Genomic DNA, 110,365 nt, shown 5'->3' with positions numbered 1-110,365 from the left:
GGAACAAGAAGGGACATCTAAAGAGTCGGGAGTGACATGGGGGGTCGTCCTTTTGAGGGTGAGCATTTTTCACCCCCTGTGTAGGGATAGATAGAGTAATTGAAGTAGGGCCTTGTAGGCAAAAAAAAACAGCACGTGGATCCCCTCCCATACCTACCTATATCCTAATCAAGGGTCAATTACCTCTGATAATACTCCTTTGGTATGGTTCAGCAATTTTGAGGTTGCACTATTGTGTGTTGTGTGTGTGCGATTGTTTGTTTATTGTCCTTAATGGGCTATTATTTTAATTTGATATTAAAAGTTAAGTATTAATTAAGGTTACCCCTTGTCCTTCCTTTCTGCCATAAAAAAACATTCCCCCATTTTGCCTTGGTAGCAAGGGTCTAAAAGCATGGTTTTCCAGTAATCATCAGACTTCTTGATGTCAACAATATGCCTGTCACTACGTAAGCAATCCAGCATACAAGTGGCCATTTAGGCTCCACCCCCCACTGAGATGATTGGGTGTCTTGGCTGGTGCCATCCTCATCATCGTCCTCTTGCTCCTCCACCTCCTACTCCTCTTGCCTCTTGCAGTGGCAGCTCCTCATTCTCATCTTCCTGATCCTCATCTTCATCATCCTCCTGCTCCCCAACAGCTATAGGGCTGACAGCAAGATGCTCTTCTTCCTCCGTGTTTCCCTGCTGCATGAGCGTCAGCGTTTGTTCTAACATAAATATGAAAGAAATTATGTTGTTCATGGCTCATTTGTCCCTGCTGACAAACTTTGTGACCTCTTCGAAGGGCTTCAGCATCCAACAGGTGTCTCGGATGAGCTGCCACTGCCTGACCTTGAAGCAACACATGCTCCCTGCTGCTGAGGCTGTCTGTGTATGACAAAATCGTTCACGGCTTTCCACTGCTCGCACAGACACTCGAGCATGTACAATGTGGAATTCTAGCGAACTGGCATGTCGCAGATTAAGCGGTGTAACGGTAGGCAGTTTTTTTCGCTGCAGGTCCAGGAGAGTGTTCCTTGCCATGTAAGAGTGGCTGAAGTGCTTGGACAGTCTATTGGACTTAGCCAGCACCTTGGGCAAGCCAGTGTACTTATTTAGAAAGCGCTGCACCAATAGGTGGATAATGAGTGCCATGCAGGGAGCAAGTGTTATTTCGCCTAGGTTCAGGACAGCCACGATGTGCGCCCATTGTTGCTTACTACCCAGTTGGAGTTGGCGGGGTGACAGCCAGCAGGAGGTTTTCGGCTTGATGGAAATGCTTGACCTGACGCATGTGATGTCCAATTACTGTTGGGGACTGGAATGTGTCCATGGAGGAGGAGGTTGATAAGTGCTTGGTGTGGGAGCCAGGCCAAAACAATCGTGGGGGGGGAAGGGAATCAAAACAACCCAGCCTCGTTGCTGGGGGCTGCCTTGTTGCAGCCAGAAAAAGCATTGACCCAGTGGGCCGTGATAGACATGTACTGACCCTGCCCATAAGATCTGCTCCAGGTTTCGACCTTGGCATGAACCTTGTCGCACAGCGAGATTTGAAGAGAGTGGCACACGTTGTCCGTCACGTGAGAGTACAAGGCAGGGATGGCTTTTTAGGAAACATTATGCCAGCTAGGAATCTTCCAGAGAGGCTGAATGCACGCCATTAGCTCCCTAAAGGCAGCAGACTCCACTAAATGGTACAGCAGCAACTGCTCTGCCAGCAACTTGGCTAGGTAGGCACATAGAATTTTTTCCTGGCCATGAATTCTGAGGGGCAGAAGCGAAAGGGATGATGACAATGTGAAAGAAACTGTACTGCTTGGGGATGCAGCCTGGCTGCCGCAAGCTGGACCAGGAGAGGGAGGGAAATCCTGCCGTGGTAGCTGGCTGCTACCACTGTTTGCCCAACGGATGGCATGATGCCACTTCATGTGGCATAATAGAGCTGTGGTGCCTACGTTTGCCTTGCTCTTGCACAGCTTGCACAAGGCAATGCTTTTGTCTTCCATCAGCGTGGAGAAAAACTGCCAGATGGGAGATACTCATGCAGGGGTAAAGGCAGCCAAGCTGGACTTAGCTCTGGCACGTTTTAGGGCTAACCCAGTCACCAGATCCTGAAGCAGATGTGGCCCTGGCTGTTCTTTGGGAAGTACGTGGCCTCTGCTCTTTATTGCTGCCACCATCACCCTTCTCCTCTGATGTTGCTTCCTCCACAGCACCCTGTATAGCTCCCAGGTCCTGTCCAGCACACAATCGCCCTCCACCACTTCCTTTCAGGATCATGTGAGAACCCTTCTTCCTCTAGTTCTTTTTTCCTGCCAACATGTGCACTAAAATGGTGCTAAGAGCCATTTTAGTGAATTTGTCTGAAACTGCCAACTGCCATCTGAAAATTAGCTACGTTCGGACCTAACTCGGTTTGGTCCAATCTGCTTCACTCATCCTTACCTACAGGCTAATGGGATTGTCTCAGAGTCTGTACTGCAACTCACCAAATTCACTCTAACCGACAACTACACTGCTCAAAAAAATAAAGGGAACACAAAAATAACACATCCTAGATCTGAATTAATTAAATATTCTTCTGAAATACTTAGTTCTTTACATAGTTGAATGTGCTCACAACAAAATCACACAAAAATAAAAAAATGGAAATCAAATTTTTCAACCCATGGAGGTCTGGATTTGGAGTCACACTCAAAATTAAAGTGGAAAAACACACTACAGGCTGATCCAACTTTGATGTAATGTCCTTAAAACAAGTCAAAATGAGGCTCAGTAGTGTGTGTGGCCTCCACGTGCCTGTATGACCTCCCTACAACGCCTGTGCATGCTCCTGATGAGGTGGCGGACGGTCTCCTGAGGGATCTCCTCCCAGACCTGGACTAAAGCATCTGCCAACTCCTGGACAGTCTGTGGTGCAACTTGACGTTGGTGGATAGAGCGAGACATGATGTCCCAGATGTGCTCAATTGGATTCAGGTCTGGGGAACGGGCGGGCCAGTCCATAGCATCAATGCCTTCGTCTTGCAGGAACTGCTGACACACTCCAGCCACATGAGGTCTAGCATTGTCTTGCATTAGGAGGAACCCAGGGCCAACCGCACCAGCATATGGTCTCACAAGGGGTCTGAGGATCTCATCTCGGTACCTAATGGCAGTCAGGCTACCTCTGGCAAGCACATGGAGGGCTGTGCGGCCCACCAAAGAAATGCAACCCCACACTATTACTGACCCAATGCCAAACCGGTCATGCTGGAGGATGTTGCAGGCAGCAGAACGTTCTCCACGGCGTCTCAAGACTCTGTCACGTCTGTCACATGTGCTCAGTGTGAACCTGCTTTCATCTGTGAAGAGCACAGGGCGCCAGTGGCGAATTTGCCAATCTTGGTGTTCTCTGGCAAATGCCAAACGTCCTGCACGGTGTTGGGCTGTAAGCACAACCCCCACCTGTGGGCGTCGGGCCCTCATATCACCCTCATGGAGTCTGTTTCTGACCGTTTGAGCAGACACATGCACATTTGTGGCTTGCTGGAGGTCATTTTGCAGGGCTCTGGCAGTGCTTCTCCTGTTCCTCCTTGCACAAAGGCGGAGGGTAGCGGTCCTGCTGCTGGGTTGTTGCCCTCCTACGGCCTCCTCCACGTCTCCTGATGTACTGGCCTGTCTCCTGGTAGCGCCTCCATGCTCCATGACAGATACAGCAAACCTTCTTGCCACAGCTCGCATTGATGTTCCATCCTGGATAAGCTGCACTACCTGAGCCACTTGTGTCTCCGTCTCATGCTACCACTAGAGTGAAAGCACCGCCAGCATTCAAAAGTGACCAAAACATCAGCCAGGAAGCATAGGAACTGAGAAGTGGTCTGTGGTTACCAAATGCAGAACCACTCCTTTATTGGGGGTGTCTTGCTAATTGCCTATAATTTCCACCTGTTGTCTATCCCATTTGCACAACAGCATGTGAAATTGATTGTCACTCAGTGTTGCTTCCTAAGTGGACAGTTTGATTTCACAGAAGTGTGATTGACTTGGAGTTACATTGTGTTGTTTAAGTGTTCCCTTTATTTTTTTGAGCAGTGTATTTCACTTTCGGCAAGGAGATATATTTACAATGCACTGGAATCACCATGGGCAGCAAAATAGCACCGCAATATGCAAATCTTTTCATGGCAAAACTGGCTCATAAAACCATTGTCCTACTTTTGTTTCATTGATGACATCTTAATAATCTGGACTGACATGAACTGATAATATTTCATGAACGATTCAATACATTTTTTGCTGCCTTGGGTTTGACATACAATGAATGTGATCAAAGGGCAGTGTCGCAAGTTAATCTCCTCGCTCCATCAGGGTATTTCCCCTCTTGAATATTTTTCAGAATTTAGAGGGTGGTCCATTATGTCTCTTGGACCCGGGATATGCTGGCTATTTTCTGAAAAGCTGGGATTCAACATGTCTACTCAGGGCCATAGAAACTATTGGAGAAGCATTATGCTACTGTTGAGATGCTGATGAACTGCATGGATATTGCCCTAAGCGTTCCAAGCTGGAGAAGCTACAATGCCTACGTGGTTTCTGGGAAGACATATCTGCTGCTATCTGAATTTGCTATCAATAATTACCATAATGTATCTCTCTATACTTAGCTTTTTTCTGTAATTATGGGTTTCATCCTTATTTTGGGTCATTTACTGCTTCCGTTTCCAAAACCTGGGGGTGTAGATCAATTCAAATAAACTGATGGAGGACCAGTATCCCTGACGAAGGAGACTGAGTTCTCTGAAACGCATTCGGGAACACTTCGGGAAGCCTGTTCTGACTTCTAAGGGTACTTTCACACTAGCGTTAGATCCGGAAATCCGTGTGCAAACGGATACCATTTGTTTCCGGATCTGGATGCGGATCTGTGACAAATGCATTGAAATACCGGATCCGTCTCTCCGGTGTCATCTGGAAAAATGGATCCGGTATTTATTTTTTTCAAATGTTTAAAGGTCTGCGCAGACCGCAAAACCGAATACAGTTTTCCGGAACACTTGGTACCGTATCCGGCATTAATACATTTCAATAAGGCAAGTGTTCTGGAATTTTGGCCGGAGAAAATACAGCAGCACTGAACTGAAGACATCCTGATGCATACTGAACGGATTGCTTTCCATTCAGAATGCATTGGGATAAAACTGATGCGTTTTTTTTCCTGTATTGAGCCCCTGGAACAGAACTCAATACCGGAAAACTTTAACGCTAGTGTGAAAGTACCCTAAGACATGAGCAATCGCCGCCAGCCGGGCGTCGCCACGTGCAGAAGCCAAAGACGCAAGCAAGCAGGATTAAGCATCGGAGCTCATTGACAGGTCTAAACTACAGGATCGCTACAAATATAAATACAAACAAGGCAAGTGACTAAATTGTATGTATCGAAATAAGGCACAGAAGTTTCTTTGTGGGAGTCATTTCTATTTATATTGCAGTTGGCGCAATAGTTATCGGTGGGTTTGGAATATTAATATTGAAACTAGCATCCAACTGATATCAACACCAATACCCCACAAGAAGTGATAGGTGCCTACTAGTAAGCATAAGTTGATTGCTATTTATTGTTGTATGACCCTGAATACAGTTTATAAGATCTTAAGCTGAATCTCTGTGGGAATGGAGTTCATGAGGAGACATGAAGTACAGAGAGGACGGACAGGACAGACTGTAGTAATGTGGGACTGTAGTAATTGAGACTGCATGGAAAGTGCTGCTGCTCATTATTCACATCCCCATCTCTGTACTTCATGTCTCCTCATGAACTCCTACAGAGATTCAGCTGAATATTTTATTGAACTGTATTCAGGATCATAATCTCTGACAAGCAGAGCAGAGAGGGGGATGAGGCAGCTCTTTAGCTCAGTATTCTGAAGTAACTTGTCCTGCTGTGTGATTAGGACAGGTATAGTGTGTACTAATAGGACGGTGGCCATTTTATTTCAACTGATGACTGCTTCCCAGACAAAATGAGCAATTATAACTAATTAAATTTATTGGGGATTATATTTATAATACAGTATTATTTAAGTATTTTCAGTCATTTTATTTTCTTAATTCCCAGAGAACCTCTTTAAAATAGTATTAATCACTTCAATTAATCAATGGTTATGTGTCATTGAGGTTCCTACAGTAAATATAACTGTTTATCTTGTATCCCTTTAGAGCATAAATGTGTTTTGTGAGGTTTATGCTGCTGCAGATAGATTTGTCAGCATAGTACGATAAGTAGGTTGTAGTTGTCCCTGACCATAGGATTTACAATTATTCAAATATCCCTTTGATCTAAGGTCAAGAACTGTAATCTTGGACTTAGGCTACGATCACACTAGCGGCCGCCTTCTCCGGCATGCCGCAGTTTTATTCCCGCCGCCTCTCTGCATGTTTGTTGTGCTGCCTCTGGAACAGCCTGCCGGAGAAGGCTGCCGCTAGTGTGAAAGTAGCCTTTTAGGATCAACGCTGTCATTGAATACTAGAAGCTTCATGGGATCATGGTATATCCCATCCAGAAAATGAAACGGTGATGTAAACTCCCCTGACTTGTATTTTTCCTTCCCATGTGGCTAACCTTACATTTATCAGTGGTAAACCTGATTTGTCACTTTTGTGTCCAAGCCTTCAATCTATACAGATCTGTAGCAGAATACTGTCCTTTTTTGTGTTAATTACTTTACACAGTTTAGTAGCAAACATTTTTCTTTTTGTGCAATCCCTCTACAAGATCATTAATAAATGTATTGAAGAGAATAGGGTCCAATACTGACCCCTTCATTTTCTTCAGTGAATGCAGTGGAAAAAAATATTTAATACCATTTTTAATCATCACTCTCTTCTTCTGCTCCCTCGTCACTCTTTGATGGGTAAAAACTATTTCTTTTTACCATTTATATACTTTTCAAGGTTAATTTTAATCTCTTTGGCAATGGGCCTCACTGTCTCCAGCTTGACTGCCTTTATCTATCTTTTACATATTCTATTTTTCTTTATAATATAGGCTTAGTGCTTCTTTGCTCTCTTCCTGTTTTAGGAATTTTTAATGCTTTATTTTTGTCATTTCTTGCCCACTTTACATTTCTATTTATCCATATTGGGTTTTTTTTCTTGCTCCTGACCCTTCCAGGTATGTACCTCTCACAATGAATGTTTAGTATGCTTTTAAGATAGCCCATTTTGTGGTTGTATTCTTTATTTTTGAGGACATTGTCACAGTTAGGGTCCATTCACACGTCCGCAATTCTGTTCCGCAATTGCGAACAAGAATAGGCATTTTCTATTAAGTGCCGGCGATGTGCGGTCCGCAAAATGCGGAACGCACATTGCCGGTGTCCGTGTTTTGCGGATCCGTGGATCCACAAAACACTTACGGACGTGTGAATGGACCCTTAGTGAGACTAATAGACTCTAAGCTAGTCAAATGTTGCTTTTCAGAAGTTTAGCACTTTTGTGCCTCCCTGAAAAATCACTCTTTTGAATATCTATATATCTATCTTTGAATATATGTATATATCAGGCGGCACTACATACTGTAGTTTGTTAAATGTGTTTTCAGATTTACTATTTGAATTTCCATTTTTGGCTTTTATATAGTGGCTGCAATAATTAATAAACTAGTCCTGTAATTAAGAAATATGTAATTTTTAATTCCGAGATTGATATTAACATTCTGCACCAGAAGAACAGAGTATATCTCCTTGAGATAATGATGCAGAGAGAGAGAGAGAGGGAATGAGAGTCGAATTATCTGCCTAAGTGGATAAAGAGTTTACAGAGGTGTTGAGTCAGGGATATTAGTTTCTCACCTGTCATTTAGCTATCTCATTTAATAGGACATTCTTACATTATATCACATAGGATCTGGATTACTATTTTACGTCTGAGGTGATTTTCACTGCACATTGACTGCTTTTTTCTACTTTTATTTTTTTATATTTTTTTTTAACCTTTTAGGCTATGAGCTGTTTGGTCTAATATTTCCTCATGCACAGTTTCATAGACAAGCAATACCCAATTGAAGACCTTAGTCTATAATTCTACCTCGATCAAAGGGATTTTGCTAAGCCTGGAAGTACTGAATGCAGTGGGAAGATCTTCCTTTCAGTCAAGATTTGCTTTGTGTAGCTACCAAGTGGTTCATGTTTGATTAAGGAGACTAAACAATCAAAGATGGATTTTGGGGCACTGGAAACAGTGGTAGCCAATTCTGCATATATTACTGCACGTGGTAGCTTTGATGGGGGCTTCAATCCTCAAATTACTCGGAATAAGAAGTTTCGTTCCAAGTTAAAGCTGCCTCCCCTCGCAGAGTGTGAACATCTGAAGAATCAGATTGATATAGAATTTGAAAATATTTGTCAAAAGCAGCCCATTGGAAAGAAGTTGTTCCAGGAGTTTTTGGGAACAATCGATCAGTTTGTTCCTGCACTGAATATCTGGATTGATATTGAGGATTATGATACAGCGGAGGATGATGATCGTTTGCAGAAAGCCAAGTGCATCGTTAACAAATATCTGGACAGCCATTCTAAGCATTTTTGTCACTATTTAGATGACAAGGCTATTGCCCAAGTGGTGGAGGAATCCAACAAAGTTCCTGATGGGCTCTTTAAACCACTGCTTCAGTCTACTGCCGATTATTTAAAGGAAAATGCATTTCAACAATACAAGGAAAGCAAATACTTTTCAAGATTTCTGCAATGGAAATGGCTAGAATCTCAGCCTGTTGGAGAGGACTGGTTTATGGACTTCAGAATTCTTGGGAAAGGTGGATTTGGGGAAGTGTCTGCTTCCCAAATGAGGGCGACTGGTAAAATGTATGCTTGTAAGAAGCTCAACAAGAAACGCTTGAAGAAGAGAAAGGGATTTGAAGTAAGCATTTGATTCCCCTTAACTAGGCAATATGATCCAATTGATGCTTTTGAAAATTTACCAGATACGAAGACGTGTGTTTGGGAATGCTATGATTAGCCAAAGATCACATGACCAGATTACTTGACAGGATTAGATGTTTGAAGGTCATGGTTAATCATATTTAGCATAATGTTTTTGTGCTTCTTTATACAGAAATGCAGTTAACAAAAAATATACATTGCTCTTGATTGAATTAATTTCATTTGTACGATTGATCAGTGATGGCAACATAACATATATTTACCAATATGAGTAATAGCAATAGTATTAGTTTGGGAATTCCAGTATGCAGTGTAGACTAAATGTCTAGCATTTAGCTTTTTTTTTGCATTTTGATGCTCCTGAATTTGCGATATGCTGGATAAATGTGACTGAACAAGCACCCTGTTTTCCAGTATAAATAGCTGGAATTCTGATGTATAGAGAATGCTTGGCCATGTCCCCTTTTTACAATTGTTAGAGTTGTCAACATTTGTGGTAATATTTTCGGATATCTTTACTCCATTTAACACAGCCCTAAATTTATTTTAAGATAAAAGAGTTTTCTTTATTTGACTATGAAAATTGTAGATTCACACTGAAGGCATCAAAACTATGAATTAACACATGTGGAATTATATACATAACAAACAAGTGTGAAACAACTGAAAATATGTCATATTCTAGGTTCTTCAAAGTAGCCACCTTTTGCTTTGATTACTGCTTTGCACGCTCTTGGCATTCACTTGATGAGCTTCAAGAGGTAATCCCCTGAAATTATTTTCACTTCACAGGTGTGCCCTGATAGGTTTAATAAGTGGGATTTATTGCCTTATAAATGGGGTTGGGACCATCAGTGGCGTTGAGGAGAAGTCAGGTGGATACAGCTGATAGTCCTACTGAAAAGACTGTTAGAATTTGTATTATGGCAAGAAAAAAGCAGCTAAGTAAAGAAAAACGAGTGGCCATCATTACTTTAAGAAATGAAGGTCAGTCAGTCAGCCGAAAAATTGGGAAAACTTTGAAAGTAAGGGCTATTTGACCATGAAGGAGAGTGATGGGGTGCTGCACCAGATGACCTGGCCTCCACAGTCACCGGACCTGAACCCAATCGAGATGGTTTGGGGTGAGCTGGACCGCAGAGTGAAGGCAAAAGGGCCAACAAGTGCTAAGCATCTCTGGGAACTCCTTCAAGACTGTTGGAAGACCATTTCAGGGGACTACCTCTTGAAGCTCATCAGAAGAGAATGCCAAGAGTGTGCAAAGCAGTAATCAAAGCAAAAGGTGGCTACTTTGAAGAACCTAGAATATGACGTATTTTCAGTTGTTTCACACTTGTTTGTTATGTATATAATTCCACATGTGTTAATTCATAGTTTTGATGCCTTCATAGTCATGAAAATAAAGAAAACTCGTTAAATGAGAAGGTGTGTCCAAACTTTTGGTCTGTACTGTATATATATATATATATATATATATATTTAATAACATTTTATTTGGTTTGTGAATCAATGTCATTTACACAAAGCAAGATCAGCCGCCTTTCTAGCAAGTGGGTGACAGTAGGTACTCTCTTTTTTATGTTGTATACACTACAGGACATAGATCTATTAATAAAATTTAAAGGAGTTATATGGGAATTTGATATTGATTCTGGCATCCCAGCCGAGAACAAGGAAGCTTAAGATACTGCTCTGATGTGCTCTGCGATCTCTTAACATTTTACGAAGCACAGCGACATACATTGCATAGCGGATGTGCTTGGTATTGCAGCTCAGCCTCACTAAGCTATGCTTGGGCCACATGACCAATGTACGGTGGCCTAGGAAAAGCTTGGTAAATTGTGAAGAGATTCAGGGCTCTAGTGAGTGCAGTGGCCTCTTCGACCAGTTGATCAGTGGGAACGCCAGGAGGGGGACTCCTGCTGATCTAATATTAATGATCTATCCTGAGGATGGGCCATCAACATCAAATTCCTGGCTGACCACTTTAAGCTATACAAACAATTCATTGAAGTTTTATTAATGGACCTATAAATATGTTAATATATGTGTTTTGGTCTATAAGAATAGGAATATAAAACATTGGAACGCATGATGTACATTATATATGTGTAAAGTGTTTTTATAGTTAAAAAATAAGAATGTGGCATGGAAACATTTTCTAGCACAAAGCATCATTTTCCACATTTCATGTTTTGTGAATTTTGTGAAGCAAAACTTGGGGACTTTCCTGTTAAGGACAGATATTATTCAAGACACATTGTGTTAATGCAGTAATTATATGGAATGCGATATTTCATGCTAAAGCGCTGGAAGTAAAGTAGCTGAGGCCACGGTTTTGCAAGAGAACAGCACATGTTATATCAACACATTTTACAAAGGCTCAAAAAGTTGAACATCATTTATTATCAGGAGTTTTAAATGTTTCTTTTTTAGGCCCTATTCACATATACTGTATCAACTTTGTCTGGTCAGTTATTTTAGGCCAGGGACCGGATACAACTGATAACACAATGCACAGATCCAGCCTTTATCTACTGATAGCGCTGGACAGGAAAATGCTGTGTTTGGCGCTATTTGACATCCGGCATTACAACTGATGTATGTGCACAGTCCCATAGGAAACTCTAAGATCCGTTCTGGCTCAGTTCCTCTCCAGCAAGTTCTGCTTCTTGTCGAGGGGAACTGAGCCAGATTATTGGACATATGTGAAGGGGGCCTTATTGGTACTTTTCCAAAGTGCAAATACAAACATATCAAATTAGTACAAAAGATTAATATTTATTTTATTTTATTGTATTCTTTAATATTTCAGACAATTTAACATTGGTTGGTCCAGTTTTTGACCCTGAAATATTTGACAGTAATTGAGACTTCCTCCAATTAGCATCATGTATAACATCTCCAGATGTGTGATAAAACAACATCGTTTAGAAAGAACTATTCTTTGAATTCATGTACACTTTTATCTGTAGCTATTATAGGGTTGACCGGTGATTCGGGTGCAAACAAACTGTAGTTTCTTCATGCTTACTAAACCAAGCTGACCATACAAAAGTGGCTGAACGCAGGATAAACTGGCTATCGAATGTGTATGAGGGCAGCCTAAGTTGATTATCCCCTTCTCCCCATTCAGAACACGTGGACACTCAGCCAAGCTGAGTCTGTGTGTTTATGGGGGATCGGAAGGGATAGTTGTTGGCTTATTCAGTCTATGGCTAGCCTGAGGCTGGGTTTACATCATGTTTTTCCCATCCTTTTAACATATACAAAAAACGTTTACGTTAATGGATGCCTGAGACTGATGCTATACAGTGGCATTCGTTCACCATAGAGTTTCATTGTAAAAAGTAGGGTGAACCCACCCTAGCTGACCAACTGGCGTATAATAATTCAACACAATCACACTTTATTTAAATTGTTACTTTTCTGCATTTTCTACTGTTGAATCTAAATAATGAGATGTAAGCTTTTGTGTCAGCCAAGATGAGCGAACTCCAACCTGTGACTCTCCAGCTGTTACAAAACTACAGTTCCTCTTATGTCCTCACATCCTGCTTGCTGAAAGTTGTAGTTTTGCAAAAGCTACAGGGCCTCAGGTTGGAAACCACTCGCTTGATTGATAGGTCAGGAAAATCGGAGCAGTGATTATGACTTTTAAGTCATCTAAGCAAGGCCTTTTTGTTTTCCATGAGGAATAGTTAGTTAATGCTCATTAGTAGAATTTCATTTGATGAATTGAGAATGAATGAATGATTTTAATAATTTTTACAGTTTTTAACATAGACTAGGTTATATGGCCCAAGTGAGACTAAGGTAGTTACATTTTTGCTGATTATATTAAATAGCGATTTGACAGTTGCCCTTATCTGATCTTCATTTTTGGACTCCTAAATACTTCATCTTAGTAGTAGTAGTATGCACCTTAAAGGGATATTCCAGAATTGTGTTATTGATGGCATATCCTCAGGGTAGGCTATCAATATCTGATTGGTGGGAGTCCAACTCCCTAAACCTCTGCCAATTAGCTATTTCAGTGTAGCTCTGGCACTGGACATCAGTGCCGGTACTAAACAGCTCTGTCCATTGTGTAGAGCTGGTTACTGCAGAGCCGCTTCCATTGAAGTAGGTTGTGAGCTGTGCTGCAGATATTGATGCAGAGGAGATATTGATGGCCTTTCCTGAGGATATTATTAGCTTATGCTCATAATTGAAAGTGCCCTCTGAGAGCCCATTCAAAACTCCTCTCAAGGTATTCTAGTGGCACCTCGCATAGTGGTGACTATCAACATATTAATTAGTGATCTGGAGTTTATTCCAGCAGTACTATGAATGTACTGCACTTAAAGGGAACCTGTCATCAACTTTATGCTGCCCATACTATTGGCAGAATAAAGTGGAGACAGGTGAGTTGATTTCAGGGGTCTGTCATTTATAAGTTAAAAGTAAGTGGTTGCCGAGAACCAACATCACAATCATTGCAGAATGGGTCTGGAAAAGAGTCACGGCCACCTGAGGAGAGTCATGGTTATTCATGATCTCCTGCTGTCCCTGCCCACCTGCTGATGACTGACAGTCTTCTATGTAGTTTTCTCCCTTTATCTCTAGGAGAGAACTGCCAATCATCAGCAGGTGGGCGAGGAGACTATGAATAACCATGACTCTTCTCAGGTAGATTTGACTCATTACAAGGCCTGTGCTGGAATGATTATGATGCCAGTTCTCGGTAACCACTTACTTTTAGCTCTTGAGTGACACACCTCTGAAATCAGCATTTTTGTCACTAATTTATGCTGCTCTCAGTGAGGTCAGCATAAAGTTGATGACAGGTTCCCTTTAAAGCCATTAAACATTTCTTCAATATACTTTAATTATCAAAACAGGATGTAACTCCTGTAAATCTCACATTTATACCCCCAAATTGGATGCTACGGCCACCGCTATAACGTTAGGAGCGGTGTCCGTGCAAGCACTTCTTATTTATTCTCTGGCTGCAGAGGTGGCCGGGTTTCACAGGAGTGAGCGTGCACAAACACTCACGCATGTGCATTCACTCCTGGCCCCGGCCACCTTGCTGGGATCATTATCACAGTTACAGGGCATGTTCTACAGCCCTGTAACTGTGATATATAAAGATACAGACACGATCAGTGGGGGAGGGGGCAGCACAAAATAATGAGATGAATAATGGAGGAGGATGGCAGAGAATTATACAGACACGATACCACTCAATAGTGTCCATAAATTCAATAATATATATCACACCAAAAAACTTCAAGTATATGCTGTTATTTGGGAAAGAGGGGGTATTATCTTCTAGCGCTCTATCCCAGTTTGGGAAACTGAATGTCACTGAAAATGTTGTATTCACTGGGAGCGCAATATGTTCATAAAGTGTCCACAGGAATCCTGATAATGTGAAAAGTCTCTTATAGCATATCCTTTTAAGGTCGATATGAGCTTTGAATCAAAGAAAACTTTAAATCGATATTTGGCTTACCGTCTAGCGTCTGCTGTCTCCCTATTGCTTCAATGGAGCTTTAAATATTTGCCGGCTTATTCAGTCGCTCCATACAGCAAGCTGGTTTAAATTTCGCGGGAGTTCCAAAGATCGCGGGAGTTGCCACTCTGTTCCGCAATTTCCTTTGGTGCAGCTTTTGACGATAAGAATAGTTAATCCTTTACTGTAGAAATTTTCTTCTGTATGGCCATACAGTATTATCGGAGGCTTTTCAATGCAGGTACATCACTTGTTTCACCATACGCGTTACGGGTAGATTCACGCTCCCTTCCTCAGTGGTCCCTTCCTCAGGGAGAGTGAATCTACCCGTAACGCGTATGGTGAAACAAGTGATGTACCTGCATTGAAAAGCCTCCGATAATACTGTATGGCCATACAGAAGAAAATTTCTACAGTAAAGGAATAACTATTCTTATCGTCGAAAGCTGCACCGAAGGAAATTGCAGAACAGAGTGGCAACTCCCGCGATCTTTGGAACTCTCGCAAAATTTAAACCAGCTTGCTGTATGGAGCGACTGAATAAGCCGGCAAATATTTAAAGCTCCATTGAAGCAATAGGGAGACAACAGATGCTAGACGGTAAGCCAAATATCGATTTAAAGTTTTCTTCGATTCAAAGTTCATATCGACCTTAAAAGGATATGCTATAAGAGACTTTTCACATTATCAGGATTCCTGTGGACACTTTATGAACATATTGAGCTCCCAGTGAATACACCTACAACATTTTCAGTGACATTCAGTTTCCCAAATTGGAATAGAGTGCTTGAAGATAATACCCCCTCTTCCCAAATAACAGCATATACTTGAAGTTTTTTGGTGTGATATATATTATTGAATTTATCGAAACTATTGAGTGGTATCGAATATTCTATCGAATATTTCAACATAGAATTTTCTACCATTCAATTTATCGAATATTTCTATCGAATATATTTTTATTGAATATAGTATCGATCATATCTACCACAATATATGTGATTGTAATGTTGTATATTATTGCTACATTGTTCTTATAAATTTTATTACTTGTATTTTATGGGGATTTAATAAATATTTTCTGCACATGTCAATTTGGTTGCCAAGTGCTCGCTCATTTTCCTATTACTACATTTGCCTTTTAAGAGAGGGTGGGGTGATTCCCTCTATATGAGCTTGCAGCACCATACCTTAACTACTTGCTAGTGAGCCACCACAACCTACCACTATTAATTATACAGACACGATCAGTGGGGGGGGGGGGGGGCAGAGCATCATAATTACATGAATACTGGAGGAGGGGGCCAATACATCTGAGAAGATATGACATACATAAAACCACATTGCAGGGAGGCAGTGACAGGGAAAATAGTTTACAGTCATTACTGGGCAGAGTAAATTGTGCGTTGATGACGGGAGGGGGAACCTTTACACAGCACACAGAACAGATGGTGACAAGCAAGTTACCATTGCATGTGACGATCTGCTCTGCTCTCCGCACAGACAAGGGGCGGGGTTTCTTCCTTCCTGCTTCCTGCCAGGCTTGCCTTGCTTTGTATCTCAGAGTTCAGCTCCGCCCCCAGCTAGCAGGGAAGAGAGGCCCTGAGAGCAGCGAGGCAGCCAGTAACTAGGGAGATGAGATAACCCCTTTAACGATGCTTGTGGGAGGTAGTAGACTCCCTTTAATTATTTCAAGTTCCATTTACCATGAGTGACATTGTTATAATTAGAATAATTAATACAAATATTAAACACCCTCAAATTATTATTTGCCTGAAGTTGCTTAAAGTTATTCCATTTTATCATCAGGCCTTGCACATCTGTCTATTATATTACAGGTAGAGATGGCGAAGTTTTGATTCAGCAACTTAGCCGAAGTTAGCCAAGAAGTATGATTTTGTCCAAATTCAATTGTCACGAATCACTATAAATCAGGTATACCCAGGCCACTCTGCCTTAGGGTACGGCCACATGGAGCGGCTGTGCTGCAGGCGGGTTGCTGCCATGCTGCAGTGAAGAACTGCATGGCCAATTAGCCTGCAGCTGCCTTTCATGTAATAATAAAGACGGCACTGTATAGTCCCTCCTCATTGTTAATGGCTGCGTGGAACCTTTGAACAGGACTGTTGCTGGTATGGCTGCTATGGGGATTGGCTTGTTAGGTTTGGGGGACAATATGCTGGCATACCCACTTCTCCAATCCCAGTGGTCTCCGGCCCTTGAGGTGGGTGCCCTTCTTCTGCCACCTGCCTTTCTTCCTTTTCAACATCATCTAATAATGAGAATATGTCATCAGGAACATCCAGCTCCTCCTCTTTCTGCATCCTGCTGACTATTCTAGGACATGGAGACTTTGAAGGATGATTTGGAAGAAGTAAAGCCAGCAAAAGAGGAGGATGGTCATCATTAAGACCCTGCCCCCATAAGGGGTGCAGACTGGATGGTATTGGTTGGCAGGCAGGCACCGGAATAATTGAGGCTTCCATCTTATTAGTATTGAATTACAGTTATGGCTGATACAGGAATAAGTAAATGTAGGAATAAATAAATAAATCTGACATATAATAAGTCTTCCTGCTCTCTCCCTGCACTGTCTCCAGTATTCTTCTATTAATTGTTTTCAGCAACACTGTCCCTAGTGGGATGAGGGTTTTATAGGGCTGTGACATCCAGTGGCGTAGCTAGAAATTACTGGGCTCCACAGCAAATTTTTGAATGGGGCCCCCCTCCCCCAGTAATTTTTTCGCAACCCCTTCTTTTAGTCCTCCTCCTCCTGGATGGGCCCCTTCTGGGTCAGGGCCCCAAAGCAGCCACTTCCACTGCTTCACCTATAGCTATGCCCCTTGTGACATCACAGGGGCTGGATATCTGCGGATTGGCTGTCTGCATGGCTTTATGGGTAATCTTGTTTTCCTGGGCTCTATACTTTTACTTTGTAACATGTGCAGCAGTCATTTTAGGAAAAACTGATTCGTTACCACGAAGAGCAAGGAAATTAGTCTTTGTTGCGAATCACAGTTTTCCTAAACTTTGGACTGAATTCCACTTTGAATTCTTCGCTTTGCTCAACGCTAATTACAGGATAAGATTTCTGAAGTGTAAAATCAGGTAATGTAGCATAATACTACTGTCAATGTCTGCTTATTATTAATAACTGACATTTTCTGAAAACAATTTTTAGAAATGTTTTCACACGTTATATTGTAGGTTACACAATGTTGCTTTCATAAGCCTTTGTTAAAGTGAGCACACTGAGCATTCAGTTTGCAAAGGCAGATACTAAACTACATATTACAGATGCTAAGCAGAATAAAATATGCATCTTTTGGAGTAAATCTTTTTTTTAAATGACTACTTCTTAAGGGCCCTTTACATGGGCCGACAATTGAACAGATCATCGCTAACCATTTACGATAATTTGTGAGCATGAAAACAGCTCCCTTAATATCCCATATACATGTAAGCACAATGTACGAATATTTTTTGTATAGCTGTGTTGCTTTTTCTATGTTACTTCTTCATCCTGTTTTTAGATCTGGCAAATGCTCGCACTGCTCAGACATGCAAATGATTAAATGACACCAGTCTAATCCTAAAACCACAACTGAATGTACTGTACCAGCAAATGTAAAGTCCCTGCCAACATCATCTGACCTACTTAAAATATTAGTGATTCCAGAGCAACATAGGTCACACTGATGGATACTGCCCAATTTTGTTGCTTGACCATTTTTTACACATGTGCAAATTACATAAAATGCATTTGAATATGGTTTTAGTATCTTTATCTAGAGATGAGCGAATTTCTTGAAATTTGTTATGGGTCCAGTTCTAAAAAAAAATAATAATAATCTGTCAAAAAATTTGATTCAGGTCTAAACATATTCTACCCAAAGCCATTCTTCTATGACTTTTTCTCTTGTCTTTCTCTCTTTTTTATTTATATTTTTTAAATACAGTACAGACCAAAAGTTTGGACACACCTTCTCATTCAAAGAGTTTTCTTTATTTTCATGACTATGAAAATTGTAGATTCACACTGAAGGCATCAAAACTATGAATTAACACATGTGGAGTTATATACATAACAAACAAGTGTGAAACAACTGAAAATATGTCATATTCTAGGTTCTTCAAAGTAGCCACCTTTTGCTTTGATTACTGCTTTGCACACTCTTGGCATTCTCTTGATGAGCTTCAAGAGGTAGTCCCCTGAAATGGTTTTCACTTCACAGGTGTGCCCTGTCAGGTTTAATAAGTGGGATTTCTTGCCTTATAAATGGGGTTGGGACCATCAGTTGCGTTGAGGAGAAGTCAGGTGGATACACAGCTGATAGTCCTACTGAATAGACTGTTAGAATTTGTATTATGGCAAGAAAAAAGCAGCAAAGAAAGTAAAGAAAAACGAGTGGCCATCATTACTTTAAGAAATGAAGGTCAGTCAGTCAGCCGAAAAATTGGGAAAACTTTGAAAGTAAGGGCTATTTGACCATGAAGGAGAGTGATGGGGTGCTGCGCCAGATGACCTGGCCTCCACAGTCACCGGACCTGAACCCAATCGAGATGGTTTGGGGTGAGCTGGACCGCAGAGTGAAGGCAAAAGGGCCAACAAGTGCTAAGCATCTCTGGGAACTCCTTCAAGACTGTTGGAAGACCATTTCAGGGGACTACCTCTTGAAGCTCATCAAGAGAATGCCAAGAGTGTGCAAAGCAGTAATCAAAGCAAAATATGACATATTTTCAGTTGTTTCACACTTGTTTGTTATGTATATAATTCCACATGTGTTAATTCATAGTTTTGATGCCTTCATAGTCATGAAAATAAAGAAAACTCTTTGAATGAGAAGGTGTGTCCAAACTTTTGGTCTGTACTGTATATTTCTCTCTTTTTCTTTCCCCTTTAAAGCTCTTTAATGCAAATTCAGTAATAGTAAATAATGCCAGACTGACACTGACATATATAGCTATGGATAAATGTATGGTTGATGATGTTACAACAACCTGTTTAAAAACACACAACACGGTTGAATTAGTGCTTTTTTAAAATAATTTTTTTTTCCCAAAAATGTGGCTTATTGTTTTTATGTTTACTTCACTTTATTATTTTCCAAAATATCAATCTCGTATAATGAGCATATGAGCAAACAGCAAAAAGATCCAAATATCAGTAAAGGATCACGCAGGATCCACATTTTCAGTGACAATCAATGTATACAAATGAGAAAAGTGAATAGACAGCACTAGAAAAGTGTAGAGAATATTCTCAAACAAGCGACATTGTACATATTATACATCAATTTAGAATTGTAGTACCCCACCCCAAAGGACGCTAAAGAGTCAACAGAAGTCATCTCACCTATAACATTTATGAAAAATAAACCGAACCGTTAGGGCCCAGAAAAAGAGAGCAAAAAAAGACCCTTAAATAGGAAGTAATCTATATATGATATATAGGTTAGGAAAAGGTAATTGTAAGAGAGAGGAATATAGAAACGTGCTGCAAAACTATTATTCCCTGAGTTCCTCTGTATTATTGAGTTCTCCCAGTAGCCTTGAAAACTCAGAAGAGTGGACAAAATCCACCAAAGTATTCCACCTACTATAGAATAGACTCTCCATACCCTGCGAAAGTGCTGTAAGTTCTTCCATTCTTAACAAATGCCTGAGTTTGGACGCCCATGCACAGAGAGAGGGAGCATCCACCTTTTTCCACTGACGTGGAATAACCATACGTGCTGCCACTAGAAAGAACCGCAACAGATTTTTCTTTAGACTAGCTATCGAGCCTGGGATAAGCGATAGAAGGGCAATCTTAGGAGAGTTGGGTCCCAATTTTTTTTTATTATTGGACATCCCCACCATATGTGCAACATCGAACCCACCTCCGAATTACATCTCCAGCACAGGTTAGAGACATTCGGGAACATCTTGTTTAGAGTCGAGGGGCAATAATACCATCTGGCTAGGATCTTAAAGTTCTTCTCCTTCGCGTGAGCAGCTATAGACAATCCATGAGAGAGTGCACACACCTTAAGAACATCCTCCGATGAAAAGGACAACTGTAGATCAGACTCCCATTTTTTAAAGAACGGAGCTAAATCAGGACTACTACAGTCCATTAGAAGCCCATAGAACTGTGTAATGAGCTTGTAATGAACATTAGGGATGAGCTTGAGGTGCCATATTCGATTTCGCGATATTTTGCGAATATTCGTTAGAATATTCGTATTAGATTCGCCGAAATCGAATATTCGTAAGTTTGCCAATATAATGTGAATAATATGCGATTTATTATTCGCGAATTTGCGAATTTCTAAATGTCTTTAGTGTTCTGTGTTCACTGTTCAATTTATACAATAAAGGTTTCGAATATTCTCTATATTGCAATATAAAATCAGACTAATATTATAAAACACAATGTTATTGAAATATAGCCTAGCCAATATTAGTAAAAATTAAATTAAAGATTTAGAAAATACTAAAGCACTATATCCGATGTGTTTTTTTAATGACTCGAAATTTTTCGAAAATAGTGCTATATACGAAAATCAAGAATATAGCACTATATTCGAAAAATACGGCATTCCGTATTTTTCGAATATAGTGCTATATTCTTGATTTTCGTATATAGCACTATTTTCGAAAAATTTCAAGTCATTTCATCAGTCAAGTATTACTATGCTTATTGCTAATGCTTAAAGCTTGTGTGCGGATCGCATGTTGTAAAGACGTTTTTTTTTTTCGCAAAGGCTAGGTTATGTTCCATGACAAGCAACCGTGCCGAGAATTCACTTGACATGTAAAAAGCGTTCAGTTACTCATATAATTTTGACTCTTTCTTATATTGTATGCGAAAATTCGCTACCATTAAATTCCATTAAATTCGTAAAAAAATTCTGTTCGTGTAATGGTTAGCTGGCTCATCCAAACTACTGTTAGCTGCTTTTGCTTACAGCTTGTGTGCGATTTATAATATGTGAGTTGTTCTAAATGCATTGGGCCTAATAAATTATATTTCTATTATTTTATTAGCTTAAAAGGAAACGAAATTTCGTTTTAACGAATATAGAGGCAAATATTCTTATTCTTCGCGAATTCTCGAAGTTGCGATATTCGCGATAAAAATTCGCAATTTGAATATTCGCGCTTAACACTAATGAACATCAGGCTTCACATAAATGTTATCAAAAGCTGTCAGATCAGGACATGACCTTCGGTCGAATAAGCTGTGTATTAAAGATCTTATCTGAACATATGTAAGCCACATGGAGCCATTTCGTCTATCCTCAGGTACAAGGGAGTCATCATTTTGTAGGTGTTTTTGTGCCATAGCGTCCCAGACCCTAGGACATTGGGATTTGTGCCCTTAAGATTAAGTGCCCTTTCCCTATAAGAAAATTAGGGTTGCTCATGATTGGGGTCATAGGACCTTTTTTGTGCGAAATCTGAAATTTCGAGGTCCAATAATCCCAACAGGCCAAGGCGTGTCTCACCAGAAAAGGCCAACCCTCCTGGGCTGGGCGGTTGGAAACCCATGGTGCCACCGATGGCTTATTGTTTTTAAACACATGATGGTATTGGGAAAACAACTGAAACTTGTTACTAAATAAGCAGGCCAAACATTATTCCTTAACTCTTTCAGGACCAAGCCATTTTTCACCTTTCACCCCAGGCCATTTTTAGCAAATCTGACACTTTATCACTTTATGTGGTACTAACTTTAAAAAGCTTTTACTTATCCAGGCCATTCTGAGACTGTTTTCTCATCACATCTTTTACTTCATGACAGTGGTAAAATTGAGTAAAAAAAACAAACAAATTTACCAAAATTTTTAAATACATTTGCAAATTTCAATTTCTCTACTTTTATAATAGATAGTAATAACTCCAAAAATAGTTACTACATTACATTCCCCATATGTCTACTTCATGTTTGGATAATTTTGTGAATGCCATTTTATTTTTTGGGCACGTTAGAAGGCTTAGAAGTTTAGAAGCAAAACTTTTTAAGGACCAGTTCAGGTCTGAAGTCACTTTGTGAGGCTTACATAATAGAAACCACCCAAAAATGACACCATTTTCAAAACTACACCCCTCAAGGTATTCAAAGCTGATTTTACTAACTTTGTTAACCCTTTAGGTGTTCCACAAGAATTAATGGAAAATGAAGATGAAATTTCTGAATTTCACTTTTTTGGCAGATTTTCTATTTTAATAATTTTTTTCCACTAAGGCTACTTTCACACTAGCGTTCAGAGAGGTTCCGTCTGGTGTCTGCACAGACGGATACGCTCCTATAATGCAGACGTTTGGATCCGTTCAGAACGGATCCGTCTGCATTATAGTTTAGAAAAAATTCTAAGTGTGAAAGTTGTTCAGACTTACAATGTAAGTCAATGGGGACGGATCCGTTTAAAGTTGACACAATATGGCTCAATTTTCAAACGGATCCGTCCCCCATTGACTTTCAATGTAAAGTCTGGACGGATCCGTTTGAAAATTGAGCCATATTGTGTCAACTTCAAACGGATCCGTCCCCATTGACTTACATTGTAAGTCTGGACGGATCCGTTTGCCTCCGCACGGCCAGGCAGACACCCGAACGCTGCAAGCAGCGTTCGGGTGTCCGCCTGCTGAGAGGAGGCTGAACGCTGCCAGACTGATGCATTCTGAGCGGATCCGCATCCGCTTGTGAGAGCCTTCAAACGGAGCTCACAAGCGGAGCCCTGAACGCTAGTGTGAAAGTAGCCTAACAAAGCAAGGGTTAACAGCCAAACAAAACTCAATATTTATTGCCCTGATTCTGTAGTTTACAGAAACACCCCATATGTAGTCGTAAACTTCTGTACAGGCACACGTCAGGGCACAGAAGGAAAGGAACGCCATATGGTTTTTGGAAGGCAGATTTCACTGGGATAATTTTAAGTTGCCATGTCACATTTGAAGACTCCCTGATGCACCCCTAGAGTAGAAACTCCAACAAAAAAATTACCCCATTTTGGAAACTACGGGATAAGGTGGCAGTTTTGTTAGTACTATTTCAGGGTACTTATGATTTTTGGTTAGGCAAGATAACAAAAAATAGCTGTTTTGGCACCGTTTTTTTTTTTTGTTATTTACAATGTTCATATGACAGGTTAGATCATGTGGAATTTTTATAGTGCAGGTTGTTACGGACGAGACAATACCGAATATGACTACCGTATTTTCTGGCGTATGAGGCGACTGGGCATATAAGACGACCCCCAACTTTTCCAGTTAAAATATAGGGTTTGGGCTATACTCGCAGTATAAGACTACCCCTCTTCCAACGCACACCGAATAAAAACAGCGCCCTCTATTGGTTGTTGTGACATTGTGAAAACTCAGATCCGATGGTATATTCTAACCCGAGGCGTCCCCATCACCATCTGAGTTTTCACAATCTTAAAACAGCGAACAGTCTTGTCATAAGACTATGCAACCAGGGGGCGTGGCTAGGCAGCCATTCGTGATGGCCGCATGAACGCATAGCTTCGGCACAATCTGACTTCAAGTAAGCCAGTTCTCCTCTCCCAATCCATAAAACCCCTGCCAATTGTGCCCGGCTCCCTTAGTAAACATAACTATGAAGCCACGGGGAAGAAGACCCAAGCAAAGCAGGGCAGGTTAGACTCTTACTTTGATAATGGCGTGGATGCACCTCCGCCTGCCTCATCCGCCCGAGACCCATCCTCACCGCTCACTGTAGCAGCCCCAGTACCCTCCAGGGCAGCATGAAGACCACACAAGAGCAAACCACCCGTGCCACTCACCCGCTTGCCCAGCTCATGCTTCAGGAGGTTCAGTCAGAGCAGGGACATGTGGAAGCGCAGAATGGAGAATTCGCTGTTTCCCACAATCAGCGAATAGTGTTGTCCTAATCTCCAGTCCGGAAGTAAGTACTGTAAGTTTCAGCACACCGTATACCGGCTTATAAGACGACACCCAGCGTATAAGACGACCCCCGACTTTTGAGAAGATTTTCATCTGTTAAAAAGTCGTCTTGTACGCCCTAAAATACGGTACTTTTTTGGGTTGTTTGTTTTAGTTTTACATAATAAAGCATTTTTGAAAAAAAATCTTTTTTTGTGTCTCCATATTCTGAAAGCCATATTTTATTTTTATTTTTATTTTTTGGGTCACTGTCTTATGTAGGGGCTCATTTTTTTTGGTATGAGATGACTGTTTGATTGGTACTATTTTAGGGTGGGTATCACTTTTCTATCACTTGCTATTACACTTTTTGTGATGCAGGGTGACAAAAAAATGGCTTTTTTTACACTTTTTTTTTTTTTTACGGTGTTTACCTGAGGGGTTAGGTCATCTGATATTTTTATAGACCAGGTCATTACAGATGTGGTGATACCTAATATGTCTACTTTTTTTTACTTATGTAAGTTTTACACAATGATATCATTTTAGAAAAATCATGTTTTAGTGTCTCCATAGTCTGAGAGCCATAGTTTTTTCAGTTTTTGGGAGATTGTCTTAGGTAGGGTATCATTTTTGCGGGATGAGATGACGGTTTGATTGGCACTATTTTGGGGTGCATATGACTTTTTGATCACTTGCTATTACACTTTTTGTGATGTAAGGTGTCAAAAATGGCTTTTTTTGACACCGTTTTTATTTTTTTACGTTGTTTACCCGAGGGGTTAGGTCATGTGGTATTTTTATAGAGCAGGTTGTTACAAATGCGGCGATACCTAATATGTCTACTTTTTTACATTTAACACAATAAAAGCATTTTTGAAACAAAAAAAATAATCATGTTTTAGTGTATCCATAGTCTGAAAGCCATAGTTAATTTTTATGTTTTGGGGCTCAATTTTTGCGGGATGAGGTGACAGTTAGATTGGTACTATTTTGGGGGACATATGCCTTTTTGATCGCTTGATGTTGCACTTTTAGTGATGTAAGGTGACAAAAAAAAAATTTTTTGCACATTTTTTTTGTGTCTAACCTGAGGGGTTAGGTCATGTGATATTTTTATAGAGCCGGTTGATACGGACGCGGCGATACCTAATATGTCTTCTTTTCCTTTTTCCCTATTCTTTACATTTTTTTAACTTTTTTTTCTTGAAATGGACGCTTTTTTTTTTTTACTTGAAACTTTAAACATGGTTATAATGGAAAATAACGGAATCCATAAGATGGGAATTAAAACGGAAACCTTTAGAGGCATTCCGTTGTGACCCGTCATAATAGAAGTATATGAGCAAACATAACGGATCCATCTGGTTTCCATTATGCTGGATGGAAAGCAGAGTTCTGTCGACATGTACTTCTATTATGACGGATCAAAACGGAATGCCTCTAAAGATTTCCGTTTTGATTTCCGTCTTATGGATTCCGTTATTTTTCGTTATAACCACGTTATAACGGAAAGCCATGACGGAATACATAACGGTGATGTGAACAAGCCCTAACCGGTTTGGAACAGAGCTAACACTAAGGCCATTATTCTAGCTCTCCCTTGGTACTCACCCTTTAAACCCTGAACAGGAATCTGGCTTTCATTGTTGGGAAGCATCTTCCACTACCTCCAGGCAGGTTCGGAATGGCCCACAGAGGTACAGGTGAATCCCCCGGTGGGCCCCTGAGGAAGGTGGGCCCCTAGTCTCCCACGCCCTGCACAAGTGGCACATAACAAAGTAGACTTACTGCACTACATACATACAGTCAGTCCATAAATATTGGGACATCGACACAATTGTAAAATTTTTGGCTCTATACACCACCACAATGGATTTGAAATGAAACGAACAAGATGTTCTTTAACTGCAGACTGTCAGCTTTAATTTGAGGGTATTTACATCCAAATCAGGTGAACGGTGTAAGAATTAAAACAGTTTGCATATGTGCCTCCCACTTGTTAAGGAACCAAAAGTAATGGGACAATTGGTTTCTCAGCTGTTCCATGGCCAGGTGTGTGTTATTCCCTCATTATCCCAATTACAATGAGCAGATAAAAGGTCCAGAGTTCATTTTAAGTGTGCTATTTGCATTTGGAATCTGTTGCTATCAACTCTCAAGATGAGATCCAAAGAGCTGTCACTATCAGTGAAGCAAGTCATCATTAGGCTGAAAAAACAAAACAAACCCATCAGAGAGATAGCAAAAACATTAGGCGTGGCCAAAACAACTGTTTGGAACATTCTTAAAAAGATGGAACGCACCGGTGAGCTCAGCAACACCAAAAGACCCGGAAGACCACAGAAAACAATTGTGGTGGATGACCGAAGAATTCTTTCCCTGGTAAAGAAACCACTCTTTACAACAGTTGGCCAGATCAAGAACACTCTCCAGAAGGTAGGTGTATGTGTGTCAAAGTCAACAATCAAGAGAAGACTTCACCAGAGTGAATACAGAGGGTTCACCACAAGATGAAAACCATTGGTGAGCCTCAAAAACAGGAAGGCCAGATTAGAGTTTGCCAAATGACATAAAAAAGCCTTCACAGTTCTGGAACAACATCCTATAGACAGATGAGACCACGATCAACTTGTACTAGAGTGATGGGAAGAGAAGAGTATGGAGAAGGAAAGGAACTGCTCATGATCCTAAGCATACCACCTCATCAGTGAAGCATGGTGGTGGTAGTGTCATGGCGTGGGCATGTATAGCTGCCAATGGAACTGGTTCTCTTGTATCTATTGATGATGTGACTGCTGACAAAAGCAGCAGGATGAATTCTGAAGTGTTTCAGGCAATATTATCTGCTCATATTCAGCCAAATGCTTCAGAACTCATTGGACAGCGCTTCACAGTGCAGATGGACAATGACCCAAAGCAGACTGCAAAAGCAACCAAAGAGTTTTTTAAGGGAAAGAAGTGGAATGTTATGCAATGGCCAAGTCAATCACCTGACCTGAATCCAATTGAGCATGCATTTCACTTGCTGAAGACAAAACTGAAGGGAAAATGCCCCAAGAGCAAGCAGGAACTGAAGACAGTAGCAGTAGAGGCCTGACAGAGCATCACCAGGGATGAAACCCAGCATCTGGTGATGTCTATGCGTTCCAGACTTTAGGCTGTAATTGATTGCAAAGGATTTGCAACCAAGTATTAAAAAGTGAAAGTTTGATTTATGATTATTATTCTGTCCCATTACTTTTGGTTCCTCAACAAATGGGAGGCACATATGCAAACTGTTGCAAGTCCTACACCGTTCACCTGATTTGGATGTAAATACCCTCAAATTAAAGCTGACAGTCTGCAGTTAAAGCACATTTTGTTTGTTTTATTTCAAATCCATTGGGGTGGTGTATAGAGCAAGAAATGTTAGAATTGCGTAGATGTCCCAATACTTATGGACCTGACTGTATATTCAATGTACAGCACCTCAACCAGCCTATGTTCATATATAAAAAAAAAAAAACTTGATAATTAAAGAAACTCCCCAGTTTATTATTATAGACACGATCAGAGATGAGATCAGTGGCGTTCCTAGGGTGTGTGGCACCCGGTGCGGGTCCTTTCTCTGGCACTCCCTCACAGTAGTTATGCCCTCTCTGTGCCCCTTTCAAAGTTGTAATGCCCTCTTTGTGCCCCCTTCACATTAATAATCCCCATTGTGCCCCTTCACAGTAATAATCCGCATTGTGCCCCCTTCACAGTAATAATCCCCATTGTGTTCCCTTCATAGTAATAATCCCCATTGTGTCCCCATCATAGTAATAATCCCCATTATGCCCCCTTTTTAGTAATAGTGCTAGTAATGCCCTCTGTGCCCCCTCCATAGTAGAAATCACCATTGTGCCCCTTTCACAGTAATAATGCCCACTGTGCCCCTTCACAGTAATAATGCCCTCCGTGTCCCTTCACAGTAATAATGCCCACTTTGCCCCCTTAACGGTAATAATGCCCTCTGTGCCCCCTTCATTGTAGTAATGCCCTCTGGCTCTGTGCCCCCTCCATAGTAAAATGCCCATTGTGCCCCCTTCACATTAGTAATGCCCTCTGTGCCACTTCCATAGTAGTAATTCTCTCTGTGCCCCATCCATAGTAATAAAGTCCTCTATGCCCCCTCCATGGTAATAAAGTCCCCTGTGCCCCCTCCATAGTAATAAAGCAATCTGTATAAAAAAAACACAACAACAACACAGTTACTACTCACCTTGTCCCGCTCCTGAAGCTCACATACCTCTCTTCCCTGCAGGCACAGATCGCTCTGCAGCACTGTGTGGCCGGAGCTTATGCAGATTTCCGGGCTGCAGGCTCCACCCACACAGGCCGGCAGTGCCTTTCGTGCCTGCAGGCTGAACGGTGGAGCGGGGAGAAGTCTTCCTGCTTCACCATTCTGTGCGCCCCTGGCCTTACGGAGGGGAGGAGCGCCGGGAGCTGAGCAGTGAGTAACAGGACCGCAGCTCCCAGCACTCCAGCAATGAGCGCTTCCATCTGTATTGATGGAAGCGCTCATTGCTTTTGAGAGCTGGCACCCGGGGCGGACCGCCCTCCACCCCCACCCGCCACTGGCTGAGATGACTTCTAGGTATAGAGGAAAGCTGCCAGTGTCTTCTTTTCCCCAGTATCTACCTTCTCAAAGTCGCTGCAGGTACCCCCATATTCAGTCATCTGGTAGCATCTTGCTGCTGTGTGAGCAGGTAATATTTGATTTTATCTGTACGGTGGGCCCCCAAAATAAATTTTACTGGTTGGCCCTCAAGATGCCAGGTTAGCTGGCGAAACCTGTCGGGGGCAGTGTTTAAATCATTTTTAGACAACGTGTGCACTGGTTATCAGACATATACTAACAAGGAAGTTTCACAATTAGCGCAGGGACAGAGCAAGAGGGTGTTAGTAGCAAGTTACTGAAACAGCTCGTCATATCCCTGCAGTTGCTACATTACACTGTGAGAGTAAGGCCTCACGCACACGGCCATTGTTTTAGTCCGCTTCCGAGCCGCAGTTTTGGCAGCTCGGATGTGGACCCATTCACTTCAATGGGGACGCAAAAGATGCGGACAGCACCCCGTGTGCTGTCCGCATCCGTTGCTCCGTTCCGTGGCCCCGCAAAAAAAATATAGCATGTCCTATTCTTGTCCGCTCTTTGCGGACAAGAATAGGCAGTTATATTAAAGGCTGTCCGTGCCGTTACGCAAATTGCGGAACGTGCACGGACGCCATCCGTGTTTTGCGGATCCGCGATTTGCGGACCGCAAATCACACTACGGTCGTGTGCATGTAGCCTAACAGTGTTATAGGGATACTGAATCAAAGAAACCAAGTAACACAGCTGACAATTTGAAATATTTTTTAAGTCGGTAGATGTGTAAGTTCTAATAAAAGTTATGTTTTAGTGGATAGTTAAAAGCACATGGAATAAAAAGGCTTTATTGGTCTCACTGACCATTTGTAAATAATAAAGGCACCCCAGTCCAACACTGCCTCCAGGGATAGTCCTGGTGTGGTTGGCAGCTCATCTACTGGGGTCAGGTACTCTGGTGCTTAGGATATGTAAAATGCACCAAAACCACATGAAAACTGCAGGAATAGTCTGTACAGTCACTAAGACTTAAATGCAGGTTTCAAGACCCAGACAGCACACTTGTAGCTTAGCTGGTCGGAGACATAGGGTAAACTGGTAGGCAGAGTGGTAGTGAAGACACAGACAAGGCAGACAGGCTAGATACTTAGTAGGAATAGCTTGGAAGCCCAACAGGAGAGAGTGCCTTAAATACCCAGAGATCCCTTTTATTGGCTGGGTAAGGATTTGGAAGGACGCGTACTGGCCCTTACGAGGCCATTGATGAGTGCGCACAGGCCCTAAGGGTGCAGAGGCTGGAGTACTAGGCAGAAATGACAGTAGGCCACTGGTAATTCTTTCAGGTTTTGAGATACAGGTAGAGGCTGAACATGCTGAACAGGAGTTAGGCATTTGGAGTGACTTGGCTGATCCCTAACAAAGAAGTTGTCCAAAACTCCAATCCAGAATAGGATTCTGCTTATGGAGCCATTGCTGTCCCAAGAGTAGAGAGATCTCTGAGTGGGACACACCCCCTTGCAGATCCAAGGACATGGTGACTTGGACAGAGCTCCTCCAACATCGAACATCACCACCAAAGGTCACGCCAAACTTTTAACTGGAGTCCAATAATGGTCCACCATAGCCTGATGCAGAAAACTATCTGCGGAATCTGAATCAAGGAACAATGAGACAATGAACCAAGTACCACCACAGGATAATGTCCCTGGGAAAAACTATTGTGGAGAGGACATATGTGCACCCAGGGACATCTGTCACACCAACCCTAGGTTCTAGAGACTCTTGGCTTTTTGAGGAGGTCAACTCGGACAGCTAAAATTTTTAGAGCACCCAGGGAGGTTGGGATGTCACGACCTGCCAGCTCATCTTTAATTTATCCAGAGAGCCAGTTCTAAAAGACAGAACCCAAAACCTTATTATTCCAACCCAGCTCTGAGACCAGTGTTTGGAACTGGACTGCATATTTGCCAACTGGAAGTGAGCCTTGGCATTGCCGTAAAAATGAAGAGGCGACAGAGAAGGCACACCTAAGTTCCTCAACAATTATATCAAATTAGTCCAAAAAAGGTTTACCCCTCATACAGGGTTTGTCCATGCCAGGGCCTCTCCAGCTACATGAGAAATAATAAAGACCACTTTGGCTCATTCAGAAATTGGTACTGCAATAACTCAAAATTAGGGGTGCACTGACTTATGAAACTGCAGCAATATTTTCAGTCACCATCAAAACGTGGGGTCAGAGACAGCATGGGACTGTTTCCACTAGAAGAGACAACTTGTAGACGGCTATGGCCGACGTTAGGAAATCCAGATGGTCAGATCCTTTTTGAAGATAGTTACATACTTACATAGTTAATACTGTTGAAAAAAGACACAAGTCCATCAAGTTCAACCAAGGGATGGGTTGGGGCGTGAATTTTAGAAAAGGGGATTGAGACTCAGAATCACATTTTCATAAGGATTAATGTTATATAATTATACTAAATCATATAAGCATTTTTAAAACTGTCCACTGCTACTGCTATGACCACATGTTGTGGTAGACTATACCCTTATCAGCTTAGTTGCTCTCCTTTGTACTTTTTACAGCTCCAGGAAGTCCATTATACAGACTGGTGCCTAGATCTGAACTGCATGTGCAGATGAGGCCGGAGCAAAGCTTTGTAAAGTGGTAGTATTACATCCCTGTCATGTGAGTCCATGCCTCTTTCAATACAAAGACAATATCCTGCTAGCCTCATCCTGCTGATTGAAATTGCGTGCTGTTATTTAGTCTATGATCTACAAGTACACCCAAATCCTTCTCCAAAAAAGGAATCTCCCAGAACGTATGATGCACATAGATTATTACTGTCCAGATGCATAACTTTACATTTATCCACATTGCATCTAAGGCTAGTTTCACACTAGCGGCAGGGGACTCCAGCATGCTGTTCCGGCGGGTGAACAGCCTGTCGGATCCGTCCTGCCGCTAGTTTACGTGTGCCCCCGGACTGCCGCTCTGTCCCTATTGACTACAATGAGGGTGGGGGCAGAGTTCTGGCGGCAGCACAGCAGCGCACAGCGAGAGGCAGCTGGACTAAAAGTACTGCATGCAGTACTTTTAGTCCTGCTGCCTCTTGCCGTGCGCTGCCGTGCCGCCGACGGAACTCCGCCCCTGCCCCCATTATAGTCAATAGGGACAGAGCGGCAGTCCGAGGGCACATGTGAACTACAGTAGTGGCAGGACGGATCCGACAGGCTATTCAACTGCCGAAACAGCCTGCTGGAGTCCCCTGCCGCTAATGTGAAAGCTTAGTGCCATCTGCAAAAAATATAAACAGTGCTATTAATCCAACTCTCTATATTATAAAAAAAAAATTAAATTTATAGGGGACTCAGCACTGAACCTTGGGGTATATCACTTATAACGGGACCATTCAGAATAGGAATCATTAACCAAAAATTCAGCCAGTTTTCAATCTTACAAACTTTCTAAGCCTATAGATCTTATTTTACCTATTAAACTTCTTTGAGGAACAGTATCAAATGCCTTTTCAAAATCCAAGAACACTACATTCATAGCCACCGTTTTTTGCGCTCTTTGGCAACAGCCGTTCATTCTGTATTTGTATCTTTTTTTAAAGATTTTATTATTAAAGGGGTTGGACATTTATCATGTAGCTACCGTAAAGTTAATACAAGACACTTACTAATGTATTGTGATTGTCCATATTGCCTCCTTTGCTGTCTGGATTATTTTTTCCATCGCATTATACCTGGCTCGTTTCTAGGGGTACAACCACCCTGCAATCCAGCAATGGTGGATGCACTTGCACACTATAGGAAAAGGCGCTGGTCTCTCTGGTGGTCGGGACTTTGGGAGTGTACTGTACATAGGCCAGTGCTTTTTCGTACAGTGTGCAAGCACAATTTAGATGTGATGACGTTACCTTCCTCATTGAATACCCTCTCTGAGATGACACTAGAGGCTGTACAAGACAGTACAGTCGTGGCCAAAAGTTTTGAGAATGACACAAATATTAGTTTTCACAAAGTTTGCTGCTAAACTGCTTTTAGATCTTTGTTTCAGTTGTTTCTGTGATGTAGTGAAATATAATTACACGCACTTCATACATTCCAAAGGCTCTTATCGACAATTACATGACATTTATGCAAAGAGTCAGTATTTGCAGTGTTGGCCCTTCTTTTTCAGAACCTCTGCAATTCGACTGGGCATGCTCTCAATCAACTTCTGGGCCAATTCCTGACTGATAGCAACCCATTCTTTCATAATCACTTCTTGGAGTTTGTCAGAATTAGTGGGTTTTTGTTTGTCCACCCGCCTCTTGAGGATTGACCACAAGTTCTCAATGGGATTAAGATCTGGGGACTTTCCAGGCCATGGACCCAAAATGTCAACGTTTTGGTCCCCGAGCCACTTAGTTATCACTTTTGCCTTATGGCACGGTGCTCCATCGTGCTGGAAAATGCATTGTTCTTCACCAAACTGTTGTTGGATTGTTGGAAGAAGTTGCTGTTGGAGGGTGTTTTGGTACCATTCTTTATTCATGGCTGTGTTTTTGGGCAAAATTGTGAGTGAGCCCACTCCCTTGGATGAGAAGCAACCCCACACATTAATGGTCTCAGGATGCTTTACTGTTGGCATGACACAGGACTGATGGTAGCGCTCATCTTTTCTTCTCCGGACAAGCCTTTTTCCAGATGCCCCAAACAATCGGAAAGAGGCTTCATCAAAGAATATGACTTTGCCCCAGTCCTCAGCAGTCCATTCACCATACTTTCTGCAGAAGATAAATCTGTCCCTGATGTTTTTTTTGGAGAGAAGTGGTTTCTTTGCTGCCCTTCTTGACACCAGGCCAAAAGTCTTCCAAAAGTCTTCGCCTCACTGTGCGTGCAGATGCGCTCACACCTGCCTGCTGCCATTCCTGAGCAAGCTCTGCACTGGTGGCACCCCGATCCCGCAGCTGAATCCTCTTTAGGAGACTATCCTGGCGCTTGCTGGACTTTCTTGGACGCCCTGAAGCCTTCTCAACAAGAATTGAACCTCTTTCCTTGAAGTTCTTGATGATCCTATAAATTGTTGATTGAGGTGCAATCTTAGTAGCCACAATATCCTTGCCTGTGAAGCCATTTGTATGCAACACAATGATGGCTGCACGCGTTTCTTTGCAGGTCACCATGGTTAACAATGGAAGAACAATGATTTCAAGCATCACCCTCCTTTTAACATGTCAAGTCTGCCATTTTAACCCAATCAGCCTGACATAATGATCTCCAGCCTTGTGCTCGTCAACATTCTCACCTGAGTTAACAAGACGATTACTGAAATGATCTCAGCAGGTCCTTTAATGACAGCAATGAAATGCAGTGGAAAGTTTTTTTTGGGATTAAGTTAATTTTCATGGCAAAGAAGGACTATGCAATTCATCTGATCACTCTTCATAACATTCTGGAGTATATGCAAATTGCTATTATAAAAACTTAAGCAGCAACTTTTCCAATTTCCAATATTTATGTAATTCTCAAAACTTTTAGCCACGACTGTAGAGCTGGTCAAAGATGGCGGGGATGGAGGGGACAGAGAGGCAACTATTGGGGGGGACAAGGGGGCGGACAGTTAGGCCCTATGCCGTCAGGGCCCCAACAGACAGCACACTACAAAAATCCCCCCCCCCTACCATTAGCCACCACTGTGTCTTTGCCTGCCTCAACCTCCACTTTATCTTCCTCTTTTTTAGCCAAAGGCCCGGTCTCCTACCAGTTAAGGGATCGCAGCAGGAACAACTGACAGACCAATTGCAGGTAATCAACCTTTCAGACTACAACCTGACGGTAGCGGAGATGAGCCTTCTACAGAGGGGACTGTCCTTTGTCCCCACGACAAAATATGACACCTTTACGTGGGTCAAGGATCTCAATCTATTCGGGATAAAGTTAAAATGGCATAAATTTTTTAGAAATAACAATAAAAAAACGTGCCTGGATCTGGGAATCAACCCAGAGGATTACCCTGATTTGCAAAATCTTATTGAACTATGGGAAGAGGGTACAAGAACACCAGGAAAAGGCCCATTCATGGAATTACGCCCCCTGAGTACCAAACTGCCACCACCGGTCAATACTGAACACATTGATATCTTTTTACGTTTGGTAATTTCAGACATAGAACAGTTACAAACAAATGAATTTCATCATTCGAATCTGTCTGCATCTGAGTTCCAAGCCCTAAGAAATTTAGAGAAGAATAAAAATCAAATTATTAAACAATCTGACAAGGGTGGCAATTTGGTACTCCTGGATCACCCCAAGTATCAACAAATGTGTTTGACATTATTAAATGATAAAAACAGCTATAAAAAAAATCCCCTCAGATCCCACTGATATTTTCCTTGCAGACCTGACCAAAATTTTAGTTCAGGGCTTACAACAGGGAATCATCAATAAAACTGAATTTGAGTACTTACTTCCAAAAGCCCCTCAAACTGCAACCTTTTATTGCCTACCCAAGATACATAAAGGGGTACATCCCCTTAGGGGTCGTCCAATCGTATCCGGTATTGATTCCCTGACACACCATAGTGGAATCTATCTTGACAAGGTACTTCGAGACTTTGTCTGGACATTACTATCTTTTACTAGGGATACGATGGACTTCCTTCAAAAAATAGAAACCTTAACTATTAACCCCAACAGTGTCTTGGCTAGCATTGACGTAGAATCGCTCTATAGGTCTATTCCGCATGATCAAGGAATTGGAGCTACTACTTATTTTTTAAATACCAGAGGGACTCCGTTTTTCCAACATAACGAATTCATCTTATGTCTGCTGGAATATACTTTAACCCATAACTTTTTCCTATTTAATGGCTCTTTCTACCACCAGCTCAGGGGGACGGCGATGGGGAATTCATGTGCCCCTACTTACGCTAACCTCCTCCTGGGCTGGTGGGAGGATAAATACGTCTTCCCAGATCAGCACCAATGGTGGAATGACAACATTGCCTTTTGGACTCGTTATTTTGATGACGTTTTTATGATCTGGGAGGGCAGTATACCTGCTTTTCATAAGTTCATTAATATCTTAAATCAAAATGATATTGGTCTGAGCTTCACCTTTGAAACTCAGACTGAACAAACTATGTTCCTCGATGTGGTTGTGAGAAAAACCGAGGGGACCCTCAGCACGTCGGTACATCGAATACCGACAGCTACTAACAGCATCCTTCACTGGGATAGTCACCATCCTACTGCTGTGAAGAGGTAACTTGGGGACAGTATCTACGGGTTCGCAGGAACTGCTCCTCGGGAGGTAATTTCTACTCTGAATCCAAAAAATAAAAAAACAGATTGACACAGAGAGGCTATCCACTGAGTCTCCTAAGGGAGTCCTTTCAATTTGCAGAGTCTAGGAAAAGGGAGGACCCTCTGAGGCCAAAGCCCAGGGACAAGTCAGACGAGGGTCTGATATGTCTGATTTCCACCTTTGACTCTGGTAACAAGGAGGTGGTATCCATTTTGAGAACATACTGGCCAATACTCACGATGGACCCGGATCTAGTACAGGTGATTAAGGAATATCCCCAAGTTACCTAACGGAAAGGCAGGAGCTTACGGGATCGACTAGTTTATAGTCACTATGAGGGTCCTAAAAGAGAGGGTACTTGGCTAGACCGTAAGCCCCTGGGCGTCTTTAAATGCGGATCTTGTAAAGCCTGTCATTTTATCAACACCTCAAAGACAGTAATTTGTTCTGTCACACAACGTCCCTTCGCTATTCGGGACTTTGCGAACTGTAAAACGAAAGGCGTTGTATACATCTGCCAATGTACATGTCCTATGGACTATATAGGCAAAACTAAAAAAAGAATTTCGAAGAAGGAACTGCGAGCACATTAATGACATTTAAAAATTAAAAGACACGCCTGTAGCTCATCATTTTAATAACTATCATATGGGTGATGTAGGCTCTGCTCGTTTCTCTGTTCTTGAGGTGGTCCCCCTTTCTGAAAGGAGAGGTGATTGGGACAAGAAGATCCTCAAAAAAGAAACAGCATGGATCTATCGATTTCAGTCCCAGTCCCCCCTTGGGCTTAATGAAAGAATAAACTTCACATGTTTTATCTGAATCTCCTGTTCCATTAATATATATTTTTCCTCAGTAATAATTTTAAAAACTTTGTATGTGGCCCTTTAACTGGCCCCATTGATGCGAGAAGCATCCTATAATTGGTGAACGAATATCAGTTCACCATATCGTTCCTAATTTGGTGTCCTCCCCCTTCCCATATTGTTACTAGGGAGATGACCCAAGTGATTGTTATCCTTTCCTTTGTATACCTATGACTACTATGGGAGACATTTGTTTGCGACGGTCCCATCACTTTTCTGGCCTTTTTGTGGGTGCCATTTTTTTTCATAAAAAACATTGAGTCTATTGGCAATTTCTATCTGATCAATAGTCCCATGTTTAACCGATTATTAATTTTTAGTTACACTATCTCCGGCACTCCTATAGACTATTTGCGTCCCAGGATGCGTTCCATTACAAATCCGGAGGTGACGTATAAGAACTTCCGGTTTCGGCATTGAACCATATGCGGTTCATGATGCGTGTCACGTCACCGGAAGTGACGTAGATAGGAAGGTATGCGCTTCAGTGTGCGGTCCGGACACTGGAAGTAAGCCTCCGGCGTCCGGATGTCAGCCCTGGGGAAGCGCACGGACTTGAATAAATGGAGCTACAACGGCCAGACACACCATGGCTCAAGCATTTTGGTTTGTGTGGGGACTTCATCACTTGTCCACATGTTTGGATGTACCTTGTTATGATATAAATAGATACTTTCTCTGAAGGACATGGGCTCTATACTGATTGTTTGCATACATTCCCTTTAGGTATCTTTAGCGGGACAGCCTATTCCTGGTGGTCCACAAAACCTTTTTTGCATCCTGCTTGGAGCTAAGTATCACACTTAGTATCATAATTGGTTTATCTATTTCTGTATTGAGATCACCCCCTGATGAGCCTAGAAAGTTCTAGGTGAAACGCGTCTGGTTTTTGTTTCTCTTTTTAGAGCGTTGCAGTGGCATCCATTTACTGGGATAACCATTGACACTCTGTATGTAATTATCTTTCCCTTGTTAGGGTCTATTAGGGACCGGATAGTACTAGGTTCGGGGACAGGGAACCTCCACCATCAGGGGGTCGCCCTGGGCTAAGCAGTCTGCAGGGCAACTAGGGTAAGTTTGGTCTGCCCTGCCCCCTTGATAAGACCTTGGTCTCTCCCTCTGAACCTGTTTTTCTATCCTGTCACTACGAATGTCTTCATAGGGGTTACGACTCCCCTGTAAAGAAATGAAAGTATTTGCAGTGCACAATTTAATGGTATATACACTGCTCAAAAAAATAAAGGGAACACAAAAATAAAACATCCTAGATCTGAGTTAATTAAATATTCTTCTGAAATACTTTGTTCTTTACATAGTTGAATGTGCTGACAACAAAATCACACAAAAATAAAAAAAATGGAAATCAAATTTTTCAGCCCATGGAGGTCTGGATTTGGAGTCACACTCAAAATTAAAGTGGAAAAACACACTACAGGCTGATCCAACTTTGATGTAATGTCCTTAAAACAAGTCAAAATGAGGCTCAGTAGTGTGTGGCCTCCACGTGCCTGTATGACCTCTCTACAACGCCTGTGCATGCTCCTGATGAGGTGGCGGACGGTCTCCTGAGGGATCTCCTCCCAGACCTGGACTAAAGCATCTGCCAACTCCTGGACAGTCTGTGGTGCAACGTGACGTTGGTGGATAGAGTGAGACATGATGTCCCAGATGTGCTCAATTGGATTCAGGTCTGGGGAACGGGCGGGCCAGTCCATAGCATCAATGCCTTCGTCTTGCAGGAACTGCTGACACACTCCAGCCACATGAGGTCTAGCATTGTCTTGCATTATGAGGAACCCAGGGCCAACCGCACCAGCATATGGTCTCACAAGGGGTCTAAGGGATCTCATCTCGGTACCTAATGGCAGTCAGGCTACCTCTGGCGAGCACATGGAGGGCTGTGCGGCCCTCCAAAGAAATGCCACCCTACACCATTACTGACCCAATGCCAAACCGGTCATGCTGGAGGATGTTGCAGGCAGCAGAACGTTCTCCACGACGTCCCCAGACTCTGTCACGTCTGTCACATGTGCTCAGTGTGAACCTGCTTTCATCTGTGAAGAGCACAGGGCGCCAGTGGCGAATTTGCAAATCTTGGTGTTCTCTGGCAAATGCCAAACGTCCTGCACGGTGTTGGGCTGTAAGCACAACCCCCACCTGTGGGCGTCGGGCCCTCATATCACCCTCATGGAGTCTGTTTCTGACCGTTTGAGCAGACACATGCACATTTGTGGCCTGCTGGAGGTCATTTTGCAGGGCTCTGGCAGTGCTCCTCCTGTTCCTCCTTGCACAAAGGCAGAGGTAGCGGTCCTACTGCTCGGTTGTTGCCCTCCTACGGCCTCCTCCACATCTCCTGATGTATTGGCCTTTCTCCTGGTAGCGCCTCCATGCTCTGGACACTACGCTGACAGACACAGCAAACCTTCTTGCCACAGCTCGCATTGATGTGCCATCCTGGATAAGCTGCACTACCTGAGCCACTTGTGTGGGTTGTAGACTCTGTCTCATGCTACCACTAGAGTGAAAGCACCGCCAGCATTCAAAAGTGACCAAAACATCAGCCAGGAAGCATAGGAACTGAGAAGTGGTCTGTGGTAACCACCTGCAGAACCATTCCTTTATTGGGGGTGTCTTGCTAATTGTCTATAATTTCCACCTGTTGTCTATCCCATTTGCACAACAGCATGTGAAATTGATTGTCACTCAGTGTTGCTTCCTAAGTGGACAGTTTTATTTCACAGAAGTTCGATTGACTTGGAGTTACATTGTGTTGTTTAAGTGTTCCCTTTATTTTTTTGAGCAGTGTATATACAGTGGGGGAAATAATTATTTGACCCCGCACTGATTTTGTAAGTTTGTCCAATGACAAAGAAATGAAAAGTCTCAGAACAGTATCATTTCAATGGTAGGTTTATTGTAACAGTGGCAGATAGCACATCAAAAGGAAAATCGAAAAAATAACTTTAAATAAAAGATAGCAACTGATTTGCATTTCATTGAGTGAAATAAGTATTTGAACCCCTACCAACCATTAAGAGTTCTGGCTCCCACAGAGTGGTTAGACACTTCTACTCAATTAGTTACCCTCATTAAGGACACCTGTCTTAACTAGTCACCTGTATAAAAGACACCTGTCCACAGAATCAATCAATCAAGCAGACTCCAAACTCTCCAACATGGGAAAGACCAAAGAGCTGTCCAAGGATGTCAGAGACAAAATTGTAGACCTGCACAAGGCTGGAATGGGCTACAAAACCATTAGCAAGAAGCTGGGAGAGAAGGTGACAACTGTTGGTGCGATTGTTCGAAAATGGAAGGAGCACAAAATGACCATCAATCGACCTCGCTCTGGGGCTCCACGCAAGATCTCACCTCGTGGGGTGTCAATGGTTCTGAGAAAGGTGAAAAAGCATCCTAGAACTACACGGGAGGAGTTAGTTAATGACCTCAAATTAGCAGGGACCACAGTCACCAAGAAAACCATTGGAAACACATTACACCGCAATGGATTAAAATCCTGCAGGGCTCGCAAGGTCCCCCTGCTCAGGAAGGCACATGTGCAGGCCCGTCTGAAGTTTGCCAATGAACACCTGAATGATTCAGAGAGTGACTGGGAGAAGGTGCTGTGGTCTGATGAGACCAAAATAGAGCTCTTTGGCATTAACTCAACTCGCTGTGTTTGGAGGAAGAAAAATGCTGCCTATGACCCCCAAAACACCGTCCCCACCGTCAAGCATGGGGGTGGAAACATTTTGCTTTGGGGGTGTTTTTCTGCTAAGGGCACAGGACAACTTATTCGCATAAACGGGAAAATGGACGGAGCCATGTATCGTGAAATCCTGAGCGACAACCTCCTTCCCTCTGCCAGGAAACTGAAAATGGGTCGTGGATGGGTGTTCCAGCACGACAATGACCCAAAACATACAGCAAAGGCAACAAAGGAGTGGCTCAAGAAGAAGCACATTAAGGTCATGGAGTGGCCTAGTCAGTCTCCGGACCTTAATCCAATCGAAAACCTATGGAGGGAGCTCAAGCTCAGAGTTGCACAGAGACAGCCTCGAAACCTTAGGGATTTAGAGATGATCTGCAAAGAGGAGTGGACCAACATTCCTCCTAAAATGTGCGCAAACTTGGTCATCAATTACAAGAAACGTTTGACCTCTGTGCTTGCAAACAAGGGTTTTTCCACCAAGTATTAAGTCTTTTTTTGTTAGAGGGTTCAAATACTTATTTCACTCAATGAAATGCAAATCAGTTGCTATCTTTTATTTAAAGTTATTTTTTCGATTTTCCTTTTGATGTGCTATCTGCCACTGTTACAATAAACCTACCATTGAAATGATACTGTTCTGAGACTTTTCATTTCTTTGTCATTGGACAAACTTACAAAATCAGTGAGGGGTCAAATAATTATTTCCCCCACTGTATACCTATACCCTTTCTATTATAATAAAGGTAATTTTAAAAGTCACGTTCTTTAGTTGATGAAATTCTCAGTGTTGCCACTACCATGCAAAATATTGACCCAGTGGGATGCTAAAGACAAATACTTTCCCTGGTCTTAAGAGCTGCTCCACGTGTCCATGGTGGCATGCACCTTGTTGCATACAGACAATTCCTAGGAGAAGCCCATGTGTGAGAAAGACAGGGATGTCATTTTTTTCTCGTCACATATTGTACTTCATGATAGTGGTAAATTTGAGTCAAAATATTAAATTTTTATTTATAAAAAAAAATAACAATTTACCAAAAATTTGGAAAAATTCACAATTTCCAAAACCCACTTTTTAAAGGACCAGCTCAGGTCTGAAGTCACTTTGCGAGGCTTACATAACAGAAACCACCCAAACATGACAACATTTTAGAAACTACACACCTCAAGGAATTCAAAACTGATTTTACAAACTTTCTTAACCCTTTAGGTGTTCCACAAGAATTAAAAGAATATGTAGATGAAATTTAATAATTTCACTTTTTTGACAGATTTTCCATTTTAATCCATTTTTTCCAGTAAAAAACAAGGTTTAACAACCAAACAAAACTCAGAAGGAAAGGAACGCCATATGTTTTTTGGAAGGCAGATTTCACTGGGATCATTTTAAGTTGCCATGTCACATTTGAAGACCACCTGATGCACCCCTAGAGTAGAAACTCCAAAAAAAGACCCCATTTTGGAAACTACGGGATAAGGTGGCAGTTTTGTTGGTACTATTTTATGGTACATATAATTTTTGATTGCTCTATATTAAACTTTTTGTGAGGCAAGGTAACAAACAAAAGCTGTTGTCATTTACAATGTTCATCTGACAGGTTAGATCATGTGGTATTTTTATAGAGAAGGTTGATACGGACACAACAATACCAAATATTACTACTTTTTTGGTTGTTTGTTTCAGTTTTACATAATAAAGCATTTTTGAAAAAAAAGATTTGAGTGTGTCCATATTCTGAAATACTATACGAGTGTATCACTGTACAACAGCGGCGGCATGAAGCGCACGGCGTCATAGCAACCAATGACGCCGTGCGCTCCTGCTGTCAGCAGGATTCCCGGCCGGGTCACCACGGACCCCTCTCGGCCGTGGAACACGGCCGTGTGCATGAGGCCTTACACAGTTAATTTTTTTTTTTTACGGTGTTCACCTGAGGGGTTAAATCATGTCAGATTTTATAGAGAAGGTTGATACGGACACGGCAATACCTGATATGTATACTTTTTTTTATTTATTTAAGTTTTATACACTAATATCATTTTTGAAACAAAAACAAAATCATGTCTTAGTGTCACCATAGTCTGAGAGCCATAGTTTAGGTAGTATATCATTTTTGCGGGATGAGATGATGTTTTGATTTGACCCCTCTTTTTTTTTTTTTTTACTGTGTTCACATGAAGGGTTAGGTCATGTGGTATTTTTATAGAGCAGGTTTTTACATACGTGGCGATACCGAATATGTATACTTTTTTTTTTTTACATTTAAAACAATAAAAGCATTTTTGAAACAAAAAGAATCATGCTTTAGTGTCTCCATAGTCTGAGAGCCATAGTTTTTTAATTTTTTGGGCGATTGCCCTATGTAGGCGGGGTGAGGTGACGGTTAGATTGGTACTATTTTGGGAGGCATACGCCTTTTTGATCGCTTGGCGTTGCACTTTTAGTGATGTAAGGTGACATAAATGGCTTTTTTGTTACACAGTTTTTTTTTTTATGGTGTCTATCGGACGGGGTGAATCATGTGATATATTTATAGAGCCAGTCGCTATGGACGATGCGATATCTAATGTGTGTTTTTTCTTTTTTTTCTATTTTTTTCTTATGAAATCAGGGGAAAGGGGAGTTTCTTTTTTTTTTTTTTACTTGAAACTAAAAAAAAATGTATTCAAAACTTTTTTGTACTTTTTTTTTTTAAACTTTATTTCTGTCCCACTCTGGGACTTCAACTTTTGGGGGTCTGATCCCCTCTGCAATGCACTACAATACATCTGTATTGTAATCTATTGCCTGTTTGTGTACTATAGTGAGTGGTACACAAACAGGTTGCCTAGGAGACCCAGCCTGAGGCTGGATCTCCTCGGCACCCATAGAAGGCAGCCTCTGCATGGCATCGCATTGGGTCCCCGCCACAGCAGCGCGCGGACTCGATGAGCTGCTTCACCCGCCGCAAACCACTTCTATGTCGCGGTCAGTGCGGACCGCGGCATAGAAGAGGTTAATCCGCTGGCATCGCTGTAAACAGCGATGCCGGCAGATACAGCAGGGGCCCGGCTATCAGGGACTGCCGGACCTCTGCAGTGATCGGGCGATTCGAATATTCGCGCCCCCAACAATACTCTTCAACTGTCATATTGTAAGAATTCAAGAACTCTGCAATGTTATCTCATGAATGCTTACACCTGGAATGTGTTTACTCCTGACTTACAGTATAACCGAATAGTGTTCCATCATCAAAGATGGCATCCAAATAATGTAGATGATGTCAATATCTGCCAATAATATCATATAATAAGCGATATTTAATTTGTATATAGGATTATTTAATATCTGGCAGTATCCTCAAATTCAACCTATGAATACAGTTGCAAGAAAAAGTACGTGAACCCTTTGGAATGATATGGATTTCTGCACAAATTGGTCATAAAATGTGATCTGATATTCATCTAAATCACAACAATAGACAATAACAGTCTGCTTAAACTAATAACACACAAAGAATTAAATGTTACCATGTTTTTATTGAACACACCATGTAAACATTCACATTGAAGGTGGAAAAAGTATGTGAACCCTTGGATTTAATAACTGGTTGAACCTCCTTCGGCAGCAATAACTTTAACCAAACCTTTCCTGTAGTTGCAGATCAGACGTGCACAGAGGTCAGGAGTAATTCTTGACCATTCCTCTATACAGAACAGTTTCAGTTCAGCAATATTCTTGGGATGTCTGGTGTGAATCGCTTTCTTGAGGTCATGCCACAGCATCTGAATCTGGTTGAGGTCACGACTCTGACTGGGCCACTCCAGAAGGCGTATTTTCTTCTGTTTAAGGCAGCCATTCTGTTGTTGATTAACTTCTATGCTTTGGGTCGTTGTCCTGTTGCAACCCCCATCTTCTGTTGAGCTTCAGCTGGTGGACAGATGGCCTTAAGTTCTCCTGCAAAATGTCTTGATAAACTTGGGAATTCATTTTTCTTTTGATGATAGTAATCCGTCCAGGCCCTGATGCACAAAGCAGCTCCAGACCATGATGCCCCCACCACCATACTTCACAGTTGGGATGAGGTTTTGATGTTGGTGTGCTGTGCCTCTTTTTCTCCACACATAGTGTTGTGTGTTTCTTCCAAACAACTCAACTTTTGTTTCATCTGTCCACAGAATATTTTGCTTCCTCTGTGGTATCCTCCCACGAAATCCATTCTTGTTTAGTGTTTTACGTATAGTAGATTCGCTAACAGGGATGTTACAAAAGTCTCTGGCATATGCTAAGTCTTTAGCTGACACTCTAGGATTCTTCTTCACCTCATTGAGCAGTCTGTGCTGTGCTCTTGCAGTCATCTTTACAGGACGGCCACTCCTAGCGAGAGTAGCAGCAGTGCTGAACTTTCTCCATTTATAGACAATTTCTCTTACCGTGGCCTGATGAACAGCAAGGCTTTTGGAGATACAACCCCTAAAAATGTGCTAAAATAACAAAAGAAGCCATACTTACACCTTTTCTTCCCTGCATGCTGCTTCCAGTGATGCACTTGGGTCCTCTCTGCAGCTAACATCACCTTTCTGGCTGTAGCAGTGAGAACCCGTGCACACAGGTCACCAAGCAGCCAATCACTGATGTCAGCACGCAGTATACCAGATATCACTGTTATGCCAGTGATTGGCTGCACAGTGACCTATGTGCACGGATGATTACTGCAGCCACCAGGAAAGCAAACAGCAGTGGCGAGGACAAGTTTGGAGCACAGCGCAGGAATTAACAGGGTAGAAAAGAGATAAGTATTGATTCAATTGTTATTTTAGATAATTTTTTGTTATTTTAGACCATTTTTGCTATTTTAGCCCATTTGCAGGGGCTGCCCGAGTTTTAATTTTACTTGGACTACCCCTTAAGGGGGTGTCATCTTTCTACCGTGGGTACAACCCACCCGTAGAACATCTCACAACGAAGAATACACCAAAGCTAGTATACACAGAAAAATAACAGTGAGTAGGAAACTGGATCAGCAGGTAAGGAACCAGTGGCAAGAAATACCACTGGACAAAGTGCACCGGTTTTACTTGGGGTCCAACCCAGAGAGCAGAAACCCAGTGAGCCCTGTTCTTCACGAACCCCCAGATGGTAGGAATGAACTTAGCCAAAGCTCACTGGATGCACCTCCAGGATGGTCCCGGTGCACTTGGCCACTTCCCTGCAAGCAAGCAAGCACCAGCAGTCCACACAAACAAAGACTGGAACCCAGGCACATGTACTGGAACCCGAACACCGCACAGGACACAGTACCGACAACACACACTGGAACCAGCACACCAGTAACTGCCTGGACCCCCATGCGGAACAGATACATGGCGGTCTCAGGCAGAGCTGCTCACAGACTCGAAGTCCTCCCTCCGGATAACCCAGGAGCCGTCTCAGCGAGGGCACAGACAGGGGAATGTCTAGACTCCATGCAGGATGATACATGGCAATAACAAACCAGACACGGAACAACAACCTAGACATGGCACAATGTCTAGACTCCATGCAAGATGACTCATGGCAGTCACAGACCAAACACTAAACCGGAACAGAGAACCTAAACCGGACATAGAACCAGGAAAGGCAGGAAGATCAGGTGACCTTAATGTCTTACTAGGTGGCCACAAAGACTGGGCAGAAGGAAACCCAGGTAAGGTGCATAGCTCCAGTACCCAACAAGGATGGAGAACAACTGACTCCCTGGCTAAGAGCAATAGGATTAAATAGCACCTAGAAACCACACCCAGATGAAGACCTTAACCCCACAAGAACCAGACAGGGAAAGGGACAAGCATACAAGGAGCAGTGAACACACAGGCTACCAAAACTACACATCGCCCCTGGCAACCAGCATACACGGCATTAACCGCAGCCAGTAGGCTAGAGCACAAAGGTGAGCAACATGGAACCCGTGTCACAGTGAACCACACTGAGACCGTGACAAGGGGTTGTCTCACATCAGCAAATGGCATTTATCATGTTGACAAAGTTAACACAAGGCACTTACTAATGTATTGTGATTGTTCATATTGCCTCCTTTGCTGGCTGGATTAGTTTTTCCATCACATTATATACTGCTCATATGCAGGGGTTACGGTCACTACTGCAGTGCAGATACAAGGTGGCCTGGATGGGAGCTGCTGTGCATGCATGCCTATGCACACTCCCACGGTCCTGGTCACCAGAGAGGCCAGCACATTTTTCCTATAGTAAGAAAAGCACGGCCACCTCTGCTGGATTGCAGGGTGGCCATAACCCCTTGAAACGAGCAGTGTATAATTTGATGGAAAAATGAATCAAGCCAGCAAAGAAGACAATATGGACAATCATAATATATTAGTAAGTGCCTTGTATTAACTTTCTCTACATGATAAATCCCATTTGCTGAAGTGAGACAACCCCTTTAATGGCTATGGACACATTTAGATAACTTTTTTTCTTTAGATGCATATAGTTTTGGCTAAACTCATTTTTGTTATAGGTTTTTAGCAATAATACATCCAACCTGATGGATTTGGTTGTGGATAGCATTCTGCAGACTGTTATACAGTATATTGGAGTACATGCCAAACAATACAAAATAAAAAAAACTGTTAGAAAAATGATCTAATGGTGTACATAGCCTATAATGAAGGACCTGATGGGTGGTGCATTATAACCTTGGCATAACACAGTGTGTCAGTTCATGGAGGATTCCTTAAATTATTTGACTCTGAAATCAATGGGACAAAATATAAAAAATTTTTTTTTTTGTATTTTCAGGGTGCCATGGTGGAAAAAAGGATTCTAGCTAAGGTGCATAGTAGATTTATTGTTTCCCTGGCATATGCATTTCAAACAAAGAATGACGTCTGCTTAGTTATGACATTAATGAATGGAGGTGACCTAAGGTAAGTTGTAACAATAATGTACAAATATACTGTTATTTATACTGTTTGTAAAATTAATATGGGTCCAAGATATACATGTTATGCTGGAAACCTAGCCTACAGCACCGAAACCAGAAGATTTACACAGCAATCAATAATAGTGTTATACTTCTTTACTCAATGCAAAATGACAAAAACAATAAAAAGCCCACAGACATAACATATTGTGCATTCTGCTCACTGTGACATCTAAAATCTTCTGACACTGTATACAGAGAATAATGTCGAAGGTCTAAACACACATTTTGCTATTCAGAGATGACATATTCTACTTTGTAAATCATTTAATCCATGGAAAATTTTAAGGCAACGCTCCGGGTCACTAGAGTTTAGGAATAATCTCTAATAAAACCAACAATTGACTGTATTGTGGTAGTTCTTAAAGGCCCTTTACACTGCTCAAAGGAGCATATGTCATGACAGAAGCGATCCTTCTTGGCAGTTGACTGCTTGTCAGTGGAGAGGACCGCTGCATTTACATGCAGCAATCTCGTTCACAGTATGGGGAGGAGCGATTAGTAATGCCATCGGTCGTCCCTATACATAATCATTGTTTGCCGGCAGCAGAGTGTGATTAGACAGCATGAACTGCTGCCGGCAAACAATGATTTAGGTGTCCGAATGAAAGATCCTATTACCCGATGACCGGTCGTTTCTTTAGTTCATCTGGTAATCGGCATCACCTTGTACACACGTTCACTAGCGATAAACTGCCAGTCAAATGCTACAATTTAACTAAAGGGTTTTTTATACCTTATAACTAAGAACTAGTGATTGATGGTGGGACCCCCAACAATTCCGAGAAAAAACACACATAGCAATTTCTCTGCACAGTAGTACCCACATACAGATGTTGTGAGGACTGCAACACAAACCCATAATTCTAAAGGAACCACTGTGATTTACAAGGTCTACAACCCCTTTGGACTAGGAGTAATTAGGAGTACTGGTGGTCGGGCCTCCATTGATCATTAAAGGCCTGTTTACACATAGCAACAATCATTACGAGTATTTTATTTCTGAGTCATCATAATGACTCAGAAAACCAAAATGTCAAAACTTCCTAACACTTTTGGAAGTCTCCAGTTATACACTGGTGGTTTGAAAAATGACTATGCATCCACATAGCTTATTATAATATAGCCCCTTTAACTAGCAGCTTGGTAAATGAATCTGACTAGTAACTGGGTCTAAAAATGGGGGAACATTATCAACTTTATGAAGTATGAATCACAAATTGTACATATGACCTCCTTCAGCACACCCCAAAATGAATAAAGATCACACACTACTGTAGACACCATAAATTAAGATGTAGACTCCGACTTCTTAGGGTAGGTTCGCACCTCCTTTTAACTCTGCTGGCACAGACTGCTGGTGCTCACAGGATCTAGAGTAGCCAGATGCCTCCCTTCACCGCCAGATGCCATTGACTATAATTTGATTCAGTGAAATGCTGGCTTTCGGCTGGGCAAAAACTGTTGCATGCAGCAGTGTTCATCTGTCCGAAACCGGAACTCCTGGTGGAAACTTGCCACATCCTCCCCGGAGCCCATTATAGTCAATAGAGTCCAGAAGTGAATGGCAGTATCCCCAGATGATCTTCCATCGAAGGGTCATGTTATTTTCATGCAAGTAACCAATGACCAGAAGACAATGGGGGTAAATTCCCTACAACTAAGCAAAAAAGTAATAACTAAACAGCAAAGTTATATGCAACATAGAAAGTGCATTAAGATGTTACCACCTCAGGCAGTTATGTCCATTATGTGTGGTGATTTTTTTTTATTTTTTCAGCCCCATCTTCCAAGAGTCATAACTTTTTTATTTTTCCATCCATATAGCCATATAAGGGCTTGTTTTTTTTATGGAGCAAGTTGTATATTTCAATGGCATCTTTTTAGTTTACATATAATCATTGATCATTCTGGTCAGTATGATAATTTTGATAACATATTTTTAGAGTTTTTTTATGTGTACTACTTTTCTACAATAAATACATTTATGTTTGAGGCATCATATTTTGAGAGCCATGACTTTGTTCCAAACAAAAAATGTGAGAACTTGTTTTGTGTGGGACAAGCTGTTATTTTCACTAGTATAATTTTGTGGGTACATACAACTTTTTATCATGCCACAGGAACCAGATGAGGTCAGGCAACTGAACTAAATTATTTCCTTTGTTATTAGGATGTGCGCCAACGGTGTTGTAAAGCAAATGGGTCAACAGAGAATGACCTATTGTTTAAATTAAGTTTTATGCTAAACATATTTGTAAAGCATATTTGGTGGTTGTTTTTAATTTTCCATGTCACTATATACAGTACAGACCAAAAGTTTGGACACACCTTCTCATTCAAAGAGTTTTCTTTATTTTCATGACTATGAAGGCATCAAAACTATGAATTAACACATGTGGAATTATATACATAACAAACAAGTGTGAAACAACTGAAAATATGTCATATTCTAGGTTCTTCAAAGTAGCCACCTTTTGCTTCGATTACTGCTTTGCACACTCTTGGCATTCTCTTGATGAGCTTCAAGAACAACATATTTTCAGTTGTTTCACACTTGTTTGTTATGTATATAATTCCACATGTGTTAATTCATAGTTTTGATGCCTGCAGTGTGAATCTACAATTTTCATAGTCATGAAAATAAAGAAAACTCTTTAAATGAGAAGGTGTGTCCAAACTTTTGGTCTGTACTGTATATTTAAAAAAAATTCTAAAACCATGTGATTTTCACACTGGCCACTAAACCTAATAATAAGCGCCACTCCCCAGCAGCCATTTTCTTTAGTTTTATGGAGTTCTGAGAGAGACAGCAGTGTCATTGCTGTGCTCTGTGCTTTACTGTTTAATTATATTAGATAGTTAGTTAGTTAGCTTATATATATAATACAGATAGTTAGTGGGAGATAGTCAGTGTAGGTTAGATTGTGATATAGTGTAACCAGTGCAGGGTGTTAGGTAGTGTGATGGGTTCTGCTGTCCATACATACATGCTACAGGCATAGTGCTGTGATGTCACAAGTTCACAACAATGCCTAGTGCACCAATCAGTAATATGTTGTCAGACCTGCTAAATGTGAAGTTGCCCGTATTGCGCAAAAATATGCGCATCATTAATTGCCCATTTGCAATTAATGATGCGCATATTTTTGCGCAATACGGGCAACTTCACATTTATTGGAGCACTCTATCTGCATATAAAGCTATTGTAATGTTCTGCCGTGCCAACCATTTTCTCCAGTCTCAGGCAGCAGCTTGGAAAATGTAGCAACAGTGACCCACGCCTGTATTGTGCACGCAAGACGCGCATATTACATTGCCGATTTTCGCAATCAAGAAATTCTCGAATTTGCGAATATATGACGAGTATTCAACCAAATATTCGTGAAATCGCAAATTCGAATATTGCCCCTTCCGCTCATCACTACAGTGATCAGCACTGGTCCTGGGTGTCAGACCCCAACCAATCAGATACTGATGACCTATCCTAAAATCTTGGTAAAACCCTTTAAACTGTCAGTACTGATTAGATAGTGTAAGAGTGTGTTAGTACAGGTCTCAGGAAGGCTGACAGGTCCTTCTTGTTAAAGAGGTTGTCTCGTAAATACAAACCTTGTCAATGTCTTTTAACATATTTAACATATTTTGAGATATTTTGCTTATGTTCCATCCGTAGTTATCTTCATGCTTAGTTATTGGTATTACTAAGTGGTTACGTTCTTTATTATCTTTTTCTCATGGCTTTAGGTTTCACATTTACAATGTGGATGAGGAAAATCCTGGTCTAGATGAACCCAGAGCTTGTTTTTACACTGCACAGATTATATGTGGGATGGAGCATTTACACCAAAACAGGATCATCTATCGTGACCTCAAACCAGAAAATGTGCTACTGGACAATGATGGTACAGTATGCTCAAATCTTTCAATCAATGCAGATAAGGGCAAAAAAAAAAAAAATAGTAACTGTTAATATACATATATATGCATTGTCTATCAGTCTAAAGATGATGTGTAATGTATTTACTCAAATTCTGGAATATAAAAAATAAACTTTAACATTTATGACAAAAAGACCAACAAAAATACTGTTGATAAACTACTAATGAAAAAGATTGCGAGGACTATCGATTTCTATAAATACTGGGTGAAAATGAAATGTATGGGCCTCCTGGTCCCAGCTACAAGTGAAGAAGAAAGGGTCAGAAACAGAGATGGCTGATGTAAGACAAAACAAAGTTTTAGAACAAGAGCAGAGTTGTAATTTTTTAGTAGATACAGTTGCAAGAAAAAGTATGTGAACCCTTTGGAATGATATGGATTTCTGCACAAATTGGTCATAAAATGTGATCTGATCTTCATCTAAGTCACAACAATAGACAATCACAGTCTGCTTAAACTAATAACACACAAGGAATTAAATGTTACCATGTTTTTATTGAACACACCATGTAAACATTCACAGTGCAGGTGGAAAAAGTATGTGAACCCTTGGATTTAATAACTGGTTGAACCTCCTTTGGCAGCAATAACTTTAACCAAACGTTTCCTGTAGTTGCAGATCAGACGTGCACAACGGTCAGGAGTAATTCTTGACCATTCCTCTTTACAGAACTGTTTCAGTTCAGCAATATTCTTGGGATGTCTGGTGTGAATCGCTTTCTTGAGGTCATGCCACAGCATCTCAATCAGGTTGAGGTCAGGACTCTGACTAGGCCATTCCAGAAGGCGTATTTTCTTCTGTTTAAGCCATTCTGTTGTTGATTTACTTCTATGCTTTGGGTCTTTGTCCTGTTGCAACACCTATCTTCTGTTGAGCTTCAGCTGGTGGACAGATGGCCTTAAGTTCTCCTGCAAAATGTCTTGATAAACTTGGGAATTCCTTTTTCCTTCGATGATAGCAATCCATCCAGGCCTTGACGCAGCAAAGCAGTCCCAAACCATGATGCCCCCACCACCATAATTCTTTTTTTTTTTATACATATATTTTATTGTTTTCAATAAGAGACTAAACAAATACATACAAAAATTTGCATGAGAGTCTTCTTTTCCATTGACAATATACATTTGTACAAGTCTTGTGATCCCCCAACATAGGGGTTCAAGACAATAAGTACAAATAATACAATGTTAAAACAAAAACAAGGGATAGGAGGAGGGTGAGAGGGAAAAAAGAAAAGTGATAAAAGAGAATGACAAGGAGCGATCCTAATATCCTTTACCATAAATCTGTTGAGACCCTGTTGAAATAAGAGTGAAGCCAGTAATGCCATGTGATTTTAAACTTGTTAGTAATGGCGGCACTTATCATTTCATGTAAACAATTATTGTTAATGGTGTTAATTATTTCCATCAGTGGAGGAGGTTTTGGATTTTTCCAGTACTGAGCAATTTTCGTTCTAGTTGCTATAATTGCGTGAATGATTACTGTTCAATATAATTCGGGGAAAGAGTCTAAGTTAATAGAGAGTAGGCTTTGGGCCATTGTTAATGATTGTGGTGCTGCATATCTGTGATAAGATTATATTAATTGAATTCCATACAGGTTTGATTTCTCTGCATTCCCACCATATATGCTCCATGTTGGCTTCCGCCGCTGAACATCTCCAACACATGTGAGAAGCTAAGGGGTACATTTTAGATAATCCATTGTTCTGGGGGAATTACTATATTTAATGCAGATTCCCATTTACGTAGTAGTAGTGGAATCAATGGAGAGTCCAAACCATCAGTCATATGGTGATAACTGAGAGAAAGGGCTTGGAGACTGGACAGAGGGTTCCTCAATACATTCATCAGTTGAGAGGTATTAACAGCCACCAGAAGTTGCACCTTAGATAAAAAAAATCTTATTTGCAGGTATTTAAAAAAGTCTCTATAAGGAACTTTAAACTTCGAAGTTAGATCTGAGAAGCAATTAAGGGTGCTGTTGGTATAAAGATCTCCTAGTTTGTAGATACCCAGATCAATCCAATTATGAATATGTAACTCTGGGATACAATTACCCACGACCTCCAGTGGGGTTTCAGATAGGGATATATTAATAATATTCATTTTAGTTGTCAATAGGGTCCATAATTCAAGTGCTGCTTGTATTGTAGGAGAGATTTGTATTTTAATAGGGCGTTTTGTAAAGATGTGGAATAATAAAATACTTTAGGGTCTTTTACTCCCATTATATGATTTTCAATATCAATCCAGTGCTTATCAGGCTGAATTAGCCTTGAAAATCTAAACTGTTTAAAGATACATGCTCTGTAGTATCTAATGACAGATGGGCAACCCAATCCTCCCTTGGAAATAGGCAAAAAGAGTATGTTAGTTTGAACTCTTGGTTTTTTATCTTGCCAAATATATTTGAGGAGCATTGATTGTATTTCTTTCAAGTGTTTCATAGGTATAGAGACAGGGAGATTGCACAGTAAGTATAGGATTTGTGGCATAATAAAATTTTTAAAGCTGATATTATGCCCATCCATGAAATTTCATGGTTTTTCATTTTAATAAGGTCATTTTTCTTTTTTTTCTGTAGGGTTTTAAGGTTAATTGGTAAAAGTCTGGACGGAGAGGAGGTCAATTTGATTCCTAGATACGTAATATGGTCCAGATTCCATTTAAAGGGGAAATTGGCTTTTAGTGAGCTGAGGTCTGCAGTCCAAGATTAAGTACCTGACATTTAGCTATTTTAAGACTATAATAGGAGACCGAACTGAAAGACTTTAGTATTTGCATTACTATAGGTAGGGATTTTATCGGGTCGGTTAGGGCTAGGATAATATCATCCGCAAACAATCTGATTTTATGGTCTGTCTTCCCTATTTTAACACCTGTGATATGTGGTTGGGCTCTAATGTGTTCCGCTAATGGTTCAATTATAAGTGCGAAGATAATGGGTGAAAGGGGGCATCCTTGTCTTGTCCCATTTGTGATTTGGATTGAAGTGGACATCATCCCATTTATTAAGACTCTGGCTGATGGCTTAGAATAGAGTGCCCCTATAGATTTGGCTATATATCCTTGTATGCCAAATTTCACCAATACCGCCTCTAAATATCCCCAATGAACTCTGTCAAACGTCTTCTCCGCATCCAAGGATAGAAGCAGAGAAGGCGTCCGATTCACTCCCGTCCAGTGTATAATATCAATCACACTTCTAGTACTATCTAATGTTTGTCTTGACTTGACAAATCCCACCTGGTCATGGTGGATGAGCTGCGGGACTAAAGATGACAGTCTGCTGGCCAATAATTTGGAGTAGATTTTCAGGTCAGAATTCAATAGGGAGATCGGACAAAAAATTTCTGGGGATTCAGGGGATTTGCCTGGTATGGGAAGAGCCACTATTGTGGCATGAAGCATTTCAGGTGGTATATTACCTGTGGTCATTATGTGGCAAAATGTGGATAAGAGGTATGGGGCTAAAGTATTTCTGAAGGTTTTAAAATATTAATTTGTTAACCCGTCAGGTCCTGGGGATTTGTTGTTTTTACAAGAAATATAGAATAGTAGGGCACACCAACACTTGGACTTCACACGGAGAGTTTAGTATAACGATATATTTATTGTGACATATAATGCTATCTATTCCGACATATTAAAATACATAGCTAAAATACATAAATACTTCAATTTACAATATAGTTTAAACGAAAGATAAAAAATAAATAATTCTCTATATTTGGCCAGAGTTTCAGAGTCAGTTGTATTAATATAGTCTCTCCAAAGAATTTCCCGAATAATAAAGTTCAGATAGTAGGGGTTATTCAGTAATCAGATACAGTTTTGTTCAAATGATCATTTGTATCTGATATGGCTGCTTCACATACTCGGCACAGTATGATATTACTGCAAAGTCACTATTGTTATAAAATCGCTGCCTATTTGTAAAGATAAACCGCAGTTGTTTTACTCACTGTTTTTGGCTGGAGTACTGCCGGTTTTATTGCAACACTCGTGGCGTCCCACGTGTGATGGAGTTCTTTATAGGTTGCGGTGTAATTGGAATTTCCACCGAGTCTGTGTAGATATTAAATCCGGGATCCTCGGTGACATATAAAGCTGTGCTGTCTTAGAGATGGCTTAGTAGTGTCCTTTTGCTGCGCTATTTATTTATATCACGCAGGCTATATTATTACCAAGTGCGTATCTCATAGATGGCCGACAGGTATCCAGCTTTCCTTTGAAAAAATAAATTCTCACCGATCCCTCTTCTTTTTGGTTTCTTTTCTTTAAGCGCTTTAAGTCTTCTAATCCTGTACTTTATTTCATGGGATTAATTACCATACGCGTTTCGGAGTATACTGCGACTCCTTCTTCAGAGCCACTGAAGACTCGGTGGAAATTCCAATTACACTGCAACCTATAAAGAACTCTGATGAGAGTTTTAACTATTTAGGTAGGTTAGGTATAAGTTATCACTGTTTATTTAATTAAAACCTAATAAAAGTTAATTTTTATCAAACAAAAATCACCAATTCAAAAAAGCGCACGTCAAGAGTAGGCAATTATTAGTCTCACGACTAAATGTAAAACACTATATTAATACAACTGACTCTGAAACTCTGGTCAAATATAGAGAATTATTTATTTTTTATCTTTCGTTTAAACTATATTGTAAATTGAAGTATTTATGTATTTTAGCTATGTATTTTAATATGTCGGAATAGATAGCAATATATGTCACAATAAATATATCGTTATACTAAACTCTCCGTGTGAAGTCCAAGTGTTGGTGTGCCCTACTAGTCTATATTTCTTGTCCAATAATTTCAGAGGATTGGGTGAATCCTTTCGTAGGAGCACCCATACCATCCTTGACTAGTAGGTGAGCCCTCTCTAACCTATACTATTTGTTGTTTTTAGTCAGTTTTATAATTTGCATTATTTCTGTTATTTCTATTGGTTTGTTGAGTTCCATGAGTTGCTCTGGAGTCAATTTAGGTAATGCAATATCAGATAGGAATTTGTTAATTACATCTGAGTTAGGTTGGGGAATTGATTTGTTATCTTGAAGGTTATATAAATTGGAATAGTAGTTGGCAAAAGTATTTGAGATTTCCTGGGGATTAAGTATTTTTTGTTTTTAGGAATTATAAATATATGGTCATTTTTTCTTATTTTATATAGATTTAATTTTGTTAGCTAGCATTGCATTAGCTCTGTTTCCCTGTGAGTAGAATTTTGCCTTTACTCTCAAGTTGTATAATAAGATCAGTGAGGACTTAAAAAACACGAAGATTGACAAAGGCTGAAGATTGAACAAAGGCTGACAGAAAACCAATTGATGACCTTTGAAAAAAGATTAAATAAAAAATTAGTTATCACACAATCGGAAGTAAAAGAAAGAAAAAAGGACAAGTTCCTGCGAGATAAATGTGATTATGATAGCGGTAAATTATTCGACTGGAACAAAAGACATAGAAGAAGACGCCCTCAGAGAAAAAATAGAAGTGACTACTGAACAACAGATAGTGACTCTAGCATGTCAGACGACGCCAATGTCAATAAAAATACAGCAGAGAATACATCCCCTTTAGACGCAGCACAAGAAGGGGAAGAAAAAGGAGAAAGAAGACCGGCAAGAAAGTCATCACGCAACAGAAAAAAAGTGTCATGGCGCCAATGACATGCTCCTCCACCACAACGTCCAGAGAGAGTCTTGTAATTAACTTGACCACACTTGAACTTCCATCTCCCTGTATTAGTGCCCTTAACAAAGGACTTAGCTTTAGTCTAGTAGAAAACTTTAATCCAGTAATGTTCGAAATTGATCTGTTTAAAGCGATACGAAATTACAATGACATAAAATGTATAGTAACTCCCCTTTCACTTTAGGCTCCAAGAGGGAGGGTCACAAGATTGATGAAGCCTATAATGAAATGGAAATTGCCTGTCTGGAATTTTTGGCTGATATAGAACTTAGTGATCTTCCTGCCCTCAGTTCAGAAGCAGGTCGCTTTGAGGGGGGAATAAAGTCTACGTATTGTCCACCCTTGCCCGCTGGGAGTAGCATTGACATCTTCCACAAACAAATACTAAGAGATGTGAAAGCCTTGGTATATCCAAAGGTGGAGAACAATATTACCAACGAAGAATGGTCCGCAATTAAATGGTTATGCAATAGGGAGGATGTCATAGTAAAACCAGCGGACAAGGGAGCAACATTGTACTCCTTACAAAGGAATATTATTTACAGGAAGCACAAAGACAGTTAGGCGACACCTCAGTTTACTCCAAACTTGAAAAGGATCCCACTCCTGCTATTCGAGTACAGCTCTGCGAATTATTAACACGATACATAGAGATGGATTTTTTTACGGCTCGTATCATGGACCGGCTTGTACCACCATCCCCCAAAAGACCTACTTGGTACTTTGTACTTAAGATTCACAAGTCACTGAACCACCCACCGGGACGCCCCATTGTGGCGGGCATAGGGTCAGTGACAGAGTCCTTATCCAAATACCTGGACTGGCTGCTTAGACCACTCTTATCACATGCTCCTACCATATTTGCGCGACACCAATTCCTTCCTGGAAGCATTAAGGCATTTTCAGTGGCAAGATGATTTTAATTTGGTGTCACTTGATGTGGAAAGCCTGTACACCCGTATCCCCCATAGGGAGGGTGTGCAGGCGGTCATCAAGGTTTTGAGCAATACTGATAAGAGTGACGTCTATTGCTCTTTTGTCCAGGAAGCACTTAATTTTGTACTCAGCAATAACGTGTTTACGTTTGGGGGATGCTGGTACAGACAGATCTATGGTACGGCCATGGGCACGCCAGTGTCTTGCACTTTCACCAATTTATATTTGGCAGTGTTTGAAGACCTGTACATTTGTTCCACCTCTAATCCTTATCTGCAACATATAAAACTACTTTTACGCTACGTGGATGATATCTTTATGATTTGGCAGGGCCCGAGACAGTCGTGTGAAGATTTTGTCCAGTTCCTTAATAACCAGAATGAAATGAATATGAAATTTACCGTGAATTTTGGAGGTAGAACATTAGAGTTTCTTGATGTAATGGTCACAATAGAGAAGGACACCATTGTCACTACAGGTTTTCTTAAGCCCACCGCCACCAATTCATTACTTCACTACGACAGCTATCATCCACGTAGCATAAAACAAGCAGTCCCGTATGGTCAATTCATACGTTTAAAACGCATCAATAGTACAGAAGCAGGGTATACAGAGCAGGCTCAGGAACTAAAGGAAAGACTTCTAGCTAGGGGGTATCCAGAAAATGACCTTGACACAGCCATAAAAAGAGCAGGCCAATTCACACAAAGTGAGTTACTTAAACAGAAAAAAGGCAGCCTGAGAAAAAAATGCTACAGAGAGATTCGCCTTTGTTTTTAAATACAGTCCTTTGGCAATTACGATCAAACAAGTCATATTAAAAAACGGGGATATCCTCTGAAATGAGGAGGGGCTACAGGATCTAGAACAACATAAACCGTTGCTTTCAAAAAGTGCCATACGATCGGGGACAAATTTGTGAGGAGTAGACTGAGGGAAACCAAAGCAAAAAATTGGCTCACTGAGCGTATACCAGTAGGGAGTTATAAATGTGGCGATTGCTCCTTCTGTCAACATGTTTTACAGGGCAAATATATCTTTTTTTGCAGGCATCAAACACAGGGTTAAACAATTTACCACATGTAAAACAAAATATGTGGTTTATTTAATACTATGCTCCTGTGGATCCTTCTACATAGGGAAGACCATCCGCCCTATGTATGAAAGGTTCAGGGAACACATTAATTCCGTTAGGTCAGGAAAAGGGTGCCCAAGGTTGACTGAACACATACAAAGTATACATGATGGTAACGCAAAATGCTTAAAGTTTGCGGCCCTGGAACATGTCCCTGCCCCAGCATTGGGGGGAGATAGAGACCGCCTCCTCATGCAGAGGGAGGCGGATTGGATCATTCGCACAGGTGCGATGGGCCCCCTGGGATTGAATGACCGCAACGACTTAAGTGTATATTTATAAGTTATAATAGTAGCACGCACCTAGATTAGCATATGTAAGTAGACAATAATAGATATCAGGGATGTTTTTAGTGTGTTACCTGAATTCACAGTTTAGTAAGCGAGGCAATTGATTGCTTATTATCATCAGCGTCGATGGTTACCTAGGCAACCGAGACGCTTTAAAAAGGAGCGCACAAGTAGCGTGATTAGGTCAGAGGAAGCGCAAGGTGCGCGAAACGGCCATCGCCAGCTGATCACTCAGCATACACACGCTTATGTCCGCCCCAGCCCGCTGAACTCTGTATTCGATTGTACACGAATAAAGATACATCTTGCAACACTTGGGTGAGTGGCGCTATCGTTATTCATTCTACTTACTGCATATTACTGTGGACTTCCTATGATAGCAGAGCCCCGCTGAATAGTGCAATCATCTGACTGAGCTGCACAGTTCCTGGTCTTATACTGAGAGCACTGGACATACCAGCAGTGCCGCCTCGTACCTCTACGTATCCGCATCTCCTCAAGTTGTGTTCATATTTATTTTGGTAAAGTTGATATAGTTAGTAGCGTAAATCTCCCAATTGTTTTTTGGCTTGTGAGGGATTTGTTTTATCCTTTTTTTCCAACTCAATGATGGAAGAGCTTATTTGTTCTGTTTGTATACGTCTTTGTTTATTTAGAAAGGATGAAATACGAATGAGTTGACCTCTAATGAAAGCTTTATGTGCGCACCAGATTGTAGTAGGGGAAACATCAGTGGTGCAGTTATATTTGAAATATTCTTTCAGAGCTTCTTCTATTTGGGTTTGTGTTGAGGACAATGATAAATGGTAATTGTTAGCCCTCCAAGAAATGTAAGGAGGTTGGTTGAATTTCTCTGAGAATTGACACGAGACTGGTGCATGGTCGGACCATGTTATGGATCCGATATTAGCCGATAATATTTTTTGAAGCGTCCATTTGTCGACCAGTATCAGGTCAATTCTGGAGTATTGTTTATGAGGGTGTGAGTAGAGGGTATAATCACGTTCTGAAGCATGTAATACTCTCCAAGTGTCGTATATATCTTCTGTCAGAAGATACTGAGCTAATTGTGAGGGGGTGTGCATTTTTGTTTGGTTGGATTTCTCCAGAGATGGAGATGGAGGTAAATTGAAGTCTCCACATATGATCAGGGAGCCTTGTTTAATGGATTGGGTGGTGTTTATTACCTCTTTGATGAACGCGAGTTGGTTAGAGTTAGGAGCGTACAGGGAGACTAGAGTGTATGGCGTATTATTAATATTACATACTAATATAACATATCTGCCATTATCGTCAGATTTACTGTGGATCAGCTGAAAAAAGAGAGGGAATCCCTAATGGAGATGATTACCCCTCTTTTCTTGTTCACTGCAGGTGATGCAAATATATTGACAACATTTTTATGCTCGAGTCTATGAGTATCTGATTCATTCAAGTGGGTTTCTTGAATACAGATTACGTCGCATTTAAGGGAATGAACTTCCTTCAACAGTAACGATCTTTTAAAGGGACTATTTAGTCCATTGGCGTTAATTGAAGATATTTTAACCCCTTAAGGACTCAGCCCTATTTCACCTTAAGGACTTGGCCATTTTTTGCAAATCTGACCAGTGTCACTTTAAGTGCTCATAACTTTAAAACAAAATTGACTTATCCAGGCCGTTCTGAGATTGTTTTTTCGTCACATATTGTACTTCATGACACTGCTAAAATTGGGTAAAAAAATACCATATTTACCAAAAATTTAGAAAAATTTGCAAATTTCAAAGTTTCAGTTTCTCTACTTCTGTAATACATAGTAATACCCCCAAAAATTGTGATGACTTTACATTCCCCATATGTCTACTTCATGTTTGTAGCATTTTGGGAATGATATTTTATTTTTTGGGGATGTTACAAGGCTTAGAAGTTTAGAAGCAAATCTTGAAATTTTTCAGAAATTTACAAAACCCCAATTTTTAGGGACCACTACAGGTCTGAAGTCACTTTGCGAGGCTTACATAATAGAAACCGCCCAAAAATGACCCCATTCTTTAAACTACACCCCTCAAGGTATTCAAAACTGATTTTATAAACTTCGTTAACCCTTTAGGTGTTGCACAAGAGTTATTGGCAAATGGGGATGAAATTTGAGAATTTCTTTTTTTTGCCTAATTTTCCATTTTAACCCATTTTTTCCACTAACAAAGCAAGGGTTAACAGCCAAACAAGACTGTATCTTTATTGCCCTGACTCTGCCGTTTACAGAAACACCCCATATGTGGCCGTAAACTACTGTACAGGCACACAGTAGGGCGTAGAGGGAAAGGTGCGCCGTATGGTTTTTGGAAGCCAGATTTTGCTTGACTGTTTTTTTTGACACCATGATACAATTTCAAAATTTCACTTTTTTGGCAGATTTTCCATTTTAATATTTTTTTTCCAGTTACAAAGCAAGGGTTAACAGCCAAACAAAACTCATTATTTATGGCCCTGATTCTGTAGTTTACAGAAACACCCCATATGTGGTCGTAAACCACTGTACGGGCACATGGCAGGGTGCAGAAGGAATGGAATGCCATACGGTTTTTGGAAGGCAGATTTTGCTGGACTGTTTTTTTTGACACCATGTCCCATTTGAAGCCCCCCTGATGCACCCCTAGAGTAGAAACTCCCAAAAAGTGACCCCATTTTAGAAACTACGGGATAGGGTGGCAGTTTTGTTTGTACTAGTTTAGGGTACATATAATTTTTGGTTGCTCTATATTACACTTTTTTGTGCGGCAAGGTAACAAGAAATAGATTTTTTGGCACGTTTTTTTTTTTTGTTATTTACAACATTCATCTGACAGGTTAGATCATGTGGTAATTTTATAGAGCAGGTTGTCACGGATGCGGCGATATCTAATATGTATACAATTTTTTTTATTTATGTAAGTTTTACACAATGATTTCATTTTTAAAACAAAAAAAATGTTTTAGTGTCTCCATAGTCTAAGAGCCATAGTTTTTTCAGTTTTTGGGCGATTATCTTAAGTAGGGTCTCATTTTTTGCGGGATGAGATGATGGTTTGAGTGGCACTATTTTGGGGTGCATATGACTTTTTGATCACTTGCTATTACACTTTTTGTGACGTAAGATGACAAAAAATTGCTTTTTTTACACAGTTTTTATTTTTATTTTTTTACGGTGGTCACCTGAGGGGTTAGGTCATGTGATATTTTTATAGAGCCGGTCGATACGGACACGGCAATACCTAATATGTATACTTTTTTTTTATTTATTTAAGTTTTACACAATGATTTCATTTTTGAAACAAAAAAAATCATGTTTTAGTGTTTCCATAGTCTAAGAGCCATAGTTTTTTCAGTTTTTGGGCGATTATCTTGGGTAGGGTATGATTTTTGCGGGATGAGATGATGGTTTGATTGGTACTATTTTGGCGTAAATGCGACTTTTTTGATCACTTTTATTACCTTTTTTGGGAAGTAAGGTGGGCAAAATTTCAATTTCCTAATAGTTTTAATTTTTTTATTTTTATGGAGTTCACCGTGCGGGGAAAGTAACATGACCGTTTTATAGATCAGGTCGTTACGGACGCGGCGATACCAAACATGTGTAGGGAATTCTATTTTTTTCATTTTTAATCAGTGATAAATGTGTTTGATTTTTACTTTTTTTTCACTTTTTTTCACTTTTTTTTTGACCCAGACCCACTTGGTTCTTGAAGATTCAGTGGGTCTGATGTCTGTGTAATACAGTACAGTACAATATATATTGTACTGTACTGATTTTACTTACACTTTGTCTGAACAGATCTCTGCCTTTAGCACAGATCTGTTCAGCACCATGGACAGCAGGATGCCTGAGACGGCGTCCTGTTGCCATGGGAACCTTCCCCGTCTGCTCAGTAGTTGTCAGAACTTCGCAGACGGGGAAGGGTAAGGACAGGGTCTGTCGGGGGACTGTCTGGGAGCTCTCTCCCTCTCCATCGGGGGGCAGCAAAGGCACAGCAGCCCCCCGATGGGAGAGGGAGGGAGCTCCGTCTTACTGTTAACTTTTTCCATACAGCGGTCCGTACGGACCGCTGTATGGAAAGGGTTAAACGGCTGACATCGCATCATCGATGTCAACCGTTTATACCAGGGTGCCAGCAATGTGCTGGCACCCTGGTATACCCACTGAACACCAACGATTATTCAAGGGGAGGCGGGCGGGGGATCGCGATCCCGCCTGCCGCACCGCCCGCCTCCCGCACCGCCCCCACCACCCACAACTCCCCCCCTGCACCACCCGCCGGCAAAAAATCATGCAGGGGTGCAGGGGGGGTGTAAAATATATATTTTAGGGACACTAAAGCTTCTGATCCCCGCGGTCAGGGCCCGCGGGGATCAGAAACTGCAGAAAGCGCAGCAAACCGCAGGTCTGAATTGACCTGCGGTTTTCTGCGATCGCCGATGTGGGGGGGGTCAAATGACCCCCCCCTGCATTGTTACGGGATGCCGGCTGAATGATTTCAGCCGAAATCCCGTTCCGATTAACCCCTGGGGCGCCGGAATACCGATTTCAAGTTATGACGTACCGGTACGTCATGGGTCCTTAAGGACTCGGGACCCATGCCGTACCGATACTTCCTAAGTCTTTAAGGGGTTAATGACCATTACTTGCAGTGAAAGTAGAGCAGACTTAACAATGCAATATAAGATTTTGTACAATGCACAGTACTCTTGAAAAATATAGTGCGGTATATAATACTATATATTGCTTAGCAAATGCGTATGCCTTGATACAAGCAACGCAGTCGCTACGCAGTATCAGTTATAAGGGTGTCAATCTCACTTGTCACCTATAGAGTGACTATAGTATTAGTGTATGAGGTAGGAAAAAAGGATCAGATAGGAAGGTAATAGAAGCAAAGGGGTTAAATCAGGTAAAACAGAACAAAATAATGCTATTTTATCAATAAATTAAATTTTCAAACTAAAGTCCGGTTCTAAGTGAACCAACTAGATACCAGTTTATCCAGCTATCAATGGGGGTGGGTAACAGTGAACGAGTACAGAATCTCCTGGGAGACCTGCAGCAAAGAATGCAGACATATAACGTAGTCTAGTGACTTTCCTTTATCAAAAAGGATATGTCCCTTGAATAGAGCGTGGGAGTCCCTTCATGTCCAGCGAGACTTCAGGTCCACTCTTTATTCAGGGTAGATGGTCTTTTATTCTGGGGCGAGAAGGAGTCTTTATCCACTGTGATTAGGGACCATTTCTGGAGCAGCTTCATGGAGTTTCTCGGTGACGTGATCACGTGGTTGGTTCCATTTTTGAAGATCAGAAGTTTCACCGGATAACCTCATTTGTATGGGATGTTGTGATCCCTGACGATTTTAGTAGCCTCTGAGAATTCTCTACGTCTGTTTAACGTAGCAGCGGAGAGGTCTAAGAATATTAATATATTCTTGAAGCGGTCTGGGAGATCTTGGGTGGAGTTCGCCGCTTTGAGGATTAATTCCTTGAAATGGTAGAAGAGCAGCCTGGCGATGATGTCTCTGGGAGCAGCACTGGGAGCGTTTTTAGGTTTGGGGATTCTGTGCGCTCTGTCAATCATTAAGTCCCTTTGTTCCGCTTTTGGGATCAGAGCAACAAAATAATCAGTAAGGAAGTCCTTAATAGCGTCAGGGTCCACGGTCTCAGGGATTCCTCTAAATCTTAGATTGTTGCGCCTTGAACGATTTTCAAGATCCACTAATTTGAGTTTTAGAGCTGTTATTTCATCCTCTGCTTCATTATGTGCTTCCACTAGTTGGTTGTGTGCGTTAGTAAATTCCTCCATTTTATCCTCAATATGACTTGTTCTCTCTCCAATTTGGGTAATATCTTTCTGTAAAGCATAGAAAGCTCTGGAGATGTCTTTTTGTATGGAGTGCACTCAGATCACACAGCAAGGACCGTAGGGTGGCTTCAGTGACTGGTACTGACTGTCCACTAGTAGTGGGGGATGGGGAAGAGTGAATTGCCGGGATGTTTAACTCATTATGTGAAGTCCCATCTTTTTCAAAAGTGGGTGCTGCTTCTTGCAGTATATTCTTATAAATGGCTGCTGCAGCTTCTTGCTGTTTTGAGGGGGAGAGAGATTCAGCCCTGCTGTTGCAGATGAAGGGCTTTTCCCTCCAGCGCTCCTGAGTCGTGTTGGGAGGATTTCTATCTCCTGCACTGTGTCAGACGCCGCGTGGTGTGGAGAGCGGGCGCCATTTTGGATCTCCTCTTGGCCCTGAGCTCTGCTAAACGCCGCGATCTTACTTGGCGGCTCACCCCTTCTTTTAACTCTGCCCATACCTGGTGGTGGTAGGCGAGTGCTGGCTAGTGTTTGCCGCTGTTATGTCATCGCTAGTGCCTGCTGTGAGCCGCTACTTTGCCTTAGTTGGGATGAGGTTTTGATGTTGGTGTGCTGTGCCTCTTTTTCTCCACACATAGTGTTGTGTGTTTCTTCCAAACAAGTCAACTTTGGTTTAATCTGTCCACAGAATATTTTGCCAGTACTGCTGTGGAACATCCAGGTGCTCTTGTGCAAACTGTAAACATGCAGCAATGTTTTTTTTGGACAGCAGTGGCTTCCTCTGTGGTATCCTCCCATGAAATCCATTCTTGTTTAGTGTTTTACGTATCGTAGATTCGCTAACAGGGGTGTTAGCATATGCCAGAATCTTTTGTAAGTCTTTATCTGACATTCTAGGATTCTTGTTCACCTTATTGAGCAGTCTGCGCTGTGCTCTTGCAGTCATCTTTACAGGATGGCCACTCCTAGGGAGAGTAGCAGCAGTGCTGAACTTTCTCCATTTATAGACAATTTGTCTTACCGTGGACTGATGAACAGCAAGGCTTTTGGAGATACTTTTATAACCCTTTCCAGCTTTATGCAAGTCAACAATTCTTAATCGTAGGTCTTCTGAGAGATCTTTGGTGCGAGGCATCATTCACATCTCGCAATGCTTCTTGTGAAAAGCAAACCCAGAACTGGTGTGTGTTTTTTATAGGGCAGGGCAGCTGTAACCAACACCTCCAATCTCATCTCATTAATTGGACTCCAGTTGACTGACACCACACTCCAATTAGCTCTTGGAAATCTCCTTAGTCTAGGGGTTCACATACTTTTTCCACCTGCACTGTGAATGTCTGTGAAGGTTCTCATTTATCCAGGTCATGGTATATCTGTAAAGAATAAATCAAGGCAACTGGACTTACTGTAGATTTCTTGAAAACGTTTCACTCGTTCTTCCAACAAGCTTTCTCAATTCTGAGTGACTGTACAAGAATTCTCTGGGAATAAATATGTAACTGAATCAACATCTGGTAATTATACCCAGCATGGGGTCAGAGGTCATTATACCCAGCATGGGGTCAAAGGTGTTGATTCCATTATCCTAATTGGAGTCAGTAGGTGATAATGACCTCCCAGAAAAAGGTGTCAAGACAGCATTGTATGTGGCAGACAATAGATGTCTAACCCCCCCGCCTCTATTCAAGCTTGGCTTCTCCATTTTTACGTAGATGGCCTCCTTCACACCTCGTTTGTACCAATCGGCCTCCTTATCCAAAACACGTACCTGACAGTCTTCAAAGGTGTGACCTGTTTCTTTTAGATGTAAGGTTATTAACAAAGTCCCTTTTAGAGACCCTAAGATATTGTTTAATTATACTGTAATGGTCTGTGGGACCATAAATCCCTTTAGGGGTCCCTAACTAATGTTTAAAATCTTATCTTTATTGTTTTACTTCAAAAAAACACACAAGAAATATGGGGGGAAAAAAGAAAACAATTAAAATTTTCAGTTAACAGTGAAATGTGAGATAATTATTATTGCTACTGGTTGCTGACTACAACCAATAATCGCATATTAATGTCTGTGGAGTGCGGAGTGCATGGGGATGTTTATTCCGTATAGAGTCCTGATATATTCACTTTTATTCTGTGAGGGTCACAGGTTAGTGTATTCCATCCAACTCGTCCTTTGATTAGTATAAACACAAGTGTTGTAATTTCATTGGTGCACTATGGCGTATCCCTCACTGTATTCAACTCTGACTCCCCATGCTACTCATAAAACATCCACTAAACTTTTCTCACTTGCTCTGTAACTGTCTAAAATGAATCGCACTATACCACCCCTCCCGACATGTTTCGCCACATGCTGTGGCTTCGTCAGGGGATGGGGTGTATGAGTAGGCGCGCGCGCTCGTAAAGACCTCCCTTTATATTTATCAACGTCCCTCCCTCCTGTATCTCCCAGCCAATCACTGACTGTTCACTTCGGTCAGTGCATGTGTCCACTGACGTACATCCTCTGATCAGTGCATGTGTCACATGCTGTGCGCTCTCTTATTCCGTCCCATCGCAGATGACGTAAGGTAATCAGTACCCAGTTTTGTTTGCGTGTTTTGGATAAGGAGGCCGATTGGTACAAACGAGGTGTGAAGGAGGCCATCTACGTAAAAATGGAGAAGCCAAGCTTGAATAGAGGCGGGGGGGTTAGACATCTATTGTCTGCCACATACAATGCTGTCTTGACACCTTTTTCTGGGAGGTCATTATCACCTACTGACTCCAATTAGGATAATGGAATCAACACCTTTGACCCCATGCTGGGTATAATGACCTCTGGCCCCATGCTGGGTATAATTACCAGATGTTGATTCAGTTACATATTTATTCCCAGAGAATTCTTGTACAGTCACTCAGAATTGAGAAAGCTCGTTGGAAGAACGAGTGAAACATTTTCAAGAAATCTACAGTAAGTCCAGTTGCCTTGATTTATTCTTTACAGATGCACTGTGAATGTTTACATGGTGTGTTCAATAAAAACATGGTAACATTCAATTATTTGTGTGTTATTAGTTTAAGCAGACTGTGATTGCCTATTGTTGTGACTTAGATGATGATCAGATGACATTTTATGACCAATTTGTGCAGAAATCCATATCATTCCAAAGGGTTCACATACTTTTTCTTTCAACTGTATGTGTTATAATGGTAGCAGGTGATTTAGCCCCTATCCTACTTCTGTTGGACACCTATGGGTTTACAGTGGTCTCAGTGTAGAACAGGAATGTATGTAAAGAGGACTCCCAGGTAATTTAACAGTTAAGCCCCTGATCTAATATCTATAGGTTCTATACTATACTATATATCTATACTGGTATTTAAAATTATGGTCCTATGAAATCCCATTGTAATTGTGACTCTGGCTGTCCTTGTATGTATCCTGAAAATCCTGAAGATACTAGATATCATATAAAGTGGCTAACAGGCAAGCACTGTGATTCTAGGGTTCACCTTTCATGCAAACAATAGAGAAAGTCTCTAGATTCATCATGTGGGTACTTGAGTGACTTTCAGCATATTTCCAGGTAACGCACAGTAAATATTGCAGATGAGAGATGCAGGAACAATATGTGGTCTTGCCTAGAGATGAGCGAATCAAAGTTGACAAAGTGGAATTCGAGTTTCAGGAAAAATTCAATTCGCACTGAATCCGAAATTCCTCATGCTTCATGTTAACGAATCACATTTTTCCTAAAATGGCTGTGGCATGTGTTTGTCACGGATGGTGTTGCAGGAAACAATAAGTAACAAATAAAGATCCGACTGACTTGATCCAAAACTAAGGAAGAAAAGAGTGAGCCCTATTAATGCCCTAGAGCTCTCCCTCACTGCTCAGCCCATGCAAAGATCTCAATGATAGAAAGTTGCATGTCCACGTACCTTAGACTGAGTGACAACTGCAAATCCTATAATAGTGAGGGGACACGACCACCGGCTCCCGGCACTCAATAGGGAGGGAGTCAAGGTCACCTAGAATCAAGCCAACAGGAATACACAAATACAAAAATAGACTTATCTTGAGGAACCAGCAGTAGCAACTGCAAGCAGTGAACCCAATCCAGGAAGTAGTATAAACCGCAAAGTGAAGCAGTATGGGAGGAAATATATAGGGAGGCAATCACTGCTAATAGATGACAGCTGGGAGAGGGAGAAGAGATGTCAAAGCGAAAGCAAAACAAAAGAACATCATGCAGGAGGTACTGAAGAACGTTTATCAGAACTTCTCAGAGATCTGGCCATGACAGTGTTATGACATGGAGCATGGAACTCTGGGAACAAGGGATTACTCACAATGGCATGCAGCCAATCAGCAGCCAGCCAGCCCTGTGATGTCACAGTCCTATAAATAACCTCAGCCATATTGGATTCAGCCATTTTCCAGTGTACTTAGTGCAGGGAGAGATGTTAGTAGGCGCTAGGGACAGTGCTAGGAAAGACTTGAAAACTTATATTTTGCTCAATAGAAGTTCAGGGAAAGAGCATTAGAAGTATAGTGAAAGGATAGGGAGGAATTATTACACAGTATTGAAGCAGGACAGGGTTCAGTAGGGAAGTTTACAGCCTGGGTAATAGGAACAATCCTATTACACCTTGCTGCACTGTCTGCGGATCCAAATTGCTATTGTACAGCTCTGTAATTCCAGCAAACTGTTCTTGTTATTGGGGTGCAAGTGCTGTTTGATACAGCCATTAACATGGTTTATTACAAGGAAAAATGTCTACGTCTTATTTGCCCTTGTGTGGTGCAGTTATATGTTCTAAAGCATTTTTGGCTTGTATTAGTGGGAACAAAAAGGCTTATTAGCCGTTGTGTGGTGAAGTGAGAAAATTACAGCCCTTTTTGGCATGTATTAGTGGCAAAAAAATATATATTATTTGATGTTCAGCAGTGCCGTTATACTGTATGTTCTAAAGCATTTTGTGGAGTGTATAAGTGGAGGGAAGTAAGGGCCTATTTGCCGTTCAGAGGTGCAGTTATATCACCCAGTGGCAGAACCCAGTGGCACGCACCCGATTTCAGGCAGTCAAGGCTCCACACCTCAGCTGAAGGGAGATGTCTGTCCTTCCCATTATCTGCTGGTCCTGATGCTCCTGCTTCGCCTCCTACTCCTCAGCAGTCATTCTGTCAGCAATTAATCACCAAAGCGATTGCCAAGAGACAACAGTATGCATGCACTCATCCAACGGCGCAGAAGCTGAATGTGCTTCTGTCCAAGTTGGTGGTGCTGCAGTCCCTCCCTTTTCAAGTGGTGGACTCTGCACCTTTCAGAGAACTGATGGCTTGTGCAGAGCCGAGGTGGAGAGTCCCAAGCCATCATTTCTTTGCCAAAAAGGCAGTACCAGCCCTGCACACATATGTAGAACAAAAGGTGGGCCAGTCCTTGAGCCTGTCGGTGTCTGCCAAAATGCACGGCAGAGCCGACGTTTGGAGCTATAACTACGGTCATGGACAATACATGTCTTTTACGACCCACTGGGTGAATGTGGTTCCTGCACAGCCACACCAGCAACTTGGCCAGGTGACGCCGCTTCCGCCTCCATGTTCGCACGCCGTTGGTCCTGCGACAATGTCCGCTTCTGCCTCCTCTTCCTCCACAGTGTCCTCAGCCTCCACTGCAGGGACAAGTCACAGATGCCCTCCAGTATACCACATGTGTAGGGCACGGCGGTGTCACGCTGTTTGCCTGGGCGAACGGAGTCACACAGGGGAGGAACTGCTCCATGTCTTTCATCAAGAAATCGAATCCTGACTTTCTTCGCGACAACTCAAAATCGGAACCATGGTGACCGACAACGGAAAGAACATGGTGTCGGCGCTGCATCAAGGAGGGCACGTGTTCAATTTGGTTGTCAAGCGGTTCCGGAAATCTTCGACCCATCTGTAAGACATCCTAAAAATGGCCAGGAGACTTTGCATGCACTTCAGCCACTTGTACACCACAAAGCACACCCTCCTTAAACTGCAGCGGCAGAACGGCATTCCTCAACATAGGCTGATATGCGACGTTTCCACCTGTTGGAATAACACCCTCCACATGTTGGACCGACTATACGAACAGAGAAAGGCAATAAACAATTTCTTGATGATCCAAGCGGACAGGAGTACTCCCCTGTGTAACTTCGAAGTCAGCCAGTGGCAGCGCATGCGTGACACCTGCCATTTGCTCAGGCCCTTCGAGGAGGCCACGTCATTTGTCAGTCGCCAGGACTACAGGAGGAACAACGTCATTCCACTGCTTCATGTCCTGGAACAGATGCTGGTAAATCTGGCTGGTCAGAGGACTGGAGACGTGGTGCCTAGATCACATGAGACTTGTGGGGGTTGATTTGGAGGACGTTACTAGAGCACAAGCAATGTTTAGCGAAATGGGTGGTTTTTCTACACAGGTGACAGGAGAGGAGGAGCAGTAGCATCCAGAGGAGCTACAGGTCGATGAGGAAGACGAGGCAGAGAACCCAGACCATGGCAGTATGCAGTGGAGATGGAGGCAGGGAGTCCATCCAAGTCACTTGCACAAATGGCCCGATGCATACTCACTTGCTTGCGTAGTGACTGCCAAATTGTCACCATTCGGAAGAGGGATGACTTCTGGCTCTCCACCTTGTTGGACCCTTGCTACTGGTCCAAAATGGTGGCCGTTTTTACACCCGCTGAGAGGGAGGACAAACTGAACTACTATAGAGACATCCTATGTAGTCAGTAGGCCACTTCCTATCTGCGCCATCATCCATCCTCTCGCTTGTCTGACTGGGGGTGCCCTCTGCGCTCACGTTCCACTGCGATAGCTGCTGTGGCAGGGTGGGGGGTAGGATCAGTTCCAGCTCCATCAGCAGAAACTTGAGTCTAGAGTCGCTGATGAGCAGCTTTCTTCACCCGCCTAGTGAAGAAACTACTCACCAGCAGCAGCAGCAGCAGCTAGACCTGGTACAGGACCGCAGCAGCTAGACCTGGAGCAGGACCTGAACCAGCAGGTGGTGGCATATTTGGACAGCACCCTGCCACCCCACATTGAAGATCCGCTGGACTACTGGGCAGCCAAACTGGATTTGAGGCCGCAACTGGCAGAGTTTGCCCTGGAAAAGCTGTCATGCCCGGCCAGTAGTGTGGCATCAAAGCGGGTGTTTAGTGCTGCGGGGGCCATAGTTACCCCAAAAAGAACTTGCCTGCCCACCCAAAATGTGGAGAGACTGACATTTGTCAAGATGAATCAGGCGTGGATCAGCCAGGATTTCCACCCACCAAGGCTGATGCATCAGACTAGATCATCCATGGTGCCACACCAACACTTTGACAAAAGAGACCGGTTTCTTCTGGCTACCTGCCTCAGCTACTATTCTGATGCTGCCACCCGCCTGATGCCACACATCTGATGCCAAGTGCTCCTTCTTTCACCCACCATCTTCAGCTGGTACTGGTATTGCCACCCACCTCCCCACTCTGTCACTGGGTCACTCTGTGGTCTCCTGATGCTGCTGCCACCTGCGCACTATGTCCCCTTGCCACTCTGTGGCCTCCTGATGCTGCTGATGCCACCTTCACACTGTCATTGTGCCACTCTTTGGCCTCCTCCTAATGCCGCTGCTGCCACCTCCACACTGTCATTGTGCCACTCTGTGGCCTCCTCCTGATGCTGCTGCCACCTCCAGACTCTGTCATTGGTTTCCTTATGCTGCTTCCACCTCACCACTATGTCATAGTGTCACGGGTGAAGTTGCAGATAGCTGGAACTTATAAATAAATGACTGACTGGCTTGATCCTAAACTAAGGAGCATATAGGTGAGCCCTTTAAAACCCTAAGAGCTCTCCCTGACTTCTATGCACATGCAAGGGTCTCAATGGTAGACGATTGCATGCCCACATACCTAAGACTGTGTGACACCTGAAAACCCTATAATAGTGAGGGGACACGACCACCGGCTCCCTGTACTTAATACGGACGGAGTCAGTGTCACCTAGAATCAAGCCAGCAAGGAAACACAATAAAGGAAAAGACTTATCTGAGCAAACAGCAGCAGCAGCCTCCAGCAGTGAACACTTCATCCAGGAACTAATATAAACCGCAAAGTGAGGCAGTATGGGAGGGAATATAAAGGAAGACGATTAGTCTAAATAAGTGACACCTGGCAGAAGGAAAGGAGATGACAAAGTGAAACCAAAACAAAGAACATCATACAAGAGGTAGAGAAGAACGTCTGTCAGACCTTCTCACAGAACTGGCGGTGACACATAGGGCCACTCTGTGGACTTCTCATGCTGTTCCCACCCTCCCCACTTCATGACTGGGCCACTATTTTGCCTTTCGGCCTGGCTGACATCATCATTTATTTGACCCTTCTTCTGATCGGTCAGAAGGAAGGAAAAATGAGACGCACAACGGATCCTGTCTATGTAACAGCTGTAAGGCCTGCATGACATGGTCCCTATTTTGCATCAGAATTGGCTTATGATTTGGTAGCTAAAAACTGGAGTGGGTAGAAAACACAGAAGAAATGCAAATATTCCATTCACGTGTCATCTCTGTTTTGGATTCACTCCTGTTTTTTTTTGCTTTAGCAATACTGATGCATTACTGACCAAATGCTGAACGAATGAAGGCGGATGCTCCACAGACAGGATCCGTTTTTTTTGTGGGTTATTGTTCTGACGGATCAGAGGAAGGGCAAAATAATCAGTGACGTCAACACAAACTTACTGCTGACACCCTCTCCACTCTGTCGGGGGGGGGGGGGGGGGGGGGCTCTACTTGTATAAGCGTCTAATAGAACAGGTTCTGTAGACATCTATGTGGAATCAGCTGCCGACGGTGTAAAAGGAGTGCACTTCTTCTTGACACTAACATTGACCTGTAAGACTGAGTTCATACTTGAGTTATTTGGTCAGTTTTGGCCCCGTAACTGCCCAAATAAGTGAAGTGTGCAGTGATTCTAAGGCTACTTTCACACTAGCGTTCGGGTGTCCGCTCGTGCGCACCGTTTGAAGCGGCTCACGAGCGGCCCCGAACGCATCCGTCTGGCCCCAATGCATTCTCAGTGGAGGCGGATCCACTGAGAATGCATCCGCCTGCCAGCATTCAGCCTCCGCTCAGTGAGCGGACACCTGAACGCTGCTTGCAGCGTTCGGGTGTCCGCCTGGCCGTGCGGAGGCGAGGGGATCCGTCCACACTTACAATGTAAGTCAATGGGGACGGATCCGCTTGAAGATGACACAATATGGCTCAATCTTCAAGCGGATCCGTTCCCCATTGACTTTCAATGTAAAGTCTGAACGGATCCGCTCAGACAACTTTCACACTTAGAAAATTTTCTAAGTTTTAATGCAGACGCATCCGTTCTGAACGGATGCGAACATCTGCATTATCGGAGCGGATCCGTCTGATGAAACATCAGACGGATCCGCTCCGAACGCTAGTGTGAAAGTAGCCTTAGAGCGACGCCTGTCATCTGCATGTCATACTGACTCACAGTATTATTTCACTACCAGAGCAGACTCCCTATGCGTGTTCCTGCAAGGCACAGTGTTCTACACCACTATAAAGGCTCTCTGCAGCCAGGAAATAGCCGCATTTTAACGCGATTTGCCACAAATAAATACGGATCGAACCAAATTTTAACAAAAAATTTGGCGAAACAGCCAATTGAATTTTTTTGAAATTCGCTCATCTCTAGTCTTGACGAATAAAGTCTGTGTTTGCTTTTCAGGGAATGTCCGTATTTCTGACCTTGGGTTGGCCGTGCAATTGAAGGAGAACAAGAACAGAACCAAAGGCTATGCAGGAACTCCCGGTAAACGAAGACTAGACGCAAACATAGTATAAACTTACCTTCATAAGCCTAGTACTTCCTCTGCTACTCTCTTAAATCAAAATTATGATGGCCTGTGAAATGTGGCAGAAATTAATAACATAATAATAAAATGTTAGTGATCTTAAAGGGAGTCTGTCACCTACCTGACCGGTTTCAAACAGGTGACATTGTTCAGTGGGGCACAAAGACATGACACAGATGTTACCCGTGGTTAGTTCTTCTGATGCTTCAAATAGCCCAAAAAGTCGTTTTTATCATATGCTAATGAGAGGAGAGTTTTCTGAAAGTGCCCAAGTTCCTCCACCTCACTCGCGCCTAACTCCGCCCTTAGTAAGCTCAGGCCAGCCCTGTGGCTCTGTGACATCATATTTCCCTGTAGGCTGTTCGCGCATCACTGCCGTGCCCGGGCATGCGCACTGTTCTGCCCACTGTGGTCAGAGGCACAGAGATATGCAGTGCGCATGCGCCAATTTCGTGCCAGTAACTGGTGCATGCGCACTCCATATCCCTGTCCCTCTGCCCACAGTGGGCAGAACACTGCGCATGCCCGGGCCCGGCAGTGATGCGTGAACAGCCTACAGGGAAATATGATGTCACAGAGCCACAGGGCTGGCTTGAGCTTACTGAGGGGCGGAGTTAGGCGCGAGTGAGACGGAGGAACTTGGGCACTTTCAGAAAACTCTCCGCCCCTGGGCACTTGTGACCGCTCATTAGCATATGATAAAAACAACTTTTTGGGTGATTTGAAGCATCAGAAGAACTAACCACGGGTAACATCTGTGTCATGTCTTTGTGCCCCACTGAACAATGTCACCTGTTTGAAACCGGTCAGGTAGGTGACAGACTCCCTTTAACAAACTCCTGTGAGTTTTGTAGCAACTGATCTTTGTAAGCAGTTATTGTGCCTTATAGTCTAGACATCTGTTGATGAACCAAATTAACCCCTATTACCTCAATAAATTACTTATTGCAACCTAAAATTATATATATATATATATATATATATATATATATATATATATATATATATTTTTTTTTTTTTGGCATAACAAAGTTGCATAGTCCCGGTATGTACTCTTTAAATGCCTGTACATCTAAATTTAGGTGCACGCTGTGTTTTAACTTCTCCCCTGACACTGGAGAGTGTTGGGTCGCGTAGGGGCAGGGGATGGGGCCATCCGCCCCCAGAAAATTCACAAATATTTACATAAATGATTAAAATCCACTTCAGTCAGGGGCTGGAGTACATTTCAATCTAGGCGCATGGACTGTCTATACCTCATCAGAAATTAAAGGGGTTGTCTCACTTCAGCAAAAAACAATTATCATGTAGATAAAGTTAATACGAGGCACTTACTAATGTATTTTTATTATCTATATTTCTTCCTTTGCTGGCTTAATTCATTTTTTTATCACATTATACACGTCTCGTTTCCGTGGTTACAACCACCCTGCAATTCATCAGCAGTGGCCGTGCTTGTACTCTATAGGAAAAGCACCAGCCTATGCGAGCTCTCATGGTCCTGCTCACCAGAGAGAGCGACATTTTTTCCTATAGTGTGCAAGCATGATCACCACTGATGGATTGCAGGGTGGTCATAACCATGGAAACGAGCAGTGTATAATGTGATAGAAAAAGGAATCCAGCCAGCAAAGGAAACAATATGGGTAATAACAATACATTAGTAAGTAGCTTGTATTAAAGGGGTTCTGCACTTTGTTTAAACTGATGGTCTATCCTCTGCATAGATCATCAGCATCTGATCGGCGGGGGTCCGACACCCGGGACCCCCGCCGATCAGCTGTTTGAGAAGGCAGCGGCGCTCCAGCCGCGCCGCGGCCTTCTCACTGTTTACCGCTGGCCCAGTAACGTCACGACTAGTATCAACTAGCGTGGGCGAGGCTGAGCTCCATTCAAGTGAACAGAGCTTAGCCTCGCCCACGCTAGTTGATACTAGTCATGACGTCAGTGGGCCGGCGGTAAACAGTGAGAAGGCCGCAGCGCTGCTGGAGCGCCGCTGCCTTCTCAATCAGCTGATCGGCGGGGTTCCCGGGTGTCGGACCCCCGCCGATCAGATGCTGATGATCTATGCAGAGGATAGATCATCAGTTTAAACAAAGTGCAGAACCCCTTTAATACAAGCTACTTACTAATGTATTGTTATTACCCATATTGTTTCCTTTGCTGGCTGGATTCCTTTTTCCATCACATTATACACCGCTTGTTTCCATGGTTACGACCACCCTGCAATCTAACCATGGAAACAAGCAGTGTATAATGTGTCGGACCCCCGCCGATCAGATGCTGATGAGCTATACAGAGGATAGATCATCAGTTAAAACAAAGTGCAGAACCCCTTTGACTTTCTCTACATGATAGATGCCACTTGCTGAAGTGACACAACCCCTTTAAGCACATCCTCTGGCAGTGCAGGAGATATCAGAGATAGTGGTGGTAAAACACTGGTCTTTGATAAATGAACCTCACTGTGTAATACAATGCATTTACTAAATTGTATTTTTATTTTTTCATATGTGGACCGAAATATATTTTTCAGGGTTCATGGCTCCTGAGCTGCTGAACGGGGAAGAATATGATTACTCTGTGGACTACTTCTCTTTGGGTGTAACTTTATATGAAATGATTGCTGCACGTGGTCCATTCAGATCAAGAGGGGAAAAGGTAACTAAATCTTGATTGTGGATGATATTAGATCTGGTCATTGTTATCTGGTGTTGCAATATTTCACTCAAATCAGTATTCCTTTTATTTAAAAAAAAATTTACTCATTGCATTGACAACGGGGATCATAAACTGCAGTCACAAGCTTGGACATTGTGTGGTTTAATGTTATATTTTTTCAGAACTTCCAAGAGATCTACATGGAAGATTATTTTGGGTGTTTAATTGGTCACTGTTATTTCACTTGACTTTGCATAAATCAATAGTACAGGCAAATATAAGAAACGTTGTATTAAATCTTATGAGAAAAATGCTTTGTTTATAAGCTGTTTTCTCCCTCCTTTCCTAATCTAACTTTCTCTCTGGAATTTGTGATTAATCTGTCTTGCTAAAACCAGGACTGGCTGCCTGCTAGGGGTTGTGTCACTTCACAAAATGGCATTTATCATGTAGAGAAAGATAAAACTAGGCACTTACTAATGTATTGTTATTATCCATATTGCTTCCTTTGCTGGCTTGATTCATTTTTCCATCTCATTATACACTGCCCGTTTCCATGGTTATGACCACCCTGTATCCAGAGTTGGCCGTGCTTGTACACTATAGGAAAAGGCCCCTATAGTGTGCAACCATGGCCACGGCTGGATTGCAGGGTGGTTGTAACCATTGCAACGAGAAGTGTATAATGAGATGGAAAAATGAATCAAGCCAGCAAAGGAGGCAATATGGATAATAACAATACATTAGTAATGCTACTTTCACACTAGCGTTAGTTTGTCCAGCAGGCTGTTCCCGGGTGGGAGCAGGGATGGCGTTAGGGGGGGGAAGCAAACAGGGAAATTGCCCAGGGCCTCTATCCCTAAATGGGGTCCCCTGCTGAGCTGCCCAGACAGAAGTGGAAGAGAGCTGGTGGCCGCACCTGAGAGGAGCACAGACAGCACAGCAAGGAGCGCTGGTCCCTGGTCTCCCGCCCACTGTAGCCCGCAGGGTCCTTATGCTGTAGTGAGGAGCTGGGTGCTGCATCCATAGCACCCGGTCCACAGCAGTCAGGCAGACCTTGGACTCACCCCCTTCCTCTCTCTCGGAGAGTAAATGTAATGGCCTCCTCTGACCTGATTCAGAATGTCACCCTCTAATGACCTGACATATTTGCTTCTGTCCCTCTCTGTGCTGCAATAAATGACAAGGGCTGCTTGTTGGCAGACATAACCTGATAGGTGAAGCTGGACAGTCCAGACCCTGGACTAACAGGAGGGGAGACAGCCTGCCTAGAATGTACAGGACCTGTCCTCTACACCCCCCCCCCCCCAACTTTTTTTTTTACTATTTGCTGCCTAGAACACAGTTGTCTAAATATAATATTTATAATGTATCTAATGCTTGTCTATCTCACAAATTTCTTTATTTCTGCATCCTATATCTACCCATATAGCTTTATCATCTGTATTTCTCATATCTATCTAATCAAATCAAATAAGCTTTATTGGCAGGACTAAATACATTTTAGCATTGCCAAAGCAAGTGGGAAATAATTGGGTAGGGTTGGGGAATGGGGACATGTCCAGGGTGGGGGTATAGGGTAAGTTTGGGGGATGGGGACACATCCAGGGTGGGGTGTCCATAGGTATATCAGGCTCCTCTCAGGCAGTAATATATTGTGCTGCTATGGCCGCTGTGTCCTCTCTCTTCTTCCCCCAGCAGTATGGAGAGTCTCTCTTCCTCCTCAATGGAGGTGAAGTCTGGACAGAGATCAGACAGACAGTCTCCTGAAGTGAGTCTCCCTCACTGCTGAGTATTTTGGGCACTGCAGCAGGAAATGAGCCTCATCGTCCACGGCCTCCTGGTCGCACTGCTGGCACAGTCTGCTCTCCCTGGGCTCGTACCTCTGTCGGTGACGCACGGATTCAATGAACAGGCTGTGGGCGCTCAGTCTGTAGCGGCTCAGGATCTGTCGGTCTCTTGGATTGGGGAGTTTCTCCAGATATGGGGCCAGTTTGTACTCCCTCTGCAGGCTCTGGTATACTGTAAGCTTCTGTGATGTTCGTATGTCGTTCCTCCAGACGCTGATATATTCCTCTTTGCCCTTGTGTATCGTCCTCTGGATTTCCCCCTTTACCAGGCTGTATTGTTTGGTGGCTTGGGCAGGCTGGGTTCGGGTGACTTGTTGCAGGATGCTTTGTTTTTCTGGGGCTTCTTCGTGTAGCAAGGCTTTGTGATGGTAGGCACTGGGACTGCTGCTATGCAGATGGACTCTGAATGATAGCACTCGCTTATAAACAGCAAAGTAGAATGGGAATCTGCCCAGTTTTGCTTGACAGGCGCTGTTTGAGGTGCTCCTGTGGACCTGGAGAAGGTGTTTGCAGAATTCTAGGTAGAAAAGTTCTGTTGGCCCAGAGTCCCACTTTTCTCAGTCTGGGTATGTGTCTGGGCCCCAGACTTCGCTGCCATACAGGAGGATTGGGGAACACCATGATGTTACTGAACTTCTTCGGGATTTTCCGGTTATCTTGGAGACCTTTCTCAGTTGGTGATAGTAGCAGAAGATCATCTGCATAAAAGGAGAAATTTCACCTCAGTGTCATGGAGGGTGAAACCAGGTGCTGAGGAGCACTCCAGAACCGCCGCCGCCAGCTCATTGATCTAGATGTTAAATAGGGTTGGACTGAGGCTGCAGCCCTGTATCACTCCTCGGCTCTGCCGGAAATAAGCCGTTCTCCTCCCATTTACCTTCACGCTGCATCTGTTCTCGGAACTTCTGGTGACATCATATGTTTTTCCTCCTATTCCGCTTTCAAGAAGTTTCAGGAATAGGCCTGGGTGCCACACTGAGTCAAAGGCCTTCTTAAAGTCCACAAAGCAGGCATAGATCTTTCCATGCTTTGTATAGTGGACATGGCTCTGCAGGGTATAGATGTGGTCCGTGGAGCGGTGGTTTTGCATGAAGCCTGCTTGGCTTCTGCTGAGGATGTTGTGCTGGGTGAGGAAGCTGAGGATCCTCTTATTCAGGATACTGATGAGGAGTTTCCCCAGGTTGCTGCTGACACATTTCCCTCGATAGTTGGCTGGGTCTTACCTGTCTTCGCTCTTGTGTATAGGGGTGATGATGCCCTGGTTCCAGCTCTGGGGGAAGTAGCCGGTACTCAGCACAACATTGTAAAGTTTTACTAATGCGGCCTGGATACCTGGCGGGCTATATTTGATAATTTCTGGAAGGATCCCATCTGGGCCACTGGATTTTTTTTACTCTTTATGACAGAGATCCTCTCTGTTATCTCCTGCAGTGTGATCGGTGTGTCTAGAGGCTTTCATTTTTTCGTCCATATCCTTCAGATTTTTCGTGATTTCTTTTTGTTCTGGGCTTTGGTCCTCCCTCAAGATGGCTTTGTAAAGATCCTAGAAGTATTCGAGCCAGATGTTGCCGTTTTGGATGTGGAGGTTGGTGTTCTTGCTGGTTTTGTCCATGTGCTTCCATAGCTCTCAGAAGGAGTTATCCTGGAGAGCATATTGGAGTTGGAGGAGTTTGGTTGAGATGTTGCCTTGCTTTTTCTTTCTGAGGATAATTTTGTATTGCCTTTGTATGTTATTGTAGGCTTCCCTCAGACTGGTGTTGTTCGGATCTTGGTGTTTCCTATTTGAGGCCATTCTTAGCGCCTTCCTTATATCTTTACACTCCCTCTCGAACCAATTGTTGGGTTGTTGATTTTTGATAAACAAAATACGTACTAAATAATTAAATGGTATATGTCCACTTGTGTAATTGAGAAAAAGCAAATGTGTAAAGGGACGTTGAAAATAAAACAAAAAATTGTATTGGGGTAATACAAATAAAACAACAATGAAGTATGTGATCTAAAACACTATAGGTAAGTGGGCTATCTGGGGTCAGATACCTCAATAAAGGGGTCCACTCGGACTATGTCAGTCCAACGCAATTATCGCGGTGTCAGTATGTGGACACCATAGAATATCCAGATCCAGTTAACAGAGATCCAAACCACATGTGGTCAGTAAAGTATGTCTGACCAATATAGCCCAAAAAAACTGCAGGGGCTAAAAAAGGTGGTTGGACCACTGAACTAGACTAGGTGGATACCCAACCAGTATATGCGGCCATTACAGTGCCAGGGCATTATTTCTGTCATTCCAATACACTGTCCCTCAGACTAGAGGTGCACGGTTTAAGCAGGTTTTTGGTGCCAAGTGTGTTCAGCTCCTGATGAAATGCACAGTATTGTGCACAGAAACACGTCGAGCCTTAGTATTTTTTTACCTCCGGCAGGTCATTTTGACTTGCAATTTTCCCCCCCATATTTCTTTCTATTCGTTATTTACTTTTTTACTTTGAATGCAGAAAACAAATGATTTACATGTCCCTGCTCTCTCTATATACAGAGCACTGGTAACAGTGACTATTTTCAGGTGTTTTCTGATTATTTAAGAGGGTAAAGAGTAGTGATGAGCGGCAGGGGCAATATTGGAATTTGCGATATTTTGCGAATGTTTTGTAGAATATATTTGTCATATATTATTTTCTTGATTGTGAAAATCGGCAATGTAATATTCGCGTAATGCGCGCGCAATACAGGCGTGGGTTACTTTTGCTACATTTTCGAAGCTGCTAGAAGTTTCCTGAGACTGGAGAAAATGGTTGGCATGGCAGAACATTAAAAATGGCTTTATAGGCAGATAGAGTGCTCCAATATATTCGCGATTGCGCTAATCAGCAATTAATGATGCGCAATACGTGAAACTTCACATTTTAGCAGGTCTGACTACTGATTGGTGCACTATGTATTGTTGTGACATCACAGCACTGTCTGTAGCATGTATGTATGGACAGCAGAACCTATCACACTACCTAATACACTGCAACAGCTACACTATATTAGGATATAACCTACACTGACAATCTCCCACTATCTGTATTATATTTATATATATATATATATATATATATATATATATATATATATATATATATATATATACACATACATACATACATACACACACTAACTATCTAATGTAATTAAACAGTAAAGCACAGAGCACAGCAATGACATTGTTGTCTCTCTCAGGACTCCATAAAACTACAGAAAATGCCTGCTGGGGAGGTTCTTATATAGTAAGGGGTAGGCAACTTTCCTATTGGTTGCCAGGGATGTTGCTAAACTCAGACAAAGACATTGCAGCCTTCTCATTGGCCCACAAGCAAGAAGCAGAGAGGGATCATGGGTTCAGATGAAAAAAAAATCTAGAATATTCGAAAATACAAATATATATCACTATATTCGAAATATTCCGGACCGCCTAATGCAGGATTGTGTACCGGAGGCGGTCGATTCATTCCTCCTAGACGCATCACAGGAGCGCGCGTTCACAGGAACTGCAGGTGAACGAGCTGATCTACAGCCTGCCAGCGGCGATCATTCGCTGGCAGGCTGTAGATCTGATTTTTTAACCCCTGAAAGGTATATTAGATGCTGTTTTGATAACAGCGTCTAATATACCTGCTACCTGGTCCTCTGGTTGTCCCTTTTGCTTGGATCGACCACCAGAGGACACAGGCAGCTCTGTAAAGTAGCACCAAACACCACTACACTACACCCCCCCTGTCACTTATTAACCCCTTATTAACCCCTGATCACCCCATATTAGACTCCCTGATCACCCCCCTGTCATTGATCACCCCCCTGTAAGGCTCCATTCAGACGTCCGTATATGTTTTGCGGATCCGCAAAACACATACGGATGTCTGAATGGAGCCTTACAGGGGGGTGATCAATGACAGGGGGTGATCACCCCATATAGACTCCCTGATCACCCCCCTGTGATTGATCACCCCCCTGTAAGGCTCCATTCAGACGCCCGTATGTGTTTTGCGGATCAGCGGATCGGATCCGCAAAACACATACGGACGTCTGAATGGAGCCTTACAGGGGGGTGATCAATGACAGGGGGGTGATCACCCCATATAGACTCCCTGATCACCCCCCTGTCATTGATCTCCCCCCTGTAAGGCTCCATTCAGACGTCCGTATGTGTTTTGCGGATCAGCTGATCCACGGATCCGCAAAACACGGACACCGCAGATCCGCAAAACACGGACACCGGCAATGTGCTTTCTGCATTTTGCGGATCCGCATATTGCCAGAACTATATAGAAAATGCCTTTTCTTGTCCGCAATTGCGGACAAGGATAGGACATGTTCTATAGGCTCTACAAAAAACACAGTGTTCGCCCGATCAGGCCTGATCTTGTGTGCACACTTGCGTTCAGTCCGCCCCACCGCAGTGACAGAATTTTTTTTTCCTGATCACTGCAAAACACCGTAAAATCGCTGCGGTGCTATAAAAAGATCACTTTTGAGGGGCATGGCGAGTTCATAGAAGATTTTTTTTTTGTCACAAGTTAGCGGAAATGGATTTTTTTTAATTGTTTTTGGGGTTTTTTCTCACAAAGTCTCATATTCCACTAACTTGTGACAAAAAATAAAATCTCACATGAACTCACCATACCCCTCACGGAATCCAAATGCGTAAAATGCCAGGGCAGTATAAATACCCCACATGTGACCCCATTTTGGAAAGAAGACACCCCAAGGTATTTCATGAGGGGCATGGCGAGTTCATGTAAAAAAAAAATTTTGTCACAAGTTAGTGGAATATGAGACTTTTTTTTTTTTCTCTTACATTTTCCGCTAACTTGTGCAAAAAAAAATAATATTCTAGGAACTCGCCATGGCCCTCACGGAATACCTTGGGGTGTCTTCTTTCCAAAATGTGGTCACTTGTGGGGTATTTATACTGCCCTGGCACTTTAGGGGACCTAAAGCGTGAGAAGTAGTTTGGAATCCAAATGCGTAAAAAATGCCCTGTGAAATCGTAAAGATTCTCATTGGAATTTAGGCCCCTTTGCGCACTTAGGCTGCGAAAAAGTGTCACACATGTGGTATCGCCGTACTCAGGAGAAGTAGAGCAATGTGTTTTGGGGTGTATTTTTACATATACCATGCTGGGTGAGAGAAATATCTCTGTAAATGACAACTTTTTACAAATTTATATACAAAGTTGTCAATTTACAGAGATATTCCTCTCACCCAGCATGGGTATATGTAAAAATACACCTCAAAACACATTTCCCTACTTCTCTTGAGTACGGCGATATGACATGTGTGACACTTTTTTGCAGCCTAGGTGCATAAAGGGGCCGAAAGTCCAACGAGTACCTTTAGGCTTTACAGGGTTGCTCACAATTTAGCCCCGCCCAAAATGCCAGAACAGCAAACACACCCCACAAATGACCCCATTTCGGAAAGTAGACACCCTAAGGTATTCGCTGAGGGGCATATTGAGTCCATGAAAGATTGAACTTTTTGTCACAAGTTAGCGGAAAGGGAGACTGTGAGAAAAAAAAAAACCAAAAAATCAATTTCCGCTAACTTGTGCCAAAAAAACTAAAAACTTCTATGAACTCGCCATGCTCCTCACGTAATACCTTGGGGTGTCTTCTTTCCAAAATGGGGTCACTTGTGGGGTATTTATACTGCCCTGGCATTTTAGGGGCCCTAAAGCGTGAGAAGAAGTCTGGAATCCAAATGCCTAAAAATGCCCTCCTAAAAGGTACTCATTGGAATTTGGGCCCCTTTGCGCACCTAAGCTACAAAAAAGTGTCACACATGTGGTATCGCCGTACTCAGGAGAAGTTGGGCAATGTGTTTTGGGGTGTCTTTTTACATATACCCATGCTGGATGAGAGAAATATATCTCTCTAAAATGACAACTTTGTATAAAAAAATGGGAAAAGTTGACTTTTAGAGAGATATTTCTCTCACCCAGCATGGGTATATGTAAAAATACACCCCAAAACACATTGCCCTACTTCTTCTGAGTACGGCGATACCACATGTGTGACACTTTTTTGCAGCCTAGGTGCCCAAAGGGGCCAAAATTCTAAAGAGCACCTTTAGGATTCCACAGGGCATTTTTTAGGCATTTGGATTCCAGACTTCTTCTCACGCTTTAGGTCCCCTAAAATGCCAGGGCAGTATAAATACCCCACAAGTGACCCCATTTTGGAAAGAAGACACCCCAAGGTATTTCGTGATGGGCATAGTGAGTTCATGGAAGTTTTTTTTTTGTCACAAGTTAGTGGAATATGAGACTTTGTAAGGAAAAAATAATAAAAATCATCATTTTCCGCTAACTTGTGACAAAAAATAAAAACTTCCATGAACTCACTATGCCCATCATCGAATACCTTAGGGTGTCTACTTTCCGAAATGGGGTCATTTGTGGGGTGTTTTTACTGTCTGGGCATTGTAGAACCTCAGGAAACATGACAGGTGCTCAGAAAGTCAGAGCTGTTTTAAAATGCGGAAATTCACATTTTTGTACCATAGTTTGTAAACGCTATAACTTTTGCGCAAACCAATAAATATACACTTATTGCATTTTTTTTAATCAAAGACATGTAGAACAATAAATTTAGAGAAAAAATTATATCGAAATGTAGTTTTAAAAAAAAAATTACAACTGAAAGTGAAAAATGTCATTTTTTTGCAAAAAATTCGGTCAATTTTGATTAATAACAAAAAAAGTAAAAATGTCAGCAGCAATGAAATACCACCAAATGAAAGCTCTATTAGTGAGAAGAAAAGGAGGTAAAATTCATTTGGGTGGTAAGTTGTATGACCGAGCAATAAACCGTGAAAGTAGTGTAGTGCAGAAGTGTAAAAAGTGGTCTGGTCATTAAGGGGGTTTAAGCTAGGGGAGCTGAGGTGGTTAAAGAGGACTTTTCATCTGTTTTACTTATAGGAGCTTAATACCTGTACTTGTGGGGGTATCCCCCGCTGATGCTGCCACCAGTTTTATTTTTTTTTAAATATCGCTCCTACGCCCCGCTGCGCCCTCCTGAAATTTTCGCGCTCAGTATGCTAATACTGAGCATTGATACAGGGAAGAGGAGACGCCAGGGTTTCTCAACGGGTGTCTCCTTCTCCCTGGCTGTGCTGTGATCCAAACACATCGGAGAGCATCACAGCCAGGGAGGTTGGACAAATACAGCTGCAAGCAGTGGGTTCTGGCTGGAAAAGACATGATGAACTTCAGCAGGCTGTTCTTCTGCCAGAACAGCCAGTAGGAACATTTTAGCGCTAGTGTGAAACTAGCCTAAAAACATGAATGTCTATGCAGGGCCGGTGCAAGGATTTTTGCCGCCCTAGGCAAAGATCCATTTTGCCGCCCCCTCATGTCACTCACTCACTGACAGACACACACTGACAGACAGACACACACACACTGACAGACACTCACTGAATGACGTACACAGAAACTCACTGACAGACACACATACACTCACTGACAGACACATATACACTCACTGACAGACACGCATTCAGACACTCACTGAATGACATACACAGAAACTCACTGACAGACATACTCAGTGACAGACACACATACACTCACTGGACTTCAGCCAGACCGGCCCACTTTATTTTTCCCAAACACACTCAAAAAAAAACATAAGTAAAAACATTCCACTGTAAGTATAAACAGGTTTTTTATTTTTACTCTTAATTTAGAAAAAAAAATCCCCCTCCATAATGGTGCCATCCACAGATCCCCCCCATAAGTGTCATCCACAGACCCCCCCCCCATAAGTGTCATCCACAGACCCCCCCCCATAACAGTGCCATCCACGGATCCCCCTCCCTATAACAGTGCCGTCATCCATAGATCCCCCTCCCCGCCACTCACAGTAGTATACATTAATAAATCGGTATCCTGCAGGCTGCAGACAGTAACTTTAATTTTAACACAGCGCTCATCTCTTTACTACCTTACATTCAGCTCCCTCCAGCCTCCAGTAACAAGTGCGGGCGGCAGCGCTCACTCACTGACGTCACGCGCCTGCGCCGCCTAGTGGGAGGAGCAGGCGTGTGACGTCAGTGAGTGAGCGCCGCCCCCACACTGCCTGCTGTTACTGGAGCTGAGTCAGTGTAAGATAGTAAAGAGATGAGCGCTGATTTTAAAGTTAACACACTGACAGCAAAAAAATTAAAATGGCTCGGGACCGGCCGGGCCCCCCCGGGGTCCGGGCCCCTTACTGGGGTATCGGCTTTACCCCCCTGATGGCGGCCCTGGCCGGCCCATAATTCGATCGGCCCACCGGGATTCTCCCGGTACTCCCGATGGCCAGTCCATCGCTGCTGACAGACACTCACTGACAGACATACACCTACCCACTGAAACACACACACACAGAAACTCACTGACAGACAAACACACGCATATACTCACTGACAAACATACACATACTCACTGACAAACACACAGACACTTACTGACCGACAGACATCCACACTCAATGACAGACACACATACATTTACTGACAGAAAGACAGACATACATACACTCACTCACTGACATAAAAACACAGGCAGACACTCACTCAGTCAAACACTTAAACACTCACCTCCCTGGGGTCCATGGTGGTGCAGCTCCTCAGTCCTCCAGCGCACCGTTTAGTATGCCGGGGCCGGAATGACGTCATATTCCGGCACCACAGAGGGCGCACGAGGGAGGAGTGGGGAGCTGCTAGAACAGCCTCCTTGCCGCCCGCCTCCTCTCCTGTGGTAATTTACTGGCAGAGCAGGCACCTGCCATCAGGGTAAGCAGATGCCTGCTCTGCCATATTTAAGAAGGACCTCCACCTCCTGGCCCCCCTGTAACAGTGCTGGGGGCGGCTCAAGAGCCGCTTGCCCAGGGCTGCAGCCCCAGTCAGGGGGAGCCCACCAGGGCACCCCCAGCAGGCCGACGCCCTAGGCGAACGCCTATATGGTTGTACCGGCCCTGTGTCTATGTGTGAGAAATTGTCTAATAGAAACCTATGAGATTCGTTCTCCCCTAAGTCCCTTCAGATCAATAGGAGGATCTGAGGGCAGCTCAAGTGGCAAGGGAAACTTTCCTTTGAGCCACACTCCTATCCTCATTTTGAAAAAGAAGTAAAGGAGAACAGATGGCCCAACTGCAACTTAAATGGGAACTTATTTTGGTAAAATTTGAATACATATGCGTCGTAACTGTACGTCATGGTGCTTGTAAAGGATAAAGTAAATGAATAATTTCTATCTACCACTTATGTTCTTAATAAAAACTACAACCTGTTCTGCAAAAATGAGCCCAGATATGGCTACATTGGTAGAAAAATATAAAAGTTATAACTCTTCCAATGTGGGGACACAAAAATGAGTTATTTTTTTTCATAAATCATAAAACATGTTTTTACAGTGCAAAAGTAAACTAGAGATATTTAGAAGTGCCACAATCATGATGAGCTGTAGAATAAACTTATGTTATACTGCCAAAGTGAAAAACAATAGAGCATGTACTATTTATTCCCATTTCACACCCCCACCAAAATGTAATAAAGGTTAATCAATAAATGATATATCCTCAAATGGAATCATGGAAAAAATAAAATAAAATAAAACTATCATGTGGCTACTTCATTGGGAAAATAAAAAAAAATTGCTTTTATAATACCATAATAATAATAGTCCGACACTGTATGGAGCCACATGACTTATGTGCCGAATGTATGGATATACTCCAGAATCATATGGAATCCAATAAAACATGCCACATTTATTTTCTGTTGGATTTACGTGAAAGCTATCAATAAATCTCTGTATACCTGTGTATTGAATCTAAGGCAAACAGAGGTCCATTTTCATTGATCCTCACTTTTAGGTATGTTTTAAGCACCCAAAAAGCCAAAAGGCCCAGAGAACCGTAATAATGTGCGCATCCATAAAGTGTAAAATCAATCAAACAATTTTATTAGACTACATAGACATACAGACATCAGCATTCACCACAGTCCACAAATAACGACACAGCATGTATAGCCCGAGGCAAAATAAAGTACAATACAATGTTAAATAAAGAAGCAACAATGATAATGTAGCATCAAAGAAAATAAAATGATACCTGAAAAGTATAAAGTACAACAATATAGAACCCGAACTATGTAGGTGGGCCTGAGTCAATAGAAAGACGCCCGACGCGTATCGCCGGTAAAATCCAGCTTCCTCAGGGGTAAAGGTCTGTATGTTACAGTATCCTAACTAATTAATGATAATTGAGTATAATCACTTTTAGGTATGTTTTGACCATTTAGCTTCATGTTAATATATTTTCTTTAATGTCTGACGGGAATCAAGTACCAGTATGCTTTGTTTTACTTTTACAAAGCAGCGTTTGGGAGACCTTAGATGCATTACAAAGCATTGCACTGCCCTCTTGTGGTGTATTGCAAAATAGACATCTGACTTAAAATTCTTACTTGCTAAAATACCTATTTGTATTATTATTATTTTTTTTGTATTGTGATTGTTTGCTAAATTTCAGTGACCAGCCATTTAAATGTAGTGGACAATAAAAACTTAAAATTTGTTTATATACCTCATCAGCACCAAGTTTAAAATCTAAACAAAGTAACTCATTTCTATGATAATAATAATTCTTATTTATATAGCACCACTGTATTCCACATCGCTTTACAATTCAGAGTGTTCATGTACAACACAAAAGACATCACAAAGTTACTGGTTAATATACAACTGAAACACTAGGAGTGAGGGCCCTGCTCACAAGAGCTTACAGCCAGGTCCATAAATATTGGGACATCAACACAATTCTAACATTTTTGGCTCTATACACCACCACAATGGATTTGAAATGAAACAAACGTGTGCTTTAACTGCAGACTGTCAGCTTTAATTTGAGGGTATTTACAGGTGAACGGTGTAGGAATTACAACAGTTTGCATATGTGCCTCCCACTTGTTAAGGGACCAAAAGTAATGGGACAGAATAATAATCATAAATCAAACTTTCACTTTTAAATACTTAGTTGCAAATCCTTTGCAGTCAATTACAGCCTGAAGTCTGGAACGCATAGACATCACCAGACGCTGGGTTTCATCCCTGGTGATGCTCTGCCAGGCCTGTACTGCAACTGTCTTCAGTTCCTGCTTGTTCTTGGGGCATTTTCCCTTCAGTTTTGTCTTCAGCAAGTGAAATGCATGCTCAATCGGATTCAGGTCAGGTGATTGACTTGGCCATTGCATAACATTTCACTTCTTTCTCTTAAAAAACTCTTTGGTTGCTTTTGCAGTATGCTTTGGGTCATTGTCCAGCTGCACTGTGAAGCGCCGTCCAATGAGTTCTGAAGCATTTGGCTGAATATGAGCAGATAATATTGCCCAAAACACTTCAGAATTCATCCTGCTGCTTTTGTCAGCAGTCACATCATCAATAAACACAAGAGAAGCAGTTCCATTAGCAGCCATACATGCCCACGCCATGACACTACCACCACCATGCTTCACTGATGAGGTGGTATGCTTAGGATCATGAGCAGTTCCTTTCCTTCTCCATACTCTTCTCATCCCATCACTCTGGTACAAGTTTATCTTGGTCTCATCTGTCCATAAGATGTTGTTCCAGAACTGTGAAGGCTTTTTTTAGATGTCTTTTGGAAAACTCTAATCTGGCCTTCCTGTTTTTGAGGTTCACCAATGGTTTACATCTTGTGGTGAACCCTCTGTATTCACTCTGGTGAAGTCTTCTCTTGAATGTTGACTTTGACACACATACACCTACCTCCTGGAGAGTGTTCTTGATCTGGCCAACTGCTGTGAAGGGTGTTTTCTTTACCCGGGAAATAATTCTTTGGTCATCCACCACAGTTTTCCGTGGTTTTCCGGGTCTTTTGGTGTTGCTGAGCTCACCGTTGTGTTCCTTCTTTTTAAGAATGTTCCAAACAGTTGTTTTGGCCACACCTAATGTTTTTGCTATCTCTCTGATGGGTTTGTTGTGTTTTTTCAGCCTAATGATGGCTTGCTTCACTGATACTGACAGCTCTTTGGATCTCATCTTGAGAGTTGACAGCAACAGATTCCAAATGCAGTTGAGTAGCTAATATGAGACGCACAGGAGTGAGTGAAACCACAGAGGGAGGTGCTCTCAGTAATAAAGGATTCGCCCTTCCTTTAACAAATGAACAATACAAAACAATATACTGGGCACTCGCACTAAACGTGGAAACATACGACAATATAGTAGTTTAAACAGTTTATTAATAAGCTTGATGTGAATAATATAAAATAAAATAAAATAATACACAATATACTACACTGGGCTTATTTAAAAGTCAAAAAATGAATACATTAGGTATAAAAACCGTGAAGTAACGTTAGACTAAAATTGATACAATAAATACAAGGAATTAATAGTACAGTTGAAATAAAAGATAGCAGCGATGATGTTTCATAAGTAATGTCTCATTCCAATTTGGGAATAGATAGTAGGTTGGGAAAAAGTCTCCGATTATTTCAAAGGACAAAGAAAGCAGTAATCTGTTGTAGTGAGTATTTGGTTGCGGCGTCCCGCTTTTACTCACTGTTCAGTAGTTACTGATGTTAAAGTCACTGCTGGGGTTCTGGTTCTCTGTGTCTCCGACTGCTCGCCTTCTGGTTATCTCTGCCTCCGGTCTATGTGGCTCTAGGCACCGCTCCGTGCGTTTTCAAGAGCCGATGTCCTCCAAGCCTCTATTTGCCTGCTTCCACACTGGTATGACTCTGCAGAAAAAAGAGCTTGTTCTCTGGATATGAGAACTACAGGCTCCTCGTGAGTCAGCGTGCCAGGTCCTCTTTGCTTGAGAAGCGTGCCGGATTTATAGCGCCAACCTAGAATGACTGCGGCAATGGGTACACAGGAGTTCGTTTGTAGGTAAGCTGGGGGTCTTGCATCAAACGCGTTTCGGGGCTTCACGTTGCCCCTTCCTCATCACTGAGGAAGGGGCAACGTGAAGCCCCGAAACGCGTTTGATGCAAGACCCCCAGCTTACCTACAAACGAACTCCTGTGTACCCATTGCCGCAGTCATTCTAGGTTGGCGCTATAAATCCGGCACGCTTCTCAAGCAAAGAGGACCTGGCACGCTGACTCACGAGGAGCCTGTAGTTCTCATATCCAGAGAACAAGCTCTTTTTTCTGCAGAGTCATACCAGTGTGGAAGCAGGCAAATAGAGGCTTGGAGGACATCGGCTCTTGAAAACGCACGGAGCGGTGCCTAGAGCCACATAGACCGGAGGCAGAGATAACCAGAAGGCGAGCAGTCGGAGACACAGAGAACCAGAACCCCAGCAGTGACTTTAACATCAGTAACTACTGAACAGTGAGTAAAAGCGGGACGCCGCAACCAAATACTCACTACAACAGATTACTGCTTTCTTTGTCCTTTGAAATAATCGGAGACTTTTTCCCAACCTACTATCTATTCCCAAATTGGAATGAGACATTACTTATGAAACATCATCGCTGCTATCTTTTATTTCAACTGTACTATTAATTCCTTGTATTTATTGTATCAATTTTAGTCTAACGTTACTTCACGGTTTTTATACCTAATGTATTCATTTTTTGACTTTTAAATAAGCCCAGTGTAGTATATTGTGTATTATTTTATTTTATTTTATATTATTCACATCAAGCTTATTAATAAACTGTTTAAACTACTATATTGTCGTATGTTTCCACGTTTAGTGCGAGATTCCAAATGCAAATAGCACACTTGAAATTAACTCTGGACCTTTTATCTGCTCATTGTAATTGGGATAATGAGGGAATAACACACACCTGGCCATGGAACAGCTGAGAAGCCAATTGTCCCATTACTTTTGGTCACCTAACAAGTGGGAGGCACATATGCAAACCAGATTTGGATGTAAATACCCTCAAATTAAAGCTGACAGTCTGCAGTTAAAGCACATCTTGTTAGTTTCATTTCAAATCCATTGTGGTGGTGTATAGAGCCAAAAATGTTAGAATTGTGTCGATGTCCCAATATTTATGGACCTGACTGTACAATCTATGATATCCTACATGGCATTTTGTTTTCTCAAGGGTAAGAATTGTGCAGATAATCTTATAATGTGAATAACACTTTCTTGCGTGCTTTTATGTTTTAGGTAGAGAATAAGGATTTAAAGAATAGGATCCTCAATGATCCAGTAACATATACAGAGAAGTTCAGTAAGGATTGCAAATCCTTCTGTGAAGCCTTACTGGAAAAAGACCATAAGAAACGTATAGGGTTTAGAAATGGGAATTGTAATGATCTGCGAGTAGTTCCTTTCTTCAAAGATATAAACTGGAGAAAACTTGAAGCTGGTATGTCTAATATGTTCATATATGAATTAATGAAGCATAATGTGAACCTGACTGCTAAATTGTTATTACTGTCATTGTTTTAAAGTTATACGGTCTCCTGAGAACACTCAAGTGCACAGAGTTGCAGATATTCCTCTAATGAGTCACAAGTCTTTATTAGAGATGAGTGAAATTATTTTACAACCTTAGGCCTATTGCACACGGACGTTTTTTTTCCCCGTTTACTGGACGTTTTTTGCGTTCCGTATACGGTCCGTATACGGAACCATTCATTTCAATGGGTCCGCAAAAAAAACGGAATGTACTCCGTATGCATTCCGTTTCCGTATTTCCGTTTTTCCGTTCCGTTTTAACATAGAACATGTCCTATTATTGCCCGCAAATCACAGTCCGTGGCTCCATTCAAGTCAATGGGTCCGCAAAAAAACGGAACACATACGGAAATGCATCCGTATGTCTTCCGTTTCGTTTTTTGCTGAACCATCTATTGAAAATGTTATGCCCAGCCCAATTTTATCTATGTAATTACTGTATACTGTATATGCCATACGGAAAAACGGAACGGAAAAACGGAACAGAAACGGAAACACAACGGAAACAAAAAACGGAACAACGGATCCGTGAAAAACGGATCGCAAAACACTGAAAAAGCCATACGGTCGTGTGCAATAGGCCTTAGGCTACATTCACACGACCGTATGGCATCAGTTTTTTTTTGCGGATCCATTGTAACAATGCCTAGCCTTGTCAGCAAAACGGACAAGAATAGGACATGTTCTATCTTTTGTGTGGGGCTACGGAACAGAAATACGGATGTGGATAGCACACGGTGTGCGTTCCGCATTTTTTGAGGACCCATTGAAATGAATGGGTCTGCATCCTATCCACAAAAAAAACTGAACGGACACGGAAACAAAATACGTTCGTGTGAATGTAGCCTTAGGCCTCATGCACACGACCATATGTATTTTGCGGTCTGCAAAATACTTGCTATCCTTGTCCGTAATGTGGACAATAATAGGACATGTTCTATTTTTTTGCGGAACGGAAATATGGACATACGGAAACGGAATGTTCATGAAGTACCTTTGTTTTTTGACCCATTGAAATGAATGGTTCCGCATACGGTCCGCAAAAAAACCCCGGAACGGACATGGAAATAAAATAAGTTTCTGTGCATGAGCCCTTATAGTCATATACACTGCCTGTCCAAAAAAAAAAAGTCGCCACCTGGATTTATCTAAGCAAATAGTTATGAGCCTCCTATTGGATAATTACTGCATGGGCGATTATCTTTCAGCTGGCAATAAGTTATTTAACCCCAACTGGTGCAATGAGTTGCTTCTCATTTCTTAAACAACCATGTCGAAAGACACATCTCGTGGTCGTGGAAAAGATGTTAGTCTGTTTGAGAAGGGTCAAATCATTGGCATGCATCTAGCAGCGAAAACATCTAGGGAGATTGCAGAAACTACTAAAATTGGATTAAGAACTTTCAAACGCATTATTAAAAACTGGAAGGATAGTGGGGACCCATCGTATTAGAGGAAGAAATGTGGAGGGAAAAAAATTCGGAATGATCATGATCGGCGATCACTTTAAGGTTTGGTGAAATCAAATAGAAGAAAAACAACAGTAGAACTCAGGGCTATGTTTAATAGTGAAAATAAGAGCATTTCCACACGTACAATGCAAAGGGAACTCAAGAGATTAGGAATGAACAGCTGTGTAGCCATAAGAAAACCACTAATCAGTGAGGCAAACCAGGAAAAAAGGCTTCAATTTGCTAGGGAGCATAAAGATTGGATTCTGGAGCAATGAAAGAAGGTCATGTAGTCTAATGAGTCCAGATTGACCCTGTTCCAGAGTGATGGGGTCATCAGGGTAAGAAGAGGGGCAGATGAAGTGATGCACCCATCATGCCCAGTGCCTACTGTACAAGCCTGTGGGGGCAGTGCTATGATCTGGGGTTGCTGCAGTTGATCAGGTCTAGGTTCAGCAACAGTATGTGCTCCAAGAATGAGATTAGCTGACTACCTGAACATACTGAATGACCAGGGTATTACATCAATGGATTTTTTTCTTCCCTGATGGCACTGGCATATTCCAAGATGACAATGCCAGGATTCATCGGGCTCAAATTGTGAAATAGTGGTTCAGGGAGCATGAGAAATTATTTTCACACATAGGTTGGCCACCACAGAGTCCAGACCTTAACCCCATTGAGAATCTTTGGGATGTGCTGGAGAAGGCTTTGCGCAGCAGTCAGACTCTACCATCATCAATGCAAGATCTTGGTGAAAAATTAATCCAACACTGGATGGAAATAAATCTTGTGACATTGCAGAAGCTTATCGAAACAATGCCACAGCGAATGCGTGCCGTAATCAAAGCTAAAAGCTTTTTTTTGGTGGCGACTTTTTTTTGGGACAGGCAGTGTATATGACTATAAGGCTATCTGCACATGCTGCGGGTTTGTACACAGAAAATCCACATTAAATCCGCACCAGACAGCATAAAAAACGTGCATATTTGCACTATTTATCATGATCAGATTGACCCAGTGGCATAAATACAGAAGTAAGGGCCCCATAGCAAGGATCAAACCCGTCCCCCCACACAGGACACAAGGGTTTTTGCCTAAACCCTTTTCAATGACCCCTGGGCCATTTTTCCACTGCCTCAGGGTTGAGTCCTGACCAAGTTTTCACCTCCAGTAGAAGAAGAGATAATCCAAACTCTTGCCCTGGGCCCCATAGCAGTCGCATGGTCTACCGCTATGGTAGTTACGCCCCTGGACTGACCCATTAATACAAAAAGTAAAGGATTCCAGACTTTCAAGTTAAATTAAGGAGTAACTGTGAAGGCCAGGCTAGTACCGTGGACATACCACTACTAGGACTCTCTTGCCACCTCTCTAGGCTCATGCTATACCAAGTTTAGAGAAGGAATTATTATACAGGGTGATTCAAAAAGAAGGGTGCAAAATTATAGCCTCAGTATTCATAACTGAGAGAACAAAGCATAAACTTATTAACATGAAAAGACTCACTATCCAAGTTTTATCTATACATTACAAATGTTTGGGTGATCTCCATTGGTGACATGGTGGATATCTATGTAGTAGTCTGATTCTGTCCATGCACGTGCCAGCATATCCTCGTATATGGACTCCACTTTTTTAGAGATGTGTCATCTCAGGTCATTAAGATCCTGTGGCTGGGGAGGGGGGCAGATACTCTGAGATCATTATATAGCCCCACAGAAAGATCTGAGGATCGTAGAGGTCAGAGCCACATTGGTGAATCATTTATTCCTGGGAGCGACCGATCTAAAGTTTCATTGAGATATCAGTGAGCTTCCAACTGGAAATGAAGAGGAGCGCCATCCCACTGACAGATCTTCCTCTATCTATAGTGTAAGCAGGGCCGGCGTCGCCAAAGGGGCCCCCTTCCAGTCAGTGGCGGATGACGTTCAGGTTGGCAGCCCCAGGCCCAGCACCGCTGGGGGGCCCAACGCCTGACCCAAACGCCCACATACTGCGGTGGGGCACGGGAGCACATAGTTCCCTGCCCCGCAGCCGATCACCACCATAGGCTTCAGGCCTAGTAGGCCTGAGGCCTATGCGGTAGTGAAATCCCGGCACAGGCGCACGCGATGACGTCATCACACAGTGAAGTATGCACGCCTGCCACATAGGTGAGTATTTAGCTTTTAGTTTTTATTTTATTTTTATTTTTTATGTGCCAACTTGGGGGGACATAGGTGGTGGGCACACAGGAGGACATGCGAAGAGACAGTACATCTGGGGGAAATTGCAGTATGGGGGCAAATTACTATGTGGGGAAAAATATTATGGTGGGATTACTGTGTGGGGGCAAATTATTATGGGAGGGATTACTATGTGGGGGCAAATTATTATGGAAGGGATTACCATATGGGGGCAAATTACTATATGGGGCGCAATATGAGGGAAACTACTGTGTGGGGGCAGTGTAGGGGAAACTACTGTGTGGGGTGAATTACTGTGTGAGGCAGTGTGGAGTAAGCTACTTATGTGGGGTAAACTACTGTGTGGGGGCAGTGTGGGGTAAACTACTGTGTGGGGGCAGTGTGGGGTAAACTACTGTGTGGGGGCAAACTACTATATTGGGCAGTGTGGTGGAAATTACTATATGGGGGAAATTACTGTGTGTGGGGACAAATTACTATGGGGGGATTACTATATGGGGGCAGCTTGGGGGGCCTTGCTATTGGGGAGGCACTGTAGGGGCAATTCTATTATTTCTGGGGACATTATACAGGGATTATCACCTGGAGCACAATATAGGGTGTTATTATTACTGGGGACACTCTAGGGGACATTATAGCTGTTGTGGACACTATAGGGACATTTGGGGTAATTTATCAAACTGGCGTGAAGTAGAATTGGTTTAGTTGCCCATAGCAACCAATCAGATCTCAACTTTCATTTTTGACAGCTCTTTTGGAAATCCAGTTCTTCTTTACACCAGTTTGATAAATGACCCCAATTATGTCTATTAGGGTCACTATTTTTTTCAGCAGGATAATACCTGGGACATTAGGGAGCACAACAGGCACAGTATCTGGAGTGGCAGCAGGATGACACTGTGGGGACACTAGGATGGAGAGGTTGATGGAAAAATTGAGAAATCTAACGTGTCTGTGTTAAACTCTGTAGAGACGAGATGCGGCTGAAATAATTTGTCATGGCGGTCTGGGTCAAACGGAGGAGAAGAGGAAAGAGAAGGTCTACATGACAGGAGATGTCCCTGGATGTAAGAGGTATGTGGTCACTATGGCATGTAGAAAGTGTTTTTAAAAGGAGAGTTACACTTTAAATGCTATATTTGTTTGTCTTTCCAACCTGCTTTTTTTTTTTTTTTTTTTTAGTTAAAAGGTTTACCTGGGAATTTGATATGGATGGTCTATCCTCAGGATAGGTCATCGGTATCAGATCAGTGGGGATCCGACTCCTGACACCCCTGCTGATCAGCTGTTTGAAGAGGCCACGGCGCTCACCAGAGCTCCGGCGAGCACTGCAGTCTCTTTATAGTTTACCAAGCACAGCACCTTACATTAGACAGCAGCGGTGCTTGGTAATGCAGCTCATCTCCTTTCACTTGAATGGGACTGAACTACAACTAGGCCATGTGACTGATATACAGTGACATCACTGGCCTCCCAACAGTTGATCGGCAGGTGTCCCGGGAGAAGGACGCCAGCCGATCTGATTTTGATGACCTATCCTAAAGATAATCTTATACACCTTGCTGGCACTGTATTACACTGCAGTTTCTCTGCACGAGAATCTGCGTGGAAAAAACATGTGTAATCCGCAATCAGTGCAGACAGGCTATGTGTGAACGTGTTGTCTGTGCAATATTTCTTTTGGGGCCCCACTTAAATTGGGCGTAAGCCATTCCCATAACATTTTCAGGTAAGAGTGGCCAGTGACAATATCCTTGGCAAAAAAAGAAGGGACTGTAGACTTTGCGCTTGCTCACTGCATAGAACACATTTACTTGATAAGATCACATGGGTTTTTTGAGCCACAGATTATAACGTTCCCACCAAGTTGAAATGTAGCCTCATTGCTGAACACCAGCCGGTCTGAATTTATCCTCTTCCAATCACCCTTGCAAGTGAATGCAAAAGTCACAGCATTTTGGTTTGCCGTCTGGTGTCAGCTCCTGAAGAATTTTGTAATCTGTATGACTTACAACGCAGACGTTTTAATAAGATACCTGTTACGCCATACCGTGGTTTGTGGCACTTGCAGTTCCACACTAGTCAGCCTGGTCGACTTTCTAGGACTAGTACACGGTGTAATATGGGGGAAGATTCGCTCCAATAAACCAGGTGCATGAGCCAGCCCAGGGTTAAAGAAAACAGATGTTTATTTTCCAAAACAAAAATAGGTACAGCTTCCAACAGCCAAGGAGAAAACAAACCAAACTTAAAGTCTGCTTAGTTTAGTTCAGCATAACATAAACAGTAGAACAGTCCGTTCAAAAATAAAGGTATTTTTACCCTGGGTTCTTTTTAGTCTGTGGTAGATTTCAGTCGGCTTTCCTGCCAAACTTTCCACATGTCCTCAGTTTCCAGCTCTGTTCATAGCCAGCCACAGCAGTGTGTTCACCACTCCACACCCTCACTCACTTCCTTTTCCTCTTATCAGGAGAGTGAGTTAACCCTGTGGGTACCGGATCCCAGGTAGTGCTTTCTTAAAGGCACCACAACCCAAATAATGGTGATACATATCTATCACTAAGGACCCAACCTTGGCATCCTCTACATATCCCCCCCTCTGCCCCAATGCAGCGGAGGCGCTTGTGGATAACATGCAATGCACCCAGGAGAGAGCATCAGCATTCTGATGTTGACTCCCTGACCTATGTTCGACCACAAAGTTGAAATCCTGGAGAGAGAGGAACCATCTCATGACCCTGGCATTGGTCTGTTTGTGTTGTCTCATCCAGGTCAATGGGGCATGGTCGGACACCAGGTGGAATTTCCTACCCAGCAGGAATTATCGCAGAGAGTCCAGAGCCCACTTGATGGCCAGACACTCTCGCTCTACCACAGCGTAGTTCCTCTCTGCCGCTGTCAGCTTCCTGCTGAGAAAGACCACGGGGCGTTCCTCCCCATTGACCACCTGAGACAGGACGGCACCTAGACCTGCACTTGAAGCGTCCGTCTGGACCACAAATTATTTCGAGAAATCCGGTGCGATAAGGCCCTTTTAAGTTTCTGAAAAGCCTCCTCAGCCTCCCTACTCCATTTGATCATGACGAATTTCTTTCATTTTGTTAAGTCCATCAAAGGGGCCGCAATAGTGGCAAAGTTGGGGACAAATCTCCTGTAGTAGCCCACTATCCCCAAGAACGCCCGAACCTGCTTCTTGGTAAGAGGGCGAGGCCAGTTCTGTATGGCTTCTACCTTGCTCATCTGCGGCTTTACTAGCCCTCTGCCTATGGTGTATCCCAGGTACTTTGCTTCCTCCATCCCAATGGCAGACTTTTCCAGGTTCACTGTAAACCCTGCCCCTTTCAAAGAGTCTAGGACTGCCTGGACCCGAAGGAGATGGGATTCCCAATCGGTACTGAAAATGACAATGTCATCCAGGTATACTGATGCGTACCGTGCATGGGGCTGCAATATCTTGTCCATAGCTCTTTGAAACGTGGTAGGGTTTCCTCTTCCCAGGCTGGTGTACCTTATAATTCACCTCACCTACCCTTTCTACAACCTCAAATGGACCCTGCCTCCTGGGTAAGAACTTGCTTTCCAAAGTGGGAATCAGAACCGCTACTCGGTCTCCTATTTAAAACTGCCTTAATTTAGCTGACCGGTTATATACCCGCCTCTGGGCATCCTGGGCCTTCTGGAGATGTTCCTGTCACGGCGGTATAGGATCTCAGATACACCAATAAACCAACAAACAATTACAATGCGAACAGCTGGGAAAGGGTCACCTCCTAGCGAATCCCTGACCTCTCTCCCTACACTGCTAAGCCCACATTCAGACCTTAATGGTAGGAATAATGTGTCCTCGTGCCTGGGCTGCAAATACCCTAGAATCCCTGAGATGGTGAAAGGGGAAATAGGGGTAGCCTGCTCCCACAGAACCTGCAGGAGACAGATGACATACAAACAATTTAGACAGCAAGCAACAAACACAGAAACCAAACTTATCTTATCTGAGCTGGAAAAGACAATCCTTCCTTCCTTGACTCCAAGGCCAGACTGATTTCTATAACCCGCCCAGAACCCTGAGATTGAGTGATATTTAAACCAATGACCCCACCCAGTGCACCTGAAGGAAGGCGGAACCAGCACGACTCCAAAACAAAACAGAAAACTAAACACGTGCTGCTATTCTGGCCGACCTCCGCACATAGTCAGAGCAGGGCATGACAGTTCCTTAACCAGCGGCATCACTTTATCCACTCTCTCTCTCATTTGGGAGATGTGTTCTACCAGGGTCTGGTGCGGTGAGGACTCACCTTCCCAGGTTTCCTTCACCAAATCCAGAAGTCCACTGGGTCTCCGCCCATACAGGAGTTCAAATGGCGAGAATCCCGTGGAGGCCTGCGGGACCTCCCGTATGTCGAACAACAAGGCTGGTAGCAACATGTCCCAATCTTTTCCGTCCTTCTGGACTACTCTTTTAACATGAGCTTTAATGTTTTGTTGAACCACTCTACAAAACCATCCGTCTGTGGGTGATAGAAGGACGTCCGCAACTGTCGGATCTGAAGCAGCTTGCAGAGGTCCGCCATGACCTTCGACATAAACGGGGTGCCCTGGTCCATCAAGATCTCCTTGGACAGCCCCGTGCGAGAGAACATCTAAAACAATTCCCGAGCTATGGCCTTAGAGGAGGTGTTTCTTAATGGGACCGCCTCTGGGTACCTGGTTGCGTAATCTACCACAACTAGTATGTGCTGATGTCCCCGTGCTGATTTTACCAACGGCCCCACCAGGTCCATGGCAATCCGCTCAAAGGGTACCTCGATTATGGGCAAAGGTACCAGTGGGTTCTGATAGTGTGACACTGGGGCTGTTAGATGGCACGTGGGGCAGGACGCACAATACCTCTTCACCTCTGCCTTTACCTCACGCCAGTAGAACCTGTCTGTTATCCTGGCCTCTGTCTTCTCTGCTCCCAGGTGTCCGCCTAATGCATCATTATGCGTCAAATCGAGGAGCTGTCTCCGACACGAGTGGGGCACCAGTAGCTGTTCAATAATTTCCCCTCGGATTTCCGCCACTCGATACAGCAAGTCCCCGTTTAGTGCAAAATGAGGGAACCTGAGTTCGGCCTCGGGAACCTGTGAGACTCAGTTTATAACCACCACCTGCTCTCTAGAATGTGTTAAGGAGGGATCCTGTAACTGGGCGGAGCCAAACTCACCCTTGGGTACATTCAGGTCTGGGTACGTTGGTTCGGGTGAGGTCTCCACCTCGTCTTCCTCGACTGGGGTCTGTGGTGGGGAGAGTTCTTCCCCCAACATCACTTGCAACAGGGAGCCTTCCCTCCCCTCAGTGGTCAGCTCAGCTGTGGACCCTAAATCATGAACATACTGAACATTACCCCCATCATAAATGTTACCATTACCATTCTTACTGCCACTAGGCTTGTCCATATTGGGGAGAAGTGTCCTGGGCAGTTCGGGACCACTACCCTCCTGACTTGACCCATCAGAGGTCAAAGTCTCTAGTTTCTTTGACTGTTCAGGGAACCCACTTTGCGCCTGTTTCCACAGGTCTAGAAATATCGGACAGTCTCGCCCCACAATAACATCATGGATCAGGCTGTTCACTATCCCAACTTCCTGGGTCACGGAAGTACAGCCATGGGCAATAGTCACTGGTATTAAGGGATATTCCCTAGTGTCCCCATGAATACAAACAACACGAAGAGTCTTACTTACGGAGCCGAGTCTCCCGATCATTCTGGCGTGGACTAGTGTCACCATGCTGCCGGAGTCCAAGAGGGCTTTGGCCGGGAGATGGTTGACCCAAATTTCACACTCAAGCTGATCGGCAGTTAGGTCAAGATGTGTGACACATGCTCGCTGTGCGTACAGGGAGACTCTCTGTCCTGTCCCGCATTCCATGGGCTCATCCTGAAGAGGGCATCGGGTCCGGGTATGGCCGTAGGCTCGACAATGCCAACACTGTATGTCCCCCATCTTTCTTACAGTAGTTATCCTCCGCGGTTCGGAGGGCACTGTTGTAGGGACCTCTGGTCCAGAATCCGGGATGGCTCCACTCCTGGGTGCAGTGACTGGTCGTACTGCTCTCGACGTGGGTTCCTGGTGCTTGGCGGGACCGAGCAAGTCCTCCACTACGGTGTACCGCTCTACTAGTTCCACCAACTGATTCGCCATTGCAGGGTCTCCATGGCTTATCCAGCGCTGCAGGTCATGCGGCAGCGATTGCAGGTATCGGTCCATGGCCACCCGTTCCACAATTTGCAGGCCCGTCAATTTCTCAGGCTGCAGCCACTTTTTTACTAGTTGCACCAGGTCATGCATTTGGGCTCTTGGTGGACAGCCAGCCTGGCAACCCCAGTGGTGCATTCTTTGGGCCCGAACAGCCGTGGTTACCCCCAGTCGAACCAGGATCTCCGCCTTTAGCTGATCATAGTTTTTAACGAGTTTGACTGGCAGGTTGAAATAGGCCTGTTGAGGGTCACCCGGAAGAAAGGGCGCGATGATGCTGGCCCTGAGGCCACCCTTCTCTCTCTGCTACTCTCTTGAAAGTCAAAAGGAAGGCCTCGACGTCATCACCAGATGTAAATTTTTTTTAATAGGTGGCTGGCTCTTATAGCAACTTGGGGCCCAGGGGTATTGTTCGCTTGCACTTGTCCTTGAGCCAACTGTTGTACAGCCTCTTTTAACGCAGCTACCTGAGCTTGTGTAGCTTCCTGATGTGCCATAAGCTGAGCAATCAGCACACGGTTTGTCTCTTGCTGCGCCGCCATTGCTTCCTCATGGCGGCGGGTTGCCTCTACTGTGGCCTGCTGCTGAGCCACCAAAGCTTTCTGCTGAGTTGCAGTGGCTTGCAGCAGGGCTTTCATAACCTCCTCCATGTCTTTATCTGCAACTTGCAGAGATTTCACCTAAGACATGCAAAACAGGATACTGTCTCTTTACATGTTACTTTTTATGATTTAAACGGCTTTCATGCCCTGCCTGCATCTGACACCAATTGTAATATGGGGGAAGATCGCTACAATAAACCAGGTGCATGAGCCAGCCCAGGGTTAAAGGAAACAGATGTTTATTTTCCAAAACGAAAATAGGTACAGCTTCCAGAAGCCAAGGTCCAAACAAACCAAACTTAAAGTCTGCTTAGTTCAGCATAACATAAACAGTAGAACAGTCCGTTCAAAAATAAAGGTATTTTTACTCTGGGTTCTTTTTAGTCTGTAGTAGATTTCAGTCGGCTTTCCTGCCAAACTTTCCACATGTCTTCAGTTTCCAGCTCTGTTCACAGCCAGCCACAGCAGTGTGTCCACCTCACCACACCCTCACTCACTTCCTTTTCCTCTTATCAGGAGAGTGAGTTAACCCTGTGGGTACCGGATCCCAAGTAGTGCTTTTTTTAAAGCCACCACAACCCAAATAATGGTGATACATATCTGTCACTGAGGACCCAACCTTGGCGTCCTCTACAACAGCTAGAATCCTGTTTACTGTCCCTTACAAAGCCTTTGGTCGGCCTGGACATTTCCCATGACATAAAGAGTCTGTGGTTTTCGAATTGCTTCACCCAATGTGAAGTTTTTATGTGGAGCACATTTACTGTACCAAATTTGTTCTTAAAATTTCACTATCAAGTCACAGCAGACCCTGTTTTTGAAATTCTAACAGGCAAAAGCTTTTTCTTACTGCAATGTCGCCATCTTAAACCTGCCCTTTGTGTGCAGGTTTAAACTAACGTAAAAATGCAGATTTACAAAAACTGTCTAAAAGAAAACTGACTTTGTTGACCATAGCAACCAGTCAAATCAAAGCTTTCATAGCAACCAGTCATAGCAAAGCTATGTTGTTTAACTACAGACCATTACTTTTCACCATCCTTTTTGAATCACCCTGTATAATATACATATACATGATATAAATCTTTATTCGTGATTTATCTTGCATCACCCAAACTTCATGTATAACATTTTGTATGAAAAGGAACAATGTGTCTCATGAACAACCTCATCATAATGTTTTCAAGGAACTGGTGGTAACACACTTGCTAAAATTATTCTCCTTCTTAGTATTTGATATTTATCTTCATTTTAAGTAACTGAAATCTCAGCAAATAACATAAAGTATTCTGGCAATAATTACAAAGCAGATGTACTGCATATTGACAAGAAGGTATAATGATCCTTAAAGGGGTTGTTTAACTTTTATTAAGTGATGGCCTATCCCGTACACTTGCTGATCAGTTGTTCGGGTGCAGCTCTTGCGCTGGAACTACACAGTACTGTGTAGTAGAGTACACTTGTTACTGTAGTGTTGCTCCCATTGAAGTCAATGGGGATAAAACACTACACACTTGAAAGAGTGGTGTAATTCTGGCAGTGGAGTTACACCCAAACAACCGTGGGGTGACAGATTCTCGCAGATCAGTTAGTGATGACTTAACCTGAGGATAGTCCATAACTTGGTAAACACTGGACAACCCCTTTAATTCTCTGCCTCTGTTGTACATGTATGACTCTAGAAAAGTTCGAATCTACAGAAAATGTTTGTAAGTGATTGTAATTGTCCTGACCCTCTCATCATACAATGTTAAAAACTTTTCTTGAGAAAGATGGGGCTATTATGCTTTGGGATATGTTATAATATCATTGATGGAGTTTTTTTTCCTAAACTTGTGTTAATTCAGTCTCTATGAATTCATATTTATTTGTTTTGCTCGATCCAACAGGTATTCTTCCACCACCGTTTGCCCCTGACTCCAAGACAGTGTATGCTAAGGATATTCAGGATGTAGGAATGTTTTCAACAGTGAAAGGAGTCAACCTTGAGGATAATGATAAGCAATTATTTGATGAGTTTGCTTCTGGCAACATTCCTATACCATGGCAAGAAGAAATGATTGAAACTGGCATCTATGATGAACTAATTGATGAAGTGAATGACGTCAGACGACATTCCACTGCGAATGACAACTCTGCTAAGTCTGGAGTATGTCGAATTGCATAGAGTTATCCACATTCTCCAGTTATGTAAAAGTGAAGTTAATTATCTTATTTTCTGTCTGTATTTAAGAACTTCACGTTAGGCTGTTGAAGCGTCCAGAACTATTCTGCACTTAATTAAAGACATTATGTTACGGAAAATATAATTGCCCCAACCTATCCTCTTAGGAAAGAATTTATTACAAATAATCATTGGCAAAAGGGGTCTAGATGGAGAGATGCAAAGATCAGCACCCTCTCTAATAAATGTACTGTGGACATTTATCTTCTGCTCATGAGAGAAGGTGTTTTTGTTGTTTCTTGACCTTGGATCTGCCAGCACTGGACTACTTGGACTAGATAGTTTGATTGGACCTGTTAAAAATTTCTTTTTTGTAACCATATCAACAAGTTATACTTGTAAAAGCGATTGCATCGCGATTTGACAAAAGACCTTTGCAACCATTTTTATTACTTTACTGCTTTCATAACAACCTTCCAAATGTTCATTAGCAAGAAGTAGAGAAGAAATAAAAGGGAACATGAATGCAGGATCAGGCTACACAGGGTTTGTTTGCACTGTAACCATGGAAACACATAGGTCCATAGATCTGCCTATCAACTTAAGACGTGAAATGTATATTTTTTATTGGAGTTGGAGTAGTAATAATGGTTGCCAAGGTGAAATTTGTCTTTAAAGGTGATTTCAATTCTAAAAGTATGAACAAGTTATAATGATTAAACAAAGTATACAAACAATAAAGCTTGTCTTAGGGCCCTTGCAGACAAGCGTTGGTCACGCTGCGAGTCCGTAGAGCAGCTCCCGTCTGAACTCCCAGCGCTGCCGGGGGTCACATAGCATTATATTGATTTATGATGCTATGTAACGCTTACAGTTCTGGAATGTATTGGATAACACTGGCAGCATTATGCCACTGTTATCAAATACATTCCAGAACTGTAAGGGTTACATAGCATCATAAATCAATATAATGCTATGTGACACTGGGAGGTCAGGTCGGGAGCTGCGTTGTGGACTCGCTGCGGGAGGAACACTCTTCTGCAAGGGGCCTTAGAGTCACAGTTTTTTTATTTTCTTTTTACATCTGCTTTTATGACAGCACAAAATATTGTGACAAAGTGTATTTTACATTATATCCTTTCTTTATGCTGTGCCCAGGTGACGCTCTCTGTGACTGGAGGTATATACCAGGGATGGCCAACCTGTGGCTTTCAAACTGTTGTAAAACTACAAATCCCTACAAGCCGTTCCTCGGGCTGATAGCTATAGGCAGTCTGGGCATGCTGGGAGTTGTAGTTTTGCAACAACTGGAGAGCCGCAGGTTGGCCATCCCTGGTATATACATTGTGGGTGTAATGTATCAAAATTGGTGTAAAGTAGAACTGACTTAGTTGCCCATAACAACCAATCAGATAGATTCCACGTTTCATTTTCCAAAGGAGCTCTGAAAAATTAAAGGTGGGATCTGATTGGTTGCTATGGGCAACTAAGCAAATTTCCCTTTACATCAGTTTTGATAACTTTCCCCTTGTATTTTTATATGTGGATGTCCCTACTGTTCTTTGAGTGTATAGATTTCAATCTACCGCATACATAAGTATTTCTAAAATGGCAGTCTCATGAATACTGTGCTCCATCGTCTACTGACATTGGAAGAAATGGCTGGAAAGTAAAGCACATTCTATCTGACAGTGAATAATTGACAACTATTGAGTCCTGATAACTGATGTACAATAGTTCCAGGGTTCAAGTAAAAGAAGAGACTGTAGTGAGACAAGTTCATTTTATTTTTTTATTTTTTTTTAGGTTATGCTTATTTAAAAAAAAATCCAAAATAGCATATCTGATCTGTATGTGTTCAGCCCAAATCAGGAATAGATAGATGGTTGTTTAAGAAATCTAATAAGAAAGTAGCAGGATCTTGGAATGTCCAGTAAATCACATTTAGATAAATCCCTCCACCTTCCACTTCTTATATTTTTAATCACATGTATTATTAAAATGATTTATAGACAGTTTATCTGATAAGGTCTTTTCTGAAAAATGACATTTTCTCTAGGTGTGTTGCACGCTACTAACTAGCAGCTGACAATCTACATATTCGACATTATACCGTACCTTGCAATCATATCTACATTGATTGAATGTATGTGATTTTAATAGAGAAATGCTGATGCTAAGCTTTTTTTTTATTTTAATGCTATAAGCTAATTGACTTGAAACTGAATAGAAAATGGCAACATTCGTCTTAGTGAGATGGACTGCCTTTTACAAAACACCAATGCTACAGTTACAGTTCTCTGTTATGTAAAAATGATTTACAGAAACATAAAGTTGGCTCATAATTTGTACTAAAAATTTTCTAATATATTTTCAGCAACAATATTACAGCAATTATAGGACTACACAGATTTTAGCTGAAACTGTAGAAACCTTTTATACTCCTTTTATTTAATTTCTACATTCACAGCAGCCCCAGTGAATGCTATATCTTTCTCTTGATGTCATATAGTTGCTATGTATTACGTTTCTGTTAAGCCCGTACATTTGAACATATCTGCTGTGTATACTGCTGAACATACTGTATAGAATGACTTTGTCAAACTTTAAAATAAAAATGAGAAAAATAATTGTTTTTCTTAAACAACTAGATATCTTTTTCTATTACATTTTTTTTGTTTTTATTAAGGGTATGGCAGCTTGTAGTGGGAAAATCCACAGTGGGAAATACCTACCAAATAATTAGGGATGAGTGAATTGACTTCGGAAAAAACATCCAAAGTCGATTCGCATAAAACTTCATTAGAAAACTGTACGGAGCGAGCACGCTGTACAGTATTAGAATGTATTGGCTCAGATGAGCCGAAGTTATTACTTTGCGAAGTCTCGCGAGATTTCGGGTAATAATTTCAGAAATGAATTTCTACTGTTAAAACCTTTTACCGAACTCAGTTTTGGTTCCAAGTCGATTCGCTCATCCCTACAAATAATGTTCCGGACTTTGGTGTGGAAATGCTGCAGATTTATTTCACAATGCAAAGAGTGAAATCTGTGGCAGAAATTCACACCATAAATTGACATGCTGAAAATTTAAAGGGGTTTTGCAGTTTGTTTAAACTGATGATTTATCCCCTGGATAGATCATCAGCATCTGATCGACGGGGGTCCGACACCCGGGACCCCCCCGATCAGCTGTTTAAGAAGGCAGCGGCGCTCCAGCAGCGCCGCGGCCTTTGCACTGTTTGCCACAGGCCCGGTGACGTC

At 42.4% G+C, this 110,365-nt stretch overlaps 1 protein-coding gene across 1 annotated transcript; it reads left to right on the top strand.

The window, feature by feature from the left end:
• Window positions 1–8,178: 8,178 nt before the first annotated feature.
• On the top strand, window positions 8,179–107,530 carry GRK1 (G protein-coupled receptor kinase 1). Its single transcript, XM_040421979.1, has 7 exons — window positions 8,179–8,880; window positions 47,575–47,702; window positions 51,506–51,663; window positions 75,330–75,413; window positions 77,993–78,117; window positions 94,160–94,361; window positions 106,827–107,530. The coding sequence occupies exons 1-7, from the start codon at window positions 8,179–8,181 to the stop codon at window positions 107,102–107,104; spliced, it is 1,677 nt and encodes a 558-aa protein (XP_040277913.1). The 3' UTR covers window positions 107,105–107,530.
• Window positions 107,531–110,365: the final 2,835 nt, after the last annotated feature.

Source organism: Bufo bufo, chromosome 3 (assembly GCF_905171765.1).
Source record: "Bufo bufo chromosome 3, aBufBuf1.1, whole genome shotgun sequence".
Lineage (NCBI taxonomy): Eukaryota > Metazoa > Chordata > Amphibia > Anura > Bufonidae > Bufo > Bufo bufo.
The sequence above is the reverse complement of the archived record's forward strand: the minus strand, read 5'-3'. Positions and strand labels throughout refer to the sequence as shown.

Bases quoted from the DNA above. Each gene is read 5' to 3' on its own strand.
- GRK1 (XM_040421979.1), top strand. From the start codon at position 8,179: ATGGATTTTGGGGCACTGGAAACAGTGGTAGCCAATTCTGCATATATT. The intron at 51,664-75,329 runs GTACAGTATGCT...TTTGCTTTTCAG, and splicing joins TGTGCTACTGGACAATGATG to GGAATGTCCGTATTTCTGAC. The intron at 75,414-77,992 runs GTAAACGAAGAC...TATATTTTTCAG, and splicing joins AGGCTATGCAGGAACTCCCG to GGTTCATGGCTCCTGAGCTG.